The 123,557-nt window shown below is 38.4% G+C and overlaps 6 protein-coding genes and 1 pseudogene across 15 annotated transcripts; 2 read left to right on the top strand and 5 right to left on the bottom strand.

The window, feature by feature from the left end:
- Positions 1-34,350: 34,350 nt before the first annotated feature.
- Positions 34,351-43,155, bottom strand: LOC114272817 (G-type lectin S-receptor-like serine/threonine-protein kinase At4g03230). 7 transcript variants are annotated; one of them, XM_082883846.1, is made up of 8 exons: positions 41,487-43,153; positions 36,679-37,164; positions 36,332-36,472; positions 35,965-36,176; positions 35,663-35,873; positions 35,270-35,507; positions 34,973-35,123; positions 34,351-34,882 (listed from the first exon to the last, which is right to left on the bottom strand). In XM_082883846.1, the coding sequence occupies exons 1-8, from the start codon at positions 42,814-42,816 to the stop codon at positions 34,565-34,567; spliced, it is 3,087 nt and encodes a 1,028-aa protein (XP_082739972.1). In that variant the 5' UTR covers positions 42,817-43,153; the 3' UTR covers positions 34,351-34,564. The 7 variants fall into 7 exon arrangements, with proteins under 7 accessions (XP_082739972.1, XP_082739973.1, XP_082739977.1 ...); XM_082883847.1 differs by lacking the exon at positions 36,332-36,472; XM_082883851.1 differs by lacking the exon at positions 34,351-34,882 and having other exon boundaries at positions 34,973-35,094; positions 41,487-43,155.
- Positions 43,156-76,719: 33,564 nt separating this feature from the next.
- Positions 76,720-95,759, bottom strand: LOC114272905 (wall-associated receptor kinase-like 15). 4 transcript variants are annotated; one of them, XM_082883856.1, is made up of 10 exons: positions 95,207-95,759; positions 94,724-94,861; positions 94,124-94,334; positions 93,546-94,013; positions 78,836-93,468; positions 78,594-78,722; positions 78,335-78,504; positions 78,001-78,211; positions 77,656-77,892; positions 76,720-77,523 (listed from the first exon to the last, which is right to left on the bottom strand). In XM_082883856.1, the coding sequence occupies exons 1-3, from the start codon at positions 95,703-95,705 to the stop codon at positions 94,258-94,260; spliced, it is 714 nt and encodes a 237-aa protein (XP_082739982.1). In that variant the 5' UTR covers positions 95,706-95,759; the 3' UTR covers positions 76,720-77,523; positions 77,656-77,892; positions 78,001-78,211; positions 78,335-78,504; positions 78,594-78,722; positions 78,836-93,468; positions 93,546-94,013; positions 94,124-94,257. The 4 variants fall into 4 exon arrangements, with proteins under 4 accessions (XP_082739982.1, XP_082739980.1, XP_082739981.1 ...); XM_082883854.1 differs by having other exon boundaries at positions 78,594-93,468; XM_082883855.1 differs by having other exon boundaries at positions 77,475-77,892.
- On the bottom strand, positions 76,922-78,136 carry LOC145798200 (G-type lectin S-receptor-like serine/threonine-protein kinase B120). The gene is made up of 4 exons (XM_082885691.1): positions 78,001-78,136; positions 77,652-77,892; positions 77,382-77,523; positions 76,922-77,191 (listed from the first exon to the last, which is right to left on the bottom strand). The coding sequence occupies exons 1-4, from the start codon at positions 78,134-78,136 to the stop codon at positions 76,922-76,924; spliced, it is 789 nt and encodes a 262-aa protein (XP_082741817.1).
- LOC114272906 (uncharacterized) lies at positions 86,625-87,807 on the top strand. Its single transcript, XM_028214624.2, has 3 exons — positions 86,625-86,768; positions 86,851-87,295; positions 87,365-87,807. Exons 1-3 carry the CDS (start codon positions 86,625-86,627, stop codon positions 87,805-87,807), a joined length of 1,032 nt encoding a protein of 343 aa, XP_028070425.2.
- LOC145798199 (G-type lectin S-receptor-like serine/threonine-protein kinase At4g03230 pseudogene) lies at positions 93,154-93,689 on the bottom strand (annotated as a pseudogene).
- Positions 95,760-96,835: 1,076 nt separating the features above from the next.
- On the bottom strand, positions 96,836-100,870 carry LOC145798198 (G-type lectin S-receptor-like serine/threonine-protein kinase At4g03230). Its single transcript, XM_082885690.1, has 4 exons — positions 100,804-100,870; positions 100,145-100,198; positions 98,446-98,496; positions 96,836-97,551 (listed from the first exon to the last, which is right to left on the bottom strand). The coding sequence occupies exons 1-4, from the start codon at positions 100,868-100,870 to the stop codon at positions 96,836-96,838; spliced, it is 888 nt and encodes a 295-aa protein (XP_082741816.1).
- Positions 100,871-116,463: 15,593 nt separating this feature from the next.
- On the top strand, positions 116,464-119,628 carry LOC114298216 (uncharacterized). Its single transcript, XM_082885689.1, has 3 exons — positions 116,464-116,561; positions 117,936-118,404; positions 118,675-119,628. Exons 1-3 carry the CDS (start codon positions 116,464-116,466, stop codon positions 119,626-119,628), a joined length of 1,521 nt encoding a protein of 506 aa, XP_082741815.1.
- The last annotated feature ends 3,929 nt before the right edge of the window (positions 119,629-123,557 follow it).

Raw genomic sequence — 123,557 nt, 5'->3', positions numbered from 1 at the left:
CGCTGAAGCGAGGCCGAGGTAACAACAGATCCAGCAAGCAAGAGATAGGACTAAGGGCTACACAGGCAGTTACGACTGTGTTCCAAATCTCAATTCACAATGTCCTGGATAAAATTCGGAACCAACCCTATTTCAGAGCCCCAGCGAGGGCACCAGGAGAATTTATGGGAAGAAACCTTGATAAGCATTATGCTTACCACAATGAAAATGGGCATATGACTCAGGATTGCAGAGCCCTGAAAACACACTTGGAAGACCTAGTGAGGCAAGGCCATCTGCAAGACCTTGTCGATGAGGCCAGAACACGGGAAGAACAGGCAAGACTGCCTCAGGCACTAGCTGCTCCGCCTCTCCCAGCATAACAACGTCAGGCAGGAGGACCTCGGGTGATTAATGTAATTCACTCAAAGGTCAACGAGAACGAAATAAGGAGGGAGACTCAGAAGGTAAAGCACTTGCAGCATGTCTACCAAGTCGGGGAGAAGAGACATCGGGCAGAGGAGTGCCAGGGACCAGTAGTGTCCTTTACAGAAGCTGACCTTGAGATGGTGCAGCATCCACATAACGATGCCTTGGTAGTGTCCCTCCAGATTGGGGAGTGCCAAGTGAAGCGCATCTTAATTGACCAAGGCAGCTCTTGTGACATCATGTACGTCAGGTGTTACAAGGAGCTTGGCCTTCATCCAGATGATATGGAGTAATCCAATGGCCCAATGGTCGAGTTCAATGGAATACCGACATGGCCACTGAGAACAACGAGCTTGGAGGTGCAGGCAGGCACCAGGAAGATATTGACAGAATTCACCGTTATCGACACACCCTCCCCATATAATGCAATCCTGGGAAGACCATGGCTACACGCCATGAGGGATGTTCCCTCAACATTGCATCAACTGCTACGGTTCCCAACAGAATATGGGATTGAGGAGGTCAGAGGAGATCAGCTGCAGGCAAAAAATTGCTCTATGGCAGCAATAAAATCCACCTGCAGCATACGAGAACCAGAGAAGGCAGAGATTAAAGATGAAGACGTGGAGGTCTTAGAGGATGTCGGCAAGAAGCCAGCCAAGAAGAGTGAAGAAGTACTGAAGAAAATCCTCGTCCAGGAGGGGGATGAAGAACACTTTTTTCTTCTCGGCTCGGGCTTAGCCGAAAAAGAAGAAAAAGAGTTAGAAGCTTTCTTGAAAGCAAATATTGAGGTGTTTGCTTGGACGCCTTACGAGATGCCTGGCATTGACCCCGAGGTCACTTGCCATAGACTGAACGTTGACAAGTCGGCCAAACCTGTAATCCAACGAGCAAGAAAACTGACGTTGATGCACGTCGAGGCAGTAGAGGAGAAAGTAGTCAGACTTCTGGAGGCCAGGGCCATTCGAGAGGTAAACTACCCGACATGGCTGTCAAACACAGTGGTGGTGAAGAAAAAGAATGGTAAATGGAGGGTCGGCGTGGACTTTACCAACCTAAACAAGGCCTTTCCCAAATATAGTTTTCCTCTACCCAAGATTGACTAGCTGGTGGATGCCACTTCAGGGCATGGAAGAATGAGCTTCCTGGATGCCTACAGGGGGTACCACTAGATAGCCATGTACCCCTCAGATGAAGAGAAGACTGCGTTTATCACCCCAAAAGGGCTGTATTGCTACAAAGTGATGCCTTTTGGGTTGAAAAACGCAGGAGCAACTTACCAAAGATTGGTAACCAAGATGTTCAGATATCTGATCGGCCGAACAGTGGAAGTTTACATTGACGATATGGTTGTGAAGACCAAGGAACCTGAAGGTCATCTGGCCGACCTAAAAGCAGTATTTGAAATCCTTAAAACATATTGGCTCGAACTCAATGCATCGAAGTGTGTATTTGGAGTTGGATTTGGTAAGTTCTTGGGATACCTGGTGACCAGAAGGGGCATCGAAGCCAGCCCAGATCAGATCAAGGCCATCCTAGAGTTGAAGAGCCCGACATCGGCAAAACAGGTACAAATGTTGACTGGAAGGGCCGCAGTCCTGAATAGGTTCATAAGCAGAAGCTTAGACAAGTACAAACCTTTCTTCAACTTAGTAAAGAAAGCCATAGATTTTTTGTGGACCGAAGAATGCGAAGTCGCCCTGGCCGACTTGAAGAAGTATTTGACCACAGCTCCAGTTCTTTCAAACCCAGAACCTGGGGAGGAGCTGTTCCTATACTTGGCAGTTTCAGAACATGCGGTAAGTGCAGTGGTAATCTGAGAAGAAAAAAGGAAACAAAGGGCTGTTTACTATGTAAGCAAAACCCTGGCTGATGTAGAAACCAAGTATTTACCCCTAGAGAAGTTGGCACTGGCACTAGTAATGGCTTCAAAGGAGCTGAACCATTACTTTCAAGCCCACAAGATTGTGGTATTAACTGAACATCCATTGAAGTCCCTATTGCAGCAGGGAGACCTAACAAAAAGAATAGCCAGATGGGCAGTGGCCTTGGGACAATATGAGTTAGAGTATAGACCCAGAACAGCAATCAAAGGCCAAGTTTTGGCCCACTTTGTGGCCGAGTTCACACCAGAATACATTGTACATCGGGCTCCGTTGAACCGATGTGAACGATGTCCAAGCAAGCAAGGAGAAGCCCAACCGAATGCAACAGAACAAAGGAAAAAGGAAAAACTCAGACCCTGCAGCATTTACATCGACGACTCCTTTCGACTGTTTGTCGATGAGAGCTTAAACTGACAAGGAGCGGGGGCAGGAGTAGTACTGGTATCTTCAGATGGACAGATAGTGGAACAGTCCATTCATTTGGGGTTCAAGGCCTCAAACAATGAAGCAGAGTATGAAGCATTGATTGCAGGACTGAAGCTGGTAGTAGTAGCTGAAGTAGATGAAGTAATAGTCTTCTGCGACTCCCAGCTCATAGTCAACCAGACAACGGGCGAGTTTGCAGCCCATGATGAAAGGATGTCGGCCTACGCAAAAGAGGTCAATAGGTTGGTGGCCTTGTTTTCAGAATTGCCGACTGCATCAGGTTAGCCGAGATGATAACAGTCATGCTAATGCACTGGCCAACCTGGCTAGTGTAATACAACCTGGAAAAGTAAGGATGATAATGGTCGACTACTTGTCGGGCCCGCGCATCGAACCACTAACCACAGAGCGTGAAGCAATGTGTGTGGACATGGGACCAAGCTGGATGGATGCAATTATTGCATTCCTAAAAGAAGGAAAGCTGCCAGATGACCACAAGAAGGCACACAAGATCAGATTGAAGTCGGCAAGATTCAATCTGACAGCAGACAGACATCTTTACAGAAGATCCTTCACTGGACCCCTTTTGAGGTGTGTACATCCCTCACAAGTTGAAGATTTTTTATATGAAATACATGAAGGAATTTGTGGAAGCCACGCTGGGGGCAGATCACTTGCCCATAGGGCCATTACACAGGGGTATTGGTGGCCCTACATGCAGAGAGATGTAGAAGCCTATGTGAAGAAGTGTGAAAAGTGCCAAAGATTTGCACCTCTGATACACCAACCAACAGCAGACCTAAACCCAGTATCCAGTCCTTGACCGTTTGCCCAATGGGGCATGGATCTTGTTGGATAACTACCCCAAGCAACTGGACAAAGGAAGTACTTACTGGTGGTAACAGATTACTTCACCAAGTGGATAGAAGCTGAACCCCTGGCCAAGATCTGAGATGTTGATGTGAAGAGCTTCATATAGAAGAACATCATCACCCGGTTTGGGATTTCAAGAGCAATAGTTGCAGACAATGGAACACAATTTGACAGTAAGCTAATCAAGAGCTTCTGTGCAAAGTTCAAATTCAAGAATTACTTTTCCACCCCGAGTTTTCCTTAGAGCAATGGATAAGCAGAAGCATCCAACAAAGTCATCTTGGATGGGATTAAGAAGAGGTCACAAGCAGCAAAGGGAAAATGGGCGGATGAATTGCCAAGTGTACTTTGGGCATATCGGACTACGCCGTGAAGATCAACAGGGGAATCCCCCTTTGCCATAGCCTATGGCACAGAAGCTGTCATTCCGCTGGAGGTCGGCATATCAGGGATCAGAACCCAGGGAGTAGAGAATGAGACTAATGATGTACTCTTAGCCCGAGATCTGGATCTACTAGAAGAAAGAAGGGAGAGAGCTGTAATTTAGCTAGCAGCATACCAGCAGCAGCTTGCCAGGACTTACAATAAAAAGGTTAACCCAAGGGAGTTCCAAGTCGGTGACCTAGTCTTGAGAAAAGTCGTCGGCAACAAGAAGGATCCCAGGAAGGGCAAGCTTGGTCCAAATTGGGAAGGACCCTATAGAATCATTTCGGTATTGGGCAATGGGGCATATCGGCTAGAAGATAATGAAGGCAAAGAGTTGCCAAGACCCTGGAATACTTTCAATTTGAAATTTTTCTATCATTAGACTTTTGTGTTTTTTGATTATTTTCTGAAATAAATTAATAAAGTTTTAGCTTGATGTCTTACACTTATGACTGAAAAAGATAGTTGATGATACATGCATAATGAGAACCCAAATGGAACTTAGGTTCACATTAGGGGACAAAGAGTAGAAAAATGGTTTTAACACTTGTTGAAACTTGAGAAAAGTTTACAAGTTGAAGTTAAACCGAGATCATGTTTAACACTTGTTGAAGCTTGAGAAAAGTTTACAAAATGAAGTTAAACTGATCTCATGTTTAACACTTGTTGAAACTTGAGAAAAGTTTATAAGTTGAAGTTAAACCGAGATCATGTCTAGCACTTGTTGAAACTTGAGAAAAAGTTTACAAGTTGAAGTTAAACCGAGATCATGTTTAACACTTGTTCAACTTGTAAAGTTGAAGTTAAACCGAGATCATGTTTAACACTTGTTGAAACTTAAGAAAAGTTTACAAGTTGAAGTTAAACCGAGATCATGTTTAACACTTGTTGAAACTTGAGAAAAGTTTACAAGTTGAAGTTAAACCGAGATCATGTCTAACACTTGTTGAAACTTGAGAAAAGTTTACAAGTTGAAGTTAAATTGAGATCATGTTTAACACTTGTTGAAACTTGAGAAAAGTTTACAAGTTAAAGTTAAACCGAGATTATATTTAACACTTGTTGAAACTTTAAAAGTTTACAAGTTGAAGTTAAACTAAAGTTAAACACTTGTTGAAATTTTATGAAAAAATTTACAAGTTGAAACCAAGGTTGTGCCAAGAAAGGTACTTGGGTACTTGCCGAGGTAAAATATTAGTTTGTATAACCGAGGTGTGTCACCCTGAGAAGGTTGCACAAGATTGAAGTGTATATTAAAGATATGCAAAATATTCTAAGTATGGAATCATACAAGAGTAGTACAGAGAAGGCAAACATACAAACATTCAAAACAAAGAAGTTGTATTTATAAGAAGGCACTTCGGCCATATGAAGAGCTTACACTGTTTCAAAAGAAAAACAAAAGTACAAAGCACTGAAGAAAGAGAAAAACATAAAATTAAGATTCTTCAGCATCATTAGCAGGTTGCGTTTGGACTTCGGAGGACTGCTGAGAAGACATCTCGGCGGCCTTCTTAGCCGCAAGCTCGGCGTTAATTTCTTGAAGGGTTAGATCAAGGCTCTTGTCGGCAAGAGGCACGTCCGATGACGCCTTCTCAGGAGTGGCATCCTTGGGGACTTCCTCACCCTCCTCATCTTGAGTCAAGTCCAGGACTTGCTCATTCAGAGAAGGGGACTTGGTCCCAGCAGCCTCCTTTGATTTCCTCACCAAGGTCTCCTCCTCAGACTCAGATTCGTCGTCGGATTGACTTGGAGTTGGAGGGAATTGGAGAGGAATGACGTCGGCGTTCCTGAGGGCAAGTCCTCGGGGACTTCAAGCTTTTTTAGAAGAGACATCCAACCAAGGGTGAAACCCTTGTTGCATGCCTGCTTCACTTGCTTTTCATAGTCTGCCGTGACATTGGACACCCCCTCGTTATAGTCCTTCTCATCGGCGGCCTTGAGCTCGGCCTCTTTTGTTGCCAGAGCATCCTGAAGTTCTTTCTGGGCCTGGGACATCTTTTCCTTGGCCTCTCTTTTTTGGGCCTTGAGAACCTTCCTAATGGCCTCAGCGGATTCCGCCTTTTCTTCAGCGTCATTTTGAGCTTTAATAGCATCCTCGGCTTGATCCTCCAAGATCTTCATCTTTGATTGCAAGTTTTTATTAGTCTTCTGAAGACTGGAGACCTCCCTCTTCTTGTCGGCCAGCTCCTTCCGGTTCTCAAAAGATTGTAGTGAGAAGGAATGGGCGTGCTGGATTGCCTGAGAAAAAATAATACAGAGCATAAGTTATTAAAAAATTTTCTAAAGTAGAAAAAAGAGAAAGAAAGAAAAATTACCAAATAAAGACACTTACTTGAACAGAGCGCTAGAACGTCAGAGCATAGTTTTCATATTCGCTCAACTCGACATTTCGGTTGAGATCGCCGGGAAGAAGTAGAGCGGTACCAAGGGCAACACCAACATTAATGTCATCAGCGCTGTCGCCAACCCTAACTAGCTTGTCTTCCAATACGATTTTGGGGGCCCAGGGGGCATCATATTTTAGGGACCCCGAGGTGGTTGCAGATGATGACCTCGACCTTTTTGATCTGGTGGATTCGGATGGTTGTGTTTCAGCAGACCTCTTCTCGGGGACAGAGGTGGTCTTCTTACTCTCAGCCAATTTGAAAATTGACAAGGTGTCCTCAGAATCAATCTGAGTCACTGTTGCCTTTGGCTGAGCCTTCTTTATCATTTTTTGCTTTGGCTTTGGAAGCTGGGTTGGAGCTGGTTGAGCATTAACAAAGGATGGAATGTTCGCCAAAAGATCCTTAGCAACTGCTTTCTGGCGGCCCATCTTGGTGGAAAAAATAGTTCGTCATCGACGTTGGCGTTGAGATGGCGGGATCAGATATGGAACCGAAGTTGACGGCTGCTCTGCTGGATCAGAAGTTGATCCTTGATCTGGCCGAGATGTGGAGGCAGCTTGAAAAGTTGTGGCAGAAGGGGGAGATAGACTCTTTTTCTTCCTTTTTGGAACGTCGGGGAGTACTGATTTGTAGGTGGGAATGAAATTGAGTACCAGAGAAGCTCTACGCTTGTGAACTTGTGACATCCCTGTTCTGTATTATGCTAATTGGCCCTTAAGTTATTTATGGTTATGTGTTTAGCATGGTTTTGTATGTCATTATGTGAAAATATGTGGTTTTGAATTTTTATCTGTTCACCGTAGGAATATCTGTTTGATTTTACCACTTCGAAAATTAAATTGGAGGCCTTATCGGCCACAGAACTTGAAATCGACTACGCCGTTGTGATTGGCATAATTTTTAGAGCCTACGGTGAAATTTAATTGAAAATTGATTCGGGTTAGATTAAACTGATTAAATTGATGAATTAGAGCCCAACTACTTTATTATTATAATCTTGGCTTTAGTGGATTTTGTTGTCAAGCTTTAAACACTCAATCTCTCCCTCCCTAGCCTCATTTTGACTGATATTAAACTCAAGGAAGAGAAGAGAGGGCCGGTTGTAGAGAGAGAAAGGGAGAGACTTGTGTAATTTGGGCTCAAGACTTGGGAATTTGAAGATCTAGCTCAATATTTGGCTAGAGTTTGAGGGTTGAAGCTCTTAGGTAAGTGAATTCATGGACTCTTGTTTGTAATTTGTGAGTTCAAAGTTGAAAGAATGTTAAAGAGCATGTTATAAGTTGATTTTTATTGAGTTTGAAGTCTTGGAACTCATGCATGTTAGAAATTACTTTGAATCTGCATGTTTGAGCTTGAAACACATGATTCATGTAGAGTTTTGGGTAAAGCTCATGTTGTAATCACCATTTGTACCATCTAAGTTGAGAATGATGAGCATCTCCCACATGCATGTACAAATCATGGGAGTATAAGTCTTGAATGTTTGAATTTGAGCATGTTGATGATGGGTTTGAGATATTTCGGGACATGCATGTAGATAAATCATGAAATTGAGCTTCCTGATGTTGTAATCTTGTATTAGTAGCATGTTAGCATGTGTAAATGTGTAATTTGAGCCGTTGCATGCAAGTAATGTAGCTGGAAAACCGATTTGAAGCTCAAGAACTCAATCTGGAAAACCCAGATTTTCGATGTCCGCTCGAGCGGATGAAGTTACGCTCGAGCGGAGAAATCGAGCTCCCAGCATTTTCTACAGACATGGTTTCCGCTCGAGCGGGAAAGTTGACGCTCGAGCGTGGGAGCAATATTGACAGGTCTTCCGCTCGAGCGCTTTATTTAACGCTCGAGCGTAATTTTCATGCAACCAGTACTTTTGCAGGCCTATAGTGTCCGCTCGAGCGGGGAAGTCCACGCTCGAGCGGGGACCCTATTTTCTGAAATTTTGTTCATGCGTTCTGTGTTTTGTTTTCCATTCTCTTTCACTTATAAGCACTCTTAGGCATATGTTAAGCATTGTAAATGAGTTGATAAGATAAGAATAAAGCCTAAAGAGGAATATGTGAATTAAGGAACGGATTGAACTGTTAATGACCCTTTTGTGTTCATGAAACGTGTAGGGTCAAGCTCCAGGGCAAATCAACAAGCCGATCACTGTGAGTAATATCAACATTCGAAAGCTTGTCAATGTCTAATTGTTTATTCCCTTATAAACCTTATGAGTTGTTAATTGGGATTGTGGACAAAAGTCTGACAGGTGTGAATGAATGGACCGAAGGTCGTTTTGATATGAATGAATAGGCTAAAAGCCGTTTTGATATGAATGAATAGGCTAAAAGCCATTTTGATATGAATGAGTAGGCTAAAAGCCGTTTTGACATGAATGAGTAGGCTAAAAGTCGTTTTGACATGAATGAGTAGGCTAAAAGCCGTTTTGACATGAATGAACGGGCCGAAGGCCATTTGGACAGAAATGAATGGGCCGAAGGCCGTTTAGACATAAGTGAATGGGCCGAAGGCCGTTTTGCCATGAATGGAAACCCGAATGGGCCAAAGGCCAGAATGTTTAGAATTACAGTTACTTGATTTGAATTTTGTATAGATATATATATATATATATATTCGTTAAATAGAAGTATGAATTGGGCCCAAGGCCGTTTGGAGCAGGTTGTTCTATATATTGTTATGTAACTGTCATGTTTGATATTATTCACTGGGCTATCGCTCACACTCATTCATGTGTTTGTAGGTGAGCCAAGAGAAGCACAAACCCAGCCCCAGTGAAGCCTGCTAGGAACAACACGAGTTTTGGGAGAGTCAGCCTTATGCCTCACACATGAGGCCATCCTTGCCCTTTTAGTATGTACTTATGTTTTGTTATGTTGGCAAGGGCCTAGTGTATGTCTGTACATAGTTTGATATAGGTTAACTCGTTTTGGATGATCCTGTCTGTAATGAATTTTGTGAAACTGTACTTTCGATGTGGGTTATTAACGTATCCGAGTATGGTTTGTTTGATGTGCATATAAGCACGGCTCTATGGACAAAGTTTTAATTATTGCTTCCGTTTGGCCCCTTTACTCTGACGAGTTTCGTCTGTTTTGGTTTGAGGCCGTAGGTAATCTCAGGATTACTGGCCGGTTATGTCCTTAACCCATAGGGGCGGGTTCGGGTCATGACAGAGTGGTATCAGAGCACGAGTTAATAACTCACACACTTGTCCTAAAAGAGCAATAAGCGTCTAGATAAGATCTAGGATGCATTCATGTGATAAGTACGAGTTTGGAAGCATTGATTATATGCTTAAATGTTCTGTTATGAATAATTATATGTGTAAGTTGTGAACTACTTGCATTACAAATTATCTGGAAATATGTGCTCCATAGTGTATGCGTACTTGTGTACCTTTGGTATGGAATATAATGCAAGTTTAATCAGATGGTGAGAACCAGAGGAGATGAGTTAGAGGAATCCTCTACTGCCAGACTGGACAGAATGGAAAAACTGATTCAGGAAATGGCAGAAGCTTTGAGACAGCAACAGGAGTGGCAACAACAGTGGCAGCAACCACACCCGCCACCTCCACCTCCGGCACCACCCGTGCCAGATAATCAAAATGATGATCGGATAATCGCTCTCACCAAGGAGTTCAAGAAAATGAAACCACCACAGTTTCATGGTGGACTGGATCCTTTGAAAGCGGAAGCTTGGGTTCTTGGGATCGAAAAACTGTTTGAAGTATTTCCGTGCTCGGATACACAGAAAGTGCTTCTAGCCACTTTTATGCTAGAAGACGAAGCGAGAAGATGGTGGATGTTGATGCGAGAAAACCACAGGGATGTTGACTGGGTGAAATTTTTGGAAATCTTCTATGACAAGTACTTCCCGCAGTGTGTCCGGGACAGGAAAGTGGTAGAGTTCATGGAACTCAAGCAAGACAGCATGACTGTAGCGGAATATGAGGCCAAATTTACTGAGTTGGCCAGGTTTGCACCACACGTAATTGACACTGATTATAAGAAGGCAAGGCATTTTGAAGGTGGGCTCCGAAGTGACATCCTAGAGCGAGTGAATGTCCTGAAATTGGAGACCTACATTGGAGTGCTTGATCGGGCCATCATATCAGAGGCTAACATAGCTAGACAAGCTAAGCCAACAACCGAATGGAAAGGCAACAAAAGACAAGGCTTCTTTTCGAAGAAGAAATTTTTGAAAAAGCAAAACACGGGCTCCTCAACTACTTCCAGTTCTTCCCGAGACACAGCTCCCATGTGCAATGTTTGTGGCAAAAAGCACCGTGGAGTCTGTTACCGTACATCGGGAGCCTGTTTTAAGTGTGGGAAACAAGGGCATATAGCCCGAGATTGTAATCAGAATAGTGGGAAGGTAGCTGCTAGCTCCACTGCATCGATCCCGAAGCCGAGAAACACTTTGAGATCTACTACTACTGGGGATACAGTGAGACAAGGGAGAGTCTTTGCACTCGTTCCGGGTGATACACGGAATGCCAATGCTGTCGTTTCAGGTACTATTTCAATATGTAATCAGGATGCCTTTGTATTAATTGATTCTGGATCGACGCACTCATTTGTGACATATGCATTTGCATCTAGACTGAAAAGACCCCTAGAATTGTTGCCATATTTGTTATGTGTGTCTGCTCCATCGGGGGAATCTGTGTTATGTGGCTATATATATCGGTTTTGTGACATGCATATTGAGGATGCTACCCTATATGTAGATTTGTTGCCCTTAAACTTTAGACACTTTGATGTAATTTTGGGCATGGATTGGTTGACCAAATATTGTGCCACTATAGATTGTGTGACAAAGAGGGTTGTGTTTAAACCCCCAGAACGGAAGGAGATTGTGTTTGTGGGAAATGGGGTAGTGCCTCCACCATATTTGATATCTGCAATGAAAGCATGCAAATTGATCAGGAAGGGGTGCCAGGGTTATTTGTTTTATGTATTGACTGAACAATCCGTGAATGTTGAATTGAATAATATTCCTATTGTTAGAGAATTTCCGGACGTGTTCCCGAATGAATTACCAGGGGGAGTGGTAGACAGAGAGATAGAGTTTACTATTGAGACTGTGCCAGGCACCCAGCCTATTTCTAAAACTCCCTACAGAATGGCTACTGCCGAAATGAAAGAATTAAAGGAACAGTTGCAAGACCTTTTTGATAAAGGGTTCATCCGGCCTAGCGCTTCGCCTTGGGGTGCACCAGTGTTATTTGTAAAGAAGAAGGATGGTACTCTGCGCCTGTGCATTGATTACCGGGAACTGAACAAGGTAACGATAAAGAACAAATATCCCTTACCCCGTATTGATGACTTATTTGACCAGTTGCAGGGATCACAGGTGTTTTCTAAGATTGATTTGAGATCCGGGTATCATCAGCTGAAGGTTAAAGCAGAGGATGTTGAGAAAACCGCATTCAGAACGAGGTATGGTCATTTTGAGTTTCTTGTTATGCCATTTGGAGTGACTAATGCCCCGGCAGCATTTATGGACCTAATGAATAGAACTTTTAAAACCTACCTTGATGAGTTTGTTGTAGTCTTCATCGATGATATTTTGATATACTCTAAAGATAGACTTGAACATGAACATCATTTGAGGATTGTTTTACAAATACTTCGGGAAAGGAAATTATTTGCTAAACTAAAGAAATGTGAATTTTGGTTGGATGAGGTTGTTTTCTTAGGGCATGTGATCAACAAGGAAGGAATTTCAGTGGACCCGCAGAAAATAGAAGCAATTGTGAATTGGCCTACACCAACTAATGTGACAGAAGTTCGCAGTTTCATGGGCTTGGCCGGGTACTACAGGAGGTTTGTAAAGGACTTTTCGAAATTAGCTGTGCCTCTTACCCAATTGACACGTAAAGGACAACCATTTGAGTGGAATAGTGAAAGAGAATCAGCCTTTCATGAATTGAAGACAAGATTGACCACTGCACCAATTTTGACACTACCTTCAGGTACGAAAAATTTTGTGATTTTCAGCGACGCATCTTATAAGGGTTTGGGTTGTGTGTTAATGCAGAACAGAAAGGTTATTGCTTACGCCTCCCGACAGTTGAGGCCACATGAGAAGAATTATCCAACACATGACCTAGAATTGGCCGCAGTTGTTTTTGCTTTGAAAATCTGGCAGCATTACTTGTATGGGGCAAAGTGTGAAGTCTACACGGATCATAAGAGCCTGAAATACTTCTTCACGTAGAAAGAGTTAAATATGCGTCAGAGAAGATGGCTAGAGCTGATAAAAGACTACGATCTGGAGATTCAGTATCATCCCGGGAAAGCTAATACAGTGGCCGATGCCTTGAGCAGAAAATCAACATGGAGTATGGCTTGTGTGCTTACTGAACAAAGGGAGATTTTGCGAGACTTTGAAAAGTCTGAAATTGAAGTGGTGGTATGTGAACAGGGCGGATTGATAGCCGCCATTACGGCCGAACCGGCAATTGTGGATGAAATCAAGCAGAAACAGAAAGAAGACGAGTACCTCAGAAAGGTAATTGATGAATTTGAAGTAAGCCCAAAAGCAGAGTTCAGTGTCGAGAATGGAATGTTGAAATTTCGAAACCGAATATGTGTCCCAGATATTCCGGAGCTAAGGAAGAGGATTTTAGATGAAGCCCACAGATCCGTGTTTGCTATGCATCCGGGTAACAATAAAATGTATCGAGATTTGAAACAAACCTATTGGTGGCCTAAAATGAAGAAAGAGATTGCAGAATATGTGTCCAAGTGCCTCCAGTGTCAGCAAGTTAAGGCTGAACATCAGAAACCAGGCGGTCTACTTCAACCTTTCCCTATTCCTGAGTGGAAATGGGAACATGTGACTATGGATTTTGTCGTTGGCCTACCTCGGACTTCTCGAGGTATGGATTCTGTTTGGGTTATAGTTGACAGATTGACTAAATCTGCACATTTTCTGCCTGTCAAAACTACATTTACTGCTTATAGATTGGCTACCATTTATGTCGATGAAATTGTCCGTTTACACGGGGTTCCGGTGTCCATTATGTCAGATAGGGACCCGAAATTTGTATCTAGATTGTGGAAAAGTTTGCAGGAAGCTATGGGAATAGAACTAAGGTTCAGTACTGCATTCCACCCACAGACAGATGGCCAGTCAGAACGAACGATACAAACTTTGGAAGACATGCTTCGCATGTGTGCTTTGGATTTTCAGGGGAGTTGGGAAGATTACTTGCCACTTGCAGAATTTGCCTATAATAACAGCTTCCACTCCAGCATCGGTATGGTGCCATATGAGGCTTTGTATGGTAGGAGGTGTAGATCACATATTTGTTGGACAGAGGTCGGGGACAGAGCTTTGCTTGGGCCTGAAATTGTACAGGACACCTCTGAAAAGATCAAAACTATTCGGCAAAGACTCAAAACGGCTCAAGATCGGCAAAAAAATTATGCAGACGTTCGGAGAAGACCTCTTGAATATGAGGTCGGCGACCATGTGTTCATCCGTGTTTCTCCGATGAAAGGCCAAGTCAGGTTTGGGAAAAATGGCAAGTTGTCGCCTCGTTACATTGGGCCGTTTCAAATTTTGGAGAAACTTGGTCCAGTTGCTTATAGAGTTGCTTTGCCACCGGGATTCGAGCAAATCCATAACGTGTTTCATGTGTCGATGTTGAGGGGTTACCTCCGAGACCCGTTACATGTGATTGATTACCATCGGGTTGCTATTGATGAGAATATGGAATACGCTGAATGGCCGGAAAGAATCGTTGACCGACAAGTGAAAGAATTGAGAAACAAGTCCATCCCAATGGTGAAAGTAGAATGGAAGGAACACTATGGGACGGATGCTACGTGGGAAAAAGAGGAGGAAATGCGACTACGCTATCCACATTTGTTTCCCGACGAAGGTAAATTAAGTTTGGAGGACTAAACTTCCTAAAGGGGGGAAGACTGTGACATCCCTGTTCTGTATTATGCTAATTGGCCCTTAAGTTGTTTATGGTTATGTGTTTAGCATGGTTTTGTATGCCATTATGTGAAAATATGTGGTTTTGAATTTTTATCTGTTCACCGTAGGAATATCTGTTTGATTTTACCACTTCGAAAATTAAATTGGAGGCCTTATCGGCCACAGAACCTGAAATCGACTACGCCGTTGTGATTGGCATAATTTTTAGAGCCTACGGTGAAATTTAATTGAAAATTGATTCGGGTTAGATTAAACCGATTAAATTGATGAATTAGAGCCCAACTACTTTATTATTATAATCTTGGCTTTAGTGGATTTTGTTGTCAAGCTTTAAACACTCAATCTCTCCCTCCCTAGCCTCATTTTGACTGATATTAAACTCAAGGAAGAGAAGAGAGGGCCGGTTGTAGAGAGAGAAAGGGAGAGACTTGTGTAATTTGGGCTCAAGACTTGGGAATTTGAAGATCTAGCTCAATATTTGGCTAGAGTTTGAGGGTTGAAGCTCTTAGGTAAGTGAATTCATGGACTCTTGTTTGTAATTTGTGAGTTCAAAGTTGAAAGAATGTTAAAGAGCATGTTATAAGTTGATTTTTGTTGAGTTTGAAGTCTTGGAACTCATGCATGTAAGAAATTACTTTGAATCTGCATGTTTGAGCTTGAAACACATGATTCATGTAGAGTTTTGGGTAAAGCTCATGTTGTAATCACCATTTGTACCATATAAGTTGAGAATGATGAGCATCTCCCACATGCATGTACAAATCATGGGAGTATAAGTCTTGAATGTTTGAATTTGAGCATGTTGATGATGGGTTTGAGATATTTCGGGACATGTATGTAGATAAATCATGAAATTGAGCTTCCTGATGTTGTAATCTTGTATTAGTAGCATGTTAGCATGTGTAAATGTGTAATTTGAGCCGTTGCATGCAAGTAATGTAGCTGGAAAACCGATTTGAAGCTCAAGAACTCAATCTGGAAAACCCAGATTTTCGATGTCCGCTCGAGCGGGTGAAGTTACGCTCGAGCGGAGAAATCGAGCTCCCAGCATTTTCTACAGACATGGTTTCCGCTCGAGCGGGAAAGTTGACGCTCGAGCGTGGGAGCAATATTGACAGGCCTTCCGCTCGAGCGCTTTATTTAACGCTCGAGCGTAATTTTCATGCAACCAGTACTTTTGCAGGCCTATAGTGTCCGCTCGAGCGGGGAAGTCCACGCTCGAGCGGGGACCCTGTTTTCTGAAATTTTGTTCATACGTTCTGTGTTTCGTTTTCCATTCTCTTTCACTTATAAGCACTCTTAGGCATATGTTAAGCATTGTAAATGAGTTGATAAGATAAGAATAAAGCCTAAAGAGGAATATGTGAATTAAGGAACGGATTGAACTGTTAATGACCCTTTTGTGTTCATGAAACGTGTAGGGTCAAGCTCCAGGGCAAATCAACAAGCCGATCACTGTGAGTAATATCAACATTCGAAAGCTTGTCAATGTCTAATTGTTTATTCCCTTATAAACCTTATGAGTTGTTAATTGGGATTGTGGACAAAAGTCTGACAGGTGTGAATGAATGGACCGAAGGTCGTTTTGATATGAATGAATAGGCTAAAAGCCGTTTTGATATGAATGAATAGGCTAAAAGCCATTTTGATATGAATGAGTAGGCTAAAAGCCATTTTGATATGAATGAGTAGGCTAAAAGCCGTTTTGACATGAATGAGTAGGCTAAAAGCCGTTTTGACATGAATGAACGGGCCGAAGGCCATTTGGACAGAAATGAATGGGCCGAAGGCCGTTTAGACATAAGTGAATGGGCCGAAGGCCGTTTTGCCATGAATGGAAACCCGAATGGGCCAAAGGCCAGAATGTTTAGAATTACAGTTACTTGATTTGAATTTTGTATAGATATATATATATATATTCGTTAAATAGAAGTATGAATTGGGCCCAAGGCCGTTTGGAGCAGGTTGTTCTATATATTGTTATGTAACTGTCATGTTTGATATTATTCACTGGGCTATCGCTCACGCTCATTCATGTGTTTGTAGGTGAGCCAAGAGAAGCACAAACCCAGCCCCAGTGAAGCCTGCTAGGAACAACACGAGTTTTGGGAGAGTCAGCCTTGTGCCTCACACATGAGGCCATCTTTGCCCTTTTAGTATGTACTTATGTTTTGTTATGTTGGCAAGGGCCTAGTGTATGTCTGTACATAGTTTGATATAGGTTAACTCGTTTTGGATGATCCTGTCTGTAATGAATTTTGTGAAACTGTACTTTCGATGTGGGTTATTAACGTATCCGAGTATGGTTTGTTTGATGTGCATATAAGCACGGCTCTATGGACAAAGTTTTAATTATTGCTTCCGTTTGGCCCCTTTACTTTGACGAGTTTCGTCTGTTTTGGTCTGAGGCCGTAGGTAATCTCAGGATTACTGGCCGGTTATGTCCTTAACCCATAGGGGCGGGTTCGGGTCATGACAGAACTGGTAGGTCTAGTAGCTTCTTTAGACCCTTGCTGGGGTAAAAAGACTTACGGAAGCCTTTTTCTGGTTTTGGAAGAGCTGCAAGAAAAAACAGACATTAGAACAAACAAAGTATTGAAGACATTAAAAACAAGTACGTATGAACACAGGGTTCTTACCATTACCCTCTACAAAAACTATTCGAGGAAGAGGATAGAGGTGGAGGTCCTCATCTAGAGTGAACTCCCAGTTCCTCGAGGTAATGAAATAGTCATCCCTAGCTCCCTTGTTGGAGTCAGGGAGGTCGGCGACAATTTTGTACTTTGTGGACCTCAACTTGAGGTAGTAAACGTAGCCCGTATCTTTTTTGAGGCCACACATGGTGTAGCAGTATTGGATATCAGATAAGGTAACCCTAGCGTTTTCTTGTTTGGCTAAGGCTATTATGCCATTGATGACTCGGTAGGAGTTGATGGCAAGCTGCATCGGGTTCAGCTTATAATAATGAAGTATCTCACGGAAAAGGGTATTTAATGGGAGCCGAAGTCCGCATTCGATAAAAGCTACCACAGGGAAGGGCATAGAATCAATTGTAGGCATAATGGAGTCATCTTCCCCAGCCAATCTCAGATGGACGTCGGCCGGGATGTCAAACTCACGCCTAAAGTAATCTAACTTGGTCGGGGTGTCTACCCTATGTTTCCACATACCCATGATATCGGCTAAACTAGGAGGAGCTGGGTTTCAGAAAGAAGATGTTTTAAAAGGGTTATTGGGACCTCGGCAAAAATCTAAAAATTTGTGGGGTAAGAAATTATGGGGATCGTTTCGGTTTTTCCTAAGAATTTGTGGGTTTTACAAACAAATCCCAAACCTAAATCTATGGAAATGAAGATTGAAGGCACGAATCTGGAAAACAGAAAAGCAAGAATGCGCTTTAGAGTCAAGAACAATGATGAACTATCAAGAACATTGTGCCAAAGTAAGTACAAAGGATATAAGGCCAAGAACAGTGGCAAGAATGCAGGAAAATTGTGAGCAGTATGTGTATTCAGGACATGGGCAAGAGCAAAGTCATGAAATAAACACATTCAGATGCATGATTCATAAATCAAATACTTGAGTAAAACATCAATAGCAAATAATGAAGTAAAACTTCTTGAAGAGCAACAAGAACTAAAATTGGGAAGAAACAGTAACTCACCGAAGGAAATAAGCTGGTGTTGAGTTCGCCGAAGTCAGATGAACGGCAACAGCGGAGAAGATTAGCAAGAGCCTTGCCAGAGGAAGATAAATAGTGGTGATAGCAGAGCTTGAAAGCTTGAAACAATAGAGGATTTGAGAAAGCTAGAGAAAAAGAGTGCTTCAGAAACGATGTAAAGTGAAGAGACGAAGAGAAGGGATATTGGTTTTGTCTAAAATGTGAAAAGGCGGCAAAAAGGAATTGATGAGCCTAGAAAGACGGATTTGTCAGACGGTGCATGTAGATGCGAGACGACTTACAAGCGCGTACGGAGTACGATCCAGTAAAGGGAAGACGTGTGGCTAAAACGGTTGAATTATTTTACATGACAGCTCATATGCGTGAAGGAGATCTTGGAATTTTTAATCCTTAAAGAGACATGTCGACCTATATGATGATCTCGGCTGAGAAACTTTAAGCCGATGTATTGGCAGGAAGTGCCGATATAGGTTCCATCACCTCAGAAATGCCGACGTAATAGAACCTAGGGGGCAGTTGTGGGGATATATTTTCTAAGTGCCAACACGTGGCCAAGGTGACGCCGACGTGTCAGCCGAGGTGCCATGTGTCCTGGTCATGACGCCGAGGTGATCTCGGCTAGGCCGAGGTTATCTCCGAAGATATCGGAATATGAGATAAGCGGATAAGGGACAAGAGTCGTAGAATAGGAAAGGAACTTAGCTTGGATAAGGACAAAAGCTCTTAGGAGTTTATCTTTATCTATAAGAGAATACGGGATAAGCGCTGAGCTAAAGTCCATTAGAGCAAGGTTTCTACTGGGACGAGGATTGAGTTAGCTATAAAAGAGAGGCACCCCCGATGGGTCTAAGGTACGCAATTTATACTCAGAACAGTGAGTTTAGCAATTGATTATCTTTGAGAGTTATACTGACTTGATCGTCGGAGTGCCCCCTGGTGGACAAACCACCGCCGGAATCTTCTGTTTCTGTTGCAGGTCAGCCATGTGTCATCTATTCTACCAGTACTCTCCAGCTGAATACTAAGTTGGCAATGTGATCGGAAATTCACCCACTCAAGAGTAAGTTGTTGAACAATTCTATGGTGTTTGGGATGGATTAAAATAGCTCATTAAAAGTTAAAAGAGCCCACAAAACAAAACATTCTATCATGTTAATTTTTTTTTTAATAATTTTTTTTTTTTTTGTAAAAAAGCAAATAACCAACTTAATAATCTATTCCCAAACAGAGGTTGGGTATGTTCCAACCTATGAAGATAATGATGGAGACTGATGCTCTTGGAGAATGTGGCCACTTTCTCTCTCTTTCGCTATCTTCCTTTCAAAAGCTCTTCTATTGTTTTTTGAAATTTTGAGTTTTTGAGAGGAGTTGGAATTTGTGATCATTGATTGAAGTTTTAGAATTGTATTGTCGAGAAACATGTGCTTATTTTTTGGAAAAGATTTTGGTTTATATTTTGTTAGAAAACTAATGTCATTGAAGATTCTTATTTATATTTTTTTTTCTAAGTTTTGACACTTTTTGGTAAAGGTGAGCAACAGGTATACTGATCCGTCACAACCGACCGAATCGAACCGATCCGCCGCATTTTGGATAGATGCGTGATGACGAGCAGACAGTTGTAAATTGATTTTTTTCAATCTGCCTAGTTGTAACAACCCTCACCTTGTCTTAGTCATGCTTGCATGTATTTGCATGATCCTTGTCTTGAATAAGCTTGCCTATTTGCAGACTTTGATTTGTTTTACCTAAGTGTTGTTTGCATGCTTTGTTCCTTGCTTGCGTGTGTTAAGCCGAGGTCATCTTAAGCCTAGGTCGCACCTTTGAACCTCTTACACCTAGGACCATCTTGGAACCACTTTGGTTGACCTCCACCTTCACCCTGGCATATTGGCCGAGATGCCATCATCTAGGCTGAGGTGTGCATTACCTAGGCCGAGATGTTATCATCTAGGCATCCTAGATCCTTGATCCTTGCACCTAGTGATCTTGTTCCTGGACTGGTATGACCTAGACCGAGGTGTGGCACATCTAGGCCGAGGTGTGGCACAGCTGGGCCAAGTGTTATCCTTCCTAGCCGAGATCATTGACACCTTACTTGCCGAAGCCTTTGTCCTAACCCGAGATCATTACCTGTCGGAGTGCCCATGTCACCTTGCTTGTTGTATACACTTTGTCATGCACTTGTCTTGTCAGTCAGCCACCTTTTTGAGGTGAACCAACCGGTCGTTGCCACGTGTCCCAACAAAGGGTTAAGTCTGCTGGCAGTAGAGAAACCTACATCATTTTGTTATATCTTGTTCTAGGAAGGGAGAGAAGCTCTAGGAAGAGAGAGAAGAAGAGTTCTTAGAGTGAGAATAGATTTCCAAGCATCTTCACACTTTGAACCGTTAGATCTGTGCTTTGAGGTTAGAATCTTGATGTGCTCTTGTTATTCTTTATGTTCATCTAACTACATTGCATGATCTAGCATGATTCATGAGCCATGCATTGATTTGAAGTTTGTTTTAGAAAGAGAAAATAATGTTCTTGTATTCTTGAAATAAAACCATGTTTTGATCCGAAAGTTTGTATCAAGATCCATGTTTTCGTGTTTGTTTTCATGAAACCTCCAAGTATGGGTACCCAGGTCCATGTTTTCGAACTCATCTCATGAAATCTCAGATTTTTTAATAATAAGTTGAGATTTTAGCATTCATGTTCTTCATGTTCCTCGAAGGGAAACCCAAATTTTCCCGACTTCATTTCCTTGAATGTGATCATCGGACCACACCTCGGCCAAGAGGCGTGGGACCTCGGCCAAGATCTGGTTAGTACTCAGCATGTTTTCCGAGATGAGAAATAGTGATTTAACTCCCAACATATGTTTTGCTTTGCCTTGACTTAGTTTTGAAAGAGGTGCCGAGATCATTTGCTCACATGTAAAGCTTGTCTTAGGAATGCATCCCATATCCATCTTTGAGCATCTTTTCTTGTCTTCTTGAAATGCATTCAATGGGATTTATTATGTGCTTGTAGGCCTTGGATCCTTGCTTGTAATCCCCGCACCAGAAGAGCTATGTGAGTGATATTTTTAATAAAGCTATGTTATAAAGTTTTGATAAAGCTTTGCTTCGTTTGGAAAAGTATTTAATCAAGCATGAATGATTATCCCTAGTTTTTGTATCAAGTATTATCTTGTTTTGATGACATTCTTGGAAAGTCTTTAGTGCTAGGGGACTATAATGCAACTAGTACCCTTATTTTGAAAGTCCTTAGGGCTCGTTTGTTTTGAAAGATAACACATGGGATTGGACTATTAATCCAGAGGGATTAACAGTCCGTTGTTTGGTATGGATTTTTTTATTCGGATTAATAATCCCCCCTGACTATTAATCCAGGATTCATTGGCTTATTGTATCCCGGGGGGGGGGGGCCTGGGACAGAATTCATGGGACAATGTATCCCATGGGATTAGGCAGGTTTATTACATCTTTGACTCTATCTCTTTCTTTTAGCTTTTCCCATTTTGCTTTCATTGTAGGAGCTTTATTCTATTTATTCCCGTTTTGCAAAATTCATGGGACATTTTGCTGAGCTTCATTCTATTTATTTTCAGCAACTTCATGCTATTTATTTTTAGCAGATTTTTTCCAGATTTTTTCCAGATTTTCCGATCTTCTATTTATTCCAGATTTTTTTTTTCTAGATCTGTAACCTTTATCTCTGTTGGTTGATTTCTTTGTTTTACTGATTTATGTATCTTTACCTTGGATCTATGGTAGATGGCAAGTATACAAAAGAGAAATCCATTCAGTTTAGATCTGTAACTTTTCATCTTTTTTTTTCTTTGTTTTTTGTTTATACAAAGAAAATCCATGCTCTGTTTTGAAAAATTCATGCTCTGTTTTTTCCCACATTTGATATGCAGCAGCACCAGCCATTCTTTCCTGCAAATTCCACATGCTAAACAAATCTAGCATGAGTCCAAGTATAGTGAGAATTAGTGGGTTGGGATTGGTTAATTCTTTGCACAAATCTAAGCCTGAGTCCAAGTTTAGCTTAAAGATTTTTTTTTTTCAATAATAATTTTTGTTATGGCACGGATTGTCCAAATTCAAATATAAAAAAATTTATATTTGACTTTTATTAGGCTTTTTTTTTTTTTCCCTAATTTTTTATGGTGAGTAAAATTTTTTGCATTTTATAGTGAGAAAAGTTATGCCATCTTATAATTAATTTTAAAGTGAGAAATTTAAAAATCTCAATTACAAATTAAAATAAATTTATGTAATATTTATTAATATTCTATTTATTTAATATTTTAAAAGTTCTAGTAAACAAATTAAATAAAATTTATAATTCAGATTTAATATTCTTATTATTTAGTAAATAATTCAAAAGGGCAAAATAGTCTTTTGAACATTTATCCTTCTCCATAATATCCCAAACAAACATGGGATTCAAAAAATAGTCCAATCTAGACCTTCAATCCCATGACTAAACAAACATAGGATACAAATCCAGTCCAATCAAATAGTTTAGGGACAATGTATCCCAGGACTAACAGTCCGATGGATTACAATCCCCCCTTATCCAGTCCGTCCAAACAAACGCACCCTTAGCTAGGGGACTATAATGCAACTAGTACCCTTGTTTTGAAAGTCCTTAGTGCTAGGGGACTATAATGCAACTAGCACCCTTGTTTGAGATATCTCCTTTGTCTTGCCACCGACGGTTTACCGCGTAGGTTTGTCCGGAATGTCATCCCTTGTATTATATTGATGCTAGTAAGCATCCCTTGAAGTCTTGAAAGACTTGATAGATGAACTTGATTCATCCCTTGATTTTGTACAAATTATGATACGTATTGTTTTGATAAAGATCCTAGATATCATTCATTTTAAACCTTTATTTCTAATATCATTCACTGAGTATCCAAGCTCACATTCTATATATATATATATATATATGTAGGTGACGAGCAAGAAGGCGGTGATGCCTAGATGATTATTTGCAAGTTGTTGGATTCATATTTTGTAGCATCTTGAAGATTATGCTTCTTGGCTTGGCCATTGTAGTTCGTTTTGTATATGTCGGCTTGAGAAGCCGTTTGATGAAGATGTAATATGTATTTGTTTTATTTGTACTCGAGTTGTAAAACCACGTTATGTATGACATTTCATTTGATCTATGCATAGCTTTTGTGGACTATTTAGATTTAAATTTATTACTTCCGCACATGTGAGCCCAATATGTATACTCTGATTGTGTGTGACTTTGTAAGTTGGCCTTTAGTAATCTCAGATTACTAGCCATCATGGCACCATTCTACTAGGGGCGGAATGGGGTCGTGACAGATTGGTATCAGAGCACCGGTTCCTTGTAGTACGTTATTCACACACTTTGAGTCCTAAAGAGCATAGGATGTCCCTTAGAATGATGTTAGGACTGCATCATATTGCTTGCTATTTGACAAGTTGTGCATCATCTCGACATAATCGTTTGTTACTTGCATACATGTCTATTTACTCATTTTGTTTTAAAGTCATATTTTGCATACTCTTAGCATCATGAGAAGAGGTAGACCTCCAGTTGGCCGAGATCATTCGAGGACAGATTGGACAGATTAGAAAGATTGGTTGAAGGTTTGGTCCGTGAGTTGAGATAACCTAGGCCGCAAGACACTAGCACCACCTCCACTCAGGCCGAGCAGACCAACAGCCGAAATGCAGTTCCGCCTCCACCTCCTCCAGTACCGCAAGTGCCTCCACAGGCAGCTTTATATGGGAACGGCACGATAACTTTGATCAAAGAGTTCAAGAAAATGAACCCGCCGAGATTCCAAGGGGGTATCAAGCCGATGAAAGTCGAAGCATGGGTTTTGGAAATGGAGAAGTTGTTCGAGATTTTTCCCAGCATCGACGCCCAGAAGGTGTCATTAGCAGCATTCACGTTGGACGACGATGCTCGAAGTTGGTGGATGATGATCTGAGAAGGCAATCCAAGTTTAACTTGGGCTAGATTTTTAGAGTTGTTTTATAACAAACATTTTCCCCTTAGTGTCCGAGGTCGCAAGACCACGGAGTTCCAGACTCTGACACAAGGTAACAAGACAGTGGCAGAATACGACTGTGCTTTTACCGAATTGGCGAGATATGCCCCTCACATGGTCGATGACGAATATAGAAAAGCTAGGAAGTTTAAAAGTGGGTTGCGTGGACTGATACAGGATCGAGTTAACATGCTCAACATGTCGACTTACGCTGGAGTGTTAGACAAGGCCATCCTAGTAGAAGCTAACTTGAACCGATACCAGAGTTCAGCAGAGAGCCAGAGGAAGAGACAAAACTATGAGAATCGCCAAGTACCGTTTAATGCCAAGAAGAAGGCGAATATGGGCAGTTCGAGCAACTCAAATCAGGAAGGTGATACTAAGCCGATGTGTGCAAGTTGTGGGAAGCCACATTTTGGGGTCTGTCGTTGGGCGTCAGAAGCTTACTTTGAATGTGGCGAGATAGGTCATCGTGTGAAGGACTGCCTGAAGACAAAGGCTGATGATGGTAAAAAGAATTGGAGCACTTTGGGCTCTGCACAGAAAAACAACGTCGGAAGGGCGCAAGCGAGGTAGGGCAGAGTTTTTGCATTAGTGCCAGGACACACCCAGAGTGCCGAGACAGTAGTGTCAGGTACCCTTCCAATTTACTCTCAAGATGCATACATATTGATTGATTCGGGTTCTACGCATTCATTTGTATCTGCTAAATTTGCCGAGAAGTTGAATAGGGAACTAGAACTCATTGGTTATGTGTTATCTGTGTCTACTTCATCTGGGAGAACAATGACTGTTGCATCCATTTATAGGGCATGTGTTGTTGTAATCGAGGATGTAGAGTTGTTAGTTGATTTGATGTCGTTGAACATAACTCACTTTGATGTCAAATTGGGAATGGATTGGTTAGTAGGAAATCATGCATCCATTAACTGTGTTTCCAAAAGTGTCACATTGAAACCCCCAAACAAAGCCGAGGTCACGTTTCAGGGTAAATGAGTAGTATTTCCACCTTACTTGATCTCATCCATAAAGGCCTATAAGTTGATTCAAAAAGGGTGTCAAGGTTATTTGTAGAGCATACTAACCAATCTGAGTGAAAACGTTGAATTGGCTGACATCCCAGTTGTTAAGGAATTCCCCGACGTCTTTCCAAATGTCACGACCCAAACCCGGCCCTATGGGTTTAGCACCGTAACCGGCCAGTAATCCGAGATTACCGAAGGCCTGCAGAACAGCAATACAGTAAAACAGAGTACAGGGCCTGGCGGAAGCCAATACAGTAAATAAATAGTGTCCATTGAGCTGTGACATTCTGTATGCAAAAAGGCTTTTCATATATTTATACATAAACAGTATAGAACAGTATACACAATATTTACAATCATTCAGACTAGGGACTCGACCCTAGATAACAGTACAGTAACACTCGGTCTATACAGAACAGTAAAACAGTACAGAAGGGGGATAAACAAACAAAACACCCCCAGGCCATAGCATGGCAACTCGGAACCTCGCAGTGAGGCACAAAGGCTGGCTTGACAAAACTGGAGTAACCCTGACGCCTCTAGCTGCGGTCTGGTGCCTGAACACCTACATATATATATGAGCAGTGAGCTAAAGCCCAGTGAATAACATAAAGCATAAAGGGGTTTAGAATGAATGTCCTTACAGTAATGAAAACAGTTCAATTCAATCAGTATTTCAGTCGTTCAGTACAGTAAACAGTCATATGTGGTACATCCATTAGCATAACAGTAACAGTAGGTCTTGAAAGACCGAACAGTAATGATGGCCATCAATCAGTAAACAGTAGTGGTTCCACGAGGGAGCCGACAGAGATCTCTGTAACAGTAACAGTAACAGTAAACAGTAGGTGCTAAGGATGCCACAGTACAGTTCAGAAATAAAGGACATACATTCATTCAGTTAACAGTAATCAGTTCAGAAAACAGTACAGTTCAGTTGTTCAGAAAATAATCATTTGTGAACATATCTTTACACAATCGTTACTCACAGAGTTCTGGGCTACAGTATGCTAGAGCGTGTCTCCCCAATGGCCAACCCTACACAGTTAACAGATTGAACACACACTAAGCTACACAGTTGGGAAATATCATAACTTAATCCCTAATTTGCCTTGGTGTGTTCTACAACGATATCCTCATCTAAATGTCTTAAACTAGGCCTAAGAATGCCTAGGATGGGATGAGGATGCAAAAATACACTTAGAAAACATTTCGCAAACTTTGCTGAAAATAGGGGCTTCGCTCGAGCGAGACTTTATCCGCTCGAGCGTAAGTCCAAAATCAAAGGCTTCGCTCGAGCGAGGAATCATTCGCTCGAGCGGTCTGCAAAACAGTAAAAGTACTGGATGCTGAGATTTTACGCGCGATGATCGCTCGATGGTCGCTCGAGCGGAGCCCTGGACAAAGGTGCTCGCTCGAGCGGGGAACCCTTCGCTCGAGCGAGGAAGCCAAATCTGGAATTTCCAGATTTGCCTCCCAAGCTCAAACCAAGCATTCAATCACTCCAAACTCGACCTCTTGGGCCCAAATTCTGGGAAACATAACTAAATTCAATGTATAACAAGTTTCAAAGCTCAATTTATGAATTCAAGCCCCAAAGGTGAGTCAATTAAAACCATATTCAAACCCATTTTCAAGAACAACATTCAAACATGCATGAATGAGTCTTAAACCAAATTGAAGCTCCAAAGCTTGCTCAAATGAGCTCATTTCTTTCCAAAACCAGATGAAAACATGGTCTATAACAACAATATGAGCATGCATGTACTAATGTCCATGTAATCAACCTCAAAATGCAACAATACTAACATGCATGCAAGAGATGAGCTTCAATCCAACATGTATGCACCAAAACATGGCTTAACTCTACAATTAAAGCATGAATTGTGCAAGAATGAACTCAAGAACAACAACAAGAAGATGAATGTCCTACCTTAGTCTTGTATTCAAGGTCTAGGAGCTCAAAGTAGCAATCACACCTCAATTCTCAAACAATTCCAAGCAATTCAAGATGAAAACCAACTCCTCAAGTCTCTCTCTCTCTAAGGTCGGTTGAGGCAAGAAGAGGAGAAGAAATGTTTGGTTTGATCACATACGTGGAGTGTAAAAGGCTCAAGAGGTGTGATGTGGTGGCCACTAAGTGGCGGAACGGTAATTAAGTCCAACTCTTCAATTAGCTTATTTAATCTAATTTAATCATACCTAATAAATTTCCAGATAATTATACCATAAAATCACATTAAATATGAGGGTCACGGAACATCAATCGGTTTCTAGTTCGGCCGCCGATAAGGCCTTCAATTAGCAGTTTAAACCTATAAACATGAACAGATAATCAGACAATCAAACAGATAAAATGCAATTAACTAACATATACTCAGTCAATTCAGTTTCAATTTCAGTCAGTCAGTTCAGTATTTCATTCAGTTCGATTATCAGTCAGTTATCAGTCATTATCAGTTTCATTTAACAGTAATCGGTGATTATCGGTAATCGGTCAGTCATTAATCAGTAAACAGTATAAGGGTTGTTACACCAAATGACTTGCTTGGCTGTTTAGTCGATAGAGAAATAGAGTTTACTATTGATGTCATGTCGGGAACCCAGCCTATCTCCAAAACACCCTATAGAATGGCCCCAGCCGAGCTTAAGGAGTTGAAGCTGCAATTACAAGAGTTGTTAGATAAGGGCTTTATTAGGCCGAGCACTTCACCTTGGGGAGCACCAGTTCTATTTGTGAAGAAAAAGGATGGTACACTTCGTCTCTGTATTGATTACCGAGAACTAAACAAGGTGACCATTAAGAATAAGTACCCATTGCCGAGGATCGATGATTTGCTTGATCAACTACAAAGAGCACGAGTCTTTTCTAAAATTGATCTCAGGTAGGGCTACCATCAGCTGAAGGTTAAAGCCGAGGATGTTGAGAAGACTGCTTTTCGGACAAGATATGGCCACTACGAATTTTTGGTAATGCCTTTTGGAGTGACTAATGCTCCCGTAGCATTTATGGATTTAATGAACAGAGTCTTTAAGCCATACCTAGATGAGTTCGTGGTTGTTTTCATCGACGATATATTGATCTATTCCAAGGGTAGTGATGAGCATGAGAGACATCTGAGACTTGCCTTACAAATTCTGAGAGATAGAAAATTATATGCCAAGCTTAGCAAGTGTGAGTTTTGGCTTTCCAATATTTCATTTTTGGGACATGTGAATAATGAAGAAGGTATTTCGGTTGATCCTAGCAAAATTGAAGCCATTGTGAATTGGCTGACACCGACTAATGTGTCCGAGGTTCGCAGTTTTCTGGGTTTGGCAGGTTATTACAGAAAATTTGTGAAAGATTTCTCGAAGATCGCAGTACCATTGACACAGTTGACTCAGAAGGGAGTGACATATGAATGGACCGAGGTTAGAAAATCAGCCTTTCAAGAGCTCAAGACGAGGTTAGTTACAGCACCAGTTCTTGTACTACCATTAGGTAATAAGGAATTTTAGATTTATAGTGATGCTTCACATAAGGGTTTGGGTTGTGCATTAATGCAAGGGGGTAAAGTCATAGCATATGCATCTCGTCAATTGAAACCTCATGAAAAGAATTATCCTACTTATGATTTAGAACTAGCAGCCGTAGCGTTTGCCTTGAAAATTTGGCGCCATTACTTGTATGAAGCTTCTTGCCAAGTTTTCACCGACCACAAGAGTCTGAAGTACTTGTTCACTCAGAAAGAATTGAATATGAGGCAGAGAAGATGGTTTGAGTTATTGAAGGACTACGACATGCAGATCCAGTATCATCCAAGTAAAGCAAACTCGGTAGCCGACGCATTGAGCAGGAATATAGATGGGAATTTGGCATGTCTAGCAATGATTTCAGTGGAGCCGACTATTATCGAGGAGGTGAAGACCAGGCAGATGGAAGATGAATTCTTCAAGAAAGTGACTGATGAGTTTGTCACCAAGCCGAGGTCAGGGTACACCATTGGGAATCAGGTACTTAAGTTTGAAAGAAGGTTGTGTGTGGCCGACGTCCCGGAGTTAAAAAGGAGAATTTTGCAGGAATCCCATGGTTCCAAATTTGCAGTACATCCAGGAAACACCAAGATGTATTAAGATGTGAAGCAGACTTTTTGGTGGCCAAATATGAAGAGAGAAATAGCCGAGTTTGTATCTTAGTGTCTATATTGTCAACAAGTGAAAGCAGAGCATCAGAGTCCAGCAAGACTTCTTCAACCTTTGTCAATTTCTGAGTGGAAATGGGAACACATCTCCATGGATTTTATGATTGGTTTGTCGAGGACGCAAAAGGGTATGGATTCGATTTAGGTTATAGTTGACAGATTAACCAAGTCAGCACACTTCTTGCCTGTTAAAACTACATTTAATGCCGACCGACTTGCCTTGTTATATATGAATGAGATTGTTAGACTTCATGGAACACCGATGTCCATCGTGTCAGACCGAGATCCAAAGTTTGTTTCTAGATTTTGGCAGAGTCTACAAGGAGCTTTGGGAGCCGAATTAAGGTTTAGCACAGCTTTTTATCCCCAAACCGATGGGCAAATAGAAAGAACGATTCAAACACTTGAAGATATGCTCAGATTATGTGTATTGGACCTCAATGGAAGTTGGGAAGGGCATTTGCCATTGGTAGAATTTGCCTACAACAACAGTTATCAAGCTAGCATTGGCATGGCGCCGTATGAAACTCTGTATGAAAGGAAGTGCAGATCGCCGATATGTTGGACCGAAGTAGGAGAGAGAGCTTTGATTGGTCCCGAACTGGTTCAAGTGACAACCGAGAAGATTAAGCTCATTCAGCAAAGAATTAAAACTACTCAGAGTCGACAGAAGAGTTATGCCGACCAGAGAAGAAGAGAGTTAGAATTTGAAGATGGGGATCATGTATTCCTAAAGATTTCGCCGATGAAAGGGGTTTCAAGATTTGGGAAGAAAGGTAAATTAGCACCTCGTGATATTGGACCGTTTGAAATTCTTGAAAGAGTTAACCCAGTTGCTTACAGACTTGCTTTGACGCCAAAACTAAGTCTAGTCCACAATGTGTTTCATATTTCGATGTTGAGGAAGCATATTCGGGATCCATTGCATGTGATTGATCATATTGAGATTGTGATTAATGAAGATTTGGGTTATGAGGAGAAGCCGATACGGATTCTTGATAGGCAAGTGAAACAGTTGAGGAACAAGTCGATACCGATGGTGAAGGTTGAATGGAAAGAGCATTATGGCAAGGATACTACATGGGAAATGGAAGAAGAAATAAAAATACGTTATCTGGAGTTGTTTTCGGGGAAAGGTAACTTAAGTTTGGAGACCAAACTTCTTTAAGGGGAGTAGGATGTAACAACCCTCACCTTGTCTTAGTCATGCTTGCATGCATTTGCATGATCCTTGTCTTGAATAAGCTTGCCTATTTGCAGACTTTGATTTGTTTTACCTAAGTGTTGTTTGCATGCTTTGTTCCTTGCTTGCGTGTGTTAGGCCAAGGTCATCTTAAGCCTAGGTTGCACCTTTGAACCTCTTACACCTAGGACCATCTTGGAACCACTTTGGTTGACCTCCATCTTCGCCCTGGTATATTATCCAAGATGTCATCATCTAGGCCGAGGTGTGTATTATCTAGGCCGAGATGTAATCATCTAGGCATCCTAGATCCTTGATCCTTACACCTAGTGATCTTGTTCCTGGACTGGCATGATCTAGATCGAGGTGTGGCACATCTAGGCCGAGGTGTGGCACAGCTGGGCCAAGTGTTATCCTTCCTAGCCGAGATCATTGACACCTTACTTGCCGAAGCCTTTGTCCTAACCCGAGATCATTACTTACCGGAGTGCCCATGTCACCTTGCTTGTTGTATACACTTTGTCATGCACTTGTCTTGTCAGTCAGCCACCTTTTTGAGGTGAACCAACCGGTCGTTGCCATGTGTCCCAGCAAAGGGTTAAGTCTGCTGGCAATAGAGAAACCTACATCATTTTGTTATATCTTGTTCTAGGAAGAGAGAGAAGCTCTAGGAAGAGAGAGAAGAAGAGTTCTTAGAGTGAGAATAGATTTCCAAGCTTGATCTTCACACCTTGAACCGTTAGATCCGTGCTTTGAGGTTAGAATCTTGATGTGCTCTTGTTATTCTTTATGTTCATCTAACTACATTGCATGATCTAGCATGATTCATGAGCCATGCATTGATTTGAAGTTTGTTTTAGAAAGAGAAAATGATGTTCTTGTATTCTTAAAATAAAACCATGTTTTGATCCGAAAGTTTGTATCATGTTTTCGTGTTTGTTTTCATGAAACCTCCAAGTATGGGTACCCAGGTCCATGTTTTCGAACTCATCTCATGAAATCTCAGATTTTGTAATAACAAGTTAAGATTTTAGCATTCATGTTCTTTATGTTCTTCATGTTTCTCGAAGGGAAACTCAGATTTTCTCAACTTCATTTCCTTGAATGTGGTCATCGGGACCACATCTCGGCCAAGAGGTGTGGGACCTCGGCCAAGACCTGGTTGGTACCCAGCATGTTTTCTGAGATGAGAAATAGTGATTTAACTCCCAACATATGTTTTGCTTTGCCTTGACTTAGTTTTGAAAGATGTGCCGAGATCATTTGCACACATGTAAAGCTAGTCTTAGGGATGCATTCCATATCCATCTTTGAGCATCTCTTATTGTCTTCTTGAAATGCATTCAATGGGATTTATTATGTGCTTGTAGGCCTTGGATCCTTGCTTGTAATCCCCACACCTGAAGAGCTATGTGAGTGGTATTTTTAATAAAGCTATGTTATAAAGTTTTGATAAAGCTTTGCTTCGTTTTGGAAAAGTATTTGATCAAGCATGAATGATTATCCCTAGTTTTTGTATCAAGTATTATCTTGTTTTGATGACATTCTTAGAAAGTCCTTAGTGCTAGGGGACTATAATGCGTACTCTTGTTTTGAAAGTCCTTAGTGCTAGGGGACTATAATGCAACTAGCACCCTTATTTGAGGTATCTCCCTTGTCTTGCCACCAACGGTTTACCGCGTGGGTTTGTCCGGAATGTCATCCCTTGTATTATATTGATGCTAGTAAGCATCCCTTGAAGTCTTGAAAGACTTGATAGATGAACTTGATTCATCCCTTGATTTTGTACAAGTTATGATACGTATTGTTTTGATAAAGATCTCGGATATCATTCATTTTAAATCTTTATTTCTAATATCATTCACTGAGTATCCAAGCTCACATTCTCTATATATATATGTAGGTGACGAGCAAGAAGGCGGTGACGCCTAGATGATTATTTGCAAGTTGTTGGATTCATATTTTGTAGCATCTTGAAGATTATGCTTCTTGGCTTGGCCATTGTAGTTCGTTTTGTATATGTCGGCTTGAGAAGCCTTTTGATGAAGATGTAATATGTATTTGTTTTATTTGTACTCGAGTTGTAAAATCACGTTATGTATGACATTTCATTTGATTTATGCACAGCTCTTGTGGACTATTTAGATTTAAATTTATTGCTTCCGCACATGTGAGCCCAATATGTATACTCTGATTGTGTGTGACTTTGTAAGTTGGCCTTTGGCAATCTCGTATTACTGGCCATCATGGCACCATTCTGCTAGAGGCGGAATGGGGTTGTGACACAAGTTTTGGACGGATGGCAGGTTTGAGATTCCTTTGGCCACAACCAAACCGCCAAACCGCGAGCACCCCTAGCAATTTATAAGACTTTGTGTTTTCAATTTGTTTGAATATTTTATTTGTGTTTTCAATTGAAAGAGTTTAAATATTCTATTGAAAATATTCTGTTGAAAAAAAGTTTTCAAGTTAAATATATTTTTTGAATTGAAAAAAATAAATGTATCATTTATCTATATTTTTTGATTTTTAAATGTAACTCTAAAAATAATAAATATAAAATATGATATATGCTGGTTAGTTTTTGTTTTCAAAAACAGATATAGATGCAACAATATATAGACATACAATCTTTACTACTACTCTGTTCATGGTTTTGGTGGTTTGAATTATTTTTATATTTTAAGAACCACATATTGTAATATTTTATGTGGATGAGACATGCTGTGATTGTAATATGTGGATAAGGCATGCAGTGATTTTGATATTCTAAAGTTTCAAACTTTCTTTCTTTGGATGAGGCATGCAGTGATTGTAATACTTTTTTAAGTCATTGACTATAATATTTTTTTTTTTTTTTTTAAGGAAGTGCACAAGTTGAATTATGTTGAAAATTTATAAAATTTTAAACCGCCAAACCGATTCGCATTCATCTGCCAAACCGCCAATCCGCTTAATCCATATCCGCCGGATTGGCGGACGGATGCGGATTGATTTTCTCCAATTCACCAATCTGGCGGACGGATGACGGATTGGAGGTTTCGTGACCTCAACCGACCCGCGCCCACCCTACTTTTTGGCCTAAAACTAGTTTTTTTTCATAAACCCCAAAATCCTCTCAATTAAACATTTAAAAGTGATTAGAGTGTATCATGAAAAAAATAATATTTTATTTTAAAATTTAATGTGGATTACCCTTATTAGTATATTTATATTAAGATATAATAGAAACTAAAATTTTAGTTAGGCGTACTGAATTTATATTTGTGTGCAAATGGAATCACCCACAAAATAAAGGACTTAAATTATTGAAACAAGGCCCGTCTAGCTTGGAGGAAAGCCCAACCAATGGGAAAAATATTGTTCACCCACACTTTTGCCCGACCTGGTAGAGGAGACACTTTGTATAGGTTTTGAGGTTAGTCATTGTTTATCCGGACACCCAATCATCCCCTAAATAAATCTTACACTTCTATCATAAATACCTTGATTTCTCTTAAGATTTTAATTCAAATAACAATTAAAATATTTTTTTATTAATAATTCATTAATCATATTAAAAAAAATAATATTATTGTTATCTCTTTTCTACTATAATATATATTAATTTGTATTTATTTAAATGTTTATACATATTCCGAATTAGTTTCGAATATTAAAAGGAAAAGTCAGTGTAATTATTATATATGAAAAGAGTGGGACTAACTTAGTTTTTTTTTTTTTTTTTTTTTTTTCAAACTACACGGAGGTGAGTCTAATTTACCATAAAAAAATAAATAAATTTACAGAAAAATAGAATCACAAAACATGGAGATAACACTAATCTGAATTTGAGATTGGTAAAATTAAGTGGGCCCTATCAGTCCTGTTAATTAAACTTATTTATCAATAGATCCTGCTAATAAATTTATCACTACAAATTTATTTATAAAAATAAGAGAGATTGATAAACTTAATGAGTAATATGTCTTAAAAATATGACCTATTAGTAATTTACCCTAAAATTAACATTACACAAACTTATCGCACCTTAATTACTATCAGAAATGTAGAAGTAAAGATTCATGAAAATACTATCTTATTTATCGGCCGGGTTCTGTAGAAATTGTCAACTCATTATTAGAATAGGATGTTTCGGGTTTGTCAAAGGAAGAAGAAGGTCTAGAAGAAATCCACTTCTTTGCAACAAAAGCTGGTTTTTTAGGATTTGGAAGAGGAGTTGCAGCTTCACTAGTGAGAATGGAAAGTACACTTGACACATTTGGACGATCACTAGGATCTTCTTGTACACACAAGAACCCAACATTTATGCATTTTAAAACTTCACCTCTATTGCAAGATTCGACTAGTGTCCGATCCATCAAATCCAATGCCTTCTCCTCATTCCACAATCTCCAAGCCTGAAATGATAAATCATCCAATCAAAACATTTCGAGTAAACCAATAGACATAAGATTATATGTTTTGGTCAAACAAATTTTAGCACTTACATAACCTAAAAGGTTCAGGGCTTCTTTAGACTGATAAAATCCTGTGTTCCTTTTCCCACTGACAATTTCGAGCACAATTACTCCGAAGCTGAAGACGTCAGACTTTACTGAGAACAATCCATCTAATGCATATTCGGGAGACATATAGCCACTACATTATTATGCAAAATTCTAAACTTAAGTTAATATTAGTAGGATAGGACACATTAGACAAAGAATGAATGACTTGAAATTTGCATCCCTAAAAACATGGCAATCTTAGTTTGATGATGATACCTTCAATCATACTATACTTACTATGTTCCAACAATTCTCTTTGTGTTCGCCTCTGTTTCTTTGCCCTTAACTATCCTTGCTAAACCGAAGTCTGAAATTTTGGGATTCATCTCTTCGTCTAAAAGAATATTGCTTGTTTTCAAATCTCTATGGATAATCCTCAACCTGGAGTCTTGGTGAAGATAAAGAAGCCCACGAGCAACCCCCAAAATGATACCAAAGCGTTTCTCCCAATCCAAAGACAAGCACAATGTTCGATCTTGGAAATGGTCCATTAAAGAAAAGAAGAAGAAGTACAGTTAGATTACCATGTTTCATGTATATTAGTGAAGAAGCACGTGCTTTGCACATGGCACGAAAACTATATAGTAAATGTAGAACTGGTATTTGAGGAATTTGGTTGTAGAAGCTAACCAAATATGAATGTGTCTAAGCTTTTGTTTGGCATATACTCATAAAGTAAAATCTTTTCATCGCCTTTGATGCAGTAGCCCAAAAGTCTGACAAGATTCCTGTGTTGAAGTTTGGCAATCAAAACAACCTCATTCTTAAATTCTTCTAAGCCCTGTCCTGAATGACTTGACAACCTCTTTATAGCGATTTCTTGTCCTCCAGGGAATTTCCCCTACAAGCATATTTTTAGACAACTGTGGCGTCATTAAAGCAGAAACAACTTGTTAATGAACTTCAATGAGTAATTAGGAAAGGACTATAACCTTGTAAACAGGCCCAAATCCCCCTTCTCCGAGCTTATTTTCATCTGAGAAGTAATTTGTAGCTTCTAATATGCTTTCTAAGTCAAAAACAGGCACGTCAATGCCTTTTTTATCATCCTCTTTGAATTCACTCGAACATATCAAGTTTTTAACATTTCTTTCCATGTCATACATTCGAAGTGCTTGACTTCTCTCTTTTCTTTCTCTGCTTTCTGATGTTGAAGATAAATATGCAATTTAGTTATAAAAACTTCTAACATGGAATGGAACAGTGAAATCCTCATTAATATGTTCAGGATATAGAATAACAGTAAAAGAAAAAAGAAATTTTAATCAATGCAGATTATAGGGCTGACTAATTAATTACCTCTTCTTCTTGCTGCCATTCTTCTTCTATAGAAAATCAAGCTAATGATGCATAATAGCACAAACATGAATAACACAACTAACAAAATAACTCCAGTTTTCAAATCAGAGCTTCCAGATTGCCCAGATCCTCCAGATCTCACTATTAAAAAAAAAAAAGGTGAGAGAGAGAGAGAGATGGCTCTTTTAGATATGAAAAGGCACAGAATTGCATCTATCTGATTAACAACATAGGTACCAAATAAGTAACACAACAGGCAATGTTTACAGTTGATAAGTCAATTATCAGCAAATTTGACTAATAGTTTCATTCATTCCTAAGATATATGCATTATGTAGCATCCTCACCTTGTGTACAAGCTAATGTTGTCCCATTCCATTGATAGTTTGCATTGCAGTGACACCTTCCCTTAACATCTCTTGTCGCATTGCAACTTGAATTAGGCCAATCCATGCAGTCTATGGTTGAAGTACAAAGTGGCTCAGGTGGGGAATTCCAGTCAAACTCTACATCATTGCCATTTCCTGATTGCATTGCACCATGGCATGAGTCAGGCGCATTAAAAGGCGATGATGGACTGAGCTGTAAATATTTGGGTTTTGAATTTTTAGCACCACATCTATCTTTAGCTTTCACTTCAATGACAAACTTGCGTGTTTCTGGATTGATGTTGATGACTTGAAAGGTGCCTCCTAGAGTCTGGAAGCTGACTTGGCCTGTTGAGTAGTTGCAGGAGAAATTGAAGTACATGGGATCACCACAGTTTGGTCCTGTGCTTAGTGGATACGGAATTATGTTCGTGCCACAGGTCTTACAACTTTTGTTCGTTGATCCTACAATATTGGATTGTCTTATATGTCAAAAAAAGAGCTACTACTGAAGTTTCAAGATCATGTTTGACTGCAATGTGATGTGTTTATACTTTTATTCTTGGCACATTTATCAGTTACATTACACATATATGCAAAAATCAACATTAAGAATAAATACTAGTGGACAAATCAATTAAAATTAGGTGCCAAGTATATATCAACAATCTGCCAGAGGTGAGATACTGTGTAAATCATTGATAGGCTGTTGGTTTGGGTTTGTCTCAGATTAGCTTTGGTGGTCTAGTTTTGTTTATTATGTTTGGCTTAGGTTGCTCTGTTTCCTCTGTTCCTTTGCAGTGACTACTGGGGCTTTATCAGTTGGCTTCTCATCAACTGTGGCTTAGTGCTGCAGATGATTGTGCTAGTGTATTGGTGCCAACCTAGTTGGGATAAATATGCTTGCTATGATGCTTGTGCACTAGACTTTTTATTGATGTATCATTAGCACTTTGGAACTTGTTCTAATGTTCATCAATATAATCTTATTTTGCTGATAAAAAAAGTATATATCAATAATAATTGTAGCTAATCACAAGATGTGTTCCTACCATATTTGTGTGTAACCCGGATTTCCCTAAAAAGAGTTTTCTAAAAAATTCAAAAAGAAATTAACTGATGGTTGAGTAGTTCAACTATATATCCAATCAATGTTACAAAAAATACAACCTTATAGCCTACCCTAGCCCAGACTACTGACATAATATTAGCTTGAAGATTTTGGGAGCCTGAGACTTGACATAAAATGTATCTATATATAAGCTAAAAACGTCAAATTGCATGTTTGTTGCAACTGTAATATGTCGAAAATGAGGTGTTTTTTTGTGAATTCAAGCATGCTTGTTGAAGTTATAAAATGATATATTCCGAATACAATTTCTTCTAATATATCATATAAATGTACTACAATTTTACGTACAAATAATTGTATTAGTTTGCTAGGTGAAAAATATCTTTAAACACAAGATTGTCACGTGTTGAACTTCTGAAAACTAATTTTAGATCCAATTCATATCTGTTAGAGAGGCTAATAATAGTTAGATAATCAAATTGTGATACGTATAAAAAAACTGGATTTGCCAAAGTCCTTGTACCACTTTAGCATAGGCATGCATCTAGAAGTGAATAAATACAATAGGAGTTGAAATTAACAATCCGATTTCTATTATTGAGAAAAAGTAAGATACATACATAGTAGTCTTTGAAAAATACATGTACATATCATATGACATATAACATGGTCCACTACAACAAAAAGAAGTTTTGGCGACCAAAAATGTAAATTTCGTCGCTGAAAGTAGGACAATTGGCGACTAAAATTGAATTGGTAACTTTTGGCGACTAAAACAGTTTAGTAGCCAAATGTGTACTTATTGGCGACTAAAAATCAGATTAGTCGTTGATTACATGGGTTTTAGCGACTAAAACAATTTTAGTAGCCAAAGGTGAAGGTTTTTGGTGACTAAAAAAGATTAGTAGCCAAAAGTATAGGCTTTGGCGACTAAAAAATGGTTTGGTCGCCGATTGTAGGTGTTTACCGACAAAAAAAAATGTTGTAGCCAAATGTAAAGGTTTTTGGCTACTAAAAAATTTTTAGTAGCTAAAAGTGGACAATTGGCGACTAAAATTGAGTTTAGTTGGCAAAAGTGGCTGTTTTGGCGACTAAAAATTATTAGTCGCCGAAAGTGGTTATTTTTAGACAGAAATTAATTTTTTAGCGACTAAATTATTGGTAGTAGCCAAAACTAAGGTTTTTGGCGACTAAAAAAAACTTTAGTTGCCAAAAGTAGCTCCCTTTTTTTTTAATAATTAATTTATTTTTTACATAAATTAATATTGAATAAAAATAATTATATTTATATATATAGTTTTAAATTAATACGGGCCAATATACTATATAAATAATATATATTGCATATATATTCATGTGATCTTATGGTGGCATAGTGGAGGGAGTGTGTTGGTAAAGGTCTACAAAGTAGAAGGTCCGTGGTTCGAATCTCAAAAAAAGCAAAACAAGTTGGTGATTTTTTTTTTTTTCACGGAAGCACCTTTGGCGACTAAATGGATTAGTCGGCGATTCAGTGAGTATTGGCGACTAAAGGATTAGTCGCTAAATGTATGATTTTGAAAAGTGTAAATCACTATTGGCAACTAAAATGTTCGTTGCGAAAGAGCTGTTTTTTGGCGACTAAAAAAGTTTTAGTCACCAATACCTCTGCCGACCATCTATACGTGACAAAACTAGCGACTAAAAAAATTAGTCGGGGAAAGTAAAAAGTCGACTTTTGGCGACTAAAAATGGACTTTTGGCGACTAAAAATTTAATCGTCAAATGTACTTTTTCTTGTAGTGGTCGTTATATAACATACAATCATCTTTGTGCACATTGTTCACATGTGACATTGTATAGTACCATGGTTTCTTGCAACTCATAAGGCAACCCAAAGATACACCAGAATTTTGAATATTATTAGCCATGTTGCCACTGCGTTTGTGAACAAATTAAATTATAATTTTGTTGATTTTAAGAAGACCAAACACACGAGAAGAGAAACACTTCTAAAATTTTATTAATAACCCAAAACTCTTCATAGATAGTTCTAAAAATTACAATGTTATGACTACGAATCATTTCACCAACAAATGTTAAAAATAACCATAGAACTCACATGTGGTTTCGGCTATTTTGCTTTATCTCCCTATAGTAAATCTGTGCAAATTAAATGAATTTGTGCCTCGCGTGCCTAATTTGAAATTTGGCATGGAAATTTTTTTAAGTTAAAAGTCAAAATACCACGTGAAAACATAAATACGAGTCTGTATCTTCATTTTCTTCGTTAAACAATACGAAAGGAAAATGAGTGAGAGTACTAAGTGATGTGGCAATGGGCCTCACCAGGAATGATTTGATATTTTGGCTTTGGTGTTGTATTTTTTTTCTTTTTTTATTGAGTGCCATGTCATTAGTGGTCTTTTTAGAGCTCTAAAATTAGTGGTCTCTATCATTGTTGCAATACGAAAATCATAATCCTAAAAACCATAACCCTCTATCCACCTACTGCCTGGCAACCGCACCACCCCGCTCCTTTTCCTTCCTCCATGTACCCCACCGCCTGCTCCCTTCAATCACAAGCTCCTGATATATATATATATATATATATATAGAGAGAGAGAGAGAGAGAGAGAGAGAGAGAGTGTGTGTGTGTGTGAACTAAAACATCTACAGCTGAAATTCCAACTGCAAAACAACTCCATATATTTTGGGGGGGGCTTCATGATTGGATTCCTGAAGCAAAATTGAAATACATGATGAATGCTTAATCAGCTAATTAACAAAAGGACCAACAATATTAGATTTTCTGTTATTGATGGTTTGGGGATTCTAAAGGCAAATCTAGTCATCAATTTACATGGCCCGCCCATTAAGTTTAAAACGTTTTCCAAGGCGTCATCTTTAAAATGGTTAGATGAAAGGACAGGGCTCCTCTCAAGTTACTGCAGAGGAGTGTTGGACATTGGTGGGTCTTGATTTCAGCCTATGTTGATAATCTAAACTGTTCAATATATAGAATCCGTCGAGTAATCTCAATTGCAAAATTTTTAGAAGGTAAGCACTCAAGTGGCACTAAACACTCAAATTTTGTTGACTAGTTGTAATTCTTTATGGTGAGTTAATAAAAAAAAAAATTGTTCATAAATTTTTTTAAATAAATGAAGGGTTTGGTTTCTTTTTTAGTCTCAGATTTGGATTGGAGACAGTTGTCTAAATCTATATGGACCTCATCATGAGTTTCGTTTCAATAATTCAAACGGTTTATTTTTAAAACCTTTCGTATATAGCATTTATGAAAAAATTAAATCAATCTAATAATTGTAAACTTTTTATTTTATCACATTTATCACCCAAAAAAAGTAGATAATTTCATTTGAAAAACACATTTTTTTAATGAATAATATATATGAAGCACTCTAAAAAATTAAGGTTTTAAATTATCAAAATATGACCCAAATTAAACCCATGAGTCTGGTCGGGACACCATACTCCAGTTTCTATTATAGAAGACAGACCCTGAATAAATTAACACCAACAAACATGATATATTTAATTTATTTTGCAGAAGGAAAAGTAGGAAAAATTGCAAATCAGTGTAAATTTTCAAAAATAATTCCAAATTAGTGATAAATTTTATGTACTTTAATAATTAAAGTTATAAACTTTTTCATGAATTTGCAAATATTTTGTCAAGTTTTAACTAATTTGTAATCTTCCCAAAGAAGTATACCTATACTGGAAGCCACAACGCGGACGGCGATGTTGCGGGGATCTGTAGCATACTCTTCCTGAAGGTTATTGGGAACGGACGTCCAAATCCAGCAGCCATGTCTGGTACCATCTCTCCTTGTTCTACTAGCTTCATATGAATATGCCAAACATTGGCAATTGTCAAGACACTCCGTTCTGCATTCCGTCTCATTTTGGACCTCCGAAAGTGGGGTGTCTGGTTTCCCTACTTTCATCATTGTCAAGTTCAAGAACATGTCTTTGTCCCTACCACATATGTCTGACTTCCTGGTGCACCCACCAGAAAAATCCTCAGAGTCCCAACGATCCTGTGAGGCAGGCTCAAACCCTGGCAAACACTTGCATAACCACCTATTGTTGTCGTGTACATTGCAGCTACCAAAATTCCCACAAGCATTATAAACACTGCATTGGTCACGCGGCTGAGACCATATCAAAGACCATCCCGATGATCCCGTCTCACTATCCCTCCAAATAAAATACTGAACCTGCCCATAGGAATTCATTAACAGCCTCGTATTGTTATAGTTACGGACAGTATTGCTATTGTTACGGACAGGTACAATTATTGTCTTATTGGGAGAATTTAAAATTGTTCCAGCGTTGCTTTGGATACTGTTGCTAGAATTTAGAAGTACCGCCACAGGATCATACAAGTTGTTGTAGTTATTGAAGCTACCTGTCTCTCTACTTTTCCAGTAAACTATACCGCTTTTCAAAACGATGTAACCGTTCTTAACTTCTTCATCCTGCTGGAATGTAAAGTTGCCGCGTGTTGGGTCGTCGGGCCGTGTCCATGAAGTCAACTTTAGGTTCGCATTCATGTTCATGCCAGGAAGAAACGTATCAGTTGGATTATTGAAGCTTTCCAATAAATTTTTTCCCGATTGATCGTCTCTCACCACCAAATTCCCAGAATCCAAAAGCTTGGCGGTGCTACGAGAACTTCCGCAACTGGTGGAAAAGTAAGAAATTCCACTTTCATCCCACAAAGTTAGATTGCCATTTAAAATGCCAAAGAAACCAGTAGCGGAATCAGGTAGTGGGTTGTCCCGGTTGAAAACCAATACAATTTCTGGGGGTCGCCACGTGTAATACTGTATTCCTACATATCTGTGTCCACTAATGTTCAAGAACCTGAGCTCGAATCTTTTTCCGTCTGATATGAGAGTTTCGTTACTTGTGCTGTTGATCGGATTGCCTGCTGTTATGGTATCTCTGGCAGCACAATAGTGAAGACATGAACACAATAACAACAAAAGACTGCAAAGAAGATGTAAACAGTAGATGGCATGTGATTTGCAGATCATGATTCATGCAATATTGCAGTGCAAAAAAAAAGCAAAAAAAACATCTCAATGTAATTGATTAGTGATGGTGTGCCATAGCATATGTGTGGTTGGTGCTAGGACGATCAGACAAAGAGGACAGGCGAGAGAACCAAAGCCAGGGCATTCTGCCAAGAGATCTGGCCGACTATCTTTGTTTGTGTGCCTTTTATCGGTGCTCGTCGCCCGCAAATTGATTGCTGGTGCTGTGGTATTGAGTGATGGAGGTTGTCCAACTAGGCGGATCTTATCTCTCTGTACAGTGATAAGTAGGAAAGTCAGGGCAAAGGCCGAAGTATGGCCTGTTGTCTTTTTCGACTTTTTTGATTAGCTGACTTCCACAATTTTTTTCTAACATGTATTATTGGAGAAAAAATTAAATGCAACAGCGATACAAAGGTATCACCCTCCGATCATTAATTACTATTTTTTCTCTTTAAATATATGTGGCACCTAAAATGAGGTTTATCCCTGTCTTCCATAATTTTTCTCTAACATGTATTATTGGAAAAAAAATTAAATAAATGTGGCACCTAAAATGAGGTTTATCCTTGTCTTCCATAATTTTTCTCTAACATGTATTATTGAAGAAAAAATTAAATGCAACAGTGATATCTATCACTATCTAATCATTAATTACTATTTTTTCTCTTTGTGATAGCTAAAATGAGATTTATCCCTCCCATATAGATTTACTAATATATGCCTACAATTAATGATGAGATTAAAATATAAATAAAAATAAATTTATTAAATTAAAATGTAATTTATCAAATTCGTTACTAAAAATTTGAGGTCAAAATATAAATGCAGATCCGGTTTCGACTTTCAAATGAATTTTGTAAAATTACCTATATAAAAATACATCCAATAAAATTATAGTAAAAACTAAAAAAGTAATTTATTGTAAGAACATGCCTCGTGGGCTTTGTCAGCGAGATGGGTAAAAAAGTTCTGTTAAGAAAAAAAAAAACTCTTTTTTTAGTCTTGAGCGAATTACCCTAACAGTCCCCTATAATTTGAGACTCGTGTCAATTTAGTCATTGACTTTTCAATTGTGACACATTTGACTATGAGTTTTAAATCTTATTCTAAACATGGATAATTAAAGATGTCATCACCCAATTTTAAGGACAAAGTCGTCAATTTGATAAAATTTAAACTAATTTGACAAAAACAAATGTCAAAAAAATATTTTTGAATTTTTAAAAATTATTTCTACCTACCAAAGATAAAATTATGTAAAATTGATAATTTTTTTATGCATTTATTTATTTATTTACCAAATTAATTTTTATTATATGTTTGGATGATAATCATGTAATGAGTGACTGTTTTTATTTTCATTAAATTAATTTTTATTTTTTCAAAAATCAACTATGACGACGACTTTGATATCATTATTAAACCAATCCATTAAATTAAAAAATTCAAAACTAAAAATATTTTATATATTAAATATATCGATTACACATTAAAAGTCTAACATCCATTTCTTACATAATCATCATTTAAACACATAATAAAAATTAATTTAATAAAATAAATAAATAAATAAATGTGTAAAAGATTTATCAATTTTATATAATTTTATTTTTGGTGGATATATATAATTTTTTAAAATTTTAAAATATTCTTTTGACATTTATTTTTGTCAAATTAATTTATATTTTATCAAATTAATGACTTTGTCCTTGAAATTGAACAATGATAACGTCAATTGTTCTTATTTGAAACAAGATTCAAAATTTATGGCCAAATATGTCACCATTCAAAACTGAAGAATTAAAGTGACATGAGTCCCAAATTATAAGAACTGTTAGTGTAATTTGCCCTTTAGTCTTTAAACAAATCACACCACTCTCATTATCTCTCTTCTCTCTCTCACTTGCCTTGTGAAAAGATTACATTTTAACAAAACCTAATTTAAATTTTGAGTTTAAATTTATCTAACCCCAAAAAGACGTTTTTCATAAAAACATCATTTTCCACTAAGCCACTTTTTTTTTTTTTTTTTTTTTTTTAATGACAGTTCCGTTTTTTAATAAATAAACATTTTTAAAGACGTTTTTCATAAAAACAACATTTTCCGCTAAACCACTCCCTTTTTTTTATTATTTTTTATTTTTTTATAAAAAAATGGCAGTTCCGTTTTTTAATAAATAAGCATTTTTAATGATGTTACGTTCCTTAATAAACAGAAACATTTTTTAAAAAAAGTTGGTGGAACAAAAATTGGTGTAAATATGGTGAGACAACAGATGGTAGACAATTTGTCAAAAAAAGGAAAAAAAAAATAGTGGGATAAAGTGATTGAGTTACATAAAAAAAAAAATGGTGTCTGACATGGATAAGCCCACAAGGCTTACGGCCCACAGCAAACCACCCCAAACCCATCGCTTGGGACCCATAGCATAACTCGGTTGGCAAGGCCCAGGACAGCTAGAGGCCATTTGGACATGGAGGGCCAATGACATTCGGGCACATGGCAGGTGGAACACAGGCCACATCAGCAGACAAAGATCTGCAGAGTTATTGCCACAACACATCACCATTAATGCAGCCCATCACAGCATTTATTACGACAACACCTCCCCGTCGGAACAGAGCCCCCTCACCCTAAACAAGGTAAGCTACGGCACAGGCTTTCGGCGGAAGGGGGCACGTCACAAGAGACAGTGAAATGATTACCAAAGGATATAAGCAAGAATGTAAGACAAGAGGAAGGTTAAGCTTTTCTATCTCTCTCTCTCTATCTCTCTCTATATTTCCTTCTTCCTCTATTGATTCACTCGCTGGAGGGTTCACTGGGGGACTACCCCGTTCCCCCTTTGGACTTGCGTGTAGGTCATCTGGTGGAATCATCCGCCTGAGTCTGGACTCGAGGAGCTTGGACCAGCCCAGCCCATCCACCCAGGACGAACTGCATTATCAGTTGGCGCCGTCTGTGGGAACTTGTGGTTTATTCGTGCGCTAGTTGTGTTCGCTATCGCCGGAGCCCTCTTCTCTCACCGTCACCTTTCCCTCTCACCCGTCCAGGTGTATGGTCACGACTAGGTCCATGGCTTCTCACCATAATACCACCGATCATCAAACAGACCTTTCCCATTCAAACAACCCGCCATAATACATCATCGAACTCACCAACAGCATTAACCGCATGGCCGAGCAAAACCAGGCCCTGATTAGTGCTTTACTCCAAAGAAACCTTCCCGTTCCACCTCCAGATATTCCACCCAACCAAGAAAGAACTCCGGGCCACACTGCCCCACAACCCCCTCCGCTCAACCCAAAAGGTTTACAACCCCCTCCTCCTCCACATATGAGCCTACCACCCCCACGCCCGTCAGTCGTAGCACTAGCCCCTGAGGGGGAAGCCAGCAGTGTCCAGCCTCCACTGACCGACCATGGCGACAACATTCCCCTCTGGGACGCTGAACTCCGAGCTATGAAGCTCCAACTACAAGGGGTCATGCAGAACATTCAGCACAAGCCCTCAGTCACCGCCAACTCGCCTTTTGTTGCCTCCATCCGCGACAAACCATTGTCTGCCAAGTTCAAAATGCCTACCATTGACTCCTTCGAGAGTCGACCATCTGGAAACCTACCGCACCCTCATGATCCTCCATGCTTTCCCTGACGAGATCATGTGCCGAGCTTTTCCAGTGACACTGAAGGGATGAGCTCGGTTGTGGTTTAGCCAGTTACCGGCGGATTCTGTCTCCACCTTTCAACACCTCAGTGACTCTTTCCTGAGCCATTTTATCGAAGCCCAGCGTCAGAGACGCCCAGCCACCCAACTCCTTAACATTCGTCAGACTAAGGGGTAGTCGCTCCGCAGCTTCGTCACCCGCTTCAACACCGAAGCCCTTCAAGTAGCAGAGAATGACAATAAGGTCATCCTCACGGCTTTCATGGCCGGCCTGCGGTCGTTCGATTTTCTTTTCTCCCTCTCCAAAAACCCTCCAACCACCATGGCAGCCATACTATCCAAAGCCCAGAAATACATGAATGCTGAAGATTCCCTGGCCGCTCGGCAAGAGCCGACCCCTAGAGACAAAAGGAAAGACTCAGAACCCAGGACCGCCCAGTATAATAGCCAAACACCCCACTATAATGACCGACCGCACCGACCCGACCGCCCGGTCGGTTCGAGCGATACACACCACTCAACTCCCCCATGGAAACACGTCCTCAATCAGATCCAGCGGGACTACCCCCTCAAGTGGCCCCTGCCTTCACGAAACCCCTCCAGCCGCAAAGATCAGTCCAAGTACTGCCGTTTCCACCAAGACCATGGCCATACCACCGACGAGTGTATCAACCTCAAAGATCAGATCGAGACCTTCATACGTCAGGGCCACCTCAGCTGATTCACAGACACCCGCCCTGAACAGAGGCAAAGAACCGACCTTCCCAGGAACAACCGCCGACATACACCACCCCGCAATCAAGCCCCACCTAACCAAGGCCACGATGGCCCACCACCACAGCCTCGGCCTCCAGGCAATCCCCCTCCACCAGTCGGAGAAATCAGAGTCATTTCAGGCGGCCTTGCTTGCGGGGGACCATCCCGCTCGGCTCAGAAGGCAGAGCTCAAAAAAATCAGGCAGGGCTCAAACAAAGCAGTGGCGACGGTGGACTGACCTCCCAAACAGTCAAAGCAATGGCTCGAACCCATCACGTTCACGGACACCGACTGTGCAGGAGTCCGTTACCCACATGATGACCCCCTTGTCATTTTCTCCATTCTCTCCAACTACAAGGTCAGACGAGTCCTCATAGACAACGGTAGCTCTTCAGACATCATCTTCCTCAATTGCTTCCGCCAGCTCAAGATTGGGAAAGAAAGCTTGTCTCCTCTCCAAACCCCTCTGGTCGGTTTCACCGGCGACCGTGTGACCTCCATCGGCTCCATCGATCTACCTATCACCATTGGCGAACACCCGAGGCAGACCACTAAGTTGCTCACCTTCCTTGTGGTCGACTGTCCCTCTGCTTACAACATCATCCTTGGCCGCACCGCCCTAAACGCCTTCCAAGCCATCACATCCACCTATCACCTTGCCATCAAATTTCCTACCGATCTCGGTGTCGGAACAGTAAAAAGAGAACAGACCGTGGCCAGGGAGTGTTATGTCGCCTCCCTCAAAGAAGTCAAGCTAAAAGAGGCCATGATCATCGAAGGGCTTGACGCCCGAGATGAGGACGAGCTGGTCAGAGGTGAACCCGTGGAGGAACTTGTTGAAGTTAACATTGATCCCACCAACCCAATCAAAACCGCCAAAATTGGCAACCAACTACCTCCCAAGCCAAGGCCGACCTCACCGCTCTCCTGACTGAGCACAAAGATGTATTCGCCTGGACCCATTCTGACATGCCAGGCATTGACCCCTCCTTCAAAACCCATTGCCTCAGCATCGAACCCCACTTTCGACCCCACCGCTAGAAGCAACGCATTTTCCACCCGGAGTGCAACACTCTTATAGTCGCAGAAGTTGACAAGCTCCTCGAGGCCCAATTCATCAAGAATGTGGACTACTCTAGATGGTTGTCCAACGTGGTCCTCGTCCGCAAACACAATGGCAAATGGCGACTCTGTGTTGATTACTCTGACCTGAACCGAGCTTGCCCCAAAGACAGCTACCCCCTTCCCCGCATAGATCTGCTGGTCGACGCCACGGCCGGTCATCAAATGCTCAGCTTCATGGACGCCTTCTCTGGGTACAACCAAATCCTGATGCACACATCTGATCGGGAACACACATCATTTATCACCGACCGAGGTACCTACCACTATTGTGTAATGCCGTTCGGGTTGAAGAATGCCGGGGCCACCTATCAACGGCTGGTTAATGCCGTCTTCCATCACCAAATAGGCCGGAATATGGAAGTCTACGTCGATGACATGCTAGTCAAAAGCAAATACTCCTCCGATCACCTCACTGACTTACGAGAGACCTTCGCTACCTTGCGCAAGTACCAGATGAAGCTCAACCCAGAGAAGTGCGCCTTCGGCGTAGGATCTGGAAAATTTTTGGGTTTTATGGTCAGTCAGCGCGGCATTGAAGCTAACCCTGAGAAGATCAAGGCCTTAGTGGAGATGCAGTCGCCTAGGACGGTCAAAGAAGTTCAAAGACTCACCGGCTGAGTGGCGGCCCTCAACCGCTTCATTTCCCGCGCAACAGATAAGTGCCTACCCTTCTTCAAAGTTCTTCGGCAGACTTTTGAATGGACAGCCGAATCCGAAGAGGCTTTCCAACAGTTAAAGCGATGCATGGCCAACCCTCCCCTTCTTTCCCAAGCAATCACGGTCGAGCCCCTCTTTCTCTACTTAGCAGTATCGAGCACCGCAGTCAGTGCAGCTCTCCTCAGAGAGGATGGCTCAATCCAACGGCCAGTCTATTACATCAGTCGGCCTCTCAGGGGAGCGGAGCAGAACTACCCCTTACTAGAAAAACTGTTCCTGGCCTTGGTCATTGCCTCCAGACGACTCCGCCCATACTTCCAAGCCCACTCTATAGTGGTCCTCACCGACCAGCCTTTGAAAAAGGTCATGCAGCAACCAGAACTCTCAGGTAGACTGATGCAGTGGTTAGTAGAAATCAGCCAGTTCGACATCTCTTACCGCCCTCGGACAGCAATCAAGGGGCAGGCTGTAGCTGACTTCATCCTGGAGTTCACTAATCCGACCCCGACCACTACCCCTCCGCTCCCACCAACTCCAACAGAGCCAGAAGATCCTCATTCTTGGACTCTCAATGTCGACGGTTCGTCTCGAAGAGAAGGAAGTGGTGCCGGCCTCATCCTCACCTCCCCCGAGGGCGGCTACTTCAAATGTGCCCTCCGTTTCTTGTTTAAAGCAAGCAACAATGAGGCCGAGTATAAGGCATTGATAGCAAGACTCTACCTTGCCAAGGACATTGGGGTCAGCCACCTCCGAGTATTCAGCGACTCCCAGCTCGTCGTCGGTCAGATGACGGGGGACTTCGACGCCAAGGAAGACACAATGCGAGCTTACAGAGACATGGCACTCCCCCTTGCTCGCCTCTTCAATACCTTCCACATCAGGCACATTCCTCGGGCGAAAAACTCCAAAGCAGATGAGATGGCTCAGTTGGCCTCTGCTGACCATCCTAATCTCATCCATGATGTCCGCCTCGAATATCTACACCACCCGGCCATTTCACCCGACCTGCAAGCTGTACAGTTCATCCAAAACGAACCCATCCCTTGGGCATCCGACATCCTCATATTCTTGACCACAGGGACACTCCCAGATGACCAACAGCAGGCAGCCAAAGTTCGATCCCGAGCATCCAATTACATCATTGTTGACGGTATATTGTACAAGCGCGGCTTTTTCCGGCTATATCTACGGTGCCTCAATCCAGCTCAAGCAACCTATGTAATGTAGGAGATCCATGAGGGAATTTGTGGTAATCATTCAGGCGACAGGTCCCTTGCCCAGAAGATACTCCGTACTGGGTATTTCTGGCCAACTCTTAATCAGGATGCGACCGATTTCGTGCTCAAATGCGATAAATGTCAACGTTTCGCCAACATCCCCCATGCTCCTCCTACAGAGTTAATCACACTCTGCAGCCCTTATCCGTTTGCCAAATGGGGGATCGACTTGGTTGGTCCACTTCCCACTGGTCGTGGCCAGACCAAGTTCGCGATTGTCGCCATTGGTTACTTTACCAAGTGGGTCGAGGTTGAACCCCTTGCCACAATCACCGAGTGGAACACCACCAGGTTTATCTGGAAATCGATCATTTGCCGATTTGGCATCCCTTAAGCCATCATCTCTGACAATGGCAAACAATTCGATAATGCGAAGTACAGAAAATTTTGTGCAGATCTCCAGATTCAACCATGCTTCTCTTCCCCCGGTCACCCACAAGCAAATGGCCAAGTTGAGGTCACCAACCATTCCCTTCTGAAAATCATCAAAACTAAGCTCGAAGCTGCTAAAGGCCTTTGGGCTGAGGAACTACCAAATGTACTCTGGGCTTACCGAACCACTGCTTGCACTCCCACTGGGGAAACCCCTTTTTGCCTAACATATGGCGCTGAGGCGGTTATTCCGGTCGAAGTCGGTCTGCCCACCCCCAGGATCTTACATCCGGATATCGCCTCAACCGAAGAGCTCCGTCGAGCAGAGCTGGACCTCATCGAAGAGCTCAGAGAGACTGTTGCTGTCAGATTGGCTTCATACCAACAGAAAATGAGAACACACTACAACCGCAGAGTTCGACCCCGAGAGTTCTCTGTAGGGGACCTTGTCTTGAGAGAAGCGACTCTTGCCACAAAGAATCCAACCCAGGGCAAACTGGCAGCCAAATGGGAGGGGCCCTACGTTGTGAAAGCCCGACCACGACCAGGCACTTACCGACTTCAAGACATGGAAGGCCGAGACCTCCCCCATCCCTGGAATGCGGAACATTTGAAGCATTACTATCAATAAGTTCATACTTTTGTATTGTCAATATTGTTGTTGTATTTTCCTCTTTAATACGTAATGCAAATTCTGACTGAAGTTCTCAGTTTTCATAATTCAACTGTCTGTACGTCGCTCCCATGACATTTTCACTTGCAGCCCTTCAAAGCCTCGGCCAGACCGAGCACTGAAAGCCTCGGCCAGACCGCGCACTCAAAGCCTCAACCAGACTGAGCACTCAAAGCCTCGGCCAGACCGAGCACTCAAAGCCTCAGCCAGACTGAGCACTCAAAGCCTCGGCCAGACCGAGCACTCAAAGCCTCGGCCAGACTGAGCACTCAAAGCCTCGGCCAGACCGAGCACTCAAAGCCTCGGCCAGACTGAGCACTCAAAGCCTCGGCCAGACTGAGCACTCAAAGCCTCAGCCAGACTGAGCACTCAAAGCCTCAGCCAGACCGAGCACTCAAAGCCTCAGCCAGTCTGAGCACTCAAAGCCTCAGCCAGACTGAGCACTCAAAGCCTCGGCCAGACCGAGCACTCAAAGCCTCAGCCAGTCTGAGCACTCAAAGCCTCAGCCAGACTGAGCACTCAAAGCCTCGGCCAGACCGAGCACTCAAAGCCTCAGCCAGTCTGAGCACTCAAAGCTTCAGCCAGACTGAGCACTTTAAAGCCTCAGCTAGACCGAGCACTTTAAAGCCAAGTAGGACCACATTTTCAACACTTAGTCACATCTTAAAGCTTATTCATAATTCCAGGACCACGTTTTTACTTAGTCAGATTCCAAAGATGCTATCACATATTTCACTCACTAATCAGACTATCTACCACCCCATCCAATTTGTTTCTCCAATCTCTTCTCTACAATTTGTAACCCACTTTTCCATTCCCATCCATCCCCATTCGCATATTATGTTCTACAATTTCATAATCCAATTTTTTAATAAGCCACTATCACCCTTTCAATTTTCATACAAATCCAATCCCGCTCTGCAAAGAGGAACGTTTAACTTAACAATTTTTCATTTTCATACACATTTTTATTGCACAATTTTTATGATCAGTTTTTATAACCAGACTTTATTCATTTTAGCCAATACAGGCCCACACAGTCAACTGACAACATAAACGAAATAACATTTGTACACAAGTTCATTACAATAAAATTCTTCATTCATTCATTCATTCATCCATTTACAATGTGTACACCAGTTCATCACAAAAAAAAAAAAAAAAAACAAACAAAAACAGCCATAGAGGTTGAACAGCTATTCTTCTTCTTGGTTATTCCTCCTCGCTGGACACAAGCTCTTCATCGTCAATGCCCTCGTCCAGGGGGGTCTGGGCCACATCATCTTCACCTATTGTTACACTACTCAGGTCCAAGTGTGGGAACAACTCTTCAGCTCTGCGTTTGAACATCTTCCAATAGCTATCCCAGAACTCGGCCATTTCGTGCTTATAGAAGTCTGACTGCTGGAAGCTCTCAATCACCTCTGCCTCCGTCCTACCTCCAGCAGTCGTCCTTGATGGGCCCACCCTCCCAGATTCTTGCCCAGCCAGACTCCTGGTGACTGCGGCATCTACCGCCATCTGAAATTCGGGAGACCCTTTGTATTGCTCCACCGCTGCGACGCACAGACCAGGGTAGGCCGCCCTCTCAGAAACCGCCTTCTCCCTCTCTTCGTCGAGCTCTCTTTGCAGGGTCCCCTTTTCAGCAGCCGCCGTCGCCCTCTCCTCTTCCCACCCCTTCTTTAGACTCTCCATCTCCGCCATCGCCTTCGCCTTCTCTGATTCCAACTCCCTCATCAGCCTCCCCTTCTCCTCCTCTGCTTTGACGAGCTCATCCTGCAACCCCTTCAACAGATCTCCAATTCTGGCATCTGCCTAATCTTTTTGCCTGACCAGCTCGTCGTTGCTGCTCATGGCCTCTTCATACCGCTCGAGCGCAACGACGTAGGCTCTTTCAGACTCCTCCAACTTCTTCTGTTCGCCAGCCAGTTGGAACTCGAGCGACACGACCTTACGGTGTGTGTCCTCCAACTCCAACTTGACTGCTTGCAGTTCAGCATGGGCAGTCTTCCAGTCAACGCTCTCATTCTTTAACTTGGCCAACTGGGCCTTGGCCTCTTCAGCCTTTAACTTGGCAGCCCCTGCCCTCCTTAAAAGGGCCCCTACCAAGGTAGTTACCTCCATTTGGGCGGAGCATAACCCCCTCAACAGGTGAGCCTCATTATATCCTGATGCCGAGCGCAGGGCTGTCTCCTCCACAATCTTCACCAAGCGGTCTGCCCCCGCCCTGGCTGGGCCTCCTTCTCCCTCCAACCTTTCAGCTACCGCGCGAGCGTGATAGATCGCCGTGGCCAGACGGATCCCTCCTTCCTGCGGGGCAGGCCCCTTTTGGGTCTGCTCCCTCCCGCTCGGCGTACCCTCGGTCAACCCAACTCCTACTTGCTCTGTTAGGGCAGTCCCCACAACCTCCCGAGTTAGGGTGACCCCCACCACCTCTGGGGTATCCTTGGCCACAGGGACCTCCACCTCAGCTGGGGCCACCTTAGCCCTCTTGGCCCCAGACTCATCTTCAGGTTCCTCTGGGGCACTTCTCTTTTTCTTCTTCTTCTTCAGAGCCTCCCCCTCCCTTCTGGCCTGTTCTTTTACAGGATCTAGGGGGGGCGGTCGTGGCTCAAAACTTCTTAAGTCTTTACCCCCCAATGGCCTTGGGCGCGGTCGGATCCTCTCCCGCACGATCGGTTGAGGTGGTCGGTCTCCTCGCGCTTCCTTCAACTTCGTGGCCTTGGCCAGTACGGCCTGATCCTCTACCTCCTGAGCTTCTCTTCTCGCCTCCAATTCTGCTCGGTCGAGGTCCCCACCCCTCGGCTGCGGTCCCAGCCTTACCTCAAACAATGCGGACGGTTGAACAAGCTCGTCCCATTTGGCCTTCTCTCTCTCCCTCCACTCTTTCACTCTCTTCACCCTCTCTTCTGCCACTGCCCCCAGTCTCGACTCCATTGACCTAGTGGGCACCTTCCAGATGGTGCGCACCCCCAGTCCCCCATTAGCAGACACGTAGAACCACCGTGGCCGCCACCCCTTGATCGATGTTGGCAGCCTCGCCACCAATCCCCTCCCCATCACCGCCTGTAGGGTGACCCACGTCTCCTGCTGCCCCGAAGCCTTGTAACACGAAAAGAACTCGTCCACCGCCATGGCCTCCCCTCCATTCGCCTTGGGCCATGCGCTCGCACAGGCCAGCAGAATCTTCCATGCATTGGGCATCAATTGCCCCGGCGCTACCTCCAGACGATTCATTACGTCAACCACCACTTGGGGCAGTGGCAACCTCAGCCCACCTTTTAGCGCCTCCTCGTAAAGGGAAAACTCCCTTGGCCTAGCATCAGACGGCCTTTCCCTTGATGTTGGCAGCAATAACTCCACCTCCGCCGGAATCTAGTATCTTTCCCTAATAGCCTCCAAATCCGCCGCAGTAAGTGTGGATTTGTCCGCCTTAGTGTGCCACTGATCTGGCTCTACCTGGCTTATTGGCTTTGGAGCCAATATCAGGGCTGACGCCTGCGATTCTCCCACCGGTTCCCCCACCCCCACCATTCGTGTCTCCGTCCTATATCGCGCTGCTAGCTCCTCTGCATCATCGTCTCCCAGAGGGTCCACCCTCACATTGACCACTTCTTCTTGTGCCATTTCTAGGGTTTGCTTACAAATCAGTTCTGACGCAGGAGCAAGGAAGTTGAGAAAATATTTCACAGGTGTGTCGTACGCAATGAAGGAATTAACACTTGGGTATTTTATATTTTTGTAAAAAGGTAGGTGAAACGCATTATACCAAAAACCCACGGTTTGCCCGTATTCCATGGATCCACATTAATTTTCGCCCGTTTCAAAACCTTTCAAATCAATTGCCAAAACCGCCTTTTCAAAACCCCCATCGTGACCTATCGTTTCATTTCTGCTCCAACGCTTCACTTCCCCCACGATATTGCCACGTGTATGGACACGATGCACTGTCCCCTCCCCTTACCCTGTCATTTCCATTTCACATCATCACATGGCACCACCCCGCCCCCTTCTCTTTTTGAGCCCCGCGCCGTCCTGGTCGGCACGGCTAACGGTCGACCCCTCCCGCTCGGCCACCCTCGCGGTTGGCACGCGTCACGGTCGACCCCTCCTGCTCGGCCACCCTCGCGGTCGGCACACCTCACGATCGACCCCTCTCGCTCGGCCACCCTCGCGGTCGGCCCGGGTCACAGTCGACCCCTCCCGCTCGGCCACCCTCGCGGTTGGCACGCCTCACGGTCGACCCCTCCCGCTCGGCCACCCTCGCGGTCGGCCCGCTTCACGGTCGACCCCTCCCGCTCGGCCACCCTCGCGATCGGCATGCCTCACGGTCGACCCCTCCTGCTCGGTCACCCTTGCGGTCGACACGGCTAACGGTCGGCCTCTCCACTCGGTTCGCACTTCTCTTCCTTAGTACTATTCCCTTCGTTGGACTAAAGCTGCACTCGGAAATGGGGGACTACTGACATGGATAGGCCCACAAGGCTTACGACCCACAGCAAACCACCCCAAACCCATCGCTTGGGACCCATAGCATAACCTGGTTGGCAAAGCCCAGGACAGCTAGAGGCCATCTGGACATGGAGGGCCAATGACATTCGGGCACATGGCAGGTGGAACACAGGCCACATCAGCAGACAAAGATCTGCAGAGTTATTGCCACAACACATCACCATTAATGCAGCCCATCACATCATTTATTACGACAACACCTCCCCGTCGGAACAGAGCCCCCTCACCTTGAACAAGGTAAGCTACGGCACAGGCTTTCGGCGGAAGGGGGCACGTCACAAGAGACAGTGAAATGATTACCAAAGGATATAAGCAAGAATGGAAGACAAGAGGAATGTTAAGCTTTTCTATCTATCTCTCTCTCTCTCTCTCTCTATATATATATATATATATATATTTCCTTCTTCCTTTACTGATTCACTCGCCGGAGGGTTCACTGGGGGACTACCCCGTCCCCCCTTTGGACTTGCGTGCAGGTCATCTGGTGGAATCATCCGCCTGAGTCTGGACTCAAGGAGCTTGGACCAGCCTAGCCCATCCACCCAAGACGAACTGCATTATCAGTGTCAATGTGAAATCTCAAGTTCAATTATACAAAGAGGCATTACTCTGCATAGTAATGTTATTTATTAACACATCCATAAAATAAAAAATAAAAAAAAATCAATACTTAAAAAAAAAAATACTGCTATACAAATAATTAAATTTATAAAGTTTCCTTTATATTTAGTTTCAAATTCCAAAATTTCATCTTTGCATGTCATACGTGTTAGTTCAATTTTTATTTATTTATTTATAAAGTTTGTTAAAAAGAAAAATACCCGGATTCTTTGGTCATTTCATTTCCCAAGTGTGAAGCTGTTTCACGACCCAGCCCCGGTTGCTTAGGATAGGAATCCCGACTTGCTAATAAATTTTAATTTTAACAGATTAAGTGGCACAGGTAGAGACGGATTGAAAGTAAAAAATAATTAAATAGATTAAGTGGCACAGGCAGAGGCGGATTGAAGCTATCTGTCTCTTTACTTTTCCAGTAAACTTTATGGCTTTTGCAAACGATGTAACCGTTCCTAACGTCTCCATTCTGCTGGAATATATAGTCGCCGCTTGTTGGGTCGTCGCGCTCTGTCCATGAAGTCAACTTTAGGTTCGCATTCATGTTCATGCCAGGAAGAAACGTATTAGTTGGATTATTGAAGCTTTCCCATAAACTTTTTCCCGATTGATCGTCTCTCACCACCAAATCCCTAGAATCTAAAAGCTTGGCGGTGCTACGAGAGCTTCCGAGACTGGTGGAAAAGTAAGAAATTCCACTTTTATCCCACAAAGTTAGATTGCCATTTAAAATGCCAAAGAAACCAGTAGCGGAATCAGGTAGTGGGTTGTCCTGGTTGAAAACCAATACAATTTCTGGGGGTCGCCACGTGTAATACTGTATTCCTACATATCTGTGTCCACTAATGTTCAAGAACCTGAGCTCGAATCTTTTTCGGTCTGATATGAGAGTTTCGTTACTTGTGCTGCTGATCGGATTGCCTGCTGTTATGGTATCTCTGGCAGCACAATAGTGAAGACATGAACACAATAACAACAAAAGACTGCAAAGAAGATGTAAACAGTAGATGGCATGTGATTTGCAGATCATGATTCATGCAATATTGCAGTGCAAAAAAAAAAAACAAAAAAAACATCTCAATGTAATTGATTAGTGATGGTGTGCCATAGCATATGTGTGGTTGGTGCTAGGACGATCAGACAAAGAGGACAGGCGAGAGAACCACAGCCAGGGCATTCTGCCAAGAGATCTGGCCGACTATCTTTGTTTGTGTGCCTTTTATCGGTGCTCGTTGCCGGCAAATTGATTGCTGGTGCTGTGGTATTGAGTGATGGAGGTTGTCCGACTAGGCGGATCTTATCTCTCTGTACAGTGATAAGTAGGAAAGTCAGGGCAAAGGCCGAAGTATGGCCTGTTGTCTTTTTCAACTTTTTTGATTAGCTGTCTTCGACAATTTTTCTCTAACATGTATTATTGGATAAAAAATTAAATGCAACAGCGATTCGTCGCCATTCAATCATTAATTATTATTTTTTCTCTTCAAGTATATGTGGTATCTAAAATGGATTTCACCTCAAATTTATTATTAGTTAGTGATATCACGTATCATTATTTTGTTTCATCCCAGATTTAAAATGTGTTTTGTTTTGTGAGTAATTATATGTGACGAGACATTATTTACGAAAAATTTTGATTCTTCCCTTACAAATATATAATGAAGAAGATCACAAAATATATATATAATATAATCTTATCTTTTATTTGTGCAACGTCACTTGTGTTCATAACATTGGGACTATTTGTTATACCTTTTGAGAGTGATTATAACTTATTTTGATTTAGGAGTCTGTTCCAGACTGTTTTGTACAGCTTTTGCCTATAACTTATTAGGCAAAAATAATTTAAATAAATTGAAAAAATATGATTATTTGAAAGTTGGGATAAGAGTGCTTTAAGTTTCTACTTTTTGGTTATCATTTTTTAACTTAAAAAAAGTTCCCCAAACAGGGCCATTGACATTGCAAAGCTATCAAGTGTTTTTGTGTTTTTTGTTTTTTGGTTTCACATTTTGATAACCATCTGTTTTTGAAAAAACATATATGTTTTAGGAATCAATTTATCAGGACCTTTTAATCAAAATCAACATTAAATATGAAATTATGTAAAAATAATATAAAATTTTCTTAGCTCCTCAAACAAATTACATTTTCTAAAACTGTGAAATTTCAGTTTCTGTGCTTGAGAAGCTATAAAATTTTAGTTTCCGTGCCTGGGGAATTGTGAAATTACAGTTTGAATGTCCCATTTGTTCTCCATTTCATAGTTATAGTTTATCAAATAAATAAATTAAAAATTTCAATTTCTTAGTTTGAGAACTATGAAATTTCATAGTTTTCAAACTGCAAAAATAAAATTTTAAATATATATATATATATTTTTGCATTTGAGAAACTATGAAATTTCATAACTTATTCATATAAATTGTGACATTTTACAATTTTTGTACAAAATTGTAAATTTTTATGAAAACTAAGAAATTTTTCAAAATTTACCAGATTTCACGAGTTTTTTTTTTTTTTTTTTTTTGTGCGCGCGTGCCCGCATGTGGAAATTCAATTTTTGACAAACTTGTAAAGAAAATTTTAAAATCAATTAAAAATAAATGAGAAACTAATCATTTAAAAAAAAAAATCTACTATGAAATTTCTTTTTCTTTTTTTTTTCCCCTTCAAAATTTTACATTCAATATAAATATTATTTGATAGATATTCTCAAATATGTTGCAAAAATGTAAATTTTATGAACACTGAATATATCGAATGAAAGTTGTGAATGTTGATTTTATGAACAAGGCTGATTGCAATGTTGATTTTAAGAATTACCTTTTCAATCTGGAGAATATTCATAAGGTAGGGATACGAAAGGATGTTGATATAGTCACCCCTGTAATCTCGAACTACTTTGCAGACCTTGACTCCCATGAAAGATTCTAGATCTTGTGTTGAATTACTCTCTGGTGGTCGGTCTGAGTTTAATATTGCATTCTCGTCCATGATCTCTATTGCCATCTTCTGGAGCTTTTGATGCATTTCCATCTTTGTCATCGTAGTTGTATGGATCGGGACTCGATAGTCAGATTGAAATCAGAATGGGGGTACATGTTTTTGTTGGGTGGCAATGGGGTAGGGTTGCGACCGTTGAAAGGGGTGTTTGTCAAGTTTTTTTTTTTTTTTTTTTTTTTTCAAAATGATGTCGTTTTAAGATACTGTACACATCTATTATTTGCACTATTAAATAAAAACTAAAGCATATTTGGTACTATTTATGTTTATATTTTTTTATTAATTTTTACAAAAAAATTAAATGATGAAAGAAAGAAAAAAAAATAGTTCTAATTTTTGTTTTTGGAAAATTGTAAAAAATGACTTTTTACTTTGAAAATTGATTTTCATCCATTCCTATGTTTCAACCACTCCAATATTATGACCCCATTGCTCATTAGTACTACCAGTAATGGGCTCATTACCTCCCAAAAACGACACACCAACCAACCACCACCCCTGTCGGCAGCAGGATTAACTTCGGTAAAAAATAGAACATACCACTCAAAATGGGAATTTCATTTATCAAACACAAGAAAATTGTTAAAATTGTTTGGAGGGATTTTAAATATTAAAAAACTAAAAGTGAAATATCAGAAATTTTTAAAAAATATTAAAATTTTACACAACACGATGAAGGTGGGTTCAATACTGCGTGAGTCTCACACCTTGTAAATATTGTGGACTATGGGGTGGGTCTCATGCGATATAAATCATATACCCATATAAACGTTAGAGTAAATTACACTTACAACATTCTGGCAAATATAAGAACTTTTTCTATAGTTTTAATGATTATAGAAATTTTTCCTACTTTTGCTGATAATATATATCAAGATTCATCCACTTCGTTAATTTAGCACAAATGGCATTAATTAACTATTCAAAATGACCCTATTACTCCTTTGAATTGAACGGGGAGATGAAAACTATCAAATAAACTAATAAGCTATTTAAATAAAAAATTTCACTCACCTCCTTTGAGATTTTGCATATATATTATTAAAGACTTATACATATTTTAACATAATACATTACTAATTTAATATAAGACCCTAATAATATAATACATTTAACACTTATTTCTTACTCTATAAACAATGACAAATTTATCAATTTTAATTAATGCATTTATTTTTTAAATTTCCTTTTCCTTTTCTTTTTTAAGTTTTGAAACAAATGGATTTTTTTGTTCCAGCAATATGTCCTCCTTATTTATTCATATGTAAAAAAATTACTTATCTCTAAATTGTTAAGACATTATTAAAACATTTAATAAAAAAAAACTTAATTTTCATTGAAAAAATACTTAAAAATAAATTTTATCATTGATTTGAATTTTTTTTTTTTAATTCGCGTTGAATTGTTATTTTCCCTTAATAGTTGTTTATGGGATATATTGTTGCACCTTTACATTAAATATCATATTGCTATTTCTGTCCAAATTTTTAGTATTTTTTCAGGGTAATTTATTTCTTGTTGATGTAGGATAAGATTTTAAGAATTTTTATATTTTTAGGTTTAATATTTTTGATATATTATTTATTAATTTTATTATTTTAGAATTAGATTTTGACTAGGATTTTAAATAATTTAGAATTTTAGTTTCCTATTCTCTTAGGTTTTCTAATTTGTGTTGATTTAAGTTTCTTAATTTATTTTAGAATTACTTTTCCTACAAGTATTAGGTTTAGTTTATTATAAATAACTATGTAAGCCTCATGATAAAGACAACTTTTATTCATTCAATCAATAATATTAAGATATTTTCTCTTCCTTGTGGATTTAATGTTCTATTTTTGTCGTAGATTCGAGAGCACCTTTTGCCTACTAGAATGATATCTAGTCCCCGTATATTCTGCTGCGTTACTTGTTTACACCAAAATGGCAGTGTATTAACAGAAGCTCCTGGAAGCGAAGCTTTAAAATTGATCAATTCCAGAATTTTTTTTTTTCTCTCTAAAATTAATGTTGGATAACAATCTAATACATTGTTAAATATTATTAAATCATTTAATGAAAAAAAAAACTTAATTTTTATTGATAAAATACTTAAAAATAAACAATCTCTCTAAAATTAATGTTAGATAACATCCCAATAATTTAATATATGACTTATTTCACACTACATAAATAACATAAAATTTGTCGTTTTATGTAATACATTTATTATTTGAATTTTTTTACAATTTGAAATAAAATGGATTTATTTTTTCAGACAATTTGCATTACTTATTTATTCATATGTACGAACGTTATTATTTTATCTTTTCTCAATCATATATTATTCTTATATTTTAATTTTTATCTTTGGGTCATTAAACTTCTAGTCAATGCATATTTAAAAAATGCAAGTTAATATTTTTACATGATTAAAAAATTAAAAAATAAATAAGAAGTAAAAAAAATATAATCACCTTACAATAAATTAAAATTAGTTTATAGGGAAGGAAGGATCATGAAATCTTAGAATTAATTTCTCACATTCATTAATGCTTAAATTTTATTTTATTTTATTTTTTCTACCAAAAAAAAAACTTATGGAAAAAAATAGTGTCAAGAAATTATATTTTTATTTTGAAAAATTTATGAAAAAAAAATAAAAATTTCATATATATTTAATAGGGTAAATTAAATTTAGTGCATTTAAAGTTAAGATTAGTATTGATAACTTTAGAGAAGGTAAAAAAAAATTTACTTCTATATTTATTTTTGTAATTTTTTTTAATCATTTAAGAAATGTTAATTTAAGTTTTTTAAATATGCATCAACTAGGAATTTAATGGTGAAAAGATAAAAATTAAATTTTGAGAATATTGAGAAAAGATAAAATAATAACTTTTTTACATATGAATAAATAATGCAAATTGCCAAGAAAAAAATAAATGCATTTATTTCAACTTTAAGAAAAATTAAATAATAAATGTATTGCTTAAAATGATAAATTTTACGTTATTTTTGTGGTATGGATTAAGAGTTTTATTTAATATTTCATGAATTTTAAGAATTTAATTAAATAATGTTAATATATATATATATATATATATCTGAGTCTTTGATAACATATATGTAAAACCCAGAATAGATGAATGAAATTATTCATTTGAATAGATAAAACATCTAAGGTGTAATTTTGTCATTATTGGTATGACATCAGCGTGACATTAGAGTAATATCAACAAATTCCGTTAAATAGTCTAACGGAGAGTAACAGTGACGGAATCTTGGTAATAGTTTGAAAAGTGATTGAGGTTAGTGTAATCATTAAAACTATAGAGGAGGTCTCTGTAATTGTCAGAAATCTCAAAGAAGGCAAGTGTAATTTACCCTAAATATTATGTAAATTTTTTAATAATATATATATATATATATATTTTAAAGATTGCCTAATATTATTGTTCAAACTAAGACCTCTTTTGGAACACCACAAATAAGTTATTTATTGACTTATTTCTATTATATCATCTCTGCATTTTCTACGTATCTTTATATAATAAATAAAAAATTCAAAAAATAAGTTTTACCCAAAACAATGCTACAAAGTACTGCACATGGTATGGAATTGTATTGAGTGTTTAGACATTCTGGGATGCAACTTATTGGATAAAATAGTCCAAAAAAAAAAAAAGAAGAAGTTAAAATAATCAATAAAGTAAAATGTCATATTTAAATTATAAATATTTTATTTTTTTTCAAAATTATCAATTAAAAAAAATAAAAAAAACATTCTAAATATAATTTTTTTAATCAAATTAAAATAATCAAATAATTAAAAAATCAAGTTAAAAAAATCCGTTCCAAACAAGCGCTGATTAGTAGATTAGCCATGGACAGATGCCCATACAAAACAGATGGTGTGTGGCGACATTAAGGTCAAAAAAGAAAAAAAAAATGCTTGAGACCCTATGTGTGGGACCCACTCATGTATGTGTGGGGCCCACATCATTAATGGTAAAGATCCAAAGGAGGTTGTGGGGTCTCCAAAAAATAGGAGTCTCAATCATTGTTGAAAAAAGAAAAAGGAAAAAAGTGTTGCGTGTTCACATTTAAAGTCAAGTATTGGGTCAACATATAAGATCAATCTCTTACACCATCTTCAATGGTTACTTAAAACTATTATTAGATTTGAATTTGATAAAAAATAATTTCAAAATATGTTCCAACAATTTCATCAAATACGTATCAAATTCAAATTTTTTTTTTTTTTTAATCAAACTGAGGACCAATGTACTTTTCATCAAATCACTCTTCATTGCCGGATGTCTCCCCGGATGTCCTCCAGGTCATCCCCTCAAGGCAAAAATTTTTGAAAAAATTACACTAACCGGTTGATTGGTCGGTCATCTGCCCGGTAGTTTAATGAAACTCTAAAACCCTCCATTAGAACACTTGATATCAAATGAAATTTTTATTCAAATTTAATAAAAAAAATTAATACACCATTGAAGATACTCTTATAATATATATGTGTTTTACTTCCATGCATTTGTACCAAGAATAGTAAAAAATAAGAGCAATGCTTGGTAGTTTGAAAAGGAGGTTGGCTCGAATGGCTCGAAATTCATCTTCTGGCTGGTCGTCCAGTAAGAAGGTTGACAATCACGGTCGATGAAGGTGACAACCGCGGTAGACAAGTTTTCACTCTGTCGTCCGGGCAGACGTCGGGACAACACCCATTCAGGCCATTCGAGCCCTTCCTTTTTGGACTACCAAGCATTTTTGAAAAAATAAATGACTAGAACACTAACTCCTGTGAAATACAATATATGTATGAATGGTCATAATTAATAAGGTAGTTGGAATAAGAATATTTATACTATTAAATTAAGTGTAAAATTAAATATTAAGGTTGTAAAAGGGATTCGAACTTACAACCATTAGTTTGGTAAATAATATTTTTACTACTTAAATAATAGACACTATATTTTTTATTTGAAATCAAAATTTATATTTTATAAATTTAATAGCACATCCCCGCAGATGCACACACCCCTATTACATATGAATGTGCACCCCTATTACATATGAATGTGATCAGTAAGATAGAGAAGAATAAGTGAAAAGAAAGAGGGATATCTAATCATTCTCCTGCAGTGGTCAATGTTAGTGTGACTAAGACTTCCTTCAAGAAGCCTTTCAAATATTTTGATCTTCGGTTTAAGCATCCTGAATTTCTGGCTAGTGTTACTACTACTTGGGATCAATTTGTAAGAGGTGTTCCTATGTTTAGAGTCTGTCAGAAGCTGAGAGAGCTTAAGGCTATCCTCAAAGCTTTGAATAAGAAAGATTTCAGTGACATCTCTATTCGAGTTCAGGCTTCCAAACCTGACTTAGAAGCTATCCAGCTAAAATTGGATAAGAATCCCATGAACTTAGAGTTTCAAATGCAGGAGAGAGAGTTGCATAAAAAATATCTGGATCTTAGCAATGTGGAGGAGAGTCTAGCTCACCAAAAATCTAGAGTTCAGTGGTTAGGGCTTGGGGATAGTAACAGCAGCTTCTTTTTCAGATCTGTCAAGGGTAATATCAATAGAGGGAAAATTTTGAGTGTTCACTTGGGAGATGGGACTAGATCCACCAAAAGTGAAGTCATTTAGAATACTTTTGTTCAATTTTATACCAACCTTATTGGTTTCCCTTTTGATGATCATTATAAAGGCTTTGATAGGATCAATTCTTTGGTGAAGTCTAGAGTCTCTGGTACCCAATCTGCCATGCTTACTAGGCCTGTTTCTGATGAAGAAATAAAAGATGTCTTTTGGTCTCTTAAGGCTAATAAGGCTCCTGGCCCTGATGGTTACTCTACTGGGTTTTTCAAAAGTTCTTGGGCTATTGTTAGTAAAGAGGTCACACAAGCCATCAGATCTTTCTTTGAATCTGGGAAGCTTCTTTTTGAGGTCAAAAGTACCATAATTCCCTCATTCCTAAGATTCCTAATCCCATGAAGGTTGGTGATTATAGACCTATCTCGTGCTGTAATACCATTTACAAATGCATTACAAAGATCATTGAAAATAAAGTTAAGCTTGTTCTCCCGGACCTTATTGATCCTGTTCAGTCAGCTTTTGTTCATGGGAGAAGAATCTCTGACAATATCTTTTTGTCTCAAAAGATTATGAGAGGCTATCATAGGAGTTCTAAAACTCCTAAATGTGACATGAAAGTGGATATTATGAAAGCTTATGATAATGTAAGGTGGGAGTTTATTATTGATATCCTTTCTGCTATGGCTTTTCCTCCTAGTATGATTGCTTGGATCAAGGCTTACATTACTAGTCCTTCGTTCTCGATCTGTATTAATGGCAACCTTCACGGGTATTTTAAAGGGGCTGGAGGGCTTAGCAAAGGGGATCATATGTCCCCTTACCTGTTTGTTTTGGCTATGGAGATTTTAGCTAGAATTCTTGTTGAAAAAGCTAGCAATCCTTTGTTCAAGTTCCACTAGAGGTGCGAGAAAACTAAAATTGTTAATCTTTCCTTTCTGATGATTTAATGATCTTCAGTAAAGGAGATCCTGATTCTGTGAGTCTCATTATGTAGGGGTTAGAGGAGTTTAAGAACTTACCTGGCCTTACCCCTAATCCTTGTAAGAGTAACATCTATTTCTCTGGTTGCAACAAGAAGCTTACAGAGGATATTCTTCACATTGCTAAGTTCACTGAGGGCACTCTTCCTGTTAAATATATGGGTGTTCCGTTGAGGCCTCTGATTGTCAAGCTTTGATCGATAGAATCACCAAGAGGATTAGGAATTAGACTAATAAACCTCTTTCCTATGTGGGTAGATCCCAACTCATCCAAGCCATTCTTTTTTCAATGCAAGTTTATTGGTTTTCTCTCTTTATCCTTCCTAAAAAGGTATTTAGAGAAATTGAGAGTCTCCTAAGATCTTTTCTTTGGTCTGGGATTGAGTTGAAGAAGCATAGTGCATAGATTGCTTGGGACAATATTTGCAAACCCAAGAATGAAAGGGGTTTATGGTTCAAAGATATGGATGTTTAGAATAAGGCTGCCATCGCAAAACATGTATGGTTTTTGTTTTCTGGAGGGGAGGACTCTATGTGGTGCCAATGGGTTAAGTCATACTTACTCAAAGGCAAGAGCTTTTGACAGGTTAAAATGCCTAGTGACCCTTCTTGGGTGTAGAGGAAAATTTTATCTTTTAGGAACATCATCTTTCCTTTGATCAAATTTAAGATAGGAAATGGGAAAAATGTGTTCTTATGGTTCGACAATTGGCACCCCCTTGGTTCCTTATGGGATAAGTATGGGCAAAGGATTTTGCATGACACGAGTCTATCTTATGAGACCAAAGTATGTGCCATAATTTCTAATAATGCTTGGAAATGGCCTTTCTCTAACTCTAAGGGGATCAATGAGTGGGTTTCTTCTAATCTTCCAAAGCCTGGTAATAATTCTCAAGATAGGCCTTTATGGAGCTTGAATTCTGATGGTAAGTTTTCTATTCAATCTACTTGGAACTATTGGAGGGTTAAAGGTGTGAAAGTTTGTCACGACTCAAACCCGCTCTTATGAGTTTAGCATCGTAACCAGCCAGTAATCCTTGGATTACCAAAGGTCTCTTAACAGAATATCATATAGTTAGGGGCTACGAAAGCAAATATCTAAAATATACGAAGTCCAATGAGCTGTGATAACATACATGGGACAAATAGACAAATAATTTAAAACTTTTAAAAACTTGCGAGCGAAGTCAAAAGATATAGTATTTACACATCACTCCATGAAAATATAAACAGAAATCTTGCCCGCACTTAAAAAGAGCAAAGTCTGGTACATCACAAAAACAACCACTAAAGTTGTTTCCATCCCGAACCTCCTCGGGAGGCACAAAAGTTGGCTGACAAAAACTGAAACATAGGCCGTCAACTTTGGGCCTAGTCACGTGCTTGCTCACCTACATTCATAATATAAATAGTGAGTTGGAGCCCAATAAATAATAACGGAGTAAAGGGTTTTAATGAATGATGTCCATACATATTCAGAAATCATAATTTAGATTCATAACATATTCATATTCATATTCTTGCTCAGATCATATGCAGAAATCAGAGTTCATGCTTAATCATACGTGACACATCTATTAGCGTTAACAGAACATATATAGAACAGATGCAGAACATATGGTGGCTATGAATAACCAGTTCCATAAAGGAACCACCGGATCTAAGTAACAGAGAATAAACATGCTGAGCCCCATAATGGAGCCTCCGGTACGGGTAACAGATTGCAGACATATTAAGTTCCATGATGGAACCTCCGATACCGGATAACAGCTAACAGATATCACATGATGCTAAAGATGCCACGAACACATTGTCAGAAATTGGATAATCATTCATTGTACAAAACATATCATTTTAGAAAACATATCTTAATTCATTATACAAAAAATAAATAAAGTTGAACATAACTTTACTAAGTTATTACTCACAGTTGGCTTCGGGTGCAGACAGACAGAGCAGGCTAATCAAACGGTCTACGGCACGTGACCTACATTAACAGTACATAACAAATACGCATTTGAAACACACGTTGGAATACATCTAACCCATTATGTTCTTGTTCTTAGTGTGTCCCTTCATTGATCCTCCTTATTATGCATTAATCTTGGCCTAGGAATGCCTAGGATGGAATGAAGATGCAAAAATGTATTTGAAACAGTTTTCCAAAGCTTGCCCGAAAACAGGGTCCACGCTCGAGCGTGGCTTTCCTCGCTCGAGTGGACATGCAAAAAGTGAGGGTTCGCTCGAGCGTGACTTCCTTAGCTCGAACGAACTGTAAACTATGAAAAAATATTAGTTGCTTATTTTTTACACTCGACGGACGCTTGATCTCCGCTCGAGCGTGAGACTCAGGCCCTCGCTCGATCGTGACTTCTGTCGCTCCAACGTGCTGCAAAACATGTGAACTTCTGGATACATACATCTCACGCTCGAGCAGGTATCATGTCGCTCGAGCAGAAGTGCACACATTCAGAGTGCTTCGCTCGAGCGTGAACTCCTACGCTCGAGCGTAGATTCAAATTTTGAAATTTTCAGATTTGATCTCCAAGCTTCAAACTCAAACTAAACACTTCAAAATTCATCCTCTTGGGCCAAAATTCTGAAAAACAATTAGATATTCACAAAACATCATGATTTAAAGATCCTTTCATGAAATCAAGGCCCAAAAGCATGCCAATTATTCACAAACTCAACTTAAACTTCATGAACTCTTCAAAAACATGACATGCATGAAATGATTGAGCTTCAAGTTTCCAAATCATGATCAAATGAAATGAGAGGATGTAAAACATAATGAATTCTTACAACTAAGCTCAATTTATGACATGTATGAGAGAATTCCTAGTAAACATGCTCCAAATGTAATGAAATGTACATGCATGTATGAATTAGTCTTCCTTCTTACTTCTTAACCTTGGTTCTTACATCTCCTAGCTCAATTCACTTAAATTCATGGGTGAATCAACTCAACTTCAAGACTAAAGGTTTGGTTTCTTACCTAAAATCTTCAATTCTTTGAGCTCTTGGTGAATTCTAACTCAATTCTCCAATTCCCCTTTAATTTCCTAGCAATTCTTCCCTTTTTGCCTCTTGAAATCAACTCTCACTCTCTAAATCTCTCTTCCTCTCACGTTTTTGAGCTCAATGAATAGGGAATGAGGGTGTAAAGAAAAATGAGGGGGTCTAGGTAGCTTTATATAGGCTTAACGAAAGTGGCTTAATTAAGATTGACTTAGGTTAATCACATTGACATTAATTATTCTAATTTAATCGTTCCAAATTGAATTTTAATTAAACCTATCATAAAATTCTATAAATTCCACATAACACATAAATCAAATCAATTTCAGAATCAGATATTGATAAGGCGTTCAATTCGCAAAATATAGCAGAATCTCAAACAGACATTCCTACAATAAATAGATAGAAACACAAATAATGCAACACATACGGAATAAATCCAAAATTTGATCTTAGTGACTTATTAGGCACATGAAATCATGAATTAACATTAGTCATAGGTCGGGGTTGTTACAAAGTCCCCTGGTCTAAGTTGATTTGGGGACCTCCCATTATTCCTAGAGTTAGTTTTATTGTGTGGATGGCTATTCATGAGATATTGAATACTGGGGATAGATTGAAGTTGTTTGGTCTTGTCCCTATTCCTGGATGTCCTTTTTATAATGCTCCTGAGGAAAGTCATTCTCATCTTTTTTTTAGGTATGTTTACTCTTACAGGATTTGGGCTACTATTCAGGCTAAGTGTAACATGATTTGGCCTCACTTGTCTTGGCTGGAGACTATTGATTATGATACCAAGACCATCAAGTGCAAAGCTTTGCAGTCCATTATCATGAAATTGTCCTTCCTTTGCACGGTGTGCCATATTTGGATTGAAAGAAATAATAGAATCTTTAGTAAAGAGTTTAGACCTGATGAGATTGTCATTAAATCTATCATCCTTATGGTTAGAGGTAGGATTCTTTCTATGAATAATGTGACTAATTTTGCAGGTGATAGCTGGTATTTGGCAAAATGGAACCTTTCATCTTCTATATTGAAATGGCCCCAGGTTAACAATACTGGGATGAGAGTTAATGATATGAGTGATGTGACTTCACTTAATAATGAGGGTTGAGTGAAGGTGAGCACAAAATAAGGGCTGGACTAATTGGGTTTTTTCTTGCAGATTGCTATAAGGGCTGACAGCTATTTCTCAATAAGTTTGGATATGTTTTCTTGTAGATTGAGTGATGTGAACCATCTAATCCCCTTTCTAAATTGTGGGTTGAGTAAAGAGAGCTCAAAAATTAATTCTCTAAATTGTGGGTTGAGGGATGTGAGGTCTACAATGAATGTTTTTCTAACCGTTACTATATACTATATATTTTATGTGCAGGTTAAGGGTGCTTACTGAGAGGGTAATTTGTAAACAAATTAGGCCGAGCTAGGAAGAGTCTTCTTTGGGAGTTGGACCGCGTAATGGGCCGAGATAAGGGCTGGTATAGCTCGGTCTTAGGCCAAGAAGACGTCTCATATTTCGGATTTGGGCGGAACTATAGGCCGAGGTGTTTGGGCTTCGCAAGTTGGACCTCATCCTTGTTAGTTCGGTTGGAGACTACTGCAGTTAGCTCGGTCTAAACAAACAAAACCGAGATAACATCAATGGCGAGGGCCGAGCTGTGTATAGCTCGGTAGGGTGGCATTCGATAGATCGGCTTTCGATCACACGGTCCGAATGATAGGGGACCGAGATAGGGCAGCTCGGTTAGGAATGTATAACTGAGGTAAAGGGTTCAGCCATCTCACTTGGCTTGTATTGATGAGACTCCTATGAGGACTCTGCTAAGGAGAGTAGAGTCCTACTGGGATTGTGCAAACTATCTCACTTGGTTGGTAGTGAGTATGAGTATGACTCCTAGGAAGACTCTACTAAGGAGAGTACATTCCTACTAGGATTGTGCAAACTATCTCACTTGGTTGGTAGTGAGTAGGGTGTGTGATTCCTAGGAGAACTCTTATAAGGAGAGTTGGAACCCTACTAGGAATGGGCCAAGCTAAGTCTATAAAAGCTCATAACAAAACCTATGTACAAGTATCACAATTCTTATTCTAAAATACACAGAGCTTATTGTCTATTGTCTAGTTGCTGACTTAGGCATCGGAGGGGTTTCCGGCACACACCCGCTGGTTAGCTCATGTTTGTGTTTTCAGAGAGTAAAGCGAAGACGTTTGGAGGAGCGCAGACTTGATCAACAGGATTATACGAGAAGATTATTTCGTGCTCGTATACTTACTATGTTAATACCGAGCTTGTGAGTTGTGGGTTAAGTGAAGTGAAGACAATATTGGAATGGTGTGATATCATTATATGTGGGTTGAGTGTTGAGAGCTTCTATATAGTTTGCTTACTTTTTCTATTGATTTCTGATTACATGGATTGTCTTGGTGTTGTTTATCTATGGACAACTATTGGTCACGGTTACTTGATTCGGGTTTGGTGGAGTGGTGGTGACTACAAGTTGTGCCCTTCCAGGAGTTTATTTCAACTGATTCACATGGGTTTGAACATGTTGCTTGGTGGTGGCTGCAACTTGCACCTTATCAAGTAACTTGTATGAGTTTTCCTAGTTGTCTTCATTTCTTTCCGTTTTATGGTGTCATTGTTACTCTACGGGCTGTGTAAGGGGTTTTATTTTCGTTTTGCTTGGGTTGGTAGGGTGAATAGGGCTGCTGGTGCAATGCTTTCTGTTATATTTTGATGTATGTGTGGTGTTGGCAGGTGGCTGTTGAATCTTGTTCAGGTCCCTTATCCACTATGGATGGACATGTTGTTTGTATAGCTGTTTTGGATGCAAGTGCTGTTACGTGGCTGCCCTGTTCTGATATGGATGGCTGGTGGTTGTTTCTTATTGTTGGCTACATAGTGTTGGTTTCATAGCCTTAGTCTGTGTATTAGTTTTGTTTTTCATTTGTTTTGTTTGTGTTGGTGGTTTGTATAGTTGTGGTAGGGCTTGGGGCATGCCCCTTGTAAATTTGTAATTTTTTTGTTTTATTTTACTATGTCTTATTCACCTAAAAAAAAAGAAAAGAAAAAGAGAAAGGTGAGATATACGAGACAATTGTAGAGAAATTGTATGAGTGAGTTATTGAATAAATACTATTGGTCGATTTTGAAAATTAATTCTTAAAAATTTATGAAAAACTAAATATATGTTTCTAAAGAAATTCTTTATCCATACTTTATGTTCAATATTTTTTCTATTCTCTTTTGAAACTATATTCAAAATGTTAACGCAAAGTGGTTTGACTTAGTGGGTGAGAAAAGTAATTGAAGGACTTATCACCCAAGAGGTCATAGGTTCGAAACTCATGAATGTCAAATATCCAAAATCTTTAAAAAATTTAGTGAAGATATTGTGCCTAAATTGATCCGAACACAGTAATGAAAAAAAAAATTATATTCAAAATGTTCTTTGTAACAATTTTTTATTTCTTTATTTTATTTTATTTCTAAGACCTAGAGACTAGAAGACATTCCAAGAAATAATCATATATGGACTCCATTTAAAACCCATACACAAAATAGAACGGTGACAAGTTATAAATTAAACTATCAATAGGTCCTAATAGTTGGACTTAATTCCCATTAAGTCCTATTGAAAATAAATCTTGGTAAAATTGTCGCTAGAAATAATTTTTTTGTGATAATTTTTTATATATGTCGCTAAAAATTGACAATTAGTGACTTTTTTTGTCATGATTTTTATAAATTGTCGTTAAAACTTACAATTATTGACATTTTTTTATGATAAATTTTTCTCATAGGACCTATTAGACAATAAGTCTACTTATTAGGACCTACACGTAAATACCCCTAAATAAAATAATGTGCGGTGCATATCTTCTTCATTACAACATGATGTGGTAATTATTATGTTGTGATGATGTTTTATTGTAACAACTTATACTTAGGGCTGCAATTTACCGAACTGTTCATGAACAAGCTCGGCTTCACTCGGCTCAGCTTGGCTCGCCTCGTTAAAGGCTTGGCTCGGTTCGGTTCGTTTAGTAAATGAGCCGAGTTCGAGCTCGCATAAGCTCGGCTCATTAAGCTCGACTCATTTACCTTTATTTAAATTATATAATAAATATATTATTTATATATTAAATAATATATAAATATATAAATAATATTTAAAAAAAATTATCGAGCCGAGCCAAGCCGAGTTCGAGTTTCATTAATGTTAACGAGCCGAGCCGAGCCGAGCTCGAGCCCAATTTTTTATCGAGCCGAGCTCGAAAACGAGTTCGATAAGTAAACGAGTCAAGCTCAAGCTCAGCAAAAGTCGGCTCAGCTCGGTTCATTTGCAACCCTACTTATACTAAAAGAGTAAGGGGAGATATCTTAAAAATTCTATTAAATTTTTTATTAAATGTTTTAAATGGGTGTGGGGCTCATATCATGAGTCTCACATCACGTGACGCATTTGGTAGAAATTTTAGTAGAACTTTTGAGATCTCTAGTATTTTTGATAATAAAATCAATAAGGAAAAGATTATGGTACCTTTTTATGCATTGTATAATTGAAAAAAAAATGATATAATTTTATACTTTTTGAATTATAATTAAAAAAAAATCATAATCAAACAGTACATAAGGTATAACCAAAAATCTCATTAGTCATAATTAAAATAAGGTCATAACTAAAAAAGAAAATTAGTCACAGGTAACGAAGAAAATGACATAACTTAAGAGTTCATATGGTTAAGAGTATGTATAGTAGAATTTCACAATTAATTAAAAGGCAATATAAAAGAGAAAAATTACATCATGCGATAATAAAATTAGGGAGAATTTTTAAAAAGTAGAGTGATTTTTTTTTTTTCGCCCCAACTAATGAAGGTATAAGATTTATTTATAACATTGAATGCATAAAATTATATCATTGATTTATTTACTAATAAGATTTTTTTCCCCTCACGACGGTGATGGAAGAAAGGTTTTGAATGCTCACGGCAGTGGTGGAAGGAGGGTTTCGGATGCTAGGGTTTTCAAACGATGGTTTTTAGAGCAAGGTGTTCAAACGATGAAACAGAGTGATGGGAGACAAAAAACGGTTCCATTGTTTAACATTTGCCCATTTATATGGAAGGGTATTGTAGTTTTTTCATTGTATTTTTTTTCATTTGAGGGACTTTTGAAATCATTATTTTATTCGATAGGCTTCACACAAAAAAGGATTTTCAATCAAAATCACCCTACCATCAAATTCTATCAACTCAATAAATCAACAAAACAAATTCAAAACCCTAATAACAAAATCAAAATGGCAACCCTAAGAACAGATTCAAAAACAATATATATATATATATATAAAGAGAGAGAGAGAGAGAGAGGGAGAGAGAATATGTTCATCACCACTCACTATGGTATGTCTACAATCACGCGGTGGTATGATCGTGGTGGTTTGATTGTAATGGTGGTGGGGTACTACCAAAAGAGCAATGGCGTGTTGGTGGGGATGACTTGTAGCGGTGCAATGCGGTGGTGGCGTGGAGAGTGAAATTGAGGAGACAAAAGATAAAAAAGGAGTTCAATCAGAAATTGACTCGGTTTCTCTTGAGTTGACCTGTGTTGGAGCATCACCCATTTTTCATCAAATTTTCACCACATTTAAATTTGATAAAAATTTTAATAAAAATATGATCTAATCCTTTTAGTATCAAACTTGTATCAAATTAAGAGAAAAATAAAATTTTCATCAAATCAAGAATAAATCAAATCTTTTACCATATTTTCGACAAATATTTTTTTACTTTAAAATTGTTAAAAGATGAAAGATTTGAGCTGAATTTTTTCATCAAAATTGATGAAAAATGAAATTTGGGATGAGAAGTAATTTTTTTTATAAGATTTTGATGAAAATTTGATGAAAAGATTGGAGTAATTGACATCAAATCAAACTTTTTACTTAAATTTATTATCAAATTAAATGAAAATTTTGGTGAACAATTGGAGATGATGTTAAGGTTATTTTTGTTATTTTTTCTTTTCTGTTAGTGTTGTTAAATTTTGAGACCCATCCAATGGGACTCGCGTAATTTAGACAATTTTTAAGGATGGTCTGTGTAATTTGCCAATTAACATGAGAATGGTCAATGCAAGAAATATAATTTTTTTATATAATTCATGTAAATATAGTAACATAATTTTTAGTTTCTTACCAATTTTTTTTTTTTAAAAATGAAAAATTTATTTCTCTACAGTGAATTTGTTCTCTAGATACAAAATATTGGGGACAGAAACCTTCCTACGAGGTATTATTAACTAATAATATGTTATTATCTATCTAGCCTGTATAGATCACAACTGCATTATAATGACATGAAATTTACAATAATGCATGGGTGAGCGGTTACAATTAATAGGTGACGCTCACTCAATTATATATTACATTATAATTGGAATAATGTTAGGAGTTTCAAATGTTCACTCAATTATATGTTACATTATAATTTGAGTAATATTAGGAACTCCAAATGTTTCCCATTTGGTATTTAGAATCCCTAACATTTTTCTTATAATTGATTGAATAATACTATATGCACTAATTAGTATACTAACTAGGGGTGGGCGCGGGTCGGTTGCGGCCACGGAACCTCCAATCCGCCATCCGTCCGCCAGATTGGCGGATTGAAGAAAATCAATCCGCATCCGTCCGCCAATCCGGCGGATGTGGATTGAGCGGATTGGCGGTTTGGCGGATGGATGCGAATCGGTTTGGCGGTTTAAAATTTTATAAATTTTTAACATAATTCAACTTGTGCACTTCCTCAAACAAAAAAAGAAAAAAAAGAAAAAGAAAGCATTACAGTCAATGACTTAAAAAAAATATTACAATCACTGTATGCCTTATCCAAAGAAAAAAAGTCTGAAACTTTAGAATATCATGATCACTGCATGCCTCATCCACATATTACAATCACAGTATGATTCATCCCCATAAAGTATTACAATCTGTGATTCTTAAAATATAATAACAATTCAAATCACCAAAACCATGAACAGAGCAGTAGTAGAGATTGAATGTCTCTGTATTGTTACATCTACATATGTTTTTGAAAACAAAAACCAACCAGCATATATCATATTTTCTATTTATTATTTTTAGAGTTACATTTAAAAACTAAAAAATATATATGAATAATACGTTTATTTTTTTCAATTCAAAAAATATATTCAAGTTGAAAACTTTTTTTCAACAGAATATTTAAACTCTTTTTCAATTGAAAACACAAATATAATATTTAAACAAATTAAAAATACAAAGTTTTATAAATTACTAGGGGTGCTCGCGATTTGGCGGTTTGGCGGTTCGGTTGCGGCCAAAAAATCTCAAATCCGCCATCCGTCCGCCAAATTGGCGGATTTGAGAAAATCAATCCGCAACCGTCCGCTAGTCATCACGCATCCGTCCAAAATGCGGCGGATCGGTTTGGTTCGGTCGGTTTTGGCGGATCGGTATATCCGCTGCTCACCCCTAATACTAACTAGTGTACCAATTGATAATGTAGCATAATTTAAGAAGTTTTTGGTATTTATAATGTGATTAATGAGTGGAATCAATAATAATATCATAACTAGTGTTAGTACACTAGTTAGTACACTAATCGGTACATGTAACACCACTGTAATTGATTAGTAATACCATGTGTACATAATGGCTTGGTATCACCGTTTTATATTGTTTTACTCATAAAACACAACATTTGGGACGATTCATACAGTTAGTCACTTACATATAGCCACGAAAAAGAACTCTCGTTGCTAAAAGCCCGTGACCTATTCACTTCTTGCTTAAATTTCCTCAAACATATCAGACACTTCTCTTATTAGCAGAACTGTTGAAAATTGATCGAGCATCTGGCATGGTAATTGTCACCTCATTGTTGTAATAGCTACTAGATGTTTGAGAAGGATAGGTGACAGTGTTCGAACTCCTACAAGTTGAAAAAGCCAGTTTTTTGGGTGATGGAATTGATGCGTTTTCATTGCTCATCATGAGAACTGCATCATACATTGTTGATCGATCACTGGGAAATTCTTGAACACACAAAAGCCCCACAACAATACAATTCAATGCCTCCTGAATGTCACATGTTTCTCTTATTGACGGATCAATGAACTCCAAACAGCTACCTTATTTCCAATTCTCCCATGCTTGTTTAACAGCCAAAGCCATAAAAAAAAAAAAAAAAAATATATATATATATATATATCAAAACTAACTAGTTATCATATGAGGAAAACAAAAGACACATAGCCTACTTACTTACCCATCCTAAAGGGGTTAGAGAGAGTTCAGTGAGATGAAAAGTAGTGTTTCTCTTGCCACTCACGATCTCTAACATTAACACTCCAAAGCTAAATTTTTCAGAAAATTTCCCGTATAATGCATATTCTAGTGACATGTAGACTCTGCATCACCAATAACAATGTTATCAACCAAATTGAAGAAATAGCAATAGCAGCCCTATATTGATTTCTGCAGTACACATGAAATTATCTCATTCAAAATTCAAACAAATAAAAATATCTGTTGTTACTTACTATGTGCCACCACCCGCATGGTATTTGCTTCAATTTGATTTATTCCAAAACTCCTTGCAGTTCCAAAGTCTGAAATTTTGGGATTCATTGCTTCATCCAACAAAATATTGCTTGCCTTTAAATCCCTGTGAATGACTTTCAATCTAGAATACTTGTGCCGGTAGATAAGACCTTGAGCAATCCCTTCTATGATCCATAATTGTTTACTCCAGTCCAGATTGGCTTGCTTAGAAGGACCTAATGGAAAATCAACACTAAATCAATGATGGGAAATTGAAAATTAGAGCCTCAAAACTAATAGAAATTATGTTTATCAGAAGTTTCAGAAAAAAGGTAAAGGTGTACAAAATAGCAATTTGTCTAGGCTTCCATTGCACGTATACTCATAGATCAGTATCTTTTCCTCTTGTTCAACACAGCAACCCAAAAGCCTAACAAGATTTTGATGTTGGAGTTTGGCAATAAGTTTCAACTCATTCATGAACTCCTCTACTCCTTGTAATGATTTTTTATATTGCTTTTTAATGGCCACTACTTATACTTCAGGCAAATTCCCCTGAAAAAAAAGGGGAAAAAAAAAACAATGAGTATGAAATGTAAGAATATTGAAATAAATAATAGAAACTAAAACATAAGACAACTTCATTGTTTTACCACAAAACAAAATGCATTGTGTTACCTTATAAACAGGTCCATACCTACCCTCTCCAAGTTGTTTTACTTCAGAAAAGTTGTCAGTAGCAACTAATATGCTTCTTAAACTGAACGATAACAATTCTCCATTACTTGGCCCAGCAACAGATGCACTAGAGTTAGCATCAAGCTCGTGCAAATCTCCATCTGTTGTCTCTGTACTCAAGAGTATTCAGTGAAGCGAAACCATGTATGAGAAACTGCAAGTGTACTAATAAATAGCTCTAATTTATGAGGTTGTATACCTTGACTTCTCAGCCTTCTCATCCTCAAGACATAGCCAAAGCTACTAATAAGAAGCAATCCTGCAGAGATGGCAGCAGCTGCAATCACAATTAGACTTCTACTTCTATGCTTGAACTTACCATCAGCAACTACACATCAATTACAAAACACAAAAATTCCAGGAATCCCATTAGAAGTCAACTAAAATTTAGAAGAAAAAAAAGTGTTTTGAACGGAAATTGAGCAAAGATGTCATACATACCTTGGTCAGAGCCATGAAGGCTGTTAGGTTTTTATTATTGGCAATTCCGTTTGACAAAACTCCTTTCAGTTGTACTTGTTTTCGCACTTTTATTTCAGTGAGGCTATGAGTTTGTTAGATGCGAATCCAACCCGAATTGTGCCGTGCAGAGAAGTTTGTGATGTTAATTCTTTCAAGATTGCCACTTCATTGATTATGACGGGGATCGAGCTGCCGGTCAACTCGCGGGGGTCCAAGAGGCAGTGCCCCTTGGCGGGTCCGGGGCAGCGCCCTCGAAGCAAAATGCAAAATTGCATTCAAAATTGCATGTTTGCCCTTGCTCGCTCGAGCGAAAGAGTTCTCGCTCGAGCAAAGGCTGCGTCTGCATAAAAACCTGAAAGAGAAGATTTTACACTCGAGCGCAGGTTGTTTGGCTCGAGCGAAGCCACTTATGGAAAAACACGCGAGATTAGTCCCTCGCTCGAGCGATAGAGTCTTCGCTCGAGCGAGCTTAGCAGTCCCAGATTTCTATAAGTATTTGTTTTAATCCAAAACTAGGATTACTTCTTCAAATCTTCTTTTTGGATATTAAGGTTTATATCTGGGGATATTTTGCTGGTTTTCTTTGATGTTTTGATTGAGTATTTAACTTATGGTTTAAAGAGCATACATCAAAGGATTATTTGTTTGTTCAAACTAAAAGAGAGAGTTGTTCTTCAGTGGATTCTGAAGAATTCGAGCCTGAAGCTTTGGTGGATTCTGGAGTGGCTTATCGTCAAGACAATTCCGAGGTGAAGACGGGGTTGGAAGAGGCACATAGGGGTTGGTTCAATTCGGGCGTGGATTCGCTAGGTAATTGAGAGTATACTTGTGTAATTCCTTTATATCTTCTTAGTGGATTATTTTGTGGCTGTTGCCCGTGATTTTTTTTCACAATTGGAAGTGCTCCAGTTGTGGTTTTTCCACATTAAAATCGTTGTGTCGATTTGTCTTGATTGTTTGATTGGAATTGTTTTATTGCTTTAAATTGATACATAATCACAAATCAATATCTAGAGGATTTCTAGATTTTTCAATTTGGTATTAGAGCAAGTCGTTCTATTTTTTAAAAAAAGTTCCTTTAGAACGAGATCTTGTTTGATTTGTGATAATGGATTCAATTCGTGAGGGAAATTCAATGGATCGACCACCCCTACTTGAAGGATCTAATTATTCATTTTGGAAAGCTAGGATGAGATCGTTTTTAAAATCTATTAATAAAAAAGTTTGGCAATCTGTCATGTATGGGTGGACTGAACCGACGATTATCGTTGATAGAATAACCTTCCCCAAACTAATTGATAAGTGGGACACAATTGATTACCAAAATAGTAGCTGGAATAGTAAAGTTATCAATTCTCTCTTTTGCGCTGTCACACCTGAAGAGTTTAGTCATATTTGTAATTGTGAAGTCGCAAAAGAGGCTTGGGATATCTTACAAACTATTCATGAGGGCACTTCTTCTGTGAAACGCTCAAAACTTCAAAGGCTCACATCTAGTTTCGAAAACCTTTCAATGAAAGATAGTGAGACCTTTGATGAATTTTATGCGAAGTTGATTGACATTGTAAATTCCAGCTTCAATTTAGGTGAAAAAATACCAGAATCCAAAGATGTGGAAAAATTTTGAGATCCTTGCCCGATCGGTTCCAACCAAAAGTTACGACTATTGAGGAGGCTTAAGATGTTGACAACCTCAAGCTGGATCACTTAGTTGGAAATCTCCAAACTTATGAGGCACATAGGAATTTCAAAAAGAAACAAAAAGATGATATTGCTTTTAGTAGTGCTCATAGAGTTGGAAAGGGTTCTAATAAGGATTATGAGATAGATTCCAAGATTACGACTGTTTTTGTTAAACAATTTAAAAAATCTTTTTTGAAAAAGAATCCTAATCTTTTGGAATCTACTCATACTCATAAATCTAAAGACAAAGATAAACTCAAAATTAATTCTATAGCCAAGAAGGAGAAAGGAAAGATACAAGGGAACTCTGAAAGAGTCCAATGCTATGAATGCCAAGGATTTGGCCACTTTGCTTCAAAATGCCCCACTCATTTGAAGAAGAAGATAGCCCTCGCTATCACTTGGGATGATGAATTAGAATCTAATGAAGATGATAGTGACAACGAAGATCAAGGCGAAAAGGGACATAAACAATTCCTTACTTTCATGGCGACTTCCGAAACTGAAGGACGAACAGAGTATCCGAAGAGGCTGGTTGAGAATGCCACTGATGATGAATCCTCGGGAAGTAATGATGAAGAGATTAAGCAAGCTTATGAAAAGTTGTATAAGGAATCTCTTAACTTATCCAAATTGAATGACAAACTCACTATGAAACTCAAAGCATGTGAAAGTGAGAATGTCAAACTAAAGAAGGAGATTTCCGAGGCTAAGATTGATGCCATCAAGATAGCTAATGATCAACAAGCTCTTTGTGCAAAACTCTTGACTTGTGAGACAGAGAGGAATGAGCTACATCATATCTATGCAATGTATAAAGAAAAGATTGAATCTCTCGAGATGACTCAAGTTGCCTTGGAAGAACTAATGATCAAGAAAGAGGAAGAGCTCAAGTGTGCTATGGCTACCATTGGTCTTTGGAACAAAGGATCAAAGACTTTGGAGGATATCATTGGGTCTCAACAAATGTGTTGTGACAAGCGTGGCATTGGTTTTGGTGATAACAAAGAGCAAAAACAGAGTGCATCTATATCTCATGATACAAGAACTCAAGGAAAGGGAAAACAAAAAATTCAACATAAGGATGGGCTTCTCAAACTTCCTAGAGTTGGTAAGGTAAAAGAAAAAAAGGTACACCCTGTATTTATTTGTCATCATTGTGGTATGCATAGTCATATTCGCCCTTATTGTTATAAGTTGCATGGGAAAGTATCTCATAGAGATGGAAGAAATTCCAACATCTCGTGGGGTAGGAGACACTTCATTAGTAGTAATGAGGTTAAAGGCCATTTTAGACCTCATTATTTTGATCAGCTTGAGACCAAACATGGAGCGAGTTTGTATTTGCCTAAACCTAGAAATAGGAAGTTGGAAACCAAGTCGAGACGGGTTCCCATTGAAAACAAAGGGAACCACAACGTCAAGACACCATCCAAAAACCGCAATTCTCATAACTTTCTTCATACTAAAGTGATTTGGCTGCGAAAACTTGACTTGTGTTAATTTGCATATTCTTTTTAGTTTTTAGGCTTCTGTGTATTTTTTTTTTCTTTTTGAGCCACTTAATGTGTGCATGTTCATTTTTTGTCTTGATTAAAAAAATAATAATAAAAAAAAAAACAAAAAGATTTTCTTAGTATGGTTTTGCAAGCTTAAAATTTTTTAGAAGTCCTTGGTGCATATTGGAATTGATGAGAATATCTATTACATGTTAATATGTGTGTGCTTTCTATGATCATTACTCATTTTGGAGTGTGTGTGTTCTTTGATTAGTATGTCTAATTCTGTACACACTCTTGGATAAGCAAATATTGGAGTCTTCTGCCTTAGTGATCTTTTTTCTCTATGGACTTCTGGCATTGTATCTTTTGCTTTTCTAGAGGAATTGACCTATACTAGCATATCATGGGTGATGTTGAGTCTCTTAAACCACCTTCCGTCTTTTTGCATCCCCACGGCTTTCCCCTCTGTTCTTTGTAGTCCAGGCAGGAGGAAAAGGCTACCTCAGAGTCACCAACCAGGTCATCCTTATTATATCCATGCTTCTCTGGTTCGGTTTCCATACTCTTGAGCATGTCAGCTACCAATGAGTGTGCAAAAGAATAAGAAAAAGAAAAAGAAAAAGAAAAAACCATGCAAAAGAAAGAAAAGAAAAAAATGTGCAGAAAAAAAAAAGGGATTCATTGATTGAGAGGGAGCCTCCGCCTTTACTCACCAAATACTCATTGATTCCTAGTGGTTTGACTTTCCGTAGTTGTGCTTAGATTCTCTTGTCGGAGGTCTAGCTTTCATATCACTACTAGGATTTAAATCTAGTGTTTGTCGAACTCTAAGAGTCACACACACACTTTTATCATGGGATCTATGCTTTTCACATAATCCATCACTTTCTTTTATGAGGAATCTTCTAGAGGCTGTGCACATTGTGTTTTCAAGTAATTATGCTTCTTGGATATTCTTGTGTGTTCTAAGGTATAAATCTGAGATTTCTTGCTTGCTCCACCATATTATTTTTGTCATTTTCTTCTTGTTCACTGTTTTCAGTATTTGTGGGTGCTTTTAGTGCGAGGGAGTTTGGTTTATCATTGTAAGAGTTTGTTAGCATGAACTCTTTGATTATTTCCTTCTTGCATACTTTAGTTGTTTGAGCTTCCTTTGTCAATTCGTAACAAAAAAGGGGAGTTATGTTGTGTCGGTGCATGTGTCTTAGTTTTCATCTATTCATGCTACATGTTCTTATTATCTTCAAGTCGCATTTATTCGTGTTTTCCATCTCATGCTTCAAGATAATCAAGTCGCATCGATTCATGTTTTCCATCTCATGCTTCAAGATAATCAAGTCGCATCGATTCATGTTTTCCATCTCATGCTTCAAGATAATCTTGTCATATGTTTATTGGTTTTTCATATGCTCTTGTGGCACTAATAGTTTTTTTGGAGATTGTGACACTAATAGTTGTTTTGCAGCTCATGAACTTGAGAAAGCAGTTTGCGTTTGTTGGCTGTAATGGGTTGGGGTGATTAGGATTTTATTTGTTAGGTGTGTTTTGTCACGGCATTGCCAAAGGGGGAGATTGTTAGGTTTTTATTCTTGGCAATCCCATTTGACAAAACTCTTTTCAGTTGTACTTATTTCCGCACTTTTATTTCAATGAGGCTATGAGTTTGTTAGATGCGAATCCAACCCGAATTGCGCCGTGCAGAGAAGTTTGTGATGGTAATTCTTTCAAGATTGCCACTTCGCTGATTATGACGGGGATCGAGCTGCCCGGTCAGCTCGCGGGGGTCCAGGGGGTAGTGCCCTGGTGGGGTCGAGGGGCAGCGCCCTCGAAGCAAAATGCAAAATTGCATTCGAAATTGCATGTTCGCCCTTGCTCGCTCGAGTGAAGGAGTTCTTGCTCGACCGAAGGCTGCGTCTGCATAAAAACCTGAAAGAGAAGATTTTACACTCGAGTGCAGGTTGTTTGGCTCGAGCGAAGCCACTTATGGAAAAACACACGAGATTAGTTCCTCGCTCGAGCGAGAGAGTCTTCGCTCGAGTGAGCTTCGCAGTCCCAGATTTCTATAAGTATTTGTTTTAATCCAAAACTAGGATTGCTTCTTCAGATCTTCTTTTCGGATATTAAGGTTTATATTTGGGGATATTTTGCTGGTTTTCTTTGATGTTTTGATTGAGTATTCAACTCATGGTTTAAAGAGTATACATCAAAGGATTATTTGTTTGTTCAAACTAAAAGAGAGAGTTGTTCTTCGATGGATTCTGAAGAATTCAAGCCTGAAGCTTTGGTGGATTCTGGAGTGGCTCATCGTCAAGACAATTTCGAGGTGAAGACGGGGTTGGAACGGGCATATAGGGGTTGGTTCAATTCGGGCGCGGATTCGCTAGGTAATTGAGAATATACCTGTGTAATTCCTTTATATCTTCTTAGTGGATTATTTTGTGACTGTTGCCCGTGGTTTTTTTTCACAATTGGAGGTGCTCCAATTGTGGTTTTTCCATGTTAAAATCGTTGTGTCTATTTGTCTTGATTATTTGATTGAGATTGTTTTATTGCTTTAAATTGATACATAATCACAAATCAATATCTAGCGAATTTCTAAATTTTTCAAAGGCAAACATAAAGGTCTTTGCGATGGTAGTCATTGCCTTTTAGGTCCACAAGATCCCCGAACCAATTCATACAATGCACAGTAGTTCCTCCACTCATATTAGCATACGCATAAGCCGTGCAAGATTGTCACGACATTTGGATTCACATTGACTAACGGTCATATTTCCAAGAGATTGAATATTCGGGCAATTTTGTCCTTTCAAACTTAAAAAACCAATCTCCCAGATCACATGTCAGTGCCATTTTCCTGGCACAGCCTCCTGTCCAAGAAAAATGAGTGAGACCACTAAAAAGAGGAGCACTAATAGCTCTAAAGTGGTGTGGGTCCCACATGATGGGATGTTTTGCTCTTGTGTTTTTTTTTAAAAATTTTTTATTTTTGAATTTCCACCTTATTAGTGGTCAATTAGTGCTCCCAAATTAGTGAGATGAATCATCGTTGCCTATCCAATTTGCAAGATTCAAAGAATTCTGATCGTTAGGTTCCAAACCCTGCAAACAACTGTAAAATGGATGCAAACCATTTTGTTCACAGCTACTAAATGGAGCATACTGGCCATAAAAATCACATTTGGACTCAACTACTGGCAATTTCCATGCAACTACCCATGAATTGTCACTTTGTTCCCATAAAAGGACCTGAGCTTGCCCACTAGGAGTTAGCATGGCTCTTATTTTTCAGGGACACTACAACTGAGATAAATTTCATCACCTTCTACTACGAAAGTAAAAAAAAGAGGTAAAACCTTGAGATTTGTATCATATATAAGAAAAACTAGTCATGTACTGTGTTTCTTCAATATGAATGGTTTTGGTTCCAAATGAATATTTGTGGATGCCCTTCAGGATCTATACCTACTGAAAACATTCCTGGTCGAGGATCTTAATTGTCTACCTATGAGTATATAAGGCTTCGCTGTCTAGTTTTCCGATTCAACCTGAGTTTCATGCCAGGCATGAATGTATCAGCTGGATTATCAATTAAAACTCTGTCATAATAAAATGTCGTCACCAAGTCTCAGAATGAGATTTCCATTATCTGAAAGCTGTGCAACTGTGGAGTTTACGGCCAAAATGAGAATTGTTGCATTTGTTAACCAGACTACTTGTCCTCTTCTATAAAAAATCACAAGATTCCCATCATCACCGAGCCTGAAAATCGCTGTAGAATTTTGGGCAAGAAAGTTTTCTCTATTAGCAACCAATATGACTGTTTGTTTGGAGATTGTTTTGTACCATATGCCAATGTATCTGTTGGTGGAATTGCCTGGACTGAAGAAGCCTAACGCAAAATTTCCACCAGCTGAAGTTAAGGTTCAGTTAGTGTTGATTGATTCGCTTGCTCTCAAAATGTCTTCACTAGCACAAACAGGAAAGAGAGAAGAGGACAGGATGATCATAATATTCAGTAGAAAATAGCAAGCCATTCATGGATCTTTTGGCTTAAGGTGATCCATCATTCATTTGGTATGTATCTCACTCTGCTAGAAGAAACTAATGGTAGACAGACAGACACTCAAGTGGTACTTGAAGACAGAGTTGATTTTTTGGTTAGGCTTTCCTATGTTTATGTTCACGAGGAAAGTCGTGACAAACTACTTATAGGTATGAAAATGCGCTGCAAAATTCTGATGTAGAATTATTCTTGAATTAATGTGTCACTTTAAAGATGGGCCTGTTAAAAATTTAGTTGAGTCTTGTCCTATTTTTCTGGCATTAACCACTTCTTTAGGAACTGAATAAGTCTGCTGTAGACTTGGTAGAATTTAAGTTAGTTCCTTCTTTCATGTTGAGTCAGTTCCTTATTTTGAGGATATTCAGTTGTGTAAATTTCTATTTAAACAACATCAGTGCAATGAATAAACTAAGACTTTTGATCTCTATGTTACTGTGAGTTTAACATTGTGGTATCAGAGCTTCCAAGAAATTCTTCACAGAAGCAGCAGTCTTCTTACTTGCAGTAGCAATCATTCATGGCTGACAAGGTAATCGATAACTATGTCCAGCCGGCTATTCCTCGCTTCGATGGTCATTATGATCACTGGAGCATGTTGATGGAGAATTTTCTAAGATCCAAAGAATATTGGACTCTCGTGGCAACCGGTATTATAGAACCGGCAAGTGGAGTCAGAAGCACAACAAAAGAGACTCGATGAACAGAGGTTGAAGGATCTCAAGGTAAAAAATTACTTATTTCAGGCTATTGATCGTACAATTCTAGAGACCATTCTCCAGAAAGAAACTTCGAAGCAGATCTGGGACTCACTGAAGAAGAAATATCAAGGCACATCGAAGGTCAAGCGCTCCCAACTCCAAGCACTTCGCCGAGAATTCGAGACCCTTCAAATGAAATCTGGTGAGAGTGTTTCAGATTATTTTTCAAGAACAATGACGATTGCAAATAAGATGCGGATCCATGGTGACCTGATGCAAGATGTTACCATCGTGGAAAAGATTCTTCGCTCCTTGACTACGAAATTTGATTACATAGTCTGTTCTATTGAGGAGTCCAAGGACATTGATGAACTATCGGTTGATGAGTTGCAGAGTTCGTTGCAGGTCCATAAACAAAAACTCCACCAAAGGATCACTGAGGAGCAAGCCTTGAAGGTCTCAACAAATGATGAATCTTCAGCAGCAAGAGGTTGAGGCCGAGGCCGAGGTCAAAGACGAGGAAAAGGCAGAACAGATGATCAAGCTTTTGAATTCAAAGGAAGAGGCCACAGACGCAGCGCTGATTATGCTAAAGCCCAAGAATCAAAGTCCTTCGACAAATCAAATGTTGAGTGCTTCAGATGCCCCAGGTATGGTCATTTTTGTTCTGAATGCCATACAAAATTACCTAACGAGAAAGGAGGAACATCAAATTTTGCAGAAAAAGAAGATGATATTACTCTTCTTATGGCTTGCAACACCATGGAAGAAACTCTTCCAAACATGTGGTACTTGGACACTGGATCAAGTAACCATATGTGCGGAGACAAGTCCATGTTCTCTGAGTTGGATGAATCTTTTAATAGCTCTGTAAAATTTGGTGATGATTCTAGATTATCTGTTATGGGAAAGGGAAAAATTAGCTTCCAAAATTCAAAACATTCTCTTTCAAATGTGTTTTATGTTCCTGGTTTGAAAAACAATCTGTTAAGTGTGGGATAACTTCAAGAAAAGGATTATGAGATTATTATCAAAAGGGGAACTTGCCAAATCCAACATCCGGAAAAGGGTTTGATTGTTCAAGTTAATATGACTCGAAATCGGATGTTTCCTTTATATCTTTGTAATGATACCCTTCCTTATTTTGCTGCTATGGTGAAAGATCAAGCATGGTTATGGCATCTTCGTTATGGCCATTTGAACTTCAATGGTCTGAAGATTCTTCATCAGAAAAATATGGTGTCTGGTCTTCCGCAGATTGATCATGTTTCCCAAGTATGTGAAGGCTGTGTTGTTGGCAAACAACATCGTAATGCATTTCCAAAAGGGAGAGCATGGAGAGCCAAGAAAGTGTTGGAGTTGGTCCATTCTGATATCTGTGGGCCTATAAATCCACCATCCAATGGTAATAACAGGTATTTTATTACCTTTATCGACGACTTTAGTCGGAAAACATGGGTCTATTTCTTGCAGGAAAAATCTGAAGCCTTTTCAGCATTCAAAAATTATATGCCCTTGTTGAGAAAGAAGTTGGGAAAGCTATCCAAACTCTTCAAACCGATCGTGGTGGGGAATTTAACTCACGGGAATTTGCAAATTTTTGTGAGATGCATGGAATCAAAAGACAGCTTACAGCTTCCTACACCCCGCAGCAAAATGGTGTGGCTGAGCGGAAAAATCGTACCATCTTAAACATGGTACGGAGCATGTTAAGCACATCTGGTCTTCCGAAAAGTTTCTGGCCTGAAGCAATCTTGGGGAGTATTCATCTCTTAAACAGAAGTCCAACAATAGCTGTTAGAAATATGACGCCCGAAGAAGCATGGAGCAGAAGACAGCCTAGTGTTGCTCACTTGCAAATTTTTGGGTGCATAGTATATGCACATGTTCCAGATGAAAAGCGGAAGAAGCTCGATGATAAAGGTGTAAAGGGTATTTTTCTCGGGATTAGCAAACAATCCAAAACCTATAAATTGTACAATCCGATCACTGAGAAAATCGTCATTAGCCGTGATGTGGTGTTTGATGAAGATAAGACATGGCCATGGACTCCTACTATTTTAGGGCAGTCCATTCATGTCCATTTTGAAGACAAGGAACAGTCACAAGTTTCTTCCGAACAGCCACGAGTTTCTTCTTCGCATCTACCGAGCACTTCATCTGGAGAAGACCAATCTAAAATTTCAAAACAGACACCGCCTCAATGCATGAAGAGTCGACCAGCCTGGATGCGAGATTATGAGGTAACTAGAATTGATCAATTTGACGATCCCATTACCCATTTTGCTTTACTTTCAGATTGTGATCCAGTAACATTTAATGATGCGGTTCAAGATCCAAAATGGCAGCAAGCTATGGATGAGGAAATTCATGCCATTGAGAAAATTAATACTTGGGAATTAACTAATCTTCCCAAAGGCCACAAGTCGATCGGTGTTAAGTGGGTGTATAAAACAAAGCTGAATCCACAAAGCAAAATTGAAAAATACAAAGCTCGTTTGGTCACTAAAGGATATAAACAACAGCTTGGAATCGACTACAACGAAGTTTTTGCTCCAGTTGCAAGGCATGATACCATCAGATTGGTAATTGCATTAGCAGCACAAAACTCATGGCCTATATTTCAATTGGATGTTAAATCAGCATTTCTCCATGGAGATTTGCAAGAAGAGTATGCGTTGATCAACCTCCAGGTTATGTATGTCAAGGGAATGAGACTAAGGTGTATAAGTTAAAAAAGGCTCTATATGGATTGAAACAAGCTCCCCGAGCTTGGTATAGTCGTACAGAAGCATATTTCTTAAAGTCAGGCTTTCAAAAGTGCCCATATGAGCCTACTTTATTCATAAAATCAGACTCTGATGGCAAGTTACTTATTGTATGCTTATATGTGGACGATTTGATCTACACTGGAAATGATAGTGCCATGTTTGATGCATTCAAGTCCTCGATGATGAAAGAATTTGCAATGACTGATCTTGGCATGCTACACTACTTCCTTGGCATAGAAGTAATTCAATCTTCTGATGCTATTTTTCTCTCGCAGTGAAAATATGCTCAAGACATTTTGGCCAAGTTTCAGCTGCAACATTGCAACTCAGTTGGTACACCAATTGATCTTGGTTTGAAGCTAACCAAAGATCCTGAAGGAAAGAAGATTGATAACATTCTATACAAGCAAATGGTTGGAAGTTTAATGTACTTGACAACAACCAAGCCTGATATAATGCATGGAGTTAGTCTGATCAGTCGATACATGGAACACCCTACGGAGTTGCATCTCCTCGCTGCCAAGAGAATTTTTCGATACTTGAAGGGAACAACTGATTTTGGCATATTGTACAAGAAAGGAGAACAATCTGGTCTAATTGGTTTCACTGATAGCGATTATGCTGGTGATTCCAATGATAGGAAAAGTACATCCGGTTACATTTTTATGATGGGCTCAGGTGTGATCTCATGGTCATCAAGAAAACAACCTATTGTCACTTTGTCCACCACTGAAGCAGAGTTTGTTGCTCCAGCTTCGTGTGCCTGTCAAGCTATCTGGTTGAGAAGGTTACTTGAAACACAGCATCCTCACAATGGTTCCACTCCCATTTACTGCGATAACAGTTCAACGATCAAGCTTTCAAAGAATCCTGTTCTCTATGGCAGAAGCAAGCATATCGATGTACGATATCACTTCTTACGTGATCTAGTCAAGGATGGAACTCTAGATCTGAAGCATTGTAGAAGTGAGGATCAGCTCGCAGATATTCTGACTAAACCCCTCAAATTACCTGCTTTCTTGAAGCTACGACATCTACTTGGAGTGTGTTCTGTAGTTAATTCTGATGTGAAATAACCCACTAAACTGAATGTTTGCAGTACACTCAGTTTAAGGGGTGGTGTTAAGAATTTAGTTGAGTCTTGTCTTGTTTTTCTGGCATTGACCACTTCTTTAGGAACTGAATAAGTCTGCTGTAGACTTTGTAGAATTTAAGTTAGTTCCTTCTCTCATGTTGAGTTAGTTCTTTATTTTGAGGATATTCAGTTGTGTAAATTTCTATTTAAACAACATCAGTGCAATGAATAAACTAAGACTTTTGATCTCTATGTTACTGTGAGTTTAACGGAGCCACGCTCTTGTCTCTCTCACTCTCTCTCTCTTCTTCTTCTTCTTTTTTTTTTTTTTTTTTGTACAAATTTTCTATGTACGTACACTTTTCTGTATTATATAGTACAGTTGATTGTTGCCTTCATTCAACATTTTTTTTTAAAAAAATACATCGATGCTTTTAAGTTAATTTCTTTCTAAAGACAAAAAAATTGAGTATTATCGTTGAACCACTGCGACATATGGTCTTGTTATATATGTTCAAAATTTTCAAAATTGGATTTTTTATTACAAAGGAAACTTAAGAAATCAAAATGCTGAAATAAAATCGAGTATGTATAAATGCATAACAAACTTTAACACATTTCATCTAGGAGGTGATAGGCCTCGTAATGACAACCACTTGAGTGTCAGATAGGCATAATAAAGAAAAAGAGAGGCTAACATTTGATGCTAGGAATCAAAGGAGCTATAAAGTGTAATTAGCACAGTAAAGTTAACTAGCAAAAGTAAATGCAGGCAACTGACATCTTTCTTTTCTTTTTTCTTAATTAGTGCCGAGGGTAATGAAGTACAATCCAAGCACCACTTCCAATAGATTTAAATTTTCCACATAAAAAATAAAAATAAAACAGAAACAGTGGGCTTTATAAGGATTGTCACAAACTGAGATCACAAATTTTTGAAGAAAATCTTAATTAAAAACTAGGGAAGGCAAATCCTGCTAATAATTAGCATCAACACTAAACAAATTGCTTATAGGATACACATAAAAATTCTAAGTGCACACAAACCTTCTCACATGCGGTGAGACTCATTAAAATGTGTGGATTCTATCCTATGTGAAAGGGTTGTATTCAAATTTTGTACATGTAGAACAATCATATCAAAAAAACCAAAAATTGAAAAAAGAAAAAATGGCAGAAAAAATAAAAAGAGAGGCTAATTCTTGATACAGAAAGTGACAGCAACTAAAAAGTAGAATTAGAACAAAGAATAGAGTAATAACAAGAAGTAAACAATGTATTGACAGTACTACAAATTTAGAAAAGTTATCTAGAAAAACACTTCTCTGGGTCACAACCACTTTAAGTGTGATCCACATCTCACTAACTTTAAATCTGCACTACAACTTGTTTTGAGATAAAATTTTGAGTAAGTTTTGGTACCTCATAGTATATTTCAACAATGTATTGTAGGCAACTGGATTTTTCATTCCCCTACTAAAAGCTACACAAAAAGAAAAGTTGAAAGGTCAACAAAGTAGAGGATAGAGCAATGAGGTATAATGCAAGCACCAGCTCCAAAAGGGTCAAACTTTGTCACAAAAAAAAGAAAATATATATATACTCAAGACTAAGAAGAAAAAAAACCTATACTCAAGGTCAAGGCTAAGAAAAGAAAGTGAACATGGTTGTCTGACGTGTTCTGTAATTAGGTAGTGAGGCACCAATGTTTCCTTTCAAATGAGAATAATAATTACAAGAGTGTTGTGTTTCCATGGCTTGCAGCCTTGTATTCTTCAATTCAATTCATATTCAACAATGTTCTTTCCTATAAACTAGTGCCACTTTTCCTGACTTTCTATTTATTTCTTTTGATTCTCTGAAGTTTTGGTGTATGTTCAAACTATCAATGAAGAACACTCTTGCAGTTGCTCCACATGATAGGCAGATCGGGGGGGAAAAAAAAAAAAACCTATTCAGTTTAATTTTGGAGAAAAAATAAAATTAACTAATGTATTCAAAACATGACTTCTATTTAACACACATTATCTATATATATTTACATTGCAAAATCGAACTTCACATAGAATCTACTAATGTAGTTGAATTTGACACCACGATGATGTTTTATGTGATCAATTTCTCTGAAACTATACCTCAGAAATGGTGTTTATGCAATTTGTCCGGAAACTTTAAATTTGGATAGGCAAAATGCAAGCATATCAGAGTCAGACTTGGCCAAAGATTTGAAAGTGTTAAAATGTTGAAATAATTCTTCTGACATTTAGAAGGAATCACATGTTGAATGGAAATTCAATTCAACTGATTCAACAGTTTATTGATTTTGTGTTTTTTCCCTATAAGGGGGAACATTTAAAATATGAATTATTCCCCTCGTTGATGGAACAAAGTAACCATATATTGCACAATTACAAGCTATGTTTTCCAAAAAATATTAGATTGCATAAATATGGTGATGCAAACTAATAAGAACAAGTCATGATTCATGAAAAATTCCACTACTTATCGGCCTTCTTCTACAGAACCTGTCAACGCACTATTGGAGAATGTTTCTGGTTTACTAGAAGAAGAAGAAGAAGAAGGTGCATCAGAAAGCCAATTCTTCGCCAAAAAAGCTGGTGGTTTAGGATTCGGAAGTGTTGCAGTTTCACTGCCAAGCATGAAAACTAAATTTGGCATGCTACGAGGATCACTAGGCTCTCTGTACACACAAAGCCCAACTGTTATGCACTTCATAACTTCACCTCTGTTGCTAGATTCAAGCAGTGTCTGATCCATCAAATCCAATGCCTTCTCTTCTCTCCAAAATCTCCAGGCCTGAGATTGCTTTCAAATCAGAGTTGAATGAAACAACATGACAACAAATCATTGGATGTGATCAAATTAGTACTCACATGACCCAAAAGGTTAAAGGCTTGTTGGAACTTGTAAAATCCGGTGTTCCTCTTCCCACTCACAATCTCTAGTACAATGACTCCAAAACTAAAGGCATTAGACTTAATTGAGAACAATCCATCTAATGCATACTCTGGAGACATATAGCCGCCGCATTACATCAAATATCCAAACAAGTTAGTATATAAATATAGCACAGCATAAAGGATATTAGCGATGTTATTACTTACTTGGTTCCGACTACTCTAGCGGTGTTAGCTTCTGTTTCTTTTCCCCAACTATCCTCGCCAAGCCAAAGTCTGAAATTTTGGGGTTCATCTCCCCATCTAATAGAATATTGCTTGTTTTCAAATCTCTATGAATAATTCTCAACCTCGAGTCTTGATGAAGATAAAGAAGCCCTCGAGCAATTCCAAAAATGATATCGAAGCGTTTGTCCCAGTCTAATGGCACGCATAGAGTTCGATCTTGCAATTTGTCCATTGGAAAGCATGATTCAGAGCAGTTTCTATTAATTATCAAATGGAATATAATCTACGTACTAAAAGCTTTAAGAGTTAAAAGTTTAAAGGCTAACCAAATATGAAGGAATCTAAGCTTTTGTTTGGCATATACTCATAGAGTAAAATCTTTTCATCACCTTTGATGCAATAGCCTAAAAGTCTAACAAGATTCCGATGTTGAAGTTTAGAGAACAATACAACCTCATTTTTAAATTCCTCCAATCCCTATACCGAATGACTTGACAACCTCTTCACAGCAATTTCTTCTCCTCTGGGAAAAATGCCCTGTTCAAATTTTCATGAAACCAATTAATTTTGTCACTAAACATAGAATTCTTGTATATGAGCTTTGGTGAGTATTAAAGAAAGGACTATAACATTGTAACAGGCCCAAATCCCCCTTGTCCAAGCTTATTTGCATCTGAGAAGGTATTTGTAGCAACTAGTATGCTTTCTAAATGAAAAAATGGTACATCAATGCCTTTCCTATCATCGTCTTTGAACTCACCCGAATCTATCATGTTTTTAACCCGTCTTTCAGTATCAAACAAGCGAAGCACTTGATTTCTCTGGACGCTTTCTCTACTTTCATGTTGAATATAATATACATCTTAGTTATACATGCTTGTTATATTGAAGAACAGAAAACGCAAACACTATATAGTAGTAAGTACCTTGTGTTTGTTTTAGCTTCCTTCTTTTGTACCAAATATAGCCACCGATGCATATGAGCACAACCAGGATTATCGCAACCATAAAATGGATCACAAAAGAAAATGACTTCTTTTTTTTCCTAGTGCAGTTGTCGTTTCCTGAAACAAAACAAAAATAGTTTCATCATTTTATGGTCGCTATTGTAGTGTTTTGTGATGATATGAATTGATATAAACCCGTAAAAACAAGGAAGTCCAACATATCAAATATATTTGTTTTTTTTTTTTTCCCATTGACATTTTTGAGTTGTGATTCTCAAGTGTTTGTGTAAATCAGCGAAACACTTTCTGAAGTTGTTTAAACACTAATAGAACTTGTAAAAATTTGTACACAAGGCCTGTTTCTCTTTGGATCAAGAAACTTTTTCTGGAAAATTACTGTCACACTCAAACATGATGCTATTAGTCTATAGTTCATTATATGTATAGTAATAGCATCCTCACCTAGAACACTAGTACAATTTAATTCCAAGCCATGCCAATGATAGTTTGCATTGCAAAGGCACCTTCTCTTGCCGTCTTCTGTTGTATTGCAACTTGAATTAGGCCAATCCGTGCAGTCTTCTAACAAAGTACAGGTCGGCTGTGGTGTTGGATCCCAACTAATCTCTACAGCTAAGCTAGCATTACACGAGCTACCAATCACTTTATACGGTACTGATGGACTGACACGAAAATTTTTAGAACAACAGATATCGGCATTTTTAACTGTATCTGTAAGTTGGATGATAAATGTAAGATTATCTGGATTGATGCTTGTAACTCTGTAGATGCCGCTTGGTTCCTGGAACTCAACTTGTCCTGTGGACTTGTTGCAGTGGAAATTGTTGTACATTGGGTCGCCGCAATTTTGTCCAGTGCATAGGGGATAGGGTAGAATTTTAGCACCACAAGGCTCGCAATCTCTTGATGTTGATTCTGCAAAATCAAGAGCATAAACCATTTAGGCCTTGCTACAAATCAGTCAAGGACCATGTCCTTAAAATCTCAAAGTCGACAATCAACTATTTAAGAAGAAAAATCTTTTATAGGCCAAAAGATAGGTCGATAGTGTCTGAGTTGTAACAATTTGCCTCAATTCTGATATATGGGTCTATTATTGCCCCATGAAACAGGGCCATTGGGCCAGATCATCAGTGCTCTGTAAGAAAGTCCAACAATACAAGCCAGCAAGCCGAACAGCAACAAAGGATTGATCTTGGCCCCTCAGTTCAGGAGTGGCCAAACTGAATTAGCCTAATTAGTTAGAAGGATAAATTGTTTGGTTAAGATTGAAATCAGGCAAGTTTAGCTAGAGTAGATCTAGTCTAATGTTTGCCAGTAATGTCATGATATTATAAATTTTTATTTTAAAAAAAATTACATATATATATGTTGAAAAGTGTACAAAATTTGACATATATGAATTAAAATACTCATATCAAATTTAAATGCATAGAGGGGCACCCTTTTTTCTGGAAGGGAAGATAGTAAAGTACCTATATCTGTACGGGCTACATGGACTGATAGGTTATAAGCGCCTTCCGTATCCTCGTGAAGATTTCTGAGATTCTCCGTCCAAATTCTGCCCCTAGATGAGTTTGTACTAGTGACTCTTTGTGCATCAACAGATGATGCGATATAAGAATACGCCTGGCAATTGCAATGTCCCACACACTCATTTTCGCAATCCTTCTCACTTATTGCCTTGGGTAGTGAGCCTGGATCTTCCACTGTCATAATCTTCAACTTCAAGAATGTGTACTTCTTCTTATCCGTCAAGCACGTAGTTGTCTTCCTAGTACACCCGCTTGAAAATTCACCAGAATTCCATTCATTTGGTGAGTTCGGCACAAAACCCGGCAAACACTTATGCTGTGTTTGGTTGGAGTTTTTGAGGTGGGATTTGGAAAAGGAATGAGAAATGTAATCCTATTTATGTTTGGTTATAATAAAAAATATATGGGAAAAGAAAGGGGGTGAGAAATAAATAAAGAAATAGGATACCTTTTAGGACATCAATTCTATTTTATAACCAACACAACCAAACATAGTTGGGATTTGGAATTCTATTAATTCTTTCTCCTTTTCCTTTCATTTCCATTTCCTTTTCCATTTCCCTTCCCAAATCCCCCAACCAAACACAGCATTACAGTACTTCAATCCACTATTCTCACTGTTACAGCTTCCAAAATCCCCACAAGCATTATACACACTGCACTTGTCTCGCTGTTCTGACCATATCAAAGACCACTGTCCATTATCCCAATTGAAAAACTGTAGTTCCCCGGAAAACCTCATCACCAACCTCGTGATATTGTCTTTTAAAACTGGTGATATAGTAAAATTCTTACCATTATATGTTATGTTCTCACCATTGCTAGAATTTGATAACAGTAAGTCTATTTTGTGTAGCAATTTCTGATCGGAACTGTCAAAGATACCAGACCCACTTCTCCAGTACATTTCGCTTCTTTTCCAAATGATGTAATTAGTTTCTGTTGATTGATATTTCTTGAAAGTAAAGTTTCCCTTTGCCGGGTCGTTGACCCTTTTCCATGAATTCAATTTTAGATTATCGTCCATCATCATACTGGGAAGGAAGGTATCAGTTGGATGATCAAAACTCTGCCATAGTACCTTCCCCAATAGATCATCGCTCAAAACCAAGACCTGTAGTGAAATTAATGGAATTTCCGTCCATGACCTTGAGGTTGAGGATGCCATCATCTTCAATGGTGAAAACGCCAGTTGGCAACCCACAATCGTCTGTGGGTTCAATATGTAATACCAAATTCCTATGTATCTGGCTGTTGGAGAATAATTTCAGTAAAATTAATTAATTGCAAATAATAAATAAAATAAAACAAACTTACAATTTTTCAAAGATTAAACTATTGAATGAAGTTGCGATTGAGGCCAGTGTATGGATACTGTGTCTTTTAAGACAGAATAACGCCCTTTCCACTGATGCTCGGGATTAATAGGTGTTCTATCTCCAGGATACAACAATCATGTATGTGTATAGCGAACCAAAGTATGTGTTTTACACTCTCTCAAACTTAGACTCTAAAAAATATGAAAATGCAGAATGAACAGAGGAGGAAGAAACTGGAAGTCCGAATTTTCTTTTATTGATTTGATTCCAAAACCCGGATGGAGGACTGCCTTAATAGAGGCAATGGAAAAACCTTTTCGGAAGAGACACGTCTGCCAGCAAACAATTGAAAATACCTTCAAATAATTTTGGCCTAAGAAGATAGTAACGGGTCGACCCAACCCAACTCACACTTTAGGTGTCCTTTGGGTCCATGCCCAAGGTTCCATCTAGGACTTTATATCTTCTCCAAATTTTTCCTTTCCTATGTGGGACAAGAACACTCTAACACCATTTTGAGAATTTTTTACCAACATGACTAATGTTGATGAATCTCACTTTGAGAGTCAATTTTTTATTCACCTATAAATGGTTTTGACTCAATAATTTCGTAATCTTGTTCACCACATGGCAACAAACACATTGCTACTCGGACCCTCCAAAACTGACTTATGGGTCCTACAAAATTATTACCATAAAGTTTCCGAAAAATCAGTATTTAAATCATTTTTTCCAACACTGGCTACGTAGCCTGATTCTCCCATAGTGGAAAAGAAACCAAGTTGGAATTTGTTGCCAGCTGAGATGAGAGTTTCGCCGTAGATACCTCGAATTGGATAGCCTGTTGTTATAGCATCCCTTGCAGTTGTAGCTGCAGCTGCAAGACAAAATATTAAAGGACCCAACAACAACAATATGCCAAAGATGATAAAAATGGTAGATAGTGGTGTAAAATTTGAATGAAAATTATAGGAAAATATCATGGCGGCAGCAGTGGTGGTGGTGGTGTATGCTCCATTTTCCTTCATTACGGGATGCATGGTGGTGGTCATTGTACAGCTCCAGGTTTGCTGCTGAGATCTGCATGTAGTTTCCTATCTACTAAACTATCCTTAGACATAAGAGGCGAGATATTTTAAGTATATTAACCAAGATTGAGTGATTTAGACAATGTGGAATAATCTAACAATGAGGATGGCATTAGCGGTTGATTCTTCCCAATAGTAGTAGGGGCACGCGGTTTGACTATCCCAAAACCACTTCGTTTTCGAGCAAAAAGCCAAATATTCCTTTCTTCCCAAAATAGTAGTCTCTTTTGAGAAATTTAATTTTTTTTGGTAGTATAATTATTACATTTTAACAATATTAATTTTTTTTAAATTATCCTGTGATAGTATATTTTTTTGGGAACATCAATTATCATAATTGTATTTTTTGTATTGTTAATAAATTTAAAAGGACACAAAAGGAAATTTATATTATTTTAGTTTTTAATTTTTGTAAAGAGACTAATATTTTGAGACAATAAAAAATGGAATAAGAAACTAATATTTTGAGACAGATAGAGTAAATAAAATAAAATCTTCCTTTCCCTTCCCTTTTGTCTTTTTATGTTTGGTTCAAAAGTAATAAGTGGATATCATCAAAATATTTATTTCTATATTTGGAAATAATAATAAATACATTATAAATAAAATTATTTTTCAAAATTTTAAGAAATAATCTACATAATCATCATTTCATTCCATTCCATTCCAATGAATTAAATATAACATCCTCAAATTTCTAAACATCATCCATCAAAAAAAAAAAAAAAACAAACAAAACAAAACAAAACAAAACAAAAAATTGAAATCAAACCAAAGCAAGCACGATTGATTGCAATGTTGATTTTAAGAATTACCTTTTGAATTTGGAGAATATTCACGAGGTAGGGATACGAAGGGATGTCAATATAGTCACCTCTATAATCTCGAACTACTCTATGGACCTTGACTCCCATGAAAGATTCTAGATCTTGCATTGAATTGCTCTCTGGCGGTCTAAGTTTGATATTGCATTATCGTCCATGATCTTCGCTGCCATTTTCTAGGGCTTCTAATGCGTTTCCATCTTTGTCGTCCTAGAAGTACGGATCGGGACTTGGCAGTCATATTGAAATTAGAATGGGGGTACATGTTTTTGTTGGGTGGCAATGGGATAGGGTTGCGATCGCTGAAAGCGGTGTGTCACATGTTTTTTTTTTTTTTTTAAGTGGCGTCGTTTTGAGACACTGTATACATTCATTATTTGCACTATTAAATAAAAATTAAAGCATATTTGGTACTATTTATGTTTATATTTTTTATTAATTTTTACAAAAAAATTAAATGACGTAGGAAAAAAAATTAGTGTTAAATTTTTGTTTTTGGAAAATTGTAAAAAATGAAGGGGAATTTCATTCATTTCTCTGTTTCAACTACAACAATATTATCACCCCATTGCTCATTAGTACAACCAGTCCCCACATTTGAAGGGCTGATTACCTCCCACAACAGACACACCGACCAACCACCACCCGTCAGTAGCAGGAATAACTTCTATTAAAAATAGAAGATTACACTCAAAATGGAATTTCATTTATCAAACACAAGAACATTGTTTGAAGGGATCTTAAATATTAAAAAAACTAAATTTTACACAACACGATGAATGTGGGTTTAATACTGTGTGAGTCCCACATCATCATGCAAATATTGTATACTATGGGGTGGGTCTCATATGATATAAATCATATAGGGTGATTCTACTTACACCGAGTGATTCTATTTACACACCATCAAATGTTTTAGTACACATCATTTTCTCAATACACATCACACACATTTTCAATTTTTTGATTTCTTCTCACTTCACACCATCACTTTTCAAAAAATCCTAAATTACCCCCCATCTTCAACTCTACATCCCAAACCCTAACCTAACACTAAACCTAACCATCACCGCCGGCCACCACTTCCTCTCCAGCCTCCTACCCTTTTCGTACCATCAAACACTGGCTGCCACCCCTCCCTAGCCCATCACTTCTGATAACCCCCTAAAGCTTTATGTTGATTCGACAAATCTCCATCACCATTGTTGCTCTTCGTCGTTGCCCTCTCTCCCAACCCCACTGTTCATTGTCATCCTCCTCACCACCGCTAACCTTCATCTCTTGATCCCTCAACTACAATCGTCGTCCCCAGCCACCAAGACAATGGTGACTCCACCATCGCGAACCACCCGCTTCTATATCGCCATCGCGATTTGTCTCCCCATCCTCTCCATCGCAACCCAACTCTTGTCCACCGTATGGAGAGAGAGAGAGAGAGAGAGAGAGAGAGAGAGAGAGAAAAGCCGAGGGTTTTCAGATCTCAGACGAAGATGTGAATTGCAACGGCAGCAGCGACGACAGAGAAGGGAGGCGCGAGTTGCAGAGACAGAGGCAACAAAGATGAAGGCTGGAATAAGAAGAGAGAGAGAGAGAGAGAGAGAGAGAGAGAGAGATACGACAGAGGAGATTGAGAGTTGCCGGAGAATGAGAAGTTGGCACGACGGGGCTGGGAAAGGTGTCGACAGTGGCTGGTTCATGGTGTAGCTGGAAGGGAGTCCGCTGGTGGATTTGATTTTAGGATTTTTGCCCAAAATGGTAATTTCATTTTTGTCCAAAATGGTAATTAAAAAAAATTGGACAATGATGTGTACTGAGAATAATGATGGTGTGTAAATAGAATTACCCACTTATACCACTACTTTACCTCTTTACACCCTTTATATGAGTTTTTTTCTTTTTCCCAATTTTATCCATGTATGAAGTTACTTTTAAGGACAAAATATTAAAATTAAATATATTTTGTTATCTCCTTACACCCCTTAGTCTTCAATCGCTACTCCTCTTTTTCCTTTCTTAATTTTTCTTTTCTCTTACACATCTCTTTTCAAAGAGTGAGGATCATAGTATTTTGATCATTAAAGAAAGTAATAAATGAAGAAACGGTGTTGAAAAACCATCAAAAAAGTGAAATTATGAGTTTTTTTTTTTTTTTATTTGGTAGGTTTTTGTTTCGTTTTTTCTGGACTGGTGTTCGATTTTCGTTCGGTGGTTCGAAATCAAACAAAATAAAATAGTCCGGCATCACATTGTCGAACAAAAAATATAAGTCTGGTAACCAACTACCGAATAAAAGATACATTTCCAGTAACCCCAAACTGAATTTTTAAAATTTTTTTGGCTTCTCATTACCATGTATTTTCGGTTTCATTTTTTTTTTTTATTTTTATTTTTTTGCCTGGAAGGATTATACTTATACTCATTGCAACAACGCAAATACTGCAATATTAGTAGACTCTACTTATAAATTCATTACAGAAGAGGTTTGTTAAGTTTTTTTTATGAATCCGATTTTTTCTTATTTTTAATTTGTATTGAGTTTTATTAATAATTTGACGTATAAATGTATTTATTATCTTTAGATTTTTGGTAGTCATGAAGCATTAATTAAATGGGCTTCTGACGTTGGAAAGAAGACTGGATTTGTTATTATTATAAAGACATCAGATGCAGGGAGGCAATGACAGAAAACCAAGACTTACACTTGCTTGTAAAAAAAGTGGTTACTATAGAGACAATAGAAAGATCAGTGGGGAACGATTGAGGTTGACATGTTCTAAAATGTGTAGATGTCTATTTCTATTAAAGGGGAAAAAAATACCTACAAATTACCAAGACAAATTGTGATAACATGTTTGATTGATAGATGCAAACAATGACAGATTTTATGGATACTTTATGGATATTCGTATACTTGTTGTTTTTATGAATAATTTTATGGATACTTTTTATGTATGATTTTATGGATGCGTGTTTGATTTATGAATTTTTTTATGGATTCTTCAAAGAAAAAGTAAATCTTTCAATGTACAATGACGGGGCCTAGACAACTCTATTGTAGTTTGGCAACATGACACTAGAGTAATCCCATTTGTATGATAATGTATCACTAAGCATGCACTTCACAAGTGGGCCAAATTAATTTCTTGTTATCATCTAATTGGATGGCAACATAATGCTAGGAAAAAAAATATTGTCCGGTAACATGGCACTGGTGTAAGTCAAATTAATTAGCGTTGTATTACCGAATAGCCCACCACAAATTAAAAAATCATTGTTTGGAAGAAAGTGTCTCTGTAAATGTATAGCAACAAAATGCTGGAGAGATCTATTTTTTCCGACAATATAACATCGGAATAATGTAAATTGTTTAGCACCGTGTTATCAAAATTAGTGGTGTAAAGATATGAAATAACTAATTTAGGGTTAGTTTTGGTAATATATTGGGGGTGTAACGAGAATTACATTTTTTTTAGTGGTGTAATGAAATGAATGGTGTAAAGAGGTTAAATAGTGTTGTAAGTAGAATCACCCATCATATACCCATATAAATATTGAAGTAAATTACATTTATCTCTCTTGAGGTTTCTAGCAAATATAGAAACGTTTCCTGTGATTTTAATAATTATAGAAATTGCATTGATTTTTTCTGACAATATCAAGATTCCTCCACGCCGTTAATTTTGCGCAAATTGCATTGATTGACTATCCAAAATGACATATTACCCGTTTGAATTGAGCACAAAGATAAAAACTATCAAATCAACCAATAAACTATCTAAATAAAAAATTTCACTCATCTCCTCTGAGGCTTTGGTACTAGTTAAATAAAATGATTTTAAAATAGCTTTTTTTAAATTTGAATTTGAAATTAAAATTGTCACGCCCCAAGCTCCGTGACAACACCGCACACTCATTTAAGTGAGCATACAAGGCTACGAGTCGAACACATAACCAACAATGTAAAATACTCAAATTAAATCCTTAAATATCATAATGCTAAAAACCATACAAATAGATAATTCTTATCATATGAAATTGTCCACCAAGTCCATTAATAAATAAATAAAAAATAATCCAAGTACTTAAATCATAGTCCTACTCTCGGCACTCCCCCGAGTAAAAATCCCACGCAGCTCTACTCCTCAGAATCTAGAAAAAAAAAATAAGGGTAAGCTAGACAGCCCAGTAAATAAGCAACCATCATTGCTAGCTGGATCAAGTATACAAAAATAAATAAATAAATAGTCGATAACCAATAACTATAATTTTTGCTACAATTCAATAAATGAACAATTATTTGTAAGATGATTTCATAGCTAAAAATAAACAATGTACAATATATTTTAATTGAAAAGCCAACAAGATAATTCAAAGTAAATTCGTTGTTCAAATCGATGGTTCGATATTCAGATGGTTCAATGATTTGATTCACAAAACCCAAGTCTTGGTGACTACGGTCACTTAGCCTGTGACAAGACCCAGAACCACACATAGGCCGATGGTAAAGCCCCAAAAGAAACTAATTTCTGTGCCAAAAAATAACCCCCGTTGGCTAGGGTCCAAATCATAGTCAGACTAGAGTGATGTTCAAAATTCAAACAATACACAACTTTTAAATAAAATATTCAATATTTTCGGAATAAACATTTGGTACAATTTTCAGAATAGTTTCACAAAATATTCAAATAACTTTCATAATAATATTCGATGTTGTTTTATACTTGACCCATATTTTATTTTAAGAGAACATGAAGGCTATAAATAAATATTTATAATTTTAAACGATTCAGTAGGAATAAAAATAAACCAACAGTGATAGAGGGTTACTTATACCAAACGCTTAGAAATAATATTCCAACACCAACTCCAAACACCCAGCTCCACCACTTCAATCACCCAAACCTAATAAACAAAACTTCAAATAAATTAATATTTTTACGTGTTACATGCACCCACAAAAGCCCCACCATACTAGATTAATGTATTGCTTTAATATCCAAGTGATCAAACCATTCAACCCAACTTTATAACCAAACACACCCTTACCCATGATACAAAACGCCATTGTTTCTATTACCCACCCAAAGTTACACTTACACATTGCACCCAATTCTCAAAACCTAAGTAGGCACCTCTAGATCTTCCAAATCCCCTTAATGCATTGATTGTTAAATTCCTCAACATAAACTTAATAATTAACAGTAAAGACAGATTTTATCTTAACCAATGGGTGTCCCAAAATCACCAACGTGCTGCTCCAATCCCTATTGCAGCCTCACTTGAACCTCTCTTCTCTTTTTCTTTTCTTTTTTCTTTTACCTTCTCAAACCCTAGCCGCCTATGGAGCAATTCCCAGTCTCTGTTTTGTTTGTTTTCCAAGACTTAAAGCCACAACAAGTGGGCTTATTAACCTAATTTCTCAAAGTTACAAAATTACCCATCCAAGTAATAGAAAATATAATGTCATCTCATAACTAATTCTTTGATATTAATAAATGTTTCATATAAATTAATTTAATTACTAATCTATCCAATAAAATAATCCTACACACAACTTGGGTTTTACAAAAACTATTGTAAATTTATATAAGCATAATTGTTATGCTAACCACATTTTTTTACTTAATGCATAATATTTATATTGACTACCTTTTTTAGATTTATTTTTTTTAGTATTTATATAGAAGTAAAAAAATATCGTTAGGAATAATTTTTTTTCTTAATTTAGTTATAAATTTTGCCCGTACATTAATTTTAAATTTTGAATAAAAGTAAACATAATTGATTGAAAATAAGTTGCATTTGTTATATTCCCTTTTTGTGTGAAAAAAAAAAAATTAAAATTCGCAATTCACATATATACAAATAATTATAAACACAACTCGTGCATAGCACGGGTGAAACACTAGTTTACCTTAAATGGAAATGTGTGGTTGAGATTGAATTTATGTATTGTAAAATCTATGTGTAAAATAAATTTAAAACACAAGGAAAATTTTAAATAATTTCTGAGTTGATAAGGGTGAATTTGTAATACTACTCATATATTAAACTCATATTAAGATCCAAGTTTTCTGCATCCATTTTGCTTATAATAAGATTCAAGCAAGACATAAGAATCTATCTTCAAAATTACTTTTACCATTCTGGTTAGATAATAAATAGATATAAATTTGCGATTCAGTCATAGAGTGAAGAACAATTTGGTAAAGAAGACAAATGCCATTCACCATTAGGCAACAAGTAATAACAAAAATTGGAGTCTTCCAAAGATTTCAATGCAAATCCAATTGATAGAGAATCAGTAAAGCAATTTGTTGGAAAATTTATAAATTTATAAAGAGGTAGTTGTGAATTGAAATAGACTCTATTTTGAATGAAAGGGTGTAACCTTTCATGGTGTCTTTTTGTTTTAAAAGAAGGGTCTCTATTTTGAATGAAAGGGTGCAAACCTTTCATGGTGTCTCTTTATTTTAAATGAAGGGGTATGTCCCTTCTTCATACCTTTTCAATTCAATTTGAATAGGTGCCAACAAAGCCTATATAAAGGCAGCCCCATTCCAATTTTGAGGATTCCAAAAAAAAAAAATTCATTTTCCTTGCCTTCATTTTGCTCTCTTGCGTCCTTTATTCTTCATATTTAGTTTTAGAATAAATTAAAGAGAGTATAGATCACAGGTTTGGTTCGCCGAACAAATTTATTTGAAGTGCTTCTATAAATTTGTGAAGATCATTGTATCCTGGGAGATAGACGCCATTCAACCGTAAGCACCGTAGCGGGGCGAATCTGTCTTAAGGACAGAGTGTCACACACTCGACTTGGTCTTAATTTTGTTTGAGTTCGATAAATAAATCCGGTATGTTATTTATTTATTTTGTTTGAATTTATTTCAAGTTTTTTTTATTTTACACAGAAGATTGTTCCAACAATCTTAAGACAGATTCGAATTATTCTGTTTACAGAATTTTTCGTTTGTTTTCCGTTTTCATTCTTCGTAAATAATTTCGGAAGAAAAATTATTTTCTGTGAATTTACAAAATAATATTCTGGTTGGAAAAACAAATAGTGATTATATGCTATTTGACAGATAGTAGTAATATACTGTCTCTTTTCTTTGACAACAACTAGTAGTACGATACTGGTGTCATTAACAATTCAGAATATATTTTTGTGGAATTTTGTCAGAAAACTAATTTTGGTTTTTTAGAAATTATTTTCTGAGTTTTCTTTAATTAAAATTCTGTTTCAGTATTTTAATTATTGAAGTGTTACAGAAATTTAATTTTCTGTGTGGAATTAATTTGGTTAAATAAAATTTTATTTTATTTCCAAATTAATTGAAAAATAAAAGTTATAGTTTTTATTTCTTTTATTTTATGGAATTAATTTTCTTGTGTGGAATTAATTTGGTTAAATAAGATTTTATTTTATTTCCAAATTAATTGAAAAATAAAAGTTATAGTTTTTTATTTCTTTTATTTTTTACAGAATTTATTTTCTTTTGTGGAATTAATTTGGTTAAATAAAATTTTATTTTATTTCCAAATTATTTGGAAAATAAAAGTTATAGTTTTTTATTTCTTTTATTTTTACAGAATTTAATTTTCTGTGTGGAATTAATTTGTTTAAATAAAATTTAATTTTATTTTCAAATTAATTGGAAAATAAAAGTTACATTCTTGTTTCTTTTATTTTTACAGAATTTAATTCTGTGAATTTGGTTTAATTTTCTGTGTAGTGTAAATTCTAATTATACTTTTGTTTTATATATTAGAATTGATGGCTACTGAAACGAATGCCCAAACAAGTACTACTGTGATGGCTGCAATGACGCCAACCCCCTCTCCTGTTGTAACAGTACCGGTAAATCACGGTGAAAAGCCAGAGAAGTTCTTAGGAACTGACTTTAAAAGATGGCAACAGAAAATGTTGTTTTATCTTACAACTCTTAACCTGGCTCGTTTCCTCCGTGAAGATGCTCCTATCCTGAAAGAGGATGAAACCGACCGGCAAGTGGTTGCTGCGGTTGATGCTTGGAAACATGCCGATTTCCTTTGCCGGAATTACGTCTTGAACGGACTTGACAACACATTGTACAACGTTTACAGTCCAATCAAGACTGCAAAGGAACTTTGGGAATCGTTGGAGAAAAAATACAAAACGGAAGATGCCGGCTCAAAGAAATTTGTGGTTGGCAGATTCTTAGATTTTGTAATGGTTGATTCAAAAACTGTGATCAGCCAAGCTCAAGATTTCCAACTCATTCTGCATGACATTCACGCAGAAGGTATGTCTCTCAGTGAATCCTTTCAAGTTGCAGCCTTAATTGAAAAATTACCAAAAGGCTGGAAGGAATTCAAGAACTACCTCAAACATAAGCGCAAAGAAATTTCTATGGACGAGTTGATTGTGCGTTTGAGGATTGAGGAGGACAACCGCAATTCTGAAAAGCGGGCTGGTAAGCTTCCTATGGAGTCTAAGGCAAATGTGGTGGAACATGCTTCAAAAACCAAGAAACGAAAGTCTTCTGGAGAAAGTTCATCACAAGGCTCTAAAGGAGAGGAAAATAAAAAGTACAAGTTTAATGGCAAATGTTACATCTGTGATAAAGAGGGACATCGGGCCAAAGATTGCCGTAGCAAAGGCAAAAACAAAAGAAGAACAAGCAAGAAGCCTGCTCAAGCCCACATGACTGAAGTGGACAATATTTCCAATGGTGTCGATGACATCAATCTTTCTGCAGTTGTTTCCGAGGAAAATCTTGTCGGAAATCCTAAAGAATGGTGGGTGGATACTGGTGCTACTCGCCATATCTGTGCCGACAAAAAGATGTTCACATCTTATTCTATAGTGAATAATGGTGAACAACTCTTTATGGGCAACTCCTCAACTTCCAAAATTGAAGGATAAGGAAAGATTGTACTCAAGATGACATCTGGAAAGGAACTCACTCTCAACAATGTGCTGCATGTACCGGACATTCGCAAGAATCTTGTTTCCAGATCTTTGTTGAGTAAGAATGGGTTTAGGCTAGTATTTGAGAGTGATAAATTTGTACTTACTAAGAATGGGATGTATGTAGGAAAAGGTTACATGTCTGATGGCCTTTTCAAGTTAAATGTAATGACCGTTGTACCCTCAGTTATTAATAATACTACATCTTCTTCTTACTTGCTTGAGTCTTCAAATTTATGGCATGGTAGACTAGGACATGTTAATTATGGATCTTTGCGTAGATTAATTAATATGGAACGTTTACCTAAATTTAACATTGATTCAAATCATAAATGTGAAATTTGCGTTGAGGCAAAATTATCTAAAACTCCTTTTCATTCAATTGAAAGAAGTACGGAACCACTTGAATTAATTCATAGTGACATTTGTGATTTTAAATCAATTCAAACCAGAGGTGGAAAAAAGTATGTAATCACTTTTATAGATGACTATACTAGATATAGTTATATTTATTTAATTCGAACCAAGGATGAAGCTTTGGAAACTTTCATTCAATATAAGAATGAAGTTGAAAATCAACTTGGTAAGAAAATCAAGAAACTTAGAAGTGATAGAGGTGGTGAATATGAATCACCTTTTGGTTAGTTTTGTAAAGAATATGGAATAATTCATCAAACCACCGCTCCTTACTCACCTCAGCAAAATGGTATTGCTGAAAGGAAAAATAGGACTTTAAAAGAAATGATGAATGCCATGTTAATAAGTTCTGGATTACCTCAGAACTTGTGGGGGGAAGCAATACTTTCTGCTAATTATATTTTAAACAAAGTACCTCGAAAGAAAATAAATCAAACACCTTATGAATTGTGGCATGGAAGAGTACCATCCTACAAATACTTAAAAGTGTGGGGGTGTTTGGCTAAAGTGGTTATTCCTAGTCCTAAAAAGACTAAGATAGGTCCTAAGACCATTGATTGCATTTTCATTGGTTATGCCAAGAATAGTAGTGCATATCGGTTTTTGATTCATAAATCAGAACATTCCGAAATGCATGTAAATACTATTATTGAATCTCGGAATGCATCGTTCTTTGAACATGTATTTCCGAATAAGATTGGACAGGAGACTAGTAATAAGAAAAGATCTTTTGATGCTATTACTAGTAATGATCAAGAACATGATCAAGAACAAGAGTTAGATCAAAATGAAGAAGAGGAACCTAGGCGTAGTAAACGTGCTAGAACCTCAAAATCTTTTGGTCCAGATTTTCTAACATATATGGTAGAAAATGAGCCTTTAACTTTTAAAGAGGCTATGTCCAGTCCTGAAGCTCCTTTATGGAAAGAAGCTGTCAGCAGTGAAGTTGAATCCATCTTGCAAAATCACACTTGGGAACTAGTGGACTTACCACCAGGTTGTAAACCTCTTGGATATAAATGGATTTTCAAAAGGAAAATGAAAGCGGATGGATCAATTGACAAATACAAGGCAAGACTTGTAGTCAAAGGATTTAGACAAAAAGAAGGTCTTGATTACTTTGACACGTACTCACCGGTTACTAGAATAACATCCATAAGAATGCTAATTGCCATTGCATCTCTATACAATCTAGAAATTCATCAAATGGATGTTAAAACCGCTTTCTTAAATGGTGAGTTAAATGAAGAAATTTACATGGAACAACCAGAAGGGTTTTCTGTTCCAGGAAAAGAAAAGAAAGTGTGTAAATTGGTTAAATCATTATATGGTTTAAAACAAGCACCAAAGCAATGGCATGAGAAATTTGACAAGGCAATGATGTCAAATGAATTTAAAATTAATGAGTGTGACAAATGTGTTTATATTAAAAACACAGATAAAGGTTATGTCATTGTATGTCTTTATGTAGATGATATGCTCATCATAGGTAGTAATAATGATATGATTAAAACTACCAAGAAAATGTTGAATAAACATTTTGACATGAAGGACATGGGCATTGCTGATGTAATACTTGGTATGAAAATTACCAAAACATCAGAAGGATATGTTTTGTCACAATCTCATTACATTGAGAAAATACTTGACAAGTTCAGCAAAGATGATGTTCATCTAGCTAGAACACCTGTAGATGTTAATTTGTATCTTTCTAAAAATGTACAGGAAAGTATTTCTCAATTAGAGTATGCCCAAATTATTGGAAGCTTAATGTACTTGATGAACTGCACTCGCCCAGATATAGCTTATGCAGTAAGTAAATTAAGTAGATATACGAGTAATCCGGGAGTAGAACACTGGAAAGCAATTATAAGGGTTCTAAGATATCTCCAATTTACTCGTAACATTGGGCTGAATTATACTAGATATCCAGCAGTACTTGAAGGATACTGTGATGCAAATTGGATATCGGATACTAGAGACTCGAAGTCCACCAGTGGGTATGTCTTTACTCTTGGTGGAGCGGCTGTATCTTGGAAATCTTCCAAACAGACTTGTATTGCTAGGTCTACTATGGAATCTGAATTCATAGCTTTAGACAAAGCTGGGGAAGAGGCAGAATGGCTTCGCCACTTCCTTGAAGATATTCCAATATGGCCAAAACCGGTGCCTGCTATATGCATACATTGTGATAGTCAATCAGCAATTGGTAGAGCACAAAGTCATATGTATAACGGTAAGTCACGACACATTCGTCGTCGACATAACACCGTAAGACAACTACTCTCCAATGGAATTATTTCCATAGAATATGTTAAGTCTAAAGACAACATAGCGGATCCACTAACCAAAGGGTTAGCAAGAGAGTTAGTTGAGAATTCATCGAGGGGAATGGGACTAAAGCCTATTAAATAAGAGTTACCACAACGGCAACCCAACCTAGTTGACTGGAGATCCCAAGATCTAGGTTCAAAGGGACAACCGAGTTGTGATTGACTCAGAAGGATCACTGTGGAGTCCAACTCCTACCCATTTCTATGATGATATAAGTGATGTCTGCAGCGATTTAGGTTAAGTAATACTTTTAATGATTCTTATATCTAGGTAAACCTAGTGGAGTATGGCAGGATACTTTTCATAAGAATTACCTATATGAGTATGAACTGGGCCGGTTCTATGAGATTTGTGAAGGGCTACAATTCTCTAAAGCACTCATGAAGACCAGGTTGTTCAGGGCCAAAATGAACACAATAGTGAGAACTAAACTGTGTCTGGGAATATACTGTGTGAGTTCTATTGTCTTGGTTTACATAAACGGCTGAACAGTTCAAGACATCATGTTCACTGGTTAGCTAGTAAATCCGATAGTGTCTCACAAGGGAAGGTTCAAAGCCAAAAGCTACCTATCCTTTGCAGAATATTTTCAATTTCTGTACTCTCTGTATTTACATCATGTTGTTGCATTTTCTCTCTGTCAATTTCATTCATGTGGGGGATTGTTGGAAAATTTATAAATTTATAAAGAGGTAGTTTTGAATTGAAATAGACTCTATTTTGAATGAAAGGGTGTAACCTTTCATGGTGTCTTTTTGTTTTAAAAGAAGGGTCTCTATTTTGAATGAAAGGGTGCAAACCTTTCATGGTGTCTCTTTATTTTAAATGAAGGGGTATGTCCCTTCTTCATACCTTTTCAATTCAATTTGAATAGGTGCCAACAAAGCCTATATAAAGGCAGCCCCATTCCAATTTTGAGGATTCCAAAAAAAAAAAATTCATTTTCCTTGCCTTCATTTTTCTCTCTTGCGTCCTTTATTCTTCATATTTAGTTTTAGAATAAATTAAAGAGAGTATAGATCACAGGTTTGGTTCGCCGAACAAATTTATTTGAAGTGCTTCTATAAATTTGTGAAGATCATTGTATCCTGGGAGATAGACGCCATTCAACCGTAAGCACCGTAGCGGGGCGAATCTGTCTTAAGGACAGAGTGTCACACACTCGACTTGGTCTTAATTTTGTTTGAGTTCGATAAATAAATCCGGTATGTTATTTATTTATTTTGTTTGAATTTATTTCAAGTTTTTTTTATTTTACACAGAAGATTGTTCCAACACAATTATCATACCATAAGCTTGTGGAATTGTTATTGTTGATGAGCCATTTTGAATTTTAAATAAATAAATAAATTGATATCATTTTATTATGACATTAGAGCGATTGTTCTGAAAGAATTGCAAAAAGTACTGATGTAAAAACAGAACATGTCACATTTTGAGTTTACCAATATGTTTTGTGAATTGTTTCTGGTTTAAAGAAAACTTATCAATTATGATCTAATTCCGAAGTCGACAGAATGATAATAAAATGGTTTCCATCTTTGAATGGGTCGAACTACTGAATACAACTGATTTCTGTAGCTTGTGAGTAGCTTCCTAGTAAGTTATTTGTTTTTATAGTCAATTAAAATTAAACTAGTGTTTTTCCAAAAAAACAGATAGATTGAATTAGTAAAATTTTCAGAACCAACTTGGATTATTAATCCTAGGTAGATGACTACAGATCAAAACAAATCAACATGTCAAACAACTTGCTAATTCCAAGCTTTTTGAAATTTACTATAATCTATGATTGTGAGAAGTCACCCAAGATCTATCTCAGATTCTCAATTTCAACTGTCAAAAAAGACAACATTAAAATTGTCAGTCATCTAAAGCAAGCCCTTCATAGATTCAACATATATTTAAAAAGAAAATTTATGCACAGTAACTGAAAGGAAAGATGCAGGAACACCTAAGAAGATTCAGTGTGAAAATTTTAGATTGGCACTTGGAACCTAAGAAGAGCTGAATGGGAAAATTTTAAAAAGGCACTTGAGTTTGATGGAATCTGATTTATTCAATAAAACTTAAGATTGAGTAGGCAACAATTTCATCATCTGTATGCTTCTGCACCTGTTAATACTACTACCATAACATAAATACTTCAAATGAAAATAGAAAAATTGAGAGCTTACTATTGAGCCTCTAGCATGCTAATTGTCACCTCATTGCTGGAATAACTACTCAATGTTTGAGAAGGATAGTTGACAGTGTTAGAACTCCTACAAGTTGAAAAGGCTGGTTCCTTGGGTGATGGAATGGAGGCGTTTTCATTGCTCAACATGAGAACTGCATCATACATTGTTGGTCAATCATCTAGAAATTCTTGAACACACAAAAGCCCCACAGCAACACTCTTCAATGCCTCCTTAAAGTTGCATGTATCCTTTATTGAGGATCAATGAACTCCAAATAGCTACTTTGTTTCCAATTCTCCCATGCATTTACACAGTAAAGAGTCAAAGCCATCAAAATTAAAATTTCAAAACTAATTATCTTATATATCCAACTAACCAACAACCGACCTAAGAGGATAACCAAAGAGACAAAGGATACTTACCCATCCTAAAAGGGTTAGTGAGAGTTTGGTGAGATGAAAACTAGTGTTTCTCTTGCCACTCATGATCCCTGACATTAACACTCCAATGCTAAATACATCTGATTTTTCAGAAAATTTACCGTACAAGCATATTCTGGTGACATGTAACCGCTGCATCACAAATTGAAATGACAATGTTATCAACCATGTTGATGAAATAGTAGTGGTAGCATCAGTACAAATAAGGCTATCTCATTCAAAATTCATACAAATGTGAATATCTGCTATACTTACTATGTGCCAACCACCCGCTTGGTATTTGCTTCAATTTGATTTATTCCAAAACTCCTTGTAGTTCCAAAGTTCGAAATTTTGGGATTCATTGCTTCATCCAACATAATATTGTTTGCTTTTAAATCCCTATGAATGACTTTCAATCTAGAATAATTGTGCAGGCAGATTAGACCTTTTGCAATCCCTTCTATGATCTGGAAGCGTTTTGTCTAGTCCAGATTGACTTGCTAAGAAGGATCTAATGGAAAACTAATACTAAATTAGTGATGGATTGAAAATCAGAGACTATAAAACTTATAGAAATCGTCTATCAAAAGTTTCAGAAAAGAGGTAAACATGTGTACAAAATAGCAATTTGTCTAGGCTTCCATTGCACATATACTCATACATCAGTATCTTTCCTCTTGTTCAAGACAGTAACCCAAAAGCCTAATGAGATTTTTATGTTGGGAGATTGGCAATTAAATTCAACTCATTCATAAACTCTTCTGAGGGGGTAATTTGTGTGTAAATTGGGTCAAGCTAGGCATAAGGTCGCGCAACAGAACGAGATAGGAGTTTGAATAGCCCGGTGTTGGGCTTAACGAATTCTATACCGGTTAGAGATGTTGTTAGGGCTGGGACCTAGCTAATGAAGGAAGTCCTTTGGCGGACTAAGGTGTTGTTCGTAAAGAGGGCCGAGCTATGTGTAGCTCGGCAAGTTGCAATCCTGTAGCTAGGAACATCACAGCTCTGCCATGTTATGCACAGAGCCGAGATAGCTTGGTAGGCTCCAGTGACAGCCAGAGTATAGGGTTTTGACCAGCTCACTTGGTTGGCAGTGAGTGGGTGTTATTAGGATGGACATTATCCTTGGGCATGAGATTCTTAGGAAGACTCTGCTAAGAAGAGTTAGAGTCCTACTAGGATCATACTAGGCGGAATCTATTAAAGCTCATAACATAACCTATGCATAGGCATTGCAATTCTTACTCTCAAATACACAGAGCTTTTGTGTCTACTGTCTATTTACTGACTTAGGCATCAGAAAAGTTTTCGGTACACACCAGCCGGTTAGCTCATGTTTGTGTTTTGAGGTAGCAAAGCGACGACATTTTGAGAAGTGCAAACTTGGTCAACAAGATTATACGAGAAGATTATTTTGTGCTCGTACAATTGGCGCCGTCTGTGGGAACTATCACAGAGAACAAACCTTTTAATTGAGCTTTTCTTCAACTGATTTTAATAGCGCACAACGAAGACTTGCCTCAGTCTGCTGTCGATGGACAAACACTTGAAGGGGACAAGAGGCGCAAGGATTTGCCTTTTGTTTCGCCCATGACAGAGTTAGACCCTTAGCGACGGAACCCTCATAGGGGCGTGTGGGAAAAATGGGGCTTTGGCCCTCGTCACTCTCAAAGCCTAGATGGACAAATACGAAAGATAGATGCCCGAGTTCTAGAGGATCGCATAAAAGAGCAAGACGAATTAATGGCAGCAAACATGGAGGCCATGAAAAACCAGATGAAGGGCAAAGATGTGGAAAGGGAAGAGATCCGCGAAGGTAGAATGCGTTCTCGCCACTTAGGGGATCGTAACAGGTGAGTCACATAATTACAATCTGAAAGCAGAAGCCTCAGGACAAGCAACACATAATCAAGAACCTCTAAGACTCGTCACTCCAGACCTGAGAGAATGAGGACTGAAAGGTTTTACATGGAGGGAAGCAATTATCAACCCTCTCATACGCATAAAACCACTACTCAGCACACCGAGTTGGTTAGGTCGGCAGACCTGTAGACCGTGCTAGAAGAAAGGGCACGAAGGAGAGAAAATGCCCAGGCATGCAACCCCCAAAAGGTCTTTGCTCTACAGCAGCTCGCTCTCTGGACACATGGAAGTGTCGAGGTTGGAATGCAAATGTCGCACCTTTGCTTATGAACCAGCAGACAAAATGTTAGCAAGGTTGCAAAGCGACGACATTTGGAGGAGTGCAAACTTGGTCAACAAGATTATACGAGAAGATTATTTTGTGCTCGTACAATTGGCGCCGTCTGTTTGAACTATCACAAAGAACAAACCTTTTAACTGAGCTTTTCTTCAACTGATTTTAATAGCGCACAATGAAGACTTGCCTCAGTCTGCTGTCGATGGACAAACACTTGAAGGGGACAAGAGGCGCAAGGATTTGCCTTTTGTTTCGCCCATGACAGAGTTAGACCCTTAGCGACGGAACCCTCATAGGGGCGTGTGGGAAAAATAGGGCTTTGGCCCTCGTCACTCTCAAAGCCTAGATGGACAAATATGAAAGATAGATGCCCAAGTTCTAGAGGATCGCATAAAAGAGCAAGACGAATTAATGACAGCAAACATGGAGGCCATGAAAAACCAGATGAAGGGCAAAGACGTAGAAAGGGAAGAGATCCGCGAAGGTAGAATGCGTTCTCGCCACTCAGGGGATCGTAACAGGTGAGTCACATAATTACAATTTGAAAGCAGAAGCCTCAGGACAAGCAACACATAATCAAGAACCTCTAAGACTCGTCACTCCAGACCTGAGAGAATGAGGACTGAAAGGTTTTACATGGAGGGAAGCAATTATCGACCCTCCCATACGCATAAAACCACTACTCAGCACACCGAGTTGGTTAGGTCGGCAGACCTGTAGACTGTGCTAGAAGAAAGGGCTCGAAGGAGAGAAGACGCCCAGTCACGCAACCCCCAAAAGGTCTTTGCTCTACAACAGCTCGCTCTCTGGACACATGGAAGTGTCGAGGTTGGAATGCAAATGTCGCACCTTTGCTTATGAACCAGCAGACAAAATGTTAGCAAGGTTGCAAAGCGACGACATTTGGAGGAGTGCAAACTTGGTCAACAAGATTATATGAGAAGATTATTTTGTGCTCGTACAATTGGCACCGTCTGTGGGAACTATCACAGAGAACAAACCTTTGAATTGAGCTTTTCTTCAACTGATTTTAATAGCGCACAACGAAGACTTGCCTCAGTCTGCTGTCGATGGACAAACACCTGAAGGGGACAAGAGGCGCAAGGATTTGCCTTTTGTTTCGCCCATAACAGAGTTAGACCCTTAGCGACGGAAACCTCATAGGGGCGTGTGGGAAAAATAGGGCTTTGGCCCTCGTCACTCTCAAAGCCTAGATGGACAAATATGAAAGATAGATGCCCGAGTTCTAGAGGATCGCATAAAAGAGCAAGACGAATTAATGGCAGCAAACATGGAGGCCATGAAAAACCAGATGAAAGGCAAAGACGTGGAAAGGGAAGAGATCCGTGAAGGTAGAATGCGTTCTCGCCACTCAGGGGATCGTAACAGGTGACACATAATTACAATCTGAAAGCAGAAGCCTCAGGACAAGCAACACATAATCAAGAACCTCTAAGACTCGTCACTCCAGACCTAAGAGAATGAGGACTAAAAGGTTTTACATGGAGGGAAGCAATTATCGACCCTCCCATGCACATAAAACCACTACTCAGCACACCGAGTTGGTTAGCTCGGCAGACCTGTAGACCGTGCTAGAAGAAAGGGCTCGAAGGAGAGAAGACGCCCAGGCACGCAACCCCCAAAAGGTCTTTGCTCTACAGCAGCTCGCTCTCTGGACACGTGGAAGTGTCGAGGTTGGAATGCAAATGTCGTACCTTTGCTTATGAACCAGCAGACAAAATGTTAGCAAGGTTGCAAAGCTCGTCGTTCGTTCCGACTATAGAGAACGAACCATTACCCTTGGGCTTCCACAAGCCTAAGTTCACAACTTATGAGGGGAAGTCAGATCCCTACATGTACTTTCACTACTTTCGCTAGGTTATGGTCATACATAGATGGAATAAGGCTCTAATGTGTATCTTGTTTCTATCAAGCTTAGGTGACATAGGCTTGACTTGGTTTGAGAGGTTTCCAGAAGGTAGCATCGCTTCATGGGCACAACTGGAAGAGGCATTTGTCACTAGATTCAAGACAAACACCAAAACTCTGGTTAAGATAGACCAGCTACTCATCATTGACATGGGCGAGAAAGTAACGCTGAAGGCTTACAATAATAGGTATTGGGAGACCTTCAATCAGATATACGATTATCCCACCAACCTAGCTATCGCACAGTATAAGCGGGGTTTGCCAGCAGGCCATAAATTGAGGGATTCAATGACAATGACGCTACCTCTCACAATGGAAGCCTTGATGGAGAGAGTGCACCAGCACATCAGGGTAGACGAAAATGGCGTTCGCGCCAAGGTAAAGTCTGGCACAACAGCGATGTTGAACAAAAAGCCTGCGGCAAAGGTTAACAAGGTTGGCCGGGATGACCAATCGAACAAAAATGGTTGAGGGGGACGACCAAACGATGAGGACTCCCAGACAAGGAGATTGAGAGTCCACACCGCCATCACCACGGTGTTCAAGAAGCCTGTCTACCAGATTCTTAGCAAGATACATAATGAACCCTTCATTCGGCGGCCAGCCAAGTTAGAAGAAGCGCAAAAGGGCTACGACAATAGATATCGATGCACCTTCCATGATGAAGTGGGGCACTGAATTGAAAATTGCATGCCACTGAGGCAGTATCTGGAAGAGTTAGTAGCTGCGGGCCACTTGGACCAAAACATTGAAAGAAGAGCTCAACCAGCTCCCCAAGACTACAATGAGCCAGATGGGATGCCATTCGAAGGTCCGCCTCAAGGTGTAATCAACGTGATACATGGGATCATCAAGCCTGAGCGAGTTTGCGAGCTTAGAGGAATGATAAAGAAAGCAGAGCACATGAGGGAAGTATTGAGTGTACAACCAACTGTGAAAAAAGGGAAGACGGAAGCGAAAAACGTCATCTTGTTCTCTGACAAGGACATAGCAAGGTTACAAAACCCTCACAACGACGCGCTAGTGGTTACTCTACACATCAAGAATTTTGACATCAAGCAAATCTTGATAGACCAAGGGAACTCGTGCGAGATAATGTACTATGGGACCTTCAAACAACTCAAGTTGGAGGACAAAGATTTAGCACCCGCGACATCTCCCTTGGTCGGTTTCAACTCTATACTAGAATGGTTAGTTGGTAAAATAATTTTGCTGGTCAAAGCTGGGACAATGACGAAGCAAGTGGAATTCTGGATGCTGAAAGTCCCTTCCACTTATAACATTATTTTGGAAAGAGCATGGTTGCACGCTATGCAAGCGATAGCATCAACCTACCATCAGGTGATGCAATTCCCTAATGAAGATGGAATGATTGAAGAAATCTTGGGAGACCAAATCATATCCAAACAATGCTTCATGACGTTGAATAGCAACCGGGCTGCCAAAGGGTTCGTGCAGATGGTAGAGGAACCAGAAAACAATGAGCTGTTCATAGATGTCGGCAAGGTAGCCAAACAAAAGGCAGTGGAAGATCTAGTGGAGGTAAAAATAGAAGAAAACATCCCAAAGAAGTTCTTTTTTCTTGGCTCATCTTTGTCCAGCATCGAGAGAATAGAGATCATGGAATTCTCGATCTCTAACATTGAAGTGTTTGCCTAAACGCCATATGACATGCCTGACATTGACCTAAACTTCATCTGACATCAACTTAAAGTCAACCCAACTGCCAGACCAATTATACAGTGAACTCATCAATCGGCAGTTCATCACGCCAAGATAGTAGCTGAAAAGGTAAGGAACCTGCTCTAGGGAGGGGCGATCAGAGAGGTTCACTATCCTATGTGGATCTCCAACATTGTGGTGGTGCCAAAGAAGAACGGCAAGTGGCGCGTTTATATGGACTATAAGAAGGTGAACAAAACATGCCCAAAAGATAGTTTTCTTATAACCACAGATAGACCAACTAGTGGACCTAACTGTAGGTCACAACTAACTTAGCTTTCTCGATGCATATCATGGATACCATCATATCGCTATATATGAACCGGGCCAAGAGGTTACATCATTTACAACACCTAGGCGATTGTATTGTTACAAGGTCATACCCTTTGGCCTAAAAAATGCAGGGGCAATATTCCAGCGCATGGTCACCAAAATGTTCGAGCCATTGTTAAGTAGAATAATGAAAGCTTACATAGACGACATGGTGGTCAAGAGCAAGAATAAGGGAGACCATCTTAAAGACCTGGCTGAGATTTCCAAATTTTGAAGACCCACAAGTTGTGATTAAACATATCCAAATGCGCGTTTGGTGTGGGGTCAGGTAAATTTCTAGGCTTTCTAGTAACCAACTGAGGTATAGAAGTTGATCCCTCTCATATCAAAGCCATTTAAGATCTAGATAGGCCCAACACAGTCAATGAACTACAGTATCTCATGGGCCTAGCTGTCGCGCTAAATCGATTCATAAGTCGGTCATCAGACAAGTGTCGACTGTTCTTCCAGGCACTCAAGGCCAAGTTCGAGTGGGATGATGAATGCGACCAAGCTCTCGAGAGCTTAAAAGCATACATGACATCTCTACCACTATTGGCAACCGTTGTACCAAGAGAGGAACTTTTTCTATACTTGGCAGTTTCCCAACATATAGTTAGCCCGATGTTGGTACACGTCGAGGGAATACAACACTTGTCTATATTTTATGTGAGTAAGACATTGCTAGGTGTCAAAACGAGGTACTTACCTTTAAAAAAAATTGCCCTTATCTTTGATGATGGCTTCAAGAAAATTGCCGCACTACTTCCATACCCGCATCGTGATCGTCTTAACAGTCTTCCCCTCAAAAGCCTTGTTTGAAAGAGCAGACTTTTCTAGGCGAATATTGAAGTGGGCCTTGGAGTTAGGGCAGTTCGACATCAAGCTCTAGTTGAGAACCACAATAAAGGCCCAAGCTTTGGCAAACTTTGTGGTTGAGTTTGCACTAGGAAATCATTGGGTGTGTTTGGTTTGGTTTGGGGAGATAAATTTTCAAAAAAGATTTTGAGGAGAGAGTTTAGAAATTTTTTTGATTTGTTTGGTTGTATATTTTGGAAATAGTCTTGGAGTATGGAAGTTTAGGATGCTTTGATATTTTGTTGTAATTGAGCAGATGTGTGCAAGAAAAAAAGTGATTGATTGATGTGTAAGAGAGAGAAAATGATTTTGGAATTTTTTTTCCAAAATCACTAAACCAAACAAAATTTTGAAATTTTTTCTCCAAAATTTGTTTCTCAAAAGCAAACCAAACAAGGCCATTATGTTTTCCCGGTCGACTTGACCGAAGCAACCGAGGAATGGGGCAAGTGCTGCAGGAATAATGCAGCCCCCGCAGTAAGTCACTCAACTGTAGTAGGGAGGAAGGACCATGCCACACCACTACAAGTAAGGATGCGCTTGAAGGTGAAGTGGTAAAATAGTCAGGCAGTGAGGATTAAATCCTAACGACGGACAAAAACTTGGAAGAAGGCGTCGTCAACATCCCTGATCCTAAAGCGTCCTCAGATCCCTCTACTTGCTAGAAGTTATTCATAGTAGAGATGTGAAAGTTTTTTGTGGATGGACCGTCCAATAGGCACGAGATTGGACTTGGGATAGTCCTCATCTCACCAAATGTCTTAACCATTGAATAGGCTATCAACCTCGATTTTCCAACATCCAATAATGAGGCAGAGTATGAAGCACTGTTAGCCGGTTTGAAGTCAGCCTGCTGAATGAAGGGCATCGTGTTTGTGATAACCCTGCTTTGTATTGTGATAATTAATCTTAATTGTGATTGTGATTATGTGTTTGATATGACTTTGAGTGTCATTTATGTGAATATATGTGGTTTTGAATTTCTATCTGTTCACCGTAGGAAAATCTGTTTGATTATCTGCTTTGGAATTTAAATTGAAGGCCTTATCGGCCACAGAACCAAAATTGGCTACGCCATTGTGATTAGCGTAATTTTTAGAGCCTACGGTGAAATTTGATTGAAAATTGATTCGGATCAGATTAATTAGATTAAATTAATGATATAGTGCTCAATCATTTAATATTGATAAATGTAATTAAGGGAACTTATATAAAAGGAGCACTATACACTCAACTCCTCTCTTTTTATTCATTTTGGCTGAAATTACTCTAAGGAGAGAGAGAGAGAGGGTCGGGTAGAGAGGGAAAGAGGAAGAATTGTGCAAGTTTGGTTCAAGGCTTGAGAATTGGAGGTTGAACTCAAGAATTAACCATAGTTTGGAAGATTTGAGCCTCTAGGTGAGTAAATTCATGGATTTTAGTTTGTAACTTTGTGAATTCAAAGTTGAATGATGACAAAGAACATGAATTGAGTTGGTTTTGATGAATTGGAAGTCAATGTACACATGCATGTAGGAAATTGCCATGAATTTGTGTGTTTGAGTTTGAAATACATGATCCATGTTGAATCTTTGATCGAAGTTCATGTTTTTGATCATCTCTTCATCCTTTAAATTGAGAATGATAGCTATATCTGACATGCATGTACAATTCATAAGAGTATGAGTTTTGAATACATGAAATTGTTATGTTGGAAATAAGTTTGGTGTAATTTGGGACATGCATGTGATTAATTCATGAAATTGAGCTTCATAATATAATGAATTTGGTGTTGGATCATGTTAGTAAATGTATATGTAAAGTTCGGGTCATAATATGCAAGATATGTTGATTGGAATGCAAGTTTGAAGCTCAAGAACAATTCTGGATTTTCCAGAATCTAGTATGTCCGCTCGAGCGGGGAAGGCGCCGCTCGAGCGGGAAATACAAGCTCCCAAAACTTTTTGCAGACATGATGTCCGCTCGAGCGGGGAGCTATGTAGAATGACCTTCAGCTCAAGCGTCCGAGTTCACGCTCGAGCATAAAAATGAGACAGCCAGTACTTTTGAAGACTATGAGGGTCCGCTTGAGCGGCGGAACCCACGCTCAAGCGGGGACCCCTGTTTCTGAAATTTTGTAAATGTGTTATGTGTTCCATTTTCCGTTCTCTTTCACTTCTAAGTACTCTTAGGCATGCATTGAGCATTATGAATGAATTAAAAGAATAAGAAAGAGGCTAAGAGGGATGTATGAATTAAGAATGGATTGAATCGTTTGTGACCCATATGTGTTATGTAATGTGTAGGGTCGAGCTCAAGGGTGAATCCACCAGCAGAACACTGTAAGTAATATCTTAATAAACATATCTGATGTATGTTATTTGTCCAATTGCCTACCTCTATGTAAGTCTTATAAGTTTGTTAACTTGAATGGTGGACAAATGTTTGCTATGCCAAATGAATGGACCAAAGGCCAGTTTGACATGAATGAAAGAATGAATGGGCCAAAGGTCAGTTTGATATGAACGAAAGAATGAATGGGCCAAAGGCCAGTCCGACAAGAATGAAAGAATGAATGCGCCGGAGGCCAGTTTGACGTGAACGATAGAATAGATGGGCCAAAGGCTATTTGATATGAATAGATTGGGCCCGAGGCCGTCTGATGTATTTGGAACCGCAGTTACTTAACCCATATATATATATACACTAGATAGAAA

This window comes from Camellia sinensis, chromosome 8 (assembly GCF_055761805.1).
Source record: "Camellia sinensis isolate YWXY chromosome 8, ASM5576180v1, whole genome shotgun sequence".
Taxonomy (NCBI): Eukaryota; Viridiplantae; Streptophyta; class Magnoliopsida; order Ericales; family Theaceae; genus Camellia; species Camellia sinensis.
Note: the sequence above shows the minus strand (reverse complement) of the source record. Positions and strands in the feature narration are given on the sequence as shown.

Excerpts from the sequence above, each read along its gene's own strand:
- LOC114272906 (XM_028214624.2), top strand. The coding sequence starts at position 86,625 with ATGGCTGACAAGGTAATCGATAACTATGTCCAGCCGGCTATTCCTCGC. Across the intron at positions 86,769-86,850 it reads CAACCGGTATTATAGAACCG|GCTATTGATCGTACAATTCT; the intron begins GCAAGTGGAGTC and ends TACTTATTTCAG. Across the intron at positions 87,296-87,364 it reads TGAATCTTCAGCAGCAAGAG|GAAGAGGCCACAGACGCAGC; the intron begins GTTGAGGCCGAG and ends TTGAATTCAAAG.
- LOC114272905 (XM_082883854.1), bottom strand. The coding sequence starts at position 95,705 with ATGGTTTATGCTCTTGATTTTGCAGAATCAACATCAAGAGATTGCGAG. Across the intron at positions 94,862-95,206 it reads AAATTGTACTAGTGTTCTAG|GAAACGACAACTGCACTAGG; the intron begins GTGAGGATGCTA and ends GTTTTGTTTCAG. Across the intron at positions 94,335-94,723 it reads GAAGCTAAAACAAACACAAG|GGCATTTTTCCCAGAGGAGA; the intron begins GTACTTACTACT and ends AAATTTGAACAG.
- LOC114298216 (XM_082885689.1), top strand. The coding sequence starts at position 116,464 with ATGGAGGCCATGAAAAACCAGATGAAGGGCAAAGACGTAGAAAGGGAA. Across the intron at positions 116,562-117,935 it reads CACTCAGGGGATCGTAACAG|ATGGAATAAGGCTCTAATGT; the intron begins GTGAGTCACATA and ends GGTCATACATAG. Across the intron at positions 118,405-118,674 it reads CTGCGGCAAAGGTTAACAAG|TATCTGGAAGAGTTAGTAGC; the intron begins GTTGGCCGGGAT and ends CCACTGAGGCAG.
- LOC145798200 (XM_082885691.1), bottom strand. The coding sequence starts at position 78,136 with ATGAATGAGTTGAAACTTATTGCCAAACTCCAACATCAAAATCTTGTT. Across the intron at positions 77,524-77,651 it reads CGGGTGGTGGCACATAGTAA|AGTCTACATGTCACTAGAAT; the intron begins GTAACAACAGAT and ends TTGGTGATGCAG. Across the intron at positions 77,192-77,381 it reads CTCTAACCCCTTTAGGATGG|GAGGCATTGAATTGTATTGT; the intron begins GTAAGTAAGTAG and ends TGTGACATTCAG.
- LOC145798198 (XM_082885690.1), bottom strand. The coding sequence starts at position 100,870 with ATGGTGGAGTCACCATTGTCTTGGTGGCTGGGGACGACGATTGTAGTT. Across the intron at positions 98,497-100,144 it reads CGGTGTGTCTGTTGTGGGAG|CTGCAGCTACAACTGCAAGG; the intron begins GTAATCAGCCCT and ends TTTGTCTTGCAG. Across the intron at positions 97,552-98,445 it reads AACAGGCTATCCAATTCGAG|CCAGATACATAGGAATTTGG; the intron begins GTATCTACGGCG and ends ATTCTCCAACAG.
- LOC114272817 (XM_082883846.1), bottom strand. The coding sequence starts at position 42,816 with ATGATCTGCAAATCACATGCCATCTACTGTTTACATCTTCTTTGCAGT. Across the intron at positions 35,124-35,269 it reads AAGAGAATTGTTGGAACATA|TGGCTATATGTCTCCCGAAT; the intron begins GTAAGTATAGTA and ends ATAATAATGTAG. Across the intron at positions 34,883-34,972 it reads CCCTGAACCTTTTAGGTTAT|GCTTGGAGATTGTGGAATGA; the intron begins GTAAGTGCTAAA and ends TTATCATTTCAG.